This window comes from Mesoplodon densirostris, chromosome 3, assembly GCF_025265405.1.
Source record: "Mesoplodon densirostris isolate mMesDen1 chromosome 3, mMesDen1 primary haplotype, whole genome shotgun sequence".
NCBI classification, from domain to species: Eukaryota; Metazoa; Chordata; class Mammalia; order Artiodactyla; family Ziphiidae; genus Mesoplodon; species Mesoplodon densirostris.
The window spans coordinates 140284196-140392238 of NC_082663.1; the positions used below are offsets into that span (position 1 = coordinate 140284196).

The 108043-nt window shown below is 51.1% G+C and overlaps 2 protein-coding genes across 2 annotated transcripts; one reads left to right on the top strand and one right to left on the bottom strand.

The window, feature by feature from the left end:
• Window positions 1–4781: 4781 nt before the first annotated feature.
• F2RL3 (F2R like thrombin or trypsin receptor 3) lies at window positions 4782–6219 on the top strand. Its single transcript, XM_060092131.1, has 2 exons — window positions 4782–4890; window positions 5186–6219. Exons 1-2 carry the CDS (start codon window positions 4782–4784, stop codon window positions 6217–6219), a joined length of 1143 nt encoding a protein of 380 aa, XP_059948114.1.
• A 2669-nt stretch (window positions 6220–8888) lies between these two features.
• On the bottom strand, window positions 8889–107435 carry CPAMD8 (C3 and PZP like alpha-2-macroglobulin domain containing 8). The gene is made up of 42 exons (XM_060094453.1): window positions 107344–107435; window positions 103674–103825; window positions 101933–101955; window positions 96779–96944; window positions 96650–96702; window positions 93169–93186; window positions 92679–92733; window positions 91540–91653; window positions 90361–90445; window positions 88502–88610; window positions 85837–86064; window positions 83525–83695; window positions 81774–81902; window positions 74870–75053; window positions 73460–73632; window positions 72710–72859; window positions 72173–72334; window positions 70513–70655; window positions 66822–66884; window positions 55401–55632; window positions 50309–50462; window positions 49767–49897; window positions 44715–44766; window positions 37267–37565; window positions 36433–36658; window positions 34629–34805; window positions 31237–31318; window positions 24478–24634; window positions 24273–24347; window positions 20777–20942; window positions 19260–19346; window positions 19032–19168; window positions 18479–18634; window positions 18306–18368; window positions 17403–17584; window positions 15109–15196; window positions 14239–14313; window positions 13440–13545; window positions 13241–13351; window positions 11789–11998; window positions 11354–11471; window positions 8889–8964 (listed from the first exon to the last, which is right to left on the bottom strand). Exons 1-42 carry the CDS (start codon window positions 107433–107435, stop codon window positions 8889–8891), a joined length of 5430 nt encoding a protein of 1809 aa, XP_059950436.1.
• Between the last annotated feature and the right edge of the window lie 608 nt (window positions 107436–108043).

Sequence of the window (108043 nt, forward strand, 5' to 3'; positions counted from 1 at the left end):
GCAAACTGCAGTTTCACTCACGCCTGACGCTGATGGAACCCACGTTCTCAACTTGAAGGTTTGTATGTAGGGGACTTGGGTGTGTTCATTCCCAGCTCAGTTTTCGTACTTGCTGGAAATGAGAAGTGTTTCCTTCCAGTGTTGGCACATGCAAAACATAATTTGAAGACTGCAGCATTTGCTGTGAGCTTTCTGTGCCTGCCCACCCGCTTCTGACACCAGGTCCAGAAGCCCACAGATGGCGGGGGATGCGGGGTCTCTCCCTCCTCCAGCCCTACAAAACCACCCTCCGTGCTCTCTGGTCCCCCCTCCCAGCTTCCCCCTGCCCCCTCCTTTCCTCTCACCTCCTGTGTCTTCACCATCATTGGGGCCCCTGAACATCTCCAGGACCCCCTCCTACCAGCCCCACACCTGCCTCCAGGTAAGAGGGAGCCCTCAGCTCTGCTTAGGGTCCTCTTAGCTGCCCCCCCACCCGTCGCGAGGCTTTTGCAGCGCAACTGGCCGACCCCCTCCCCTCCCACTCAGTGCCCACTGCCAGACCTCACCCATTGGGTCCCTGAGCTCAGTTGGCCCTGCCTTCTGCCCAGCCCACCCTGCCCACCTGGCAAGTCCTCTCCCAAGAGTTGTCCCCAACCTTCCCAAGGGGCCACAGCTGCCTCCCAGGGACCACCCCCCCAACACGCCTCTGGCAGTGCACAACTCCCCAGAGGGTCAGAGCTCCTGGGGAGTTTGTGACCGAGACTTGGTGCTGCCCTAGATTTCTCCTGCCGCAAGCTCACATCCAGCGATGGCCAGGGCCCGCTCTGTGCTCCCAGACTGGCTTTTGTTGGAAGCCCTGGGAGTGGAGGCCTGGGAGGCAGATGGTGGCTGCTGCAGCTCCCAGGAAGGACACCTGGTCCCAGGAGAGCAAACAACAGCAGTCCCCAGGGACCTCTGTGGCCCGCAGAACTCTTGGCCCCAGGATTCCAGCCCTAGTGGACACCTCCCAGAAGAGTCCCTGCCCTCGAGTGGGCAGTGCCTGTGACTGGGATGAGGTTCCTGGACAAGAGACCGGAGGGAGGGTCTCCGCTGTCCTGAAAGACAGCAGCTCCACGTGGCAGAGGGGGCTTGGCATATGCAGATGAGAACCTGGGTCCTGCGCCTACCTATGGCTGCTAATAAAGCAGCCCTCGTCCTAACCGCCCTGCAGCTCCCCTTCCGGCCTCCTTCAAGTGGTGCGGAGCTGCAGGACCAGGTGGGCTGCCCTCCCCCTCCCTAGCGTGGCGGAGGGGGTGGTTCCTGTGGTGCTTGGGGCAGCAGTGGAGTTGGGGGGCTCAGGTAGAACATTTACTCTGTTCCTAGTGAGGTGTTTGCCTTGCTGGCTCTTTGCAAAATAGAACTAGTGCAATGCACCTGATGTCCTGGCTGAGAATGAGGCTGATAGTTCTAAAAAGCAAGTTGACCTAAAATCAGTCTCAGGAGGTCCGTGGCGGGGGGGCGGGGGGGTGGGTGTGTAGAACTGGTAGGAGTGGGACTGGTGGGGGTGCAACGTGCCCAGAAGGAGCCTGCAGGGATCGGGGGTGATGAGCATGCAATACCTCCAGCCCTGCCGGAGGCTCTCCAGAACCTTCTCCATGCAGCCCTGTGTGTGGGAGCTCCAGCCCACAGGACAGGTGAGCAGACTCAGATTTGGGGTTCCAGGGATGAAGCATAGGGCCTCTGTGGTTGGGAGGGCTGGACCTCAAACCTTGGTGCCCGGCAAGTGGGGGGTCACAGCACCCACCTCTCATTCCAGTCCGAGGGTTTTTGTCCCTGGCCGCAGGCCGAGGCCCAGCCCAGGAATGAGGGGAGATCCGGGCACATTTGCAGGTGCCCATCTGGCTTCAAAGTACAACATAAAGAAAACACATTTTCCACAAAGATGGCCATCCCGAGAAGCATTGCCTCGGAAGGACTTGAGGGGCTGAGTCATCAGTGACCTCCATCTTCCAGTGGAGATGGTGAGGCAGGAAGGGGCAGCCAGGGAGGACAGGCTTGGGGGAGGGGGCTTGGAGGGTCCAGATGGGGCTGGAGGATGAGGAATCCCAGGACTAGCCACTGGCTTAGGTCTGTTTGCCATTTTTTTCACTTATTTATTTATTTATTTATTTATTTATTTATTTATTTAATTTATTATTATTTTTGCAGTACAAAGGCCTCTCACTGTTGTGGCCTCTCCCATTGCGGAGCACAGGCTCCGGACGCGCAGGCCCAGCAGCCATGGCTCACGGGCCAGCCGCTCCACGGCATGTGGGATCTTCCCGGACCGGGGCATGAACTCGTGTCCCCTGCATCGGCAGGTGGACTCTCAACCACTGTGCCACCTGGGAAACCCTTTCACTTATTTAAATTGTGGTAAAATACACATAACACAATTTACCACGCGACCATTTTAAGTGTACAGTTCAGTGACATAATGTACACTCACGTTGGGAATTCTCTGGCGGTCCAGTGGTTAGGACTCGGTGCTTTCTCTGCCGACAGCGCGGGTTTGATCCCTGGTTGGGGAACTAGGATCGTGCAAGCCTTGCAGCGCAGCCATAAGTAAATGAGTAGATTAATAAACAAAAAGTACATCCACGTGGTTGTATAACCATGCCCACCATCCATCTCCAGACTCTGTTCATCTTCCCAAACTGAAACTCTATCTTCAACTAAACACTAACTCCCCATTCCCCACACCCCTAGCCCCTGGCAACCACCCTTCTGCTTCTTTCAGTCTCTGTGCATTTGGCCACTCTAGGGACTTCATATAAATGGAATCATACAGTATTTGTCCTTTGGTGACTGGCTTATTTCACTCAGCACAGTGTCTTCAAGTTTCATCCATGTTGTAGCCTGTGTCAGAATTTCCTTCCTTTTAAAGCTACTATTATGCCTTTTTTGAAACATGAGTTTTCATGGAAAGTGACGCACAGCACAGAAAATTCCAATAGCACAAAAAAAGATCACAGAGAAGAGTAGGTGCCCAAGTCCCTCTCCCCGAAGGCAGCTGCCCCCAGTGTCCCCCAGGAGGTATTCACGTGGCTTGTCATCCGACTGGAAACAGCGGCCCTGCACCTCCACGGCTGTTTCCATGGTGGCAGGTGTGGGGGGGGTTGTTTATGGCCCCCCGCCCCACTGCCGGAAATTTCCCTGTCCAGACATCTTCCTGAGCGTTTCCCTGTACAGACCCGCCATAAATTCCTAGACACGGAATTCCTGAGTCAAACCACCCTCCTCAGGCTCCAGTCCGCCCTATCCTTGGCAGGGAAGAGCTGCTGGGCCCAGCTTCCCCTGAGCAGGTTCCCTGCTCTCTCCTGGAGGGCAGCAGGGGATCCCCATCCCCGTTTTCCTGTGCGCTGAGGGCGTCATCATCATCACTGGTCACGTGTGCTGTGAGGCGTAGGTGTGGGATGAATTTGTCATTGGTGCTGGTGGAAACTGCTCAGAAATGAGGGAGAGGTTCCTGGCTTAGAACCCTGCCCTGACTGGAGCTCTCCAGGCCTCGATCCCCGCCGACCAACCCTGGAGCTGGGGGGCAGGGACCTCGGCATCTTGGCCTCTGGCTGCACTGACTCTGTCCAGGACTGCTCGGTCATTTCCTGGCTGGTTCCCATGTCCCTGAGTGTGTGGCTAGATTAGGGTTCGCCATACCAGGACATGGCTGCATCCGACCCCCTCTCCCACCCCTAGTTCATTTCTTCTTCCCTGACCCCAACTGCCCCCTTGGGGTCCACCTGCTCCCAGACATTGCCCCCACCACTGTGGCCCAGCCCTGACCTCACAGAGACCGAGCACCCCCAGTGCAGGGCTCCCCCAGGGTAGGACGGTGTAGCTGCTCTGAGGTCTGGAGAGGGGATCGTATTCAGGAGGGAGGAGTGCCCTCCCCTCTGGGTGGGATGTGGAGAGGTCTGAGGGGTGAGGAACCCAAGGGAAGGTGGTTCAGGGGGCTATCTGGGCTGGCTGGGCCACCCCCTCTGGCTCATGTATGGCTGTGGCACCTGGTCACACCTGGGACCCCAGGCTGAGCGTGGGGTCAGGACCAGAGCAGAAGCGGCTTTGAGAACTGGAAATGGGCATCACCCCCCAGAGGGGGCTGCAGCTACGCTCCCCTGAGACCCCCAGGACAGCACATGGTCAGCATCGGGGGTTCTGGCTGAAGACCAAGACCTCCTCAGCAGGCTCACAAGGCCTGCCCCTCTCTGCTCCTTACTCTGTGCCTGCCGGGGGACCCGTGCTGGGGCGTGGGTGAGGCTGCATACGGCAGGGTAACCTCCACAGAGGGCCAGGGGCATCTGGGGGGGGGGTGCTCACCTGCTCTGGCCTCTGATTTGAGGTCCTGCCTGCCAGAGCCGGGGGTGGGGTTTGGGAGGAGGGGGCTTCAGGAAGGGCCAAGAGTTCCTGATGGAGGGAGGGGAGTGTGGCACAGAGGGCTGGGCTGTCATGAGGACGGGGCCAAGATGTGACCGGCCAGCAAGGAGTGGCCACTTGGCCTACAGAGGCTTCCTAGGCTGGACGGGGGCTGCAGCCTGGCACCTCTTCTCCCATCTTACTGGCCCAGCACCTAGACCCCAAGTAACCCCAGCTGCCAGGCCTCCTCAGGCCAGACTTTGGGCCTCCCACAGGCTCATGGGGGCAGGGACTGGTTTATCTCACCCGACCCTGTCCCCTCCTCCGCGGACACTCAGGAAGCTGGGGGCGGAGGGGGGGGGTCCAGCCAGGCAGGAAGCCTGAGGTCAGCCAGCCACAGCCCAGAGCAGCCGGCACCCAGCACCGGCAACATGTGGGCTCTCCTGATGCTGTGGCCCCTAGCACTGGGGTTCAGCCTGGATGACACTCAGACCCCCATTTTCTACGACGATGATGGGGGCAGCACGGAGAGAGGTGATGGTGAGTGACCTCGGGCCCTGCATTGGGACTGGGAGGGTGCCCAGAGCCGGTGAAGGGGAGACAGGGAACGGGGGTGGGGCTTCTCCAGCCCAGCCCTGAGTCCACAGGGCTGGGGGTTTCCATGTCTAGCTCTGTCCCACCAGCCCAGGGGCTCCTGAGAGCTGGGGCTAGGTCTACAGTTTCTCAGGGGCCTCGCCATCCAGCCGGGGAACCAGATGAGGGGCTAGGGGTGGGGGGGTAACTCCTGGCCTCTCAGCGCTTCTATCCCCTTTCCCTCCGGGCCTCTCTCACCCAGATAGCACACCGGGGCCCCACCCGCGCAGCTTCCCTGGCCAGCCCTGTGCCAATGACAGCAACACTCTGGAGGTCCCGGGCAGCTCTCGGGCACTGCTGCTAGGCTGGGTGCCCACGAGACTGGTGCCCACGCTCTACGGGCTGGCCCTGGCAGTGGGGCTGCCCGCCAATGGCCTGGCGCTGTGGGTGCTGGCCACGCGGGTGCCACGACTGCCCTCCACGATGCTGCTGATGAACTTGGCGGCGGCTGACCTGCTGCTGGCCCTGGCGCTGCCGCCACGCATCACCTACCACCTGCGGGGTCAGCGCTGGCCCTTCGGCGAGGCCGCCTGCCGCCTGGACACAGCAGCGCTCTATGGTCACATGTACGGCTCCGTGCTGCTACTGGCCGCCGTCAGCCTGGACCGCTACCTGGCCGTGGTGCACCCGCTGCGGGCCCGCACCCTGCGAGGCCAGCCCCTGGCCATCGGGCTCTGTGTCACGGCCTGGCTGGTGGCAGCCGCCCTGGCGCTGCCCCTGGCGCTGCAGCAGCAGACCTTCCGGCTGGCGCATTCGGACCACGTGCTCTGCCACGACGTGCTGCCTGTCGGTGCCCAGGACTCCTACTGGCGGCCCGCCTTCATCTGCCTGGCGGTGCTCGGCTGCTTCCTGCCGCTGCTGGCCATGCTGCTGAGTTACGGGGCCGCCCTGCGCACGCTGGCGGCCGGCGGCCGGCGTTACAGCCACGCGCTGAAGCTGACCGCGCTGGTGCTGACCTCGGCCGTGGCCCTCTTTGCACCCAGCAACGTGCTGTTGCTCCTGCACTACTCAAACCCGGACCCTGATGCCCGGGGGGACCTGTACGCTGCCTACCTGCCCAGCCTGGCGCTCAGCACCCTCAACAGCTGTGTAGACCCCTTCATCTACTACTATGTGTCGGCCGACTTCAGGAGCAAGGTGCAGGAAGTGATGCGTCGCCGGGTGCCTGGTACTGCAACAGCTTCCAGGGAGGGGTGCAGCCCGGCAACCGGCACCCCGTCCTCCTCGTTTGTGTGACAGCCCCTCCACAGGCCGGACAAACAGGAAGGGGGTTGCACTGGGTTGAATAGGGTCCCCTCCCAATTCATGTCCACCGAGAACCTCCGAAAGTGAGCTTATTTGGAAATAAGGTCTTTGCAGGTGTAATTAGTTAGGATGAGGTCACACTAGAGTAGGGTGGGCCCTAAATCCGATGCGACTGGTGTCCTTATAAGAAGAGGACACAGGGACACACAGGGAAGCCCATGTGACCACGGAGGCAGAGATGGGGTGATATGGCCACAAGCCAAAGGATGCCACAGACTGCTGGCAGCCACCAGAAGAAGCCAGGAGACCAGCCTGGGACAGACTCTCCCTCAGAGCCCCCAGAAGGAGCCAACCCTGCCCACATCTTTATCTCAGACTTCTGGCCTTCAGAACTGCCAGAGAATAAATTTCTGTTGTTTTAAGCCACCTGGTACGTGGTATTTGGTTACAGCAGCCCCAGGAAACTAAGACGAGCATTAAATGCAGGTTCCCAGGCCCAGCCAGCTCGCCTGTGTCCGTGTCCAAGGTGTGGACAAGGCAAAGCTGATGCTGCCTTGGACCCTCTGCACGACCCCACCCAGGAGGAGGCTCGGGCCCCCTACCCGCTTGAGGCCAAGGCGGCTGGGGGCCCCGTTGGCGGTCCTCATTCCCAGGATGGGCCTTAGTGTTCTGGGGCATCTCCTGAGCACTGGAGACCTCTACTCTGCTCCCCAAAGCCTGGTGCAACCCATCACTGGAAGCCACAGGGCTCAGCCTCCTACTGTCACCCTGGCTGCAAGACATCACCTCCTCCTGCTTTCCCTTGGTCTGATTCCTCTTCTCAGGTAACTCCCCCATGGACTGGGTGGGTGGAGCAATGCAAGGATTTATGGTGTACACCCAGGGTCAGGGGGCTGCAGCTTTGCAGAACCCACCCCCAGCCATCTGAAGGCTGCTTTGAATCAAGTCAGGGGGGCACCACATGGGGAAGGGCAGCCATAGCCCCAGACACACATACACACACACCCTGCCATTTCCCACCCCAGCAGGCAGCACAGGGCACAGTGTCAGGAGCCACTGAGGCATCAACTGTGGGAGTACGCAAGCCCTCTCCAGAGGCAGAGGGGAATGGGTGCCACTCCTGGGCTCCCCATCAAGTTCATATGTCTCTGGTCTGGGGAAGAGTGAGCCGGAAGCCCCAGGACGGACACACACGCACAAACGCGCACACACATGCTCGCCCATGTAAAGGTGAACCTGGGGCTGTGTGAATAAAGTCAACGAAGAATATCATGTCAATAGCCTGGTGTGATGATGTGCTAGAGTCTTCCAAGACGTTACCACTGGGAGAGGCTGGGTAAAGGGTAGCCAGGACCTCTCTGTATTGGTCTGATTTTTTTTTTTTTTTTTTTTTTTTGCGGTACACAGGCCTCTCACTGTTGTGGCCTCTCCCGTTGTGGAGCACAGGCTCTGGACGCGCAGGCTCAGCCGCCATGGCTCACGGGCCCAGCCGCTCCACAGCATGTGGGATCTTCCCGGACTGGGGCACGAACCTGCGTCCCCTGCATCGGCAGGTGGACTCTCAACCACTGCGCCATCAGGGAAGCCCTGGTCTGATTTCTTACAAGTGCATGGGAATCTATGATGCAAGTGTTCCAAAGCCTCCTCCTCACCTTGTTCTGAAAGGCTGGGCTGTAGATGAAGGAATGGAGGTGTGAGGCCAGAAGGGAACTGGGCTCTAGCCCTTAGAGCTGCCTCTCAGCCTCCCCTGCCCGCAGGAGGCCCAAGTCTGTCAGGGACTCTATGGAAATGAGCTTTTATTACACCAGCAGCCTCTATGGCAAGTGGCAACAGGGCCTCGGCAAGGGCGCTGTAACCTTGCAGGATGGCAGGGGTCAGGGGCATGGAAAGTGGCCGGTGCTGCACGACGGGGACCCACAGGCTGGGCAGCCCGCTCAGGGTCTCCGTGCTGTCCAGAGATGAGCAGTGTTGGCTGAAATAAATTACCACCGTGGAGGCGGAAGACAGGAGAATGCAGGAGGGGGAACGGAGAGCCGGGAGGCAGGTCTGAGCACACGGCTTCGGTAGGTCCAGAGCTGGGACACCCTCCCAGGCTGCTAGGAGGGGGACAATCTTCCAGGCGGGGCATTGGAAGATCAGGGGTTCAGAGGTCGAGGTCAGGAAGTGGGCAGATGAAGGTGCGTCTGTCTGGAGCCCAGGACTTTCTCTGCAGAGAAAGTGGTGGTGCTGTCTAGGCCAAACATTCAGGGACCCCTGGGGTGAGGCAGAGGTGCAGGGACCATGACAGTTCTGGGACAATTTGGGGTTTGGGTCCGGGGGTTCAGCAGCCCAGGCAGTCATTCTGCAGAAAAGCAGGCTGTTTCGTTTCTAAGTTGCTGACGCTACGTCCTTGATTTGGCCAGAGTCACGCCCCCTCAGAAACAGGTCTTTGGCTATGAGTCCTTCCCAGAAACATCCCTCTTCCAGGGAGCAGAACGTCAGGCCGTGGGAGCTGCTCTGGCCACCCAGCCCAAGGCTGTAGGGTGGGGTGACTGGTGCTCCAGCTGCAGCTGGCGGGGAGGGAGGCGCCTCCAGCCACCTCACTGACCATCCTTCCTGTTGAGGTGGGGACTGGGCCCCAAGGAGGCCCACCATCATCTCTGCTGGTCTGTTTATCGGGTTCATTTGGAAGCAGGGGTCACCTGGGCAGGGTCCAGCAGCCCCCAGACAGTCAAGTCTCCTGTCAGCGACCCTCTTCTGGTGGGGTGAAATCACAGCCAGATCACGTCTTCCTGCTCGGAGCTTTAGGAAGAGAAGCCACTCTGACTGATGGGGAGAGAAGCCAAAAAATGCCTGTGGGCTGCCAGGCCTGGCGGGGGCGGGACTGTGGACCATTCCCTAAACCCGCCTCCAAGTGGCTTGGCCTGGCTGCCTCCGCCCACTGAGACATGAGCACCCCACCTGGAGCCGGGGTTGTGGGGACAGGGTCCAGCAGGGCCCCTCAGGACCCTGCCCATCCCCACCAGGCCACAGTGATGGGATGGGGCCTTCACTTTGGTAAGAATGAGCACAGCATGCAAGAAACCACTGACCAAATAGAAAACTTATCTGTGGAACTCAATCAGCTATGAAAAGGGAGGAACCATTGACACAACACCATGGATGGACAGCAAGGGAACTCTGTTGAGTGAGAAAAAGCCAATCTCAAAAGGTTACGTACCCCACAATTCTGTTTACAAAGCATCCCTGAAATGGCAAAAGTATAGAGCGGGAGAACAGATGAATGGTTGGGGGGGGGTGCGGAAATCGAGGTGGGTGTGGCTATAAACCTGCAGCTAAAGGGATCCTTGAGGTGATGGTGTATCCTGTATCTTGACTGTGGTCATGATTACACAAATCTACACGTGGGGGAAAATTGCAGACTCAATTGCAAATGAGTGCATGTAAAAGTGGTGAAAAAGGAGTAAGACGGGTAGATTGTATTGATGTCAATTTCCTGGCGTTACACTGTAACTCAAGTTCTGGGAGATGTTACCACTGGGGGGAACTGGATGAAGGGCACCTAAGATCTCTCTGTTATTTCTTCCAACTGCATGTGAACCTATGGTATCTCAAATTTAGAAGTTTAATAAAACTCTTCCCCTGCAAAAGGAAAATAAAAGCAGACCTCTCTCAGAAGATACTGGACAGGGTGGGCAACACTTGGATGACTTTAAAGTTATACATATGATCATTATTAGCATGAGAGATGGGAGGGGACAACACATGGACAGAAATGGCTTCAAAGTTGCTACATTTTGCTGAAAGTGTTTATAATACTCCCACCAAGTAGACTGTGAAAAATTTAAAGATGAATAGTCTTATCCCCAGAGTTACCACTAAAAAAATAATGCTAAAACAACAATAACTGAATCAAAATGGAATCCTAAAAGATACTCAAAAGAGAGCATGGAAGGAGAAACACAGGGGGGCAAAACAAAATTAGTGCAACAGTAACCCTAAACCCAGCCCTATCAATAATTATATTATATGCATGTGAACTAAACCCAGTGCCTGGTGCAAGATGACGCACCCCTAAATCTCTGGGACTTTGGTTGCTGCTGGTGGAAAAGCCTTCCTACTGGGTTTGATGAGTGGGGATGTAAACTAGCCTTTGCCACCAGCATGGGGTGGAGAGACCCTTGCCACCCAGGAAGGCAGGGCTCTGAGGCCCGCCAGTGCAGCCAGCCTCCAGGACCTGGCATTTACCTGAGCTGATAGATCAACCCACTGTTTAAACCTCTTGAGTTGAGTTTGCTCAACCCAAAAGATTTGCCTCATCCAGGGAGTCTGCCCAGCAGCCCCTTCCCAGCCTCACCCCACAGGGCTCTCTGGTCTCCTGACCATTTCCTCCATCCTTCCTTCAGGGGGGACAAAGATTCTCTACCCAACCAAACTCCACCCGGGCTCCTCTGAGCTCTTTTTCACTTTGGTCTCAAATTCTAGGCTTCCGTGTTCATCTCAGCACTGCCCAACTGTAGCAAGAATCTGCTAATATGTCAGTTTAGCCAGAAACCCCCCTCCTCCATACTGATCATGCTTGATATCTGATTGGGTCCCTCATCCTCCACCATCCACCCCCCGCCCCCTGTAATGTCTCATCACCCTGGCCTGCCTTCAGCAACAATCAGGTGCAGTCGGTTTAGCTAGAATATCCCCCCTTCACCCCTGATGTTTCCTCCTAGTAACTTTCCATCCACTGACTGCCACCCCCCACTCCTTGGCTATAAATTCCCACTTTTTCTTCTTTTATTATTAGGAGTTGGTTACAATCTCTATCCCCACTGCAAGACTCCACAGTGCTCCCCCTTGAAAAATATATTCCTTGCGTCATGAATAATTTCTTCCTTAACAAGGGTCCCAGGCCCAGTGGGTCTCAGGGACAGGTCTGTCCTGGGGTCCAGTCCTTGGCAGGGTTCGCTAAGCTCACCCTACACATATAAGCTGCTCTTCTATGTATGCTGGGTGGATGGGGGTCAAGAGAGAACAGATCCCCCACCTCATTCCCTGAAACCCTATAGCAGGCTGACCCCTCCATCAGTCACTCCCACTCCCTGCCAGGTTCCAGGGCCAGTGGAGGGAGGTTGGGGGCGGGCCCAGCTCTCACCTGTCCTCTGTTTCCCCGTCCAAGTCCACCACCTCATGGCCGGCTGCCACATGCCTAGCGTCCAGGGGACCCAGGTCATAGTCGTAGCTGTACAAAGCAGAGGCTGGTGTCGGCTGCTCTGGAAGGAAGGAGGACTGAGTCGGTAGGGAAGGCACTGGAGGGAGAGGATCTGGATGACCAACAGCCCAGGGGGCCTGAGGGGAGGAGATCTGTGGCCCAGAGCAACAGATAGGAGGTGAGGTCACAAGGTGGGGAAGCGGACACAGAAATCAGAGATGAGGAGACACAGAAAAGCACAAAGTTGGGGTGGGGCTGGGGAGAGACTGACCAAGACCGAGGAGATGCAAAGGGACCCAGACGCAAAGAGGAGAAGATGGAGCGATACATTCCGGGACAGGGTGGGGTCCCCGAGACGGGGCATGAGTGGATCCTCACCAAGGGCACAGCGGCCGGGGGGCGCGGTTTCCAATCTCACGCGTCCGCGGCAGGCAGCCTCCTGGAGGTGGCAGGTGCTGGTATAGACGACGCCGTCGGAGCCACATACCGGGTCCCCGCTGGTGGTGCAGTCACGTGCGCAGCCGCAGCGCGTAATCTTCGTCCCCTCCTCCGGGATGGCCGCGGCACCTCCCTCGCCAGGGGACCAGCCTGGCGGGCGAGGCGAAATGGGCAGGCCCCGGGAACCCCACCCCCCAACTTGATCCCCGCCTCCACCTGGGCCTGGGGTTGGGGAGAAGTCCCTGGGGTCCGGACCACACTCCACAGCGTGGAGACAGTTCCTAGGAAGCCCTGAGCCCTGACCTGGTAGAATTTCATGCAAGTATTTGCCTAGTGTTTACCAAAATAAAATTTAAAAAGAAAACTTTTATGTTCATTGCAGCTCTACTTACAATAGCCAGGATATGGAAGCAACCTAAGTGTCCATCGACAGATGAATGAATAAAGAAGATGTGGCACATATATATACAATGGAATATTACTCAGCCATAAAAAGAAACGAAATTGAGTTATCTGTAGTGAGGTGGATGGACCTGGAGTCTGTCATACAGAGTGAAGTAAGTCAGAAAGAGAAGAACAAATACCATATGCTAACACATATATATGAAATCTAAAAAAAAAAAGATTCTAAAGAACCTAGGGGCAGGACAGGAATAAAGACACAAACCTACTAGAGAACAGACTTGAGGATATGGGGAGAGGGAAGGGTAAGCTGGGACGAAGTGAGAGAGTGGCATGGACATATATACACTACCAAACGTAAAATAGACAGCTAGTGGGAAACAGCCGCATAGCACAGGGAGATCAGCTCAGTGCTTTGTGACCGCCTAGAGGGGTGGGATAGGGAGGGTGAGAGGGAGATGCAAGAGGGAGGAGATATGGGGATATATGTATACATATAGCTGATTCACTTTGTTATACAGCAGAAACTAACACAACATTGTAAAGCAATTATATTCCAATAAAGATGTTAACAAATAAATAAATAAATAAAAAGAAAACTTTTAAATTAAAAGCAATCTAAACTCATTTCAAGAAGTCTGGAAAATAAAGAAAAGGGTCCCGAGGGACCCCTAGCCCGTCCTTCGCTGTGGTCGATTGGGGCTCCCGGCCTGGGTCCCAACACCCTTTGGCTTGTGGGGAAGGGGAGGCAAGGGCTCTCCTTTGGGCCGCCCGCTTCTACACCCGCCCCCTCATACCCCCCCTAGGCCCCGCCCCGCTAAGCCCCGCCTCCTTCTCACTGCCTGCCCACTCTGCTCAACCCCAAGCCCCTCGCTCAGGCAGCGCGCCCTGGACCGTGCCGGGTCCTCCTGCCTTTACCACGCCCTCCTCTGCCGCGGGTGGGGTCGGAGTGGCTGGTGGTCGGAAGGGGCAATGGCCCCGCGCACTTACCGGGGCCCTGGGCCAAGGCACGCTCCACCTCGTTGCACGCAGGCCCCGCGCACAGCTCCCGGGCGAGGGGACTGCGCGAGCTGACGTTGTAGAAGCGCGTGGCCTCGAAGGCTGCGGGACCAGGGGAGAAGGGTGACCAAGTGATGGATGACAGTGTGAGGGGCTGAGCTAGAGTTGTGGGTGTTGGGCGCGGACCTACCAGGCTCGTAGTAGTCGTACACGGAGATGGGCAGCGCCGACGTCCTGCCCACGACGTGCTGGCGGAGCGCCCGGAACCTCACGCACGTCAAACACCCACTGGGGATCTGCGGGGGCAGCGGGCGGGCTCAGGCTCGGCCGGGGCCACTAGGGCCAGAGACTGAGCTCCGGCCTCTGTGCTCTGTGACGCCGCAAAATGTGGGCCCAGAACTGGCTGATTTCGGGATGCCCAGGAGGCGTGAAACAGAAACGTGATCCCATTTTAATCTTGTGGGTCCTTCCATCCCACTTGGGAAAAACATCTCAGCTGGTCTTTCATCCCCCACTCCCCCCATGGCAGGTGCCCTCCCTCCTTTGTGTGTGTGTGTGTGTGTGTGTGTGTGTGTGTGTGTGTGTGTGGACATTCACAAACTTGTGCAACCACTATCCATCTGCAGAATATTTCCATCACCTCAAAAGGAAGCCCTATCCCCATTTGCACTCCCCATCCCCCCAACTCCTGGCAACCACCAATCTGCTTTCTGTCTCTTCACTCCACATGTTTTTGAGGTTCAAACCATCACTGCTTCATTCCTTTTGATGCCTGAATACTATTCCATACCCCTCCCAACTTTCTGCACCAAAGCAAGCTGGCTAGGGCACAGGGCAGGCAGCCGTGCCAACTCCGCCTGAGTTGACTCTCCCAGTTTCTTTTTCTTGGTATGAGATCACTGCAGGAACCACACCGGGCCATGGCAGCTGTGCCCCCGCCAATGTGGCTGCCGTGGAGGCCTCCACCCACCACCCCCGGCCAGCGGTACCTCATCAAAGTAGAAGAGCACTCTGCGACCAGCCACCTCGTACCTCTTCAGTGCCACGTGCTTGTCGAGGAGCAGCTGGCAGGGAAGCCAGAGGTCAGGGTCTGCCCGGCCCTTCAGACCCCAATGCTCTCTTCCTCCCCGATCTCCAAGGGCCCAAGGTGGGCTGGACCCGTGAAGAGCCAAGGCCCCGGAGGCTGAGGAGTTTGCCCACGGTCATCCAGCAAGTCCCCATGGGCCAGGCCAGGGGGTGGAGGTCAGCACCCAGGAGAGGGCATTCAAGGCTGGTTACCACTGTCCCGAGGGCCTGCTTCCCCTTCCCTGCCTGCAGTCTCCCCTGAGCGAGCCTCAGTCCCAGGCCGGACCTCCCTGTGGCCCTCTAGGCGCCCACAGAGCCCTGCCACCTGCTCCTGCCTCACCTGCACCATTCAAACCCCCTCCCCCAGGACAGGCCCTACTTTCCTGTCCCTCCCCACACTGCAGACATCCTCAGGTAAGGCTGCTCCACCTACTTTGTGACCCTCTTCCCCTCCCCACCCCAAAAGGGGGCTGGTCTCTCTTTAAGTTGAGGATGGTGGCAAATCTCTCCCTGGTATCCCAGATCATCTCCAAAGCGCAGGCAGGTCCGTTGAACCCTTCCTCTGCCACATGGATAACAGCACAGGTGGCCCACTGAATGACACCTACTGGCAAAGCTCCCACCCCTCCCCACCTGCCCCTCAGCAGACAGCCAGCCCCCAAACACCAACTTTGCCCAGAAAGACAAAAAAGCAAACACCAAAACTCATTTTATGAAGGGCTGGGAATTTGCAACCTGGGCAGGGCCACCAGCCAGAGACCCGAGCCGAGCCCTGTCCACCAGTGCTACCTCACCTGCTCCAGGCTCTCAACGTCCGCCCGGAACCCTGACAGCAGGGGCACCTCCAGGACCGCCATGTTGGAGGAGCCTGTATGCAGCCACCTTCCGGTGAGGGGAGAGAGAGAGAGGCCCTTGAACTCAAGCCCCGCAGTGGAATTCATGGACCCCTCTGTCCCCACAACCCCTGAGCCTGCCTGCCTGGCAGCCCATCTGCACAAACACCCTTGGCTGGGTCATTGGTCAGCCCATTTCACAGCTAAGACACTGAGACCATAAAGAAAAGGCCTTGCCGAGGGTTCTGGGCCTGACCCAGGTCTATCGACTCTGGGCTGTGTTTTTGGGTTTTTTTTGTTTTTTTGCGGTACGCGGGCCTCTCACTGTTGTGGCCTCTCCCGTTGCAGAGCAAAGGCTCCAGACACGCAGGCTCAGCAGCCGTGGCTCACGGGCCCAGCCGCTCCCCGGCATGTGGGATCTTCCCGGACTGGGGCACGAACCCGCGTCCCCTGCATCAGCAGGTGGACTCCCAACCACTGCGCCACCAGGGAAGCCCTGGGCTGTGTTTTGACCCGAACTCCATGCTGTACCCCCAGTGTGGGAAGCTGCTTCATGGGGCCGAGGGAGTCCAGGCCACTGGGGGAGACCCGGTCACTCTCCAGTGCCAGCCCTCAGTTTCCCCTTCTGTGACATGGGGGGTGGGTAAATATGGCCTCTGGGGCTTGCTATGTGCCAGGCCCTCCCTGTGCTGGGTGCTGGTGACAGGGAGGCTGACACTGAGTGAGGAACCTGCAGACTGTGGCCCAAGGGGACGGGGTGGCCACAGCTCCTGGGGTGGCGGGGGAGGCTTCCTGCAGGGGTGAGGCCTGAGAGACGCTATATCTGGGTGGCACACAATGGGGTTTTTTTCTTAACACATCTGAGGGAGGAACAGAGATGCCCCAGCAGGCCTGCCGGGGCCAGACAGTTGGGCCAGTCCAGCTGCTTCTCGCTCCCCCGCCTGATTAGACGGTGATCACAGCCCTGCTTAGTGGAACCATCCTGAGTCTCACTGTGGAGCAGGAAACACAGCTGGAGGTTTGGGAAGCCACTCAGCCAGGGCTCCCAGGCTTGGACCAAGTTGGGCTTGTTCTTCAGAACTTCCTAAGATGGGGACCTTGGACATGTGAGGGCTGAGGGTCAAGGTTAAAGAAGGTGTCTGGGCAGCTCTGATGGGTTTCAGGTGCCATAGCTTTCAACCACCTTTGGGTTCCCCCATCGTTGCCATGGTAATGAGCATGCTTTGTGGGCAGCTGCATGCACCCACCACCGAGGACCCTCTGTGGCCTGGTCCCAGGGTCACACCTGGGGCTGATAGGTCGCACAGGGGCCACAAACAGCCATCCCACCCAGCCCCACCTGTCACTGGGGTTTGCTGCACCCATTCAGAAGCACTTCCATTTCTTTCATTTCAAAAATCATTTGGAGTGTAAGCTTCTGATTGCAAAGGCATTCATTTTGAAAACATCCATCTTGAATAAAGATACTGGCAGCTGTATGACACAACTACTAGCAAAACAACCAGAAGAGGAATCATGCTGCCCCCACCCATGAAGGTCCCTCTTTCAGGAAGCCCTGGGCAACCTACATGACGGACCACTTGGGTCACCCTGCCTTCCCCTTCCAGCACCCTAATTCCTGCTCTTGTATTTTAAATTTGCCAACAGTGAATCCACAAAAATGTAAGCAAACCCCCCCTCGGACCCCAATATAGGCAGAACCTCAGGTCCGTGCCTTCTCTCTGTCTCTGTACCTGTGACCTCGCTGTGTGACCCTCGGGAGGGTCATGTACCCTCCGGGACCTGTGAGTAAGAAATCTTGTTCTTCAAAGGTCCCTGATGGGTGTTGCTGAGGTGTGCCTTGTGATCAGACTAAGGACCACAAGGGCTGGTCCAGCCACAACTTTGGCTCGAGTCGGTGAAATGTCTGCGGGGCTCCCACAAGTAGTACAGGCTCAGATGAATGCCCGAGGCGTTCCTAGCCGAAAGCGTCACTATATAAAACACCATCCGGGCTTCCCTGGTGGCGCAGTGGTTGAGAGTCCGCCTGCCAATGCAGGGGACACGGGTTCGTGCCCCGGTCCGGGAAGATCCCACATGCTGCAGAGCAGCTGGGCCCGTGAGCTGTGGCCGCTGAGCCTGCGCGTCCGGAGCCTGTGCTCCGCAACCGGAGAGGCCACAACAGTGAGAGGCCCGTGTACCGCCAAAAAAAAAAAAAGAAAAAAAAAAAACGCCGTCCAGGTGGTGGTGGCAGCCAGCGGAGCAGGTGGCCTTACCTGGTGCACACCTCCAGGGTCACCGGGTACTCGTGCTGATGCTGGTCGGCTGCTGGGTCGTCATCGTCAGCCGAGGAGGCAGGTGCAGGGGGCCGCCGCTCGGCCTCGGGCTCCTGGAGGTTGATGAGCAGCTGGAAGGACGGCTTGGCCACCGGGTCTGGCACATTGTAGGTAACATCGATCTGGGGGGTGGGAGGACAGAGGCTGAGGGGACAGGGGAGTGGGGAGGGGAGAGGCAAGGGCGGGGCAAGGTGGGGGACAGCCAGAACGACGACAATGGTGACATCAGCAACAGTTCTGGGCACTACGGTCATTCCATTTCGCCCTGATGGTGTAGGTACGACCATCATCCCATTTTTCCACATTTCAAGCCCAGGTCTGTCTGCCTCTCAGGCTCCCTCTCCTATCCACTGTGTTGTCTGGGCTCCCACTTTCCAGATGGAGAAGCTGAGAATGTGAGGGTCTCCTGGCAGACTTGCCCTCTGACCGCTGGCCAGAGCCTAGGAGGCCAGCCTGTCTCCACCCAGAGTGTGACTAAATCCTGAGCCTGGTGACTGAGGGGTCGTGGGGAGCGCCAGGCTGGGCATCTCCATTCAGGCCTTGGCAGGGAGAATAACAAGTCCCACCATGGGGGGTGAAGGGAGGGGTCTGCTTAAGGTCAGAGACCACCGGAACGAGGATCAGATGGAGCTTCTGGGGGGACTCCATCCTCAAGGGGACACATTGCCATCTGCCTTGGGTCCTGCCTTGGGCAGAGTGGACGGCATTTCAGGGGCTGACAGGCTGCCCTGGGGTGGCTCTCACACACACATCCACCCCACTCAACCTGGACCAACACTGAGCTGCCTCCCGCCTGCCCCTCCAGGGGTGCCCTGGAAGCACCCCCTCTCCCCGCAGCCTCACCTGCATCAGGCAGCAGCCTTCGCCCTTGGCGCTCACAAACAGCCCTGTGGGGAGGCTGGGGATCTGGGGAGAGAAGATGCCGTGGTTTCCCCGAAGACACACGTGGACAGACAGGCAGCAGGGAGGGGCTGCCATTGCTGCCCACCCCCAACCCTGATCCCGGGAGCACGCACTGCCGCCATCTGTAGAAGCTTCTGGTTGGCCCTGTGCAGCTCGAAGGTCTCCTGGTAGTCCAAGTTGGTGGAGGCCAGGGAGACGGTGAGGTTGATGCCGCCCGCGTAAGACAAGATGGCATACTCTGCCAAGGCCTGCAGAGCCACGCAGGTGTCCTAGGGACAGAGCAGGAGGCTGAGGTCAGCCCCAGGAGCAGGTCTGGCCCACACTGCGGGTGCCACGGACCCTCTCTGGATACCAGTGACCCGTGAGGCTGGAACAGAGAGCACTGGGTGTCCGGTGTAGATATCCACAGGGCTAGGGGCCCCAGGCAGCTGGGGAGCATCTCCATGGAGGCAGGGGCTGGGTCCCTGTCCCAGAGCCAGGCACATCTGTCCCTCGGCCCCATCCTCCTGCCCTCTCTTGGACATCATGCCCCCAGGGGCTGCGGGCAAGGAGCCATCCTGCGACTTGAAGCAGCCAGTGGCTTCCTACCTGGCTCTTGAGTCCCAAGCCTGGGCCACAGTAACCCCGCTCAGACCCGAGCCCCTCTTTTGGCCCTTCCTGGCTCACCTGAGTGGAGGAGAAGCCCCCAAGGGCATTCCGCTGCTGGGACAGCCACTTCACCACAGGCAGGGCAGTGGCCACATCTCCCAGGAGGGTGTAGGTCAGCAGGGCATAGGCTGTCATTTCCACCTCGGCCGAGACCACTGCAACGGAAGAGGCCAGCTGGGGCCCTTTTGACACTGGGACCCAGGACCCGGTGCCCACAGCAGGCACCGCAGGTGGGGTGGCCAGTACCTGTCTGATAGACCCCGTCACTGAAGCTCAGGAACGCGTCCTTGTCCACATCCCGGGAACCCGTCAGGCTCCAGTGGGTCACCCCATCTGTAAGGCCAGAACAGGTCAGGGGCCACAACCCCTGTTGGCACTCAGCCTGGCAACCCATGCTGAGTGTCAGCGCATGTGGTCTCAAGAAGAGACACCAGGGGGCTGGGCCCCAGGGGAAGATGGCTGGGACAGGAAGGGTCTTGGGGCTACATCTCAGATCTGCAGCTACAGAGACAAACCCAGCCCCTCCTGCACCGTTGGCAGACATCACCAATCCCTGGCTGCTTTTCTGTGCCCCGACAGACATCACTAATCAATGACCTCCCTCCTGGCTGGGGCCCTGAGGCAGGCCCCAGTCTACCCCACCTGGGGACCAGGAAGCCACTCCGTACTTGCAAAGGCTCCAAAGATTCTCAGTTCATGTGTGGTATAAAAAGCCCTCAAACCATTGAGAAGTCGGCGCTCCCTGCCTCAGATCTTGAGCAGTTAGTCCTAAATTGACACTGTCATCCAACTGGATGGTTTTAGAATTTTGCTTTTTAAGTTTTTTCTTCTTCTTCTTCTTCTTCTTCTTCTTCTTCAGCAGTGAAAGCAATTCTTCAGGTGACATCTTAAGCAGAGAAGCTGGATGGAATACCAGCGCAGCTCCCGGGAAAGCTCAGGGGTTCGGGGGAAGAAGACTGAGTTTGGGGACCTTCCGAGAAGTCACAGCTCAGTGGCTGGGGCTCCCCAAACACAATGGGGAGTCATTTTGTAGATGGAGAGACTGACACTCCAAGATGGAAAAGACTTTCCGAGGCTCACCCAGTGATGGGGGGCAGGGTGCGAGCCGGGTGCAGCCCTCCCCTGCCTCCCAGCACCCTGCCCAGGGATGGTTTCCAGGAAGCCTGGGGGATCCTCTACCGGGGATCTCTGAGCACTGTTTTCCCTGGTGGGGGCTGGGTGGCATCCCCTACTTCATAGGGGAAGAAAATGATGCTCAAGCTCAAGCCACTTCATCAAATGAAGCCACTAGTAGATACAATAATGAATGAGTAATAAATGAGTAAAAAAAACAGTGAGGGACTTCCCTTGTGGTGCAGTGGTTAAGAATCTGCCTGCCAATGAAGGGGACACGGGTTCGATCCCTGGTCCAGGAGGATCCCACATGCCGCAGAGCAACTAAGCCCATGTGCCACAACTACTGAGGTCTGTGCACCTAGAGCCCGTGCTCTGCAACAAGGGAAGCCACCGCAATGAGGAGCTGGCACCCTGCAACGAAGAGTAGCCCCCGATCGCCGCAACTAGAGAAAGCCCGTGTGCAGCAACGAAGACCCAACGAAGCCAAAAATAAAATAAAAGATTTAAAAAAAGATTTATAAAAAAAAACCAGAGTGGGCAAAGGACGCCTCCTTAGTTCCATGCACGTGTTCATGATCTGTTTACTGGGGCCCGCAGTAGGCTGGTCCCACACTGTGTCCGCTGGGGTGGCAGGCAGGGGCACCTACCCTGGGTGATGGCCAGGCTGCGGAGCTTTCGCAGAGCGGCGGGGGCTGCAGGGCTGTGGAGCAGGGTCAGCGCGTAGGCCGTCAGGGCACTGCTGTAGGGGTCCATAGCCAGGGGTGCGCCAGACTCCAGGAAGTGCCTGGCTTTGGCAATGGCACCCCTCTCCTCCTGCGGGGTGCAGCAGAGGTGGGAATTGGAGCCCTGGGAGGCTGCTCTGCCTTCACCCCACCCACCACGCTCCCAAAGGTTCTCAGGACATGCCTGGGGAAAGCACTGGATGGCTTGCAGCCCCTCACTTTGTATCCTTCTGGTGCCCCACTGCCTGAAGCCTCAGCTTTCAAAGCCCCATTCCCTTTCTTTTATGTTGGTGCCATGTTTTCCAAATGAAGTCTGAGCACGACAAATCAATTCAGAGACACTCTGGGGGAAGCAGGCAGACCCCTGACCGCCCCGCCCCATCCCACTCTATCACTAGGCTGGCTTCTAAGACCCCCAGCTCAGGCCCATCTCATCCTCCAGGCCTTGCTTCAATTGTCACCTCCTCCAGGAAGCCCACCAACCCTCATCATGCTCCTGACCCACAGTGTGAGCGGCTGGAGGAAACCAAGTCCATTGTCCAGTGATGGGCTTAGTTCAGAGAAGCTGCCCAATAATATAGGTTAAATGGAAAAAGGAGTGATTCAAAGCATTTGGGAATTTAGCAAATGAGCAATGGTGCTCCTGTGGGCACCGGCGGAGCCATGGAGTTAAGATAACTCTGCTTTGGTGATTGTTAAGATTGCAGAAAGAATGCTCTCCCAAAGCTTTCCATCTTTAGATCAGGATAAAGCATGGGAACCACCCTTACAGCATGTTGTTAAGACGTACCATCTCCCTCCCGGGGCATGTATTAGGGATGACAGAGCAAATTAACTGGACCCCAAGCCTGAGCCACAGAAGCCCAGAGCCTGGGGTGGGGGTGGCTGGACGCTTTTGCAGAGGTAGCACTGATGTCCTTATAAGAAGAAAGGACGAAGAGACACAGAGAGAAGGCCGTGGAAAGACAGGCAGAGTTGGAGTGATGCAGACACAAGCCAAGGAATGCTGGGAGTTCCAGGAAGGTGAAAGAGGCTAGGAAGCATCCTCCCCTAGACCTCCAGAGGAGCCATGGCCCTGCCCACACACTGACTTCAGACCTTGGCCTCCAGAACTGCGAGAGAATAAACTCCTGTTGTTTAAAGCCACTGTTTGTGGTACTTTGTTACAAATGCCACAGGACACAAGTCCAGGGGCCTTTATTCAGCCTAAGGCACATGGGCCTTCACCTTCTTGAGTTCAGGAAGAAACACTTGGTTCAGCTCTAGAAAAGTCTGATAAGGTCAGAATGACCTAAATGTCGATTTTACCAAAACAAAAAGCAGAACCAGGGGATGGAGAAGAGGCCCACCTTGGGAACGCCAAGGAGCCTGGGTTCCTCAGTCTCAGGTGCAGGCAGGGAGGAGGCACCCACGAGGCCTGCACCCCCGGAATCCCTTGGTCCCGGGCCAACCAAGTTGGTTGGTCTTCCTAGAGGCAGGGTGTATGAGTCTGCTGGGGCTGTGTAACAAAGTACCACAAATTGGGTGGCTTAAAAAAGTAGAAATTTCTTGTCTCGTGGATCTGGAGGCCAGAAGTCCAATATCAAGGTGTTAGTAGGGCTGGTTCCTTCTGAGGGCCATGAGGAAAGGATCTGTTCCAGGCCTCTCTCTTGGCTTGTAGCCTGCCATCTTCTCCCTTTGTCTTCACATAATCTTCCCTCTGTGCTGGTCTCTGTGCCCTAATGTCCCCCTTTTCCAAGGATGCCAGTCATAGTGGATTAGTACCCACCCTAAAGGCTACATTTTAACGTGACTACCTCTTTAAAGGCCCTGTCTCTAAATACAATCACATTCTGAAGTCTTGGGGCTGTTATGTACTGAATGTCTGTGCCTCCCTGCCCCCCACAACAAATGTATATGTTAAAGCCCTAACCTCCAATATGGTGGTGTTAGGAAGGGGTGCCTTTGGGAGGTGATTAGGTTTAGATGAGGCCAAGAGGGTAGAACCTCTATAATCAATGAGGCTGCTTATATAAAAGAAGACAAAGAGACACCAGAGTGATCTCTCTCTTAATCTCTCCCCCAACCCCATCCCACCTCTCTCCATGGTCATGCACCAAGAAAAGGCCAGGTGAGGACACAGAAAGAAGATGGCTGTCTACAAGCCAGGAAGAGACCCCTCATTAAGAACTGAATCAGAGGGGCTTCACTGGTAGTGCAGTGGTTGAGAGTCCGCCTGCCGATGCAGGAGACACGGGTTCGTGCCCCAGTCCGGGAGGATCCCACATGCCGTGGAGCGGCTGGGCCCGTGAGCCATGGCCACTGAGCCTGTGCGTCTGGAGCCTGTGCTCCGCAACGGGAGAGGCCGCGGCAGTGAGAGGCCTGCGTGCCGCGATGAAGAGTGGCCCCCGCTCGCCGCAACTGGAGAAAGCCCTCGCACAGAAATGAATACCCAACACAGCCAAAAATAAAAAAAAAATTAAAAAAAAGAACTGAATCAGAAAGAAAAAAAAAAGAACTAAATCGACCAGAACCTTGACCTTGGACTTTCCAGTCTCTAGAACCATAAGAAATAAATGTCTGTTGTTGAAGTCCCTCACTCTGTGGTATTTTGTGATGGCAGCCTGAGCTGACTAAGATGGGGGTTGGGATTTCAAGATATGAATTTTGGGGGCGACACAATTCAGCCCCTTAACACAGGGCAAGCAAGGGGCTTTCTGGGCAAAGCGTGTGGGATGTGGAGGGTCTTAGGTCACACCAAAGCCTAGACACAGTCAAATCGGGATGGTGAGGCTGAAAATTCTGAGAAGTGCCACAATTCACAATTCATCACCAGAGGATTTAGAATTGACACAGGTTAGGAATGGTGGAGTCCCTACCCCAGCGGCTGAGATCCATCTAAGCTCTCACTGCAGGGGACATGCATCCATCTGGGACAGCCTCACAGAAGTGACGATGGCCCTTGAGTTCCTTGGGACGTCTAAGCCCTGCTGGGTCTAGTGCCGTCCCTGAAGGTTCTAGACTCTTCCCCCAAAATGCATTCATGAGTCCAACATTTTGTATAGGGCTCCCTGAAGCCAGCCCATGGGTCACTGGCCAGGAACCTGATTGGGCCCAAAATGATTCTCCGATTGGGCCTGGGGGCTGTGGACAGTCCTGGGAGGGCTCGTACTCAGGATACAGCCACCCCTACCCCACTCTCCCACACGCATGTCCCCTGTGATTACTGCTGGAATCTCTCACACCTCTGCTCAGGCCACAAGAAGTTGGATGTTCTGTGACCATTGAAAAGCATCAAAAAGTCTCACTAATGAGCAGAAGAGGGGCAGCAAGGAATAAATAGAAGCTGAAGATGGCCAGAAGATGGCCAACCTGGCCTGCAGGCCAAAACTGTCCGCTCGCTCCTCCAGCCCCCGGCATCTCCCAGGCCCCCTGCGCTTACCTCCGAGGCCAGGCCCATCTCCAGGAGCGCTGCCACCACGTAGGCTGTCAGTGGGACTGTGCCGTGGATCCCACCCTGTAAGAGGATTTGTAGGCTTCATCCCAAGCCAGAGGGGACAGCCCCCTGCCCCCACTGGGCCCAGACAACACTGGGGAGCAGCCAGGGCAAGGCCAAGACCCCAGGAGGAGGCTGGGAGGCTGCCAACCTGGATGTCCTTGTTCAGAATCCTGCCCACCGCCGGGAAGGAGCCATCTGCCCGCTGCTGCTGGACAATCCAGCCCTTGGCGGCTGCCAGCTCCTGAGGGTCAATGAAGATAAAGCTGCGCGCCTGGGCGAAGGACTTCAGGACAAAGGCTGTGAGCCTGAAACAGGATGAGGTGGGGGCTGGGAGAGCCATGGGCTGGGGAGCTGCAAAACAGAGTCACCTCCCATGTGCCCCGCCAGGGACTGTGGCACGCTCCCCACATCATCCAAGACTCTGCTTCCTACTCTGCAAGACAGGAGGGTCCAGCCTGCCCTCACAGGGCTGTTGTGAGCACTTGATGGAAGTGTGTGGGCACACAGCAGGACCTGATGATGGAGCCCAGCCTCCCCGTTTGCTCCCTCCCCACCAGAAGCACCCGGGTCTGCTCCTTGCCTGGCACTCAAGGCCTTTCTGTGAGCTGGTCCAGTCTCACCACCAACCCCACCACCCCCGCCATGTGCAGAAGACCTTCCTTGTTGCTCCTCCATAAACACTCCCCAAGAGATCCCAGGTCTTGCTGAGAGATCCCAGGAAAAACCGGCAACCAGGTACGCTGGACACTTGGGCTCCTCTATAGCCCTAGCCAGCCACAGCCATGGGCCTTCCAGTCCCCAGACCTGTAAATGGCTTTGGAATGGGCACATGAGGTGATGCTGGGAGCAGCTGCAGCCATTCTGCCATCACGAGGAGAGCAGCCACTGTGCCGAGGATGGCCACAGGGACCAAGGGAAAGAACCAGGAACTCCAATGGATTGTGGGACTGCCAGACTGGCCAATCCTGGAGCCTCCCCAGCTCTATGGTGTGAGGAGATGTTCAGAATTGCTTTTTCAGACAGTTTTCTTTTGTTTGCAGCTGAAAACATCCCACCAACCCACTAGCTTCAGTTACTCAGTTACCCAGGCCCTGGATGCACCATGCTCCTACCTCCCTTCTTTACAGGATGAAGTCTTACTTGTCTCTCAGCGTTCAACCCAGGGGTCTCTCCCCAGAGGAAGCCTCTCAGACACCTCCACTCTGTGATGGGCATGCTGCCTCTGGACCCCCAGGCCCTCCCTCTGTGTCATTGTTTTCTATCTGTATCTCTGCAGCCTGCCCCTTGTCCACCCCATCCCCCAGCCCAACTGTTGCTAGTGCACCGTGAATGGGAGACGATGAAGCTGGAGAATGAATGAATGAAAAAATGAATTCAGGAGAACCATCAGATGGAAACCAGGGAGCCAAGAGGGACGAACAGCAGAACTATCAGCAGGGGAAACACCCCAACTCAGGATGAAAGAGTAATTCATCCTTTTCAAAATCAAGTGGCTCCCCCACCTGACACACATCAGGATGGCTACTATAAAACAAAAACCAAACAACACAGAAAACAACATGTGTTGATGAAGATGCAGAGAAATTGGAACCCCTGTGCACTGCTGGTGGGAATGGACAGTGGTACAGCCACTGTGGAAAACAATATGGCAGTTCCTAAAAAAATTGAACATAGAATTATCATATGATCCAGCAATTCCACTACTGGGTATATACCCAAAAGAAATGAAAGCAGAGTCTATCTGTGCACCCACATTTGTAGCAGCATTATTCACAACGGCCAAACTATGGAAGCAACCCAGTGTCCACTGACAGATGAAGGGACAAGCAAAATGTGGTATTGAGGTAGGATGTAGATGGGCCCCTGGGCTGAGTGGCTGGTGTTTGTCAAGCGGAGTAAATTGAAACTTGTTTCCCCCTGATATTTCAACAGGAAAGTTAGTGGCAGGAGCAGAGGCGAGCTGAGCTCTGCTGGAGTAAAAAGATAAGATGACCACATCTTTCATTCTTGAGGTCAAGGAGACCTCCCCAACTGCCCATGCACAAAAAAGCTCCTTTGGGCATCAAAAAGGGAGGGAGCACTAACCCATAATCTCTGTTCTGTCAATCTCCCAGATTGAGAGCCCCCTCACTGGAATACATTTTGGCTAAAAGATGCATGCGCATATCAGGCAGGGCCCTGGGTCAGGTCAGATGTGGAAAACCAAGAAAGATGATTGGTGAGAGGGAAACAAAAACCTGGAAAAACTGCCCCCATATAAGTGATTTAAATCATCTCTCTGGTGTACTCCTTGTCAGGGAGGATGCCCGCACTCTTCTCTGGGTGTGTATTTCTGCTTTACAAAGTCTCTTTGTGGAATTCTTTCTCTAAAGAAGACAAGGACCAAGGTCCTCTCACCTGCCGACACCAGTATATCCATACAATGGAATATCATTCAGCCTTGAAAAGGAAAGAAACTCTGCAAAGTGCTATAACAGGGCCAAACATTGAGGACATTATGCTGAGTGGAATAAGCCAATCACAAAAGACACTGTATGATTCCACTTCTATGAGGCACTTAAGAGTAGTCAGAATCATAGAGACAGAAAGTAGGATGGTGGTTGCCAGGGGCTGGGGGGAGGGGAGAATGGGGAGTTAGCATTTAATAAGTATAGAGTTTCAGATTTACAAGATGAAAAGAGTTATGGGGATGGACAGTGGTGATGGCTGCTCAACAGTATGAATGTACTTAATACCACTTAACTGTATACTTAAAAATAGTTAAGACGGTAAATTTTCTGTTATTTAATACAGTTGAAAAAGCAAAAAGAAAGGAAATCAAGTGGCTCCAAGCTCTGTTTCTGTGAATCACCGAAACCTGAAATATTAACCTTACAATGTACCCCAAACCCAGGAGTCAGCTTGTCCTGGCCACTCTCCTTCCAAGATACCTCAAATCCATCCTCTTCCTTCTACCCCCATGGCTCCTGTGTCAGCCAGGCCACCCCATGGCTCCCACTGCTTCCACCAGCCCAGCCCTGCCCCATCACCTACTCTGTATGCAGCAGAGTTTGGAAATTCCAAACACTGGGGGGCCAAGATGGAACTTAGTTGCCCCTGTGCTGGGAACTGTGGAATTTCCACATTCTACTACACTGTTCTCTTTTTTTTTTCTTTTTTTTGCAATACACGGGCCTCTCACTGTTGTGGCCTCTCCCATTGCGGAGCACAGGCTCCGGACGCACAGGCTCAGCGGCCATGGATCACGGGCCTAGCCGCTCCACGGCATGTGGGATCTTCCCGGACTGGGGCATGAACCCATGTCCCCTGCATCGGCAGGCGGACTCTCAACCACTGCGCCACCAGGGAAGCCCCCACTGTTCTCTTTATTTTTCCATCTTAAAACACAAACAGGGATAAACAAACTGTGGTACATCCATAAAACTGAATATTATTCAGCAACAAAAAGAGCTAACAGGCCACAATATGAGCTAACAAGCCACGATATGACCTGGAGGAAATTTAAATGCATATTACAGAGTGAAAGCAGAAATCTGAAAAGGCTGCATACTGAATGATTCCAACTCTATGACATTCTGGAAAAGGCAAAACTATAGAGACAGTAAAAGTATCAGTGGTTGCCAGGGGCTGGGGGGAGGGAGAGACAAATGTGCAGAGCACAGGGGATTTTTAGGGCAGTGAAACTATTCTGTATGATACCTTAATTGTCCAAACCCATAGACTATGCAACATGAACCCTAAACTATGGACCTCAGTTAATAATAATGTAGCAATACTGGTCCATCATTTATAACAAATGTACATCACTAATGCAGGACACTAACAGCAGGGGAAACTGTGTGTAGGGGAGAGGGCCATTTCTACCTATTTAATTTTTCTATGAAACTAAAACTGTTCTACAAAAATAAGCTCTATTAATTAAACACACACAGCCCAGAATGACTCAGATTACAGCCATGCTTTGTTCTAAGCCCTCCTGCTCCATCTGGAATAAAATTAAACTCCTCCCCCTGCTCAGTCTGGCCCTGCCACCCTCACCTCCCTCACGTTGGGCCACTCTCCTTCTCATCTGTGCTGCTCCAGCCACACTGGTCTCCTTCTGTGGTTCAAACTCATCAAGCTCAGTTCTGCCTCAGGGCCTTTGCACAGGCTGTTCCCTCTGCCTGAAATGTTCTCCCCTTGGATTTTCATACAGCTCCTCTCTCATCTTCTTCAGGTGACCTCCTCAGGGGCACCTTTTCTGACCACCCCATGTAACTGTGTGCCTCATCATACCCTACCCTCTTAGCATGCTTCATAGATATGAGAAATTATATAGGTGATGTAGTAGCTTTAAAATATATCCACAAATGCCTTGCTTCTTTTCCTTTCAAGCAGTAGAACCCAATTTTCCCCTTCTTGAGTATAGGCTGTACATAGTGACTTGCTTCTAAAGAACTTAATGTGGTGGGGACTTCTTGGTGGCGCGGTGGTTAAGAATCCGCCTGCCAATGCAGAGGACACAGGTTCAATCCCTGGTCCGGGAAGATCCCACATGCCGTGGAGCAACTAAGCCCATGGGCCACAACTACTGAGCCTGCTCTCTAGAGCCTCCGAGCGATAACTACTGAGCCTATGTGCCACAACTACTGAAGCCTGCACACCTAGAGCCCATGCTCTGCAACAAGAAAAGCCACCACAGTGAGAGGGCCCCACACCACAATGAAGAGAGTAGCCCCCCACTTGCTGCAACTAGAGAAAGCCCACACCACACACAGCAACGAAGACCCAATACAGCCAAAAATAAATAAATAAAAATTTTTAAAAAGTAGAATGCAGTGGAGGTGACAGTATGACTTGGGAAACCAGATGATAAAAGGCATGTGGCATCCTCCTTGCTTTCTCTCTTGGAGTTTTTATTCAAAGGGAAGTCAGCTGCCATGTTGTAAGGACACTCAAGCAGCCCTATGGGATAGTCTTCAGTGAGGAACTGAGGCCTCCTGCCAATAGCCATGTGAGAGAACCAACTTGGAAACAAATGCTCCAGCCCCAGTCAAGCCTTCAGATGATGACAGCCCCAGCCAACACCCTGACTGCAACCTTGGGAGAGATCCTGAGCCAGCAGGGCTAGCTAAGCTGCTCCTGAATTCCTGACCCACAGAACTGTGACTAAATGTTTGTTTTAGACGGCTATGTTTTGGGGTAACTTGTTACACAGCAGTAGATAACCATTACATCTTGTACAGGGTCTCTCTTTCGGGCAATGAGCTCCTGGAGGCAGGGACAATGTCTTTCTTGTTCCCTCAGGAGTAAGAAAAGAGCCTGGCACATAGTAGACACTTGAATAAACAAACAAATGAATGAATGAATGAACACTGGATGCACCGGAACCTATCTATAACAGATCCTGAGTTTTAAGGAAGTTGAGGAAGTTGGACTGGATCCTGGACTCCCTGGCCAAATATTTAGGGAGAGGTGCTAATAAGGTATCCATCCCAGTGGGTACCTGGCACTGTAATGAGCACGCCTGCACCCTTATCCTATTGCCTCCCAGATCCCAGTCCAGAGAGGGATGCGTGGTGAGAAAACAGGTTCAGAGAAGTTGAGCATCTGGTCTAAGGCTGCCACAGTTCACACGAGACAGAGCCTGGGTTTGCCCAGTCCCAGGGTGGATGCTGTTGCCACTGTCCTGTGCATCCTATAGTTCTGTCCTACAGGGAGGTTTCACAAGGCTAAGGGGGAGAGGCAAGCTGCTGGGTGTCACATTTCCATGACCACAGTAGAACTGGTCTTTTCTTGCTCACTGTGTGTGTGTGTGTGTGTGTGTGTGTGTGTGTGTGTGTGTGTGTGTGAACTGTGGGAGGGCATACAAAGGTCACAGCTCACTATTTCTGACTGGTGGAGGCCTCTGGGAGCTGCCAGGACTTGGCCAGCTTTCAGAGAGTGACTCAGTGGCTTTGGCCAACCCCGCAGGGGCTGGGGGCCTCTGCTTGCTAGTGCGTGACTGTGGCCTTGCCTCATGGGCTGTCAGCAAGGCAGGGCCCTGGGACCAGAACTGGGTCAGATGATTGGTTTCTGGGGACTGGGGGGCTGAGCAGGTCATCAAGGCTGGGCCCCTTGGGAGCCAAGCGAGTGACACTGCACGGCAGTGTGGGCTCAGCCAGCCGTGTCCCTATACCCCCGGCCCCTGGCACTGACGCTGGGCAGTGGACACTGTTGATTTAAGGACTGGATACTTTCCATGCCCATAGCTGCTGCAGGCGCCATCAGGGTGTTGCTCTGAGAAGGACACCCCACTAGGGACAGAAAGTTCGGGGTGCCCCACTTCCTCAGTAAGCCCCAAAGTGGACGAGGCAAATCCCTGATGATGCCAAGAACTGCTGTGGCCCAAAGATCCCAGGGAATAAGACCCAGGTACACCCAGGCCCTCCCTGCTCTGGTTGACCCTGAAAGCCAGAGGGAGCCGCTTGCAAGGGAAACCGGACCCCAGGACGTGCCTCCAGAACCCCACAACCCAGCTTTAAGGCAGTGGTCTGGCCTCTCCCAGCCCATCCCCTCCTGCTCAGGGTCACCCCATTCCTGGGTCCAGTGGGCTCTGAGGAGGACCAGAGCGCCAGGACCCATCCTCAAGGGGCCAGAGGGCAGGGGTTCAGTTCCTGGGCCCTGTGGCAACAAGAGCAGAAGGAGTAATAGTAACCATCACTGCTGCCAGCTCCACCATGCACAGGCCAGGCAGAACCCGCCCCCGCCAACAATCCAGACCTCTGAACCCCAGGGGCTAGGACCATGGCCATCTCCATTCCCCATGCAGGCTCCTCATCACCCTGGGGATCAGGCCCCAGGGGTCCTGGCTACGCTGTGCTGGACACGAGGCTGTGACTTCAAGTGGAAGAACCTCAGCAGCCGTGCCTGGGGAGTGAGGACTCACCACATACTCCCCGACTTGTCCCGCTCCCCGAAAGCACTATAGGAGCCATCTTGGTGCTTGTAGGTCAACTGTCTCTGGTAGCCTGCGGGGCAAGAAGAGGGGACAGCATCCTGGTGAATGGTTGGCCAGCCAACGTCTTACCCCAGGACCCTGAAACAATGCCACACCCACATCGGGGGTTCCTGAGACTGCCCCATGCCCACAGCTGGGGTCCTTGAAACTGCCCCATGCCCACAGCTGGGGTCCTTGAAACTGCCCCACACCCACAGCTGGGGGGGATTGAAACCTCTACTTTATTCTTCTTTTGTTTCCTGATATCGCCCCTTTGTGACTCCTGGTCACACACCGGCCCCTCAGTCGTACCTGGGGCAGGGGGCGGTCAGTGAAATGCACCATCTCCAGGCGCCCTCGAGCTTGGTTTGCTCAGAGCACAGAGTGGCCAGAGCAAGGGAGCAAGGAGGGACGAGAGGGAGGGAGGTCAGGTGGGCTACTGGGGCCTCCAAGGCTGGGATGGGCGGTTGGTCTTATTGTGAGGGCAGCAGGGGGCGTGAGTGGAGGGGGTGAGGGGAGCAGGGGAGGGGTGAGGGGACAAATGTAGCGGGTGGATCGTAGGGTCCGGAGAGGAAGCAGAGAAACTGGGCAGGTGGGGACTGTCTAGGCGAGCATGACAATGGCTTGGAGCGGGTGATGGGGACAGGCAGGGAGGGGTTCTGAGGTATAGGCAGAGCTGCCTTAGCTGAATAAGATGTGAAGGAAAAAAAGAAGGATGCTGAAGGCATCAAGGTTTGCGGCCTGAAAGGCAGGAAGGACGGAGCTGTGCCCATCAACGTGGGGAAAGAGGCAGGAGGAACTCTGAAGTGGGTGGACAGTGTCCCCTCCACCAAACTAATGTCCATCTGGAACCTCAAAATGTGACCTTATCGGGAGTGAGGTTCTTTGCAGATGGAATTATGTTCCTGGATTAGGCTGGACCCTAAATCCAATGACTGGTGTCCTTCTCGGAGGAAAGAAAGGGAAACACACAGATATAAAGGGGCTTGTGAAGACGGAGACAGAGAGCGTGGTGATGTGTCCACAAGCCAAAGAACACCTGGAGTCACCAGAATTCCGCCAGGACAGAGGCCTGGGACAGATGCTCCCTCGGAGCCTCCAGACGGAATCGACCCTGTTCACACCTTCATTTTGGACCTCTGGCTTCCAGAACCATAAAGGAATAAAGTCCTATTGTTCTAAGTCACTCAGTTTGTGGTACTTTGTTACGGCAGCCCCAGAAAACTAACACCAAAGGTTTGCCGGAAAACCAGGGGGTCGGCGGTTAATTTGGGGCTTGTTGAGTCTGAAAGGCCAATTGGCTGATAAGCATCAGGTCTGGCTGTCCGGGGGGGTCCAGGCTGCCACTCACCCATACAGGTCATTGCACTCTGGGTGGCGTTCAAGGGCCTGAGCCCAGATGAGTCCACTGAGGTATGCCTGGCCCTGGGAGGCCAGGGCCCACCCACCTCCAAGACCTTCACAGCACAACAACCTGAGCCCCCCGTCCCCACGATGGACCAAGCAGACTTGGGGTTCTGGGCAGTCTGCGGTCAGCCTTCATGAAGCCAAACCTTCAGCCCATGGCAACCCCTGAGTTCTCTTTTCATCTGAGAGTTGTACGTTCTTCAGAGTAAGTTTTTTCATTTTTCTCATCCACAAGGACAGATGGTTCTAGATCATCAGGACTGCCCTTGGAGTACAGTAACTGCAGGAACCGTAACGGGCCAGGAGGCAGGGACCCCAGACTCGCCTTAGGAATCGAGGTTTTCACATGCCTCAATTTCCCCATCTGATAGGGGCCAGCATCGTCTGAGCCAGGCACCCGCAGGTCCTTTTCGGTGGCAGAAATTTCCAAGGTTGTGCCCGTGGGTTCTCATCTCCCTCTGGCTGGGTCTAGTGCCCTGGCTGCCCCTTGTGCCCCAATCCAGGGGAGCCTGCAGTCTGAGAAGCCCCCACCACTTGCCCCTATGAGGTCTTGGGCACCTCTTCACTCCCAGGAGCTTCACTTTGCTCATCTGGGAAATGAGGACCATCAGTGTGGAGGCTGCCAGGAAGGCAACTCAGGGCAGCATGGATGGAGCGGCACGTGCCTGGCACAAGATGGATGCCAGCTTCAGAGCTGGGTCCAGCCCCCTCCACGTGCTCCTTTCACTTCAGCTCCAGCCCAAGGCTAGAAGCAGAGCCCAGGAGGCCCCAGGACCTTGGGATCAACTGACAACTCCCTCGTTACACAGGTAGGAAACCAAGTTACTGAGAAAAGCAGGCCCTACCCGAGGACAGAGTGGGAATCCATGACAGAAGTGAGACCCCACCTCCAGCCTCCCACCCCCTTCCTCCTACCTGTGGGGCCTAGATGTGCAAAGTGGGTGAGACAGGGCACTCAGAGGCCTTGTCCGCCCCCCCTTGCCTCCACCCCCTCTGCCATAAGGCTGTTCCCTACCCTAAGGACCTGAGTCATGGCAATGGAAGATGTTCAGTGCTGTGTTATTTATTTCTGAAGTTCAATGCTGCTTTGTTTATTTCTGAAGAAGTTCAGTGCTGGTGGTTTATTTCTGAAGATGTTCAGTGCTGCATTATTTAGGAAAAAAAAAAAAACTGGAAATAACCCCAGTATGTCCAAGAGCATAATTCAGTATGCTGTGCTCCATAAATGCACGTGATGAACAAATAGTGTAACCTCCAAAGCGATTATGAACTGAACACATCCTGAGACCCAGCGATTTCACCCCACAGAAGTTTGGACGTGTTGTCACCAAGTACACTAAGAGGGTGATTAATGGCAGCACGATTCTAAAAGCCCTGAGTTGGAAGCTGCTCCAAAGCCCATCAACAGACACACTGACTATGGTCTCCCCACACAGCAATGGAGGTGAACAGACCACAGGTCTCCACAGCCCAGTGGACGAATCTTATGCACACAGTGCGGGGGTGGGGGTGGAGGGCACGCCATAGGATGCCATGTTATGAGACACCAAGAGTGGCAAAGCTAATCTTTGCTTCTGGAGGGCAGAGGAGTAAACCCAGAGCCAGCAAGACAGGGAGGTTATAGGGATTTTTTTTCCTTTCCAGATGTTTTTTATAATGCTATTATACTGCTCTGGTTGTTCAAAATATCTACATTTTTAAAAGATGCTATTCCTCTCCCCAAACTGATTACCAGCATTCAGAGCCTTTTCCTAACAGGTGCAGATACCAGGTTCCTATTAACAGGGACCCCATCAGGCCACCCAGAGTGGCCTCTTTCACCCACTTCTTTGCCTTCTTCTACATCTGCCGCACTTGGCATGTGAGCAGCCCCCCAGCATGGTCAAGGCTACCTGAAGCACCACACCCTCCACCCAGGCAGTGTCCCCCAGTACCTTGCACCAGGTAATCAGTGGTCTCCCTTTCCACCTCAGGGCTGAGCTGTCGGGTTTTCTGGAGATACTTCAGGACAAAGACGTTGGGTGCAAAGTGGATCATGTTTTGCTCTCCGCAGCCAAAGGGCAGGCGCAGGTGGTTGCTGAGATGGTTCAGAGTTGGCCCCATGACATCTCCTGGTGGGAAGAAAAAGGATGGGCTGGGGACTGGCCTCACCCAGTGCCCTGGCTGTCCTACGGAGAGCTTTCCTTACAGAGAGCCCACTTGTGGCCTAACACCAGTAACCCATCCTCTGATTGCCAGTGCTGCCCTTTGAAACTGGGCTGCACCCTTGCCCACTCAGCTTGCTTGGTCTCCTGGTCTTGGTGAACACCCGCTGGCCCTTTCCTCCATACCTCCCTCTGTATTCTTTAGTTTTAACTCAGGTGTTCTTTCTCTACCTTTTCATTATGTTAAATGCTCTTTCCTTTCTGGCTTTTTAAACAGGTGCAATTAAGGATATACATTTCCCTCTTAGTACAATTTTGGCTGCATCCCACAAATGTTAAGATGTCAATCCAGCCATGTGATTCCATTCTAAATATTTTTTCTAACTTCCAATATGAAATGTGATTTTCTCTCTAACCATGAGTATTTAGATTTTTTGTAAAACTCTTCCTACATGTGTGGTATTGTTGGTGTATTTTTAAAAGTGCTTTTTTTCTCTTATTTCTGACCTACTGTGTTCTCATCCCTTCAGTACCCTGTCTTCCTCTCCCTGGCCTCTACGCCCCAAACATTGCTGATGGGCCCTCCGGAATCCCCACTGTCCCGATTGCACCTCCCTTCCTTCCTCGACATTTCCTCCTGCCCCACTGAGGCTGCCACTGCTCTTGCAGCCTCCTCTTGTGGCAGGACCTACCTGGCTACTTTCTCATCACCCTCCTCTGGGTTTTCCAGCTTCTTCTCCAACCTTCCATCCCACTGTGCTGATGACACTGACTGGCACACAAGTCCCTGCCTTCACCTCCTCTCCATTGCTGTCCATCTGCCTTCTCCCCTACATCCCTCACCTCCATCTGTGCCACTCATCCCCAAGGCCACATTTGAGTTGATTTCATGCTTCAGAAGTCATAAACTCCAATATCCTCTGATCTGGTCACAACCACCACCCTGCCCAGGCCCCAGGGCTTCCATCCTCTGATGTCAGAGAGACCCAAGACCTCCTCCTTCAGGTCTGTCCGCCTCCTCCTGGCGTCTCACCCTCACCTCACCCTTCCAATTCCCAGCACTAGATGGATCACACAGTCCCCACTTTCCACTCCCATGCTTGGACTATGGGAGACAATCCACAGCCCAAGAGATCCCTGGCCACAGCCTCTTACCCCTGCTCAGTAAATGCTCTAAGCATTTGAAATGGTCCTGCCCACTCAGCTGGACATCCAGCAGCCCCGTCCTCCACCCCATACCTGGCTAACTTCACCTGGCCTTTCAACCTTCTTATATATCACCCCAGACCCACTGCCCTCATGGAGTTCACCACCCACCCTCCCTGTCGCCCCACACAGGGCAAGGACCTGCCTTCTCAGTGAGACTAGGAAGCCCTGAAGGTCGGGTTTGAGGTCATCTCTGAGTCTGGCCCCAGTGCCCAGCATGGAGAAGGCACTAGAAGCTGCTTGTCAGGTGAGTGGGTGTGTGGCTGGAGGCCCCGGGGCACAGGTCCCCAGCAAGCCTGGTATGAGACTGAGCCCAGAGTAAACACTTGTCCCTTGGCCTGGCTTCTTGCTCCTGTCCTCCCCAAATCAGGCTGCAGGGCAGACGCACCTATGATGGAGGCGGCTGCACGCTCGGACCCAGGGATGGCGCTGTGCGGGACCCCCAGGGTGAAGGCTTCGCTGTAGCTCTCATCTACTTCCACCTTCCTCCAGATGCGGAACTCGCCCACAGAACCCCAGCCAGTGGAGAAACCGATGAACTGGACCTCTGGTGTCTTGGGGAGGGTCCAGGCCATGATGACAGAGTCAGTGGATGGCTCTGGACCATGGCCAACCTGGAAAAAGAGGCCAATGTTGCTGGATGCTGGCAGGAAGTGTGAAGCTGTGCTCAGACATGGTCAGAGGCCTTGGCCACGCTCGTAGGTTGGGGCGGGGTTCTCAAGGGGTCAGAGATGGAAGAAACTAGAGACCGCACTGTTCATGAAACACCCAACAGAGACACAAGTGTGGCATCTGCAGGTTCCAAAGTCGCTGGGCTCCCTGGAACCTCTGGATCTTAGCATATGCCTGGCAAACTCCTCTATTTGTACTTCAAAACCCCACTTGGCTATATCCCTCCTCTAGGAAACTGTGTCAGCTGCTTCTTTTCTATGTCTCCTTTGCTTGGCCCAGAAAGAGTCCACAGTCCCCATTTTACCTGTTCTATCCACTTTCTTTCTCCCTGACCACCCACCACCCTTCAGCTCCCAGATCCCTGGGCACTTCCTCTGCCACAGCTCTCACCACCTGTTTTTTGTACATAACTCCAGGCAGACTATGAGTAACTTGAGAGCTGCCTTGTGTTTCCCCTCTCTCCTCCCCACCACTACCACATGTATCAGGAAGCAACAATGCCAGAGGACCAGGAGGTTCCCGTGCCCACCCCAGGCAAGCCCAGCCATGCCTGGATGAGTCCGCTGTGCCAGCTGATCCAGAATGTTCTGAATTCATCCCAGGAGAGGATCTTGGCTGTGTGTGTGCTGGCCACGGGCTCTCCCATCTTGCTGGTGGAGATCCAGGACCTGGTGTTCTGGTGCCCTCCCAGAACGATCTCGATCATGCCCGCCGTGTCCTGGGGTCCTGGGGACAAGGCCACGCGGGCATCGTTGTGGGCTCGCACGGCCACGTCAAAATGGGTGAGGCGTAGCGGCCGCTGCACATACTGGAACTCGTACTTGTTGGGTGTGGAGATGTGGACTCTCTCTGGATGGAGGGAAGGAGAAGGGGTGTTGAGGGGGCACCGAAGCATCCTACCCCCACTCCCTGCCCATGCCCAGAGCTGAGCATTGGGACCTCTGGGGGCCAGCCTCACTGTGGCTCCCCCATGAAGCTGCAGGAAGCATGGTGGAACGGAGCTGGCTTAATGACCGTTTTGTCAATAGCACACAAAAGATGAAATGCTCAGAGATAAATCCTACAAAAGACGTGCAAGACCCATAAGCTGGGAACTGCAAAATGCTGCTGCAACTAAAGACACAAATCAATGGAGAGCTAGAGCGTGTTCATGGGTCAGAAGATAATACTGCAAAGATGTTAATTATTCCCCAAACTGATTTATAGATTCGATTCAATCCCAATCAAAATCTCAGCAGAGTCTTTTGAAGAAACTGCCAGGCTGATTCCAGAATGTATATGGAAACTCAAAGGATCTAAAAGAGCCAAAACAACGTTGATAAACAAGAACCAAGTTTACTCACACCCTCTGACACTGAGACGTACTCTAAAGCTAGAGCAATCACAAGAGTGTAGCATTGGTGTCAACATAGACAAATGCTCAATGGAACAGAACAGGGAGTCCAGAAATGGACCCACACATGTATGAGCAACTGATTTTCAACAAAGGTGCAAAAGCAGTTCAATAGCAAAAGTCTTTTCAACAAATGATGCCAGGACACCTGGGCCTCCAGATGCATAAAAAGGAACACTGATCCACACCTTGTATGGGCTCCAAGAAGTAACTCAAAAACAGATCATAGCCATTTTATAAATGTAAAACCTAAAACTATAATACTTTGAGAAGAAAATGTAGGGTTGGGCAAAAATTTCTTAGATAAAACAACAAAAAATAATCCATAAAAGGAAAAAGTGATAAGCTGGGCTTCATTAAAATGAAAACCTTCTGTTCTTTAGAAGACACTATTCATCCAATGATGGACACTTAGGTCGCTTCCATGTCCTGGCTATTGTAAATAGAGCTGCAACAAACATTTTGGTACATGATTCTTTTTGAATTATAGTTTTCCCAGGGTATATGCCCAGTAGTGGGATTGCTGGGTCGTATGGTAGTTCTATTTGTAGTTTTTTTTTTTTTTTTTTTAATATTTATTTATTTATTTATTTATTTATTTTTGGCTGTGTTGGGTCTTCGTTTCTGTGCGTGGGTTTTCTCTAGTTGCAGCGAGCAGGGGCCACTCTTCATCGCGGTGCGCGGGCCTCTCACTGTCGCGGCCTCTCTTGTTGCGGAGCACAAGCTCCAGACGCGCAGGCTCAGTAGTTGTGGCTCACGGGCCTAGTTGCTCCGCGGCATGTGGGATCCTCCCGGACCAGGGCTCGAACCCATGTCCGCTGCATCAGCAGGCAGATTCTCAACCACTGCGCCACCAGGAAAGCCCCCCTATTTGTAGTTTTTTAAGGAACCTCCATACTGTTCTCCATAGGGGCTGTTTCAATTTACATTCCCACCAGCAGTGCAAGAGTGTTCCCTTTTCTCCACACCCTCTCCAGCATTTATTGTTTATAGATTTTTTAATGATGGACATTCTGACTGGTGTGAGATGATATCTCATTGTAGTTTTGATTTGCATTTCTCTAATGATTAGTGATGCTGAGCATCCTTTCATGTGTTTCTTGGAAATCTGTATATCTTCTTTGGAGAAGTGTCTATTTAGGTCTTCTGCCCATTTTTGGATTGGGTTGTTTTTTTGTTATTGAGCTGCATGAGCTGCTTGTAAAGTCTGGAGATTAATCCTTTGTCATTTGCAAGTGTTTTCTCCCATCCTGAGGGTTGTCTTTTGGTCTTGTTTATGGTTTCCTTTGCTGTGAAAAAGCTTTTAAGTTTCATTAGGTCCCATTTGTTTATTTTTGTTTTTATTTCCATTTCTCTAGGAGGTGGGTCAAAAAGGATCTTGCTGTGATTTAGGTCATAGAGTGTTCTGCCTATGTTTTCCTCTAAGAGTTTGATAGTGTCTGGCCTTACATTTAGGTCTTTAATCCATTTTGAGTTTATTTTTGTGTATGGTGTTAGGGAGTGTTCTAATCTCATACTTTTACATGTACCTGTCCAATTTTCCCAGCACCACTTATTGAAGAGGCTGTCTTTTCTCCACTGTATATTCTTGCCTCCTTTATCAAAGATAAGGTGACCATATGTGTGTGGGTTTATCTCTGGGCTTTCTAAGTGTCCATCGTCAGATGAATGGATAAAGAAGATATGGCACATATATACAATGGAATATTACTCAGCCATAAAAAGAAATGAAATTGAGTTATTTGTAGTGAGGTGGATGGATCTAGAGTCTGTCATACAGAGTGAAGTAAGTCAGAAAGAGAAAAACAAATACCGTATGCTAACACATATATATGGAATCTAAGGGGGAAAAAAAGGTCATGAAAATCTAGGGGTAAGATGGGAATAAAGACACAGACCTACTAGAGAATGGACTTGAGGATATGGGGAGGGGGAAGGGTAAGCTGTGACAAAGTGAGAGAGTGGCATGGACATATATACACTACCAAACATAAACTAGATAGCTAGTGGGAAGCAGCCGCATAGCACAGGGAGATCAGCTCGGTGCTTTGTGACCACCTAGAAGGGTGGGATGGGGAGGGTGGGAGGGAGGGAGATGCAAGAGGGAAGAGATATGGGAACATATGTATATGTATAACTGATTCACTTTGTTATAAAGCAGAAAGTAACACACCATTGTAAAGTGATTATACTCCAATAAAGATGTTAAAAAAAAAGGAGTGTGGGTAAAAAAAAAAAAAGACACTATTAAGAGAATGAAAAGACAAGACACAGACTGGGAGAAATACCTTTGCAAAGCATTTGTCTGATAAAAGACTTGTATCTAGAACATATTTTAAAAATCTCTCAAAACTCAATATAAATAAACAACTCAATTTTATTTTATTTTATTTCACTTTGGCTGCACCATGCGGCTTATGAGATCTTAGTTCCCCAACCAGGGATTGAACCCAGACTACGGCAGTGAAAGCACTGAATCCCAACCACTGGACCACCAGGGAACTCCCAACAACTCAATTTTAAAAAGGTTAAAAGACACTTCACAAAAAAAGATAGACTAATACCAGATAAGCATATGAAAAGATGTTTAACATCATTAGTCATGATGGAAATGCAAATTAAAACCACAATGACATACCACTAGACACCTATTAGAATGGCTAAAATTAAACAGACAATACTAAGTGTTGGTAGGAATGGGGCAGAACTGGCTTATCCAGTGCTGGTGGGAATGCAAAATAGTACTACCACTTTGGGAAACAATTGACAGTTTCTTAAAAAGTTAAACACATACCTACCACATGAGTTACCTATTCCACTCCTAGACATTGACTCAAGAGAAAGGAAAACACATCACCCATACAAAGACTTGTGCATGAATGTTCATAGCAGCTTTATATGAAATAGCCCCAAACAGGAAATAACTTTAAAAAATAACATTCAAAAAGTGAATGGATAAACAAAGTGTGACACATCCATCCGATGGACTCCTACTCAGCCTTAAAATGACTGAATTATTGACACACACAGTATGGTTGAATCTCAAAATTATTATGCTGAGTGAAAGAGGCCAGACAAAAAGAGAACATTCCATATGATTCCATTTATGTAAAATTCTAGAAGGTGCAAAGTAATCTATAGAGAAAGAAAGCAGATCAGTGGTTCCCTAGTGACAAGAGTGGACAGGGTGAGAGAGTTCAAAGGGATGTGACTTTAGGGTTAATGGAAATCTTCATTATCTTAATTGTGGTGATGGCTTCACAGATGTACACACATGTCAACATTTATCAAACCACCCTTAAAATATGTCCAATTTATTGTATGTCAATTATACCTCAATAAGCATGTTAAAATGTTACTGACCTTACTTTGAATACAAATATATTTGGCCTAGTGTTATGATATAAGAAGTACAAACAATATATAAATGTCCAATAATGTTTCAAAATGTTCCATAATGATCAAATTTTGGAGCAGTCATTTGCTGGAGCATACTGAAGCTGTTTTGAAATGCTGTTTATAACGACTTTACAATAACAAGGAAAAGTTCTCAGGATACGTTAAGTGAGAAAGGCAAGATATAAAATTACGTAGCTCATGAGTCACAACTATGCTAAAACAAACAATAATCAATCCTATGAAAGTGAATACAACCAAATGTCAAAAGAAGTCATCTTTGGGTATGAACCAGAGGAGATAGTTTCTGTCTTTCTCTCTTTCTAAATTTTCTCTAATACACAGGTATTGCTTTTTCCTTTCCCAATTTTTAAAATTATGGTAAAATACACACAATGTAAAATTTGCCATCTTAACCATCTTTAAGTGTACAGTTCAGTGGCATTAAATACATTCACATTGTGCAAACATCACCACCATCCACCTCAAGAACTCTTTTCATCTTGTAAAACTGAAGCTCTATACTCATTAAACAATAACCCCCCATTTTCCCCTTCCCCCAGCCCCTGGCAACCACCACTCTACTTTCTGACCCTATAATTTTGACTACTCTAGGGAGCTCATATAAGTGGAATCATATGGTATTTGTACACATGCATTGCTTTTTAAAAACGTTTTTAATTTAAATTTTACTGAGATAATTATAGATTTATATGTGACTCTAAGAAATAACACAGAGAAATCTGTGTACTCTTGACCCAGTTTCCCCAATGGTAACATCTCACAAAATTCTAGTATAGTATCACTAATGGGATATTGGCACTGTTACAATCCTCATTCAGATTTCTCCAATTTTATTTTATGGGAGAAAAATAAATGTTGCCATTTTATCATCATACCCACACCCTTTCTCCTTGCCCTAACAACCAATAATATGACAACCATCTCTAAAATTTTGTCATTTTGAAAATGTCATATAAACAGAATCTTTTATGTACCCTTTTAGGATTTTTTTTTTTTACTCAATCCATTTCAACCAAGTTGCTGCATGTTATCAATAGTTTCTTCCTTTTTACTCTGGATAGTATTCTAAGATATGGATGGACCACAATTTTTTAACCATTCACCCACTGAAGGACATCTAGACTGTTTTCAGTTTGAGGCTATTGCAGATAAAGCTGTTATGAACAGTTGTATACAGGTTTTTGTGTGAACATAAGTCTTCATTTCTCTGGGATAAATGCCTAAGAGTGTAGTTACTGGTGGGTATGCTGATGGCATGCTGTCTTTTAAGAAAACACCAAACTGTTTTAAGAAACCACCAGCAGTGACTGTACCACTTTACATTCCCACCAGCAATGTGTGAGAGATCCAGTGTCTCCACATCCTGGCCATCTTCTGGTGCTATCTCTACTTTTTACTTAGTCATTCTGGTAGGTGTGTACTGATAACTCACTGCATTTCAATGTGCATTTCTGTAATGGTTAACAATGTTGAGCACCTTTTCATGTGTTTATTTGCCATCTGTACATCTTCTTTGGTGAACTGTTTATTTCTTTTGCCCATTTTCTAATTGGATTGTTTGTTTTATTTACTGTTAAATTTTGAGAGCTCTTTATATATTCTAGATCCTAGTCCTTTGTCAGATCTGGGTTTGGAAATATTTTCTTCCAGTCAGTAACTTGAATTTCCCCCCATTAACAGCATCTTTCACAGAGCAAACATTTTTCATTTTGATGAGGTCCATTTATCAATGTTTCCTTTTGTCGTTCATACTTTTGGTAGTATGCCTAAGAATTCTTTACCTAGCCCTAGATCCCAAAGATTCCTCCCATGTTTTTTTTTTCCTAGAAGTTGTACAGTTTTACATGTAAGTTCGTGCTCCGTTTTGAGTTCTTTTTTTTTTTACAACTTTATTGGAGTATAATTGCTTCACAATGGTGTGTTAGTTTCTGCTTTATAACCAAGTGAATCAGTTATACATATACATCTGTTCCCATATCCCTTCCCTCTTGCGTCTCCCTCCCTCCCACCCTCGCTATCCCACCCCTCCAGGTGGTCACAAAGCACCAATCTGATCTCCCTGTGCTATGCAGCTGCTTCCCACTAGCTATCTACCTTACGTTTGGTAGTGTATATATGTCCATGCCTCTCTCTCGCTTTGTCACAGCTTACCCTTCCCCCTCCCCATATCTTCAAGTCCATTCTTAATTCTTGTATAAGGTATGATCTTTCCGTCGAATTTCATGTTTTTGCCAATAGATGTTCAATTGCTCTAGCATCATTTGTTGAGAAGGTTCTCCATCCTCCATTGAATTGCTTGTGCACCATTGTCAAAACTCATTTGAGCACATATGTGATGTATTGCTATTTACTGAAAAAAGGGAGGGGGGGATGTTAAAAGGAAGCCTGTGTCCAGAGTGTGCTGTGGGTCAGGGGATCTGTTGTGCTGAATGCTTTGGGACCAAGGAGGTGGTACACCTAGGGGGTAGGCATCACCAGGGGACTCCATTTCAGATCCTCTGCTGTGTCTCTTGGCAAAACCTGCCAGGTGAGTGCCCAGTGCCAGGCCCAGCCCAACCTCCAAGCTGGAGGGCTCTTTGGGGAGGGACTGGATGGGGAAGGGGCAGACCCTCCCATAGGCAGCTCAGACTCATGTTCCTCCCAGCACTGCCCTGACCCCACAAGGCAGAGGTGTGGACAGGCCTTTGTCTGGCCACTCCACCCACTGGGCACTCTGTGCCCATTTCCTGTTCACAGATCGTGGGCAGGTATAATGTCAATTTCAGGGGATCAAGGTGGACCCCAGATCTCACACTTTCTGGAACCCACCTTGATTTCCCACATCCTCCTTTGCTATCCCGGGGTTCTGGATCACCCTCATTCCCACAGCTTCCCCATGATGTGACTCTAAGACCTCCTTTCCCCAGACCCTGGATGAGAAGCCCAGGGCCCAAGGACAGCCCTACCCCTGACAGCAGTCTCTTCTCATTGGTGCCTGCAGTCTACCATCGTATGTGCTCACTTCCTGCATGGCAGATGCCCAGTCCTCACTCTGGCTTACAGGTGCCCCCAACTGGGACATGTCAGTGCTTTGCTGCTGTGTTCCCAGCTCCCAGGGATGGTGGGTGTCCACTCAGCAGCAGGAAAGCTGCAAAAGTGCAGGGGTAAGGGCCAAAGTCCTTGGCAGGGTGGGCATGGGGACTCACCATTGGGACAGAAGAAAGCGCTGTAGGTGTATGACCGGGGGGCTCCTTCAGGCTGAAACAGAGAAATGGGGAGAACTGAGAAATGGGGGGCAGCAGCCAGTGCAAGGGCGAAGCCACCCTCCAACGGCAGGAGCTCTGAGTGTGGATCCCACAGGGTGATGCCACGACCACAGGTGCACAGAGATGGACCAGGTCACCTACCTCCCATGCCCAGATAGGGAAACTGAGGCTCACTTCCCCTTCTCTGGGCTCTAGTCAAACAAATTCATCAACTGCTCCTAGACTTATCATGATTCTCACACTCCCATCCTACCCTCCCAGCCACTCCTTTGGCCCAGCTCCAAGCCCAGCTTCGCCCTCTGGGCAGAGAACGCTATGACTCGAAGGCTGCCATGATCTGAGGCCCCATCCAATGTCCAAGAGCACTGAGAAGGGGGCACCCAGGTCTGCCAAGGATGGGGTCTCTGTCCCACTGTCCGATGCATCCCTTGTCTCCTGTCCATCATGCTCCTGCTTCCACCCCTTCCACAACGTCCCCCAAATAATAGAAGGCAGCTGGCTTGTTCTCTTATTTATTTAGTTTTAAAATTTATCTATTTTTGGCCACACCACGCGGCATGAGGAACTTCCCCTGACCAGGGATCGAACCTGTGCCCCCTGCGGTGGAAGTGTGGAGTCTTAACCACTGTACTGCCAGGGAAGTCCTGGCTTGCTCCCTTAAAAGGGAGCACTGAGAATTTAACCCAATACACCTTGTGGGCTTTCGTCTGACCAGAACGGCCCCCGTGGGGCTCTCGCTTTTCCAGATCTCTTTTAGCGCCATCAGCAAATCGGTGAGCTGGGGCCACCTGAGGTCAGACCTCAGACGGTTAATGCTTGGCCACCACAGCCAGGCAGCCTCCTGGGGTCCCAGCTCCTCCTACTGTGAGGGTCATTTTATCTGCCAACTTGTGTAAGCCAGGGGATGCCTAAACATCTGGCCAAATGTTACTTCTGGGCATACCTGTGAGGACTTGTCTTAAAGGAGTCAGCATTTGAATTGGTGGACAGTGATGCAGATGGCCCTCCCCAACATGGTGGCCCCCAAACACTCCACTGAGGGCCCAAATACAACAAAAGGCAGAGGAAGGATGAATTCCCTCTCTGCCAAACTGCTTGAGTTGGGGCATCAATCTTCTCTGCCCTCGATGCTTCTGGCCTTCAAACTCACAGATAGATGGCAGACTTCTCAGACCTCCATGGGGACTTCTCAGCCTCCATGATCGTGTAAGCCAATTGCTTATAATAAATCTCTTCCTAGAGAAATGTATATGTCCTATTGGCTCTGTTTATCCGCAGCACCCTGACTAATACACCCACTCCTTGCTGGGTGACCGAGGGCCACTCACTTAACCTCTCTGGACCTCTATTTGTCATCTCTAAGATGGGGGTGATGAAGGCACCGACCTCACCGCGATGTGAGGGTTAGGTGTATTTCAGACAGAGCCTGGCATCTTCTCAGTGCTACTCAACAGTCAGCTCTTGTTAGAGTTTCTCATCCACCTCTTCCCCCCACCCCCGCCCCCAGTCCTCTGTTGAAGCTGCAGAGATGGGCGTCATCCATCCTGGGTCTGTACTGATGAGTCCAGGAGGCACCTGTCTGGATCATGTCCACTTCCTGCTATCATCCCGGGGCCACACCCAGGGGCCTGCACCGGGGTCCTGCCTCACCCACGCAAGCCACAACCTGACACCCACACTGCACACCTCGCTAGCAAACCTTTAGCAAAATCACCCGTGGTTGGCACCGAGAGGCCAAGCACACCCTTGTGGATGATGCTGAGCTGTCCAGCAGCCGGATTGTTATCTCACACCCAGAAGGCCTGACGTGGAGCCCACAGGCCATCTGCTCAGCCACAGGCTCCAGGGTGAGCCCCCGAGATTTTGCTTGGACTTCAGCAACCCCCTCACTGATCTATCAGCTCAGCCCCTTGTTGGAAAAGGGGTTGAGTCACTGGACAGGGCCTGGCCATTGTAAGCCCATGATAGCTATACAATCATAAAAATGATTCATAACTCAGGTGTCTATCAATGGATGAAAGGATAAACAAAATGTGGTCCATGCATACAATGGAACATTATACAACCGTGAAAAGGGATGAAGCACTGACACATGCTACAATGTAAATGGACCACAAAAACATCATGCTAGGGCTTCCCTGGTGGCGCAATGGTTGAGAGTCCGCCTGACGATGCAGGGGACACAGGTTCGTGCCCTGGTCTGGGAAGATCCCACATGCCACGGAGCAGCTGGGCCCGTGAGCCATGGCCGCTGAGCCTGTGTGTCCGGAGCCTGTGCTCCACAACGGGAGATGCCACAACAGTGAGAGGCCCGCGTACCGCAAAAAAAAAAAAACACATCATGCTAAGTGAAAGAAGCCAGACAGGAAAGGCCACACAGTGTATGGTTCCATTTATATGAAATGTCCAGAACAAGCAAATCCAGAGACAGAATCTGAGCCCTTCTGTTAGTGCTGAGCATGCCCTCTGGCTCTGGCTGACCATCCAGGGCCTCCTGGACACACCCCCACCCCCAGCATAGCCTCTGAAGCAGCCAACGGGGCCGCTCGTGGCCACTCCACCCTGTCTTCTTTTCTGGCTCAACTCAGAGGGGACCCTGGTGCCAGCCTCTCTCCTCCACGCTGCCCTGGCTTTTAGCCGATCCTGGGTTCCAATCTCCTTCACCTCTGTGCTCAAGGCAGCTCCTGACCAGGTTCCAAAACACGGTCACTGCATGATGTCATTATTATTACCTCTGGCAAGACTTTTCTACAACCTTGTAGCACACATCAGTGCTTCATTCTTGTCTGTTCTATGGATTTATCTATTCTGGACATTTCATATAAATAGGGTCATACACTATGTGGCCTTTTGTGTCTGGCTTCTTTCGCTCAGCATAATATTTTCAAGGTTCATCTACATTGTTGCATGAATCAGTGCTTCATTCCTTTTTATGACTGAGTAATATTCCATGGTATTGGGTAACGGGATCCCCTTCCACCACATTTATCCATTCATCAGCTGATGGACATATCCTAAAACGGAAAGAGTGTTCCTGGTTTATGTCCAGGTTCCCCCAGTCGACCATTATAAATGCCTGGATGACCACAGACCACTTTTCTTTAGCACTCAGGCCAGGCATCAAGAGATGCCTTCCACGCACTCTCATTTCACCGTCCAGCAGCTTCATGTTTGAACCCGGGGCTCTCACTCCAGAGCCCACCCCAAGCCAAGAAGGCAGACTTCCTCTCACTCCTGTGATGCCCGCCAGGCTCCCCTCATGGGTCTGAATTATGTCGGCCTCCTCTTTGATCCTGTGAACTTTACTGAGACACGGTGGGGTGATGGAAGGCTCTCAGCCTTCCAGCAGAAATGCAAAAGGTCACAATCCCCTGGGCCAGCTGGGGATCCAGGAGGGATGGCGTTCGCTGCCCCTCCTCCTGATACACACCCACGACAGCTCGGCCATCACCTGCTTCCCCACCACGTGTCTCTCAGGAATGGCCTTTCTGTTGTATTCAGACTCCTGCCCGGCAGGTGGCATGTGGTGTCTTGGGAGGGTCCGTCGTATAACTGATGGAGCAAGCGACCCATGCACTCAGAGCTCTGTGGTGGGATGAGATGGGAGAAGCCGTGCACCCAGTGCCTCCTATTTCATAAATCCATTTTTCTAATTCATGCTTCATTTTTTTGCATCGACATTTCAAGTCTTCTGATGACTAACTCATACCTCCTGTCCTCCAGTGCTGTCTGTACAGAGCTGGACCAGTGGATGCTGCAGACATAGGACACTGCTGAACAGCATGAAAGGGAGGAAAGGCTTGAGGATAAGAGAATCCTTCTCTGTGCATCTAGAAATTCCTCCTGCAGAGGAAGAAGACAAGAGCTCCAGGCCTCCAGATCAGGCTGGCCGCACTGTGGGGCTCGCTGCCTCCTTGGACTGAGGTAGGGCAGGCTGTGGTCCAGGGAGCATGCTCAGGCTGTGCAAAGGGTCAGCAGGGGTCTCTGCATTTCCTGTTGAGGCCATCGTATCCTGCTGGCTCACAGAGATCGCGTGCCTCATCTGATGACACACTCGTACAGGAGGACTCCATCACGTCGTGTCAACAAAGCTGCAGCAGTAACCCATCCACCTCCAGGAGCTCCGCCCAGCGCGTGTGTGACTCCAGGCGCTGATGGAAACCATTTGTGCTCAGCTCTGCCAGGACCGCAGCCGGGAGGGAGGGCAGCTGTTTACAGCTGGGCTACTGGGGAGGGGCAGAGACTCGGGGCCACTGTGAGGAGATTCAGTGGGGCTGCCGCGTGCTCTCCATGCAGCACTAAACAGAATTCTCTCCAGAGCTCTGGGCTCTGATACATCTGAGCAGCCCAAAAAAGATGGGGCATTGTTGCTGCTACAAGCCCAGCACTGTGAAGTGCCATGTGCGTTCTCCAACCTTCCCCACGCTATGGGGTGAGCGTGAGCATCCCAGTCTTACAGAGCAGAGTCGGAATAACAAAACACTCTCTGAGCCCCATGCGTAAGTGGCAGATCCCAGATTCACAGCTCGGGGATGGGTCGGGGGGGCGGAGGTGGGGGTGGAGGGCGGGGGGTGGGGCGGTGGTCTGGGCGCCCCTGCTGGAGGCTCCGTGTCCTTCCCACATGGGCATTCCAAGGACAACCCTCTGAATGATGGGTCACAGTCCCTACAATTGCCTACTGACAAACGGACAGCCAGGAGACAGAGGCACATCACCCTCCAAGGTGATCAAGCCGGGGGTCAGGAGGACACTTCCCTGCAGCCCGTGTGAGTCCCAAGTCACTTCACCAAAGCCTGCTCAGCTCCTTGGAGAGGAGATGGATGCCTCAGTCCTCCAGCAAGGCAGCCCCGTCACCTGCCCCAAGCCCCAAAGCAGGACTCATGGGGGCTGCCCTGGCCCTGGCTTGGGAAGGGACCACACTCTCCGGCCCCAACCTCACTGTTGAGGTAATCAGGCCCTGGCCAAGTGCCTCGAGTGAGGACATAGGCTTACCTCAACCATCACACCGCGCCGGATGTGATCTCTCCCAATGGGGACCCTCCTGTCAGCGTAATTCTCCTCCGGGGGTCTGACCGACTTCCCATCCCGGCAGCAGCTCGTTTCTCTGTAAGCCAGGGCTTTGGCTGCGGAGATTTGAGTACTCGGTGCTGGCTCTCAGAACAGGTCCCTACCCGGCGCTGTTCTGTACCCCACCCTTGTCCCAGGCTTCCCAGGTGTGCATGCACACATACGTGTGTATGTGCATATGCACGTGTGCACGGTGTAGGCTGGATGTGTGTGCACGCATATGTATGCATGTGTGCACGTGTGTGTGCATGTGTGTGCTACATCGGTTTGGCATCTTAAGAGACTGGCTTCCCCCAGATGAGGCCCCCTACCTCCTGATCATTCCCTCTGGCCTGCATCCCCAGCAGCTGTCTTGCCCCTTGATCTCATCTTCTGCCCCATGACCCTTCACCTGTGCCTGGACTCTGCACCTGAACCCCTTGGTGGCCTGGAGAGTGGAGATGCCCAAAGAAGCACATGACCCTCACCTGTGATGTTGCTGAGACCCAGGTCGCCAAAGGACAGAACCACCCAGGAGGGTTCCATCTCCCCGGGGACCACACACGTCTTCTTGGTCAGATGGCGTTTGCCAGGATGTCCGACAAATTGGATGCCCTTGGGAACTGAGATCTTCACGTAGACCTGGAGAGTGTGGCAAGAACCATGGTGCCTGGAATCTGTGTGCCCTCCCAGCACACCCCACTGCCCACTGCACTCCGTCCACCCTGGCAGCCTTTCCCCCAAAGCCACGCTGTCTTTGGGAGGCTCTCTTTCCATTTCTGATCAGAACAAACTACTTACCATTGTCCTGCTGGGAGCCCCCTCCTTCCCTCAGCCCCCTGAACCCTCACTGGTCCAGCTCTCCCTTGGGACCAAGGTCAATTCAAGGGCTGTCTCTCTAGCCAAGCATGGGATAAGAGGGGCCACTCCACATGCAGGCCCCGCAGGGAACATCATCTGACCCTCTCTCCAACCACTGATGTCCACCGAGTCATAATAGAGTTCGGTGTGCACACGTGTATGCGTCATGTGTGTGCTGTGCATGCATGCGTCTCTGTGTGCACACCTATGTGTGTAGGCGTAGCATTACATGATGTGTGAGTGCACGCGAGTGAAGGCAAGTGTCTCTGCACACATGTGCAAGCGTGGCTCTCTACACATGTGTGCTTGTGCACACCGTGTCTCCACGTGCATGTTGTGTACATGTGTGTGTTTATAACCCTCAATCTACAACAGGCTCTTTGCTCCACATGCATTTCTCCAACCAGCACATATGCAGCACCTGGTGGGTTCAGGAGCCCTAGAAACAGATCTGAACAGACAAGAGCGACCCCTGGGCCTCAGAGGCTGACGTGCCTAAGTCACACACACATGCAGGTGTGTACAAGGAAGCTTTACAGTGGCAAGTGTGACAGTGTCTGAATCCTGCCCAAGGGCAGGCCCAGTAGAACCTGAATGAGAACGGTTGGTGCAGGGGGCTTTGGGGGCTCCCCCATTCCCCTCGAGACAGCATTCTTCTAGAAAGTTCTTCCAGGGAGGAAAGAAGAAATTCAAGCATCAAGCATTGGTGAGATACATTTTCCAGGTGCTGGATGGAACCCGCTGTCCAGGCTGAGGGGTCTGCATGTGGTTGTTTTCCTGGAACCTCAGGACGAGCACATGGAGGCGGGGGGCGGGGGGGGCGGGGAGGGCGGTTCCTGAAATTGACATGTGGTGATCCCTGGACACACCTGCTGCCCAGCAGGGCTTCGTCCTCCGGCTGACAAGCCAACCACCAGTGCTTGCTAGGAGCTGAAATGGGCACCTGCGGGGCCTGCCTGCAATTCAGGAGGGAGCCGCCCTTGGGGGCCACCCTGTGATTAGGGACCACCCTACATTTATTCCGGCTTTCTGAAACTAGGGTCCTATTCCTCCTAGCCATAAGCTACATAAAAAGGATGAATGATAAAGGTTCTGGGTTTGGGGGCACCTTTATCCCGGCTGATTGCCCTGAGCCCCTCACATGTCCTCCTTGGCCCCCTCCAGGCCACCGCGTGGCCACTGCTGTGGTTCTCACTCCGTGGCTCTCACTCAGATTACTGCACAAGCGTTCCCCTTCTCTCCTGCTTTTCCAACCAGACCCTAAAGCCCAGCCAGATTGTGTCACAGGCAGTTCCTGGGACAGGCCAAGCTGCCTCCTGCCTGTCACTTGCACATACTATTCCCTCTTCCAGAAATGCCCTTCCAGGGCTGGTGACCAGCTTAGGCATCGCCCAGAGACTTCGGTGTTCAGGGAAGCCACCCCTCCTCAGGGCCTCCCTGGCTTCCTGTAGACACTTAATTCTTTTTTTTTTTTTTTTCTGGCCACACCATGTGGCACAGCTTGCGGGATCTTAGTTCCCCAACGAGGAATGGAACCTCTGCCCCCTGCAGTGGAAGCGCAGAATCCTAACCACTGGATGGCTGGGCAATTCCCGACACCTAATTCTAACACAGGTGTGCCCCTCACTCCCTGGGGGACCTTGAACATACGATGATGCTTCTCTGAGCTTCCCAAGCGGGAATGATTCCATCACAGCCCCTCCTTCCTCAGCCCACGTGGGCACTTGATAATGATCCAGTTAAAATCATCCACCCAGCACTGGGCACAGAGATGCGTGTCCAAGAACACCGATTTAGTGGCATCAGAGTTTCAGGTGAGCTCAGGCAGACCCCACGTCCTGAGCATTGGGGTCTTCAGATTCCCACACAGAGCCTGGCACGCATCAGGTATTGGGCGATTGCTTTTGAGTGAATGAATTAGAATCACTCCCATTTTACACGCAGGAATTCCTTTCTGGTGGCCTCTGGGTGTTTCATTCCTATTCCAGACCTGCACTGACCACTTTTTTTTTTCACTTGGAATTTTCTTTTCATTAAAGGCCCAAGACAGAAGTTCCTGTGTGACATTACATTACGTGTGGCTCTTCCACAGAGTCAAATAAGCATCAGGAAGTCAAATGCAAATACCAGCCTCCAACCTGGACTGTGCCAGGCAGAAGGCAATGGGAGGGGTCCTTTACTGGCCTCAGGGCCAGCATACGGCATTCTGTACAACATGTTCTTGGGTAAATGTAATCAGTCAGCAGACGTATAGAATTTGCAAAGGAAAAAAGGAGTAAATGATTTCATGGAAGCTCAAGGTCAGCCTCTGAGCTGAGACTCAGAGACTCAGAACACTGCTGTCTCCACTCTGGGCCAGGCTCAGGAATGATCACAGACACAGCCGAGGGGGCAGGGGGTGAAGGTAGATCTCTCACACCCAGATAAGGAAACTGAGACAAAGTGGGCTGGTAAATGGAAACAGCAAGCTGAAGTCCAAAGGGTCGTCTGGGGGATGCTGAGACATGTATGCGCTGGGACTACAACTGTGCCACGGGGGATCCGCCACCTCCACTCAGGACCTCCACCCCCAGCAGCCTCCGTGCCCTTCAGGTGGCAAATTCCAATCACTCCCTGGCCAGAAGGCCTTGTTTTTCAAGAAAAGCCAGGAATCTGGGCAGGGGGTGGATAAAATCTCTTGGTTTCCAGTGTCTTTGGCCTGGGGCTGCCCCTCCCATCTCTGCCCTTGGTGGGGAATGTGCCTGCGGCCTTGGTGTGAGGGGGGGGCGTGCACACACATGGGCAGGGCCAGGACAAGGTTAGCAGGCTCCCCCAGCCGGCTGGGGTGAGGCTGAGACCTGTAGCCTGACCTCCAGGCCAACCTGTGGAAAGCAGGCTTGCTCCCAGCTAGACCCCTGGCCCTGCACCCCACTCACTCCTCCATTTGCAGCCTCGGCTCCCAGCTCCCATTCCTGAGGGCTGCCCCTAACTCTGGGAGCCCACCTCCTCTCTCTTCCTGCCACCCCTCAGCTGACATCCAGGCTGAGATGGTGCAAAAGGATTACAAAGGCAGGGGAGGAGGGTGCCCCTGCCCTCCTGCAGCCACACTGATGCTCAGGCCCCCAAACACCCCTTCCCTATCCTGCCCTCACCTGACCCTGGTCCTCACGGCTCCCTCCACATTGCTGGCCAACCCTCCTCCTCATCAGGGTCTGAAATCCCCAAGCCCACCTCCTTGGGGTAGCTGTCATTGGTTGAGTTGTGCCCCCCAGGAAGATATGTTGAAATCCTAACCCCCGGTACCTATAAATGTGACCTCATTTGGAACTACGTTCTCTGCAGACGTCATCAAGTTCCAATGAGGTCATTAGGGTAGGCCCTAATCCAATAAAACAGGGACTCTTCTCAGAGGAAATTTGGACACAGAGATAACAAGAGAAGTCACCCTGGGACCCCTTGATGAGATAAGGTGACAGCTCTGTGACCCCAGCTAGGTAGGGTCTACCAGCACCTTGCCAGCCTGAAGAAGCTACAGAAGGCAGACTCTGTTGCCCTTTCTCCTCCCAATAAAGATTTCTTAGGGTTCACATCTCTCAGGGGGGATTTGAGGTAGGAGGTAGAGGGGCCCCTGGGCTGGACAGCTGGTGTTTGTCAAGTGGAGTAAAATTGGAGCTTTTTTTCCCTAGACACTCCATGGCCAAAGCTAATGGCAGGAGCTGAGCTCTGCTGGAGTAAAGAGATAAGAGGACCACTCCTGAGACCAAGGAGACCTCCCTGACTACGCATGGGCAGAAAGGCTCCTAGGGGGTCAAAAAGGAGGGGGTGCCACCCCACAATAGGTGATGCCAAAACTCCCACAGGCCTCTATGCTGGAATCCATCTTGGCAAAAAGATACGCAAGCATGTTGGAGCGGGTCCTAGGGCAGGTCAGGTGTGGGAAGAGAAGCGAGACAATGGGCCAAAGGTAAACAAAGACCGGGAAGAACTGCCCTGTATAAATGATTTACCCGCCCCTTTACCGTGCTCCGTCTCATTAGGGAGGATGCCCACACCCTTCCTCTCTGGGTGTGTATTTCTGCCTTGCTCTGTCTTAAATAAACAACTGTTTCTCTGTGTGTTCTCCCACTTGCTGTGCTGTGTCTCTCATAATAAACTTCACCTGTTTTTGCAGCATTTGCCTCTTTGAGAAATTCATTTTTCAAACAGGGCAAGAGCCAGGGAGACTTTGCTTCTAGCCTCTAGCCCCTGGTGTTCTAGTGGCCAGGATTCCTGGTTTTCATCCAGGCTACCCAGGTCCAATTCCTGGGCAGAGAACTAAGACCCTGCTTCAAGACTGCCTGCTGCTCTCTCTCGGAGATCACCTGACTCCACGCCGTTACATATGATACTCACCCTCCCACACCCCTGCAGGCTCAGGAGTCAACGACAGTGGCTCCGTCACATCTGTCACCCTCTGACCCCGCCATGCACACACTCCCACCCCCAACCTGCCCAGGTGTAGACAGCTGGTGAAGCAGAAGCTGACTCAGCCAGCCTCTGCCTCACTAATATCACAGACGCTGACCCCCACGGCCCTCCAGGATGACCCCATTCCGCCCTGCCTGCCCCACATCCCAGGTGCTGTGCCCCTCCAACCCCTCCCCCCACGATGACCCCACCTCCCTCTGCCTGCAGCCATTAAGGATGCCACCCCTCTCCCCCATAATGGGAAAGGCTGTGTATGGAGGGCGGGTTCGGTACCTCGACACAGGTGTCCATGTAGTTGTAGATGCTGAGCGGGATCTTGGCCTGCTCCCCGCGGACCACGTTGGGGGGCAGGGTGAAGTCGACGAAGAAGGACTTGAAGGTCTTCAGCAGAGTGGGCTCGGCAATGCCCAGGCCCCTCTCGGCAGACAGACCCACTGCCTCACCCACCCAGCTGGTGATGGAGTCGGGGACCTGCACGCTGAGCGTGTCCTCGCCTGACGGGTCACTGCGGAAAGATGGACAACCGTGTGCTCTCCACGGCCGTGCCACAGCGGCCAGGTGGGAACAGAGGAATCCAGCCATATGGCCTTGGGCCCCACGGTGGTGCCGCCCCCCCCCCACTGCCCCGACAGCTTGTAAATAAGCATTAAAGGCACCCCACAGTGCGAGACAGGAGAAAGTCATCCCTCAGCCCTGACTCGCCATAATCGGAAACATGAATGTCTCTCGGGACAGCTGTGATCACGGGGCCATCCAAAACATGGGTTCAGAGAGGCAAACTCTGGCAGTGTGTGCTCTGCCCAGGTTAGGGGAGAAAGACATTGAATCAAGGAGACTGGTCACTTACAGCATGCTTGTGTGTCTCCCGGAAAGACATGTTCAAGCCCTAACCGCTGGTAACCTGTGAATGGGACATGACTTGGAAATAGGGTCTTTGCAGACACCACTAGTTAAGATGAAGTCATACTGGTGTAGAGTGGGCCCTAATCCAATGACAGGTGTCATTATAAGAGGAGGGAAATTCAGACACAGAGGGAAGAAGGCCAGGCGAAGATGGAGGCAGAGACTGGAGTGATGCAGCCACAAGCCAAGGAATGCCTGCCTGTGGGGGACACCCACACTTCCTGGCCTGGCATCCTTGTCCCATACACTCCTGCGGAGCCCAGCTCCCCGTTAAGGATGTATGTGTGATTTTTCAGGCCTGCCCACAGGCCTGCAGGTCTCACGGGGTGGGGGTAGGGTAGGGAGGTGAGGGGTGGGTGTGCACTGGGGTCTCTGAGGGGAGCTGCAGCCAAGGACTCAGGGCCCCTGGCTGGCCATGCTCTTTGCATGTTTGCATTCCCAGCCCAGAATTTCCTCTCCCAGGTCTCTTTAGCATAAGGGACCGTGGGCAGAGGTTTTCTTCAGACACCTCTGCCAAGGCCTCTCTATGGTCAGAAGGAAACACTGAAGACATCCCTCCCCAGTTGGAGTACTTTCCCACTCCTAACTCTCTCCCCTGTCCACCCCCAACCCCACCCCATGGTCCATAAAGCTGCTGGAGCCTTTTGTTCAGGGCTCCCTCCAAGTGAGGTGACCCCTACGTCTTGGCCAATCCACCTGACAGTGGGCCATTCTGTGGGGAACAGAACAGGGAGAGACATATACAGAACACTCTACCCAACAACAACAATGGAACACACATTCTTCTGAAGTGCACTTGGGGTATTTTCCAGGACAGACCCATAGGTTAAGCTACAAACTAAGCCTCAGTGGACTTAAAAAGAGAGATAGCATACAAAGTACCTTCTCTGACCACAATAAGATAAATGAAGTTAGAAATCAACAAGAGAAGGAAAGCTGGAAATTTTACAAATTTGTGGAAATTAACACATTCTTAAACACCAAAGGATCAAAGAAGAGATCACAAAGGAAATTAAAAAGTACTTAGAACTCCCTCTTGCTAGAGCACTGGAATCACAGCTAACTGCTGAACAATCATTGACAGGAAGACACTGGAACTCACTAAAAAGATACCCCACATCCAAAGACAAAGGAGAGGCTGCAATGAGATGGTAGGAGGGGTGCAATCACAATGAAATCAAATCCCATAACCGCTGGGTGGTTGACTCACAAACTGGAGAACAATTATACCACAGAAGACCACCCACTGGAGTGAAGATCCTGAGCACCACATCAGGCTTCCCAACCTGGGGTCCAGCAACAGGAATTCCCAGAGAATCAGAGTTTGAAGGCTAGCAGGATTTGACTGCAGGACTTCAACAGGACTGGGCAAAACAGCGACTCCACTCTTGAAGGGCACACACAAAGTGTGTGCATCAGGACCCAGGGGGAAGGAGCAGTGACCCCACAGGAGACTGAACCAGACCTACCTGCTAGTGTTGATGGGTCTTCTACAGAGGTGGGGGTGGGCGGCTGTGGCTCACCACTGGGACAAGGACACTGGCAGCAGAAATTATGGGAAGTACTCACTGGTGTAAACCCTCCCGGAGTCCTCCATTAGCCCCACCAAAGAGCCTGTAGGCTCCAGTGCTGGGTCACCTCAGGCCAAACAACCAACATCGAGGGAACACAGCCCCACCCATCAGCAGACATGTGGATTAAAGTTTTACTGAGCTCTGCCCACCAGAGCAACACCTAGCTCTACCCATCACCAGTCTCTCCCATCAGGAGGCTTGCATGAGCCTCTTAGATAGCCTCAACCACTAGAGGGCAGACAGCAGATGCAAGAAGGACTACAATCATGCAGCCTGCAGAACGAAAACCACAATCACAGAAAGATAGACAAAATGAAAAGGCAGAGGATTATGTCCCAGATGAAGGAACAAGATAAAACCCCAGAAAAACAACTAAAAGAGGTGGAGATAGGAAACCTTCCAGAAAAAGAATGCAGAACAATGATAGTGCAGATGATCCAGGACCTCGGAAAAAGAATGGAGGCAAAGATCGAGAAGACGCAAGAAATGTTTAACAAAGACCTAGAAAAATTAAAGAACAAACAAACAGAGATGAACAATACAATAACTGAAATGAAAAATACACTACAAGGAATCAATAGCAGAATAACTGAGGCAGAAGAACAGATAAGTAACCTGGAGGACAGAATGGTGGAATTCACTGCTGAAGAACAAAATAAAGAAAAAAGAATGAAAAGAAATGAGGACAGCCTAAGAGACCTCTGGGACAACATTCACATTGTAGGGGTCCCAGAAGGAGAAGAGACGGAGAAAGGACCCGAGAAAATATTTGAAGAGATTATAGTCAAAAACTTCCCTAACATGGGAAAGGAAATAGCCACCCAGGTCCAGGAAGTACAGAGAGTCCCAGGCAGGATAAACCCAAGGAGAAACATGCCAAGACACATAGTAATCAAACTGAGAAAAATTAAGTGTAAGGCCAACTGGCCCGAGGCAGGGGAACGCAATCAGATTCACAGGTTGCATCAGACCAAAACTCTCTGGACCACCCAGTTCCAGAAACTGACCTGGAGACTTTCTGGACCACCCAGTTCCAGGAACTGACCTGGGGACCTTCCACCCTGCCCAGTCTTCCCGCCTTTCGAGGGGTGGGACTAGCGGTCCCAAGACTGATGTAACCGGCACCAGATATTGCCACGATACCCGAAGAGACCACCAAATAAGGAATACCCTGTGCCCTCCCAGATTCACCACACCCCTTTCCCTTCTTCCCCTATAAAATCTTGCCCAACCCTCGCCCAGGTGTGACTTCTCTGGCCCCTTTCTCTCGGACCAGTGAACCTCGCCCGGGAGCGCCCCTAATAAAGCTCACTTGAAGCTTTCCTCTATTCCGCGACGCCATTTGTTAAGATCTGACCTTACATTAAGGACAAAGGAAAATTATTAAAAGCAACAAGGGAAAAATGACAAATAACATACAAGGGAACTCCATAAGGTTAACAGCTGATTTCTCAGCAGAAACTCTACAAGCCAGAAGGGAGTGGCCCAATATATTTAAAGTGATGAAAGGGAAGAAACTACAACCAAGGCTACTCTACCCAGCAAAGATCTCATTCAGACTTGACAGAGAAATCAAAAGCTTTACAGACAAACAAAATCTAAGAGAATTCAGCACCACCAAACCAGCTCTACAACAAATGCTAAAGGAACTCCTCTAAGTGGGAAACACAAGAGAAGAAAAGGACCTAGAAAAACAAACCCATAACAATTAAGAAAATGGTAATAGGAACATACATGTCGATAATTACCTTAAATGTGAATGGATTAAATGCTCCAACCAAAAGACACAGGTTCACTGAATGAATAAAAAACAAGACCCATACACATGCTGTCTACAAGATACCCACTTCAGACCTAGGGACACAAACAGACTGAAAGTGACATGATGGAAAAAGATATTCTACACAAGTGGAAATCAAAAGAAAGCTGGAGGGGGCTTCCCTGGTGGCGCAGTGGTTGAGAGTCCACCTGCCGATGAAGGGGACACGGGTTCGTGCCCCGGTCCAGGAGGATCCCACATGCTGCGGAGAGGCTGGGCCTGTGAGCCGCGGCCGCTGGGCCTGCACGTCCAGAGTCTGTGCTCCGCAATGGGAGAGGCCACAACGGTGAGAGGCCCGCGTACCGCAAAAAAAAAAAGAAAGAAAGAAAGCTGGAGTAGCAATACTCATATCAGATAAAACAGACTTTAAAATAAAGAATGTTACAAGAGGGCTTCCCTGGTGGCGCAGTGGTTGCGAGTCTGCCTGCCGATGCAGGGGACACGGGTTCGTGCCCCGGTCCGGGAAGATACCACATGCCGTGGAGTGGCTAGGCCCGTGAGCCATGGCCGCTGAGCCTGTGCGTCCAGAGCCTGTGCTCCGCAATGGGAGAGGCCACAACAGTGAGAGGCCCGCGTACCGCAAAAAAAAAATAGAATGTTACAAGAGACGAGGAAGGGCACTACATAATGATCAAGGGCTCAATCCAAGAAGAAGATATAACAATTATAAATATATATGCACCCAACATAGGAGCACCTCAATACATAAGGCAAATGCTAAGAGCTATAAAAGAGGAAATCGACAGTAACCCAATAATAGTGGGGGACTTTAACACCTCACTTACACCAATAGACAGATCATCCAGACAGAAAATTAATAAGGAAACACAAGCTTTAAATGACACAGTAGACCAGATAGATTTAATTGATATTTATAGGACATTCCATCCAAAAACAGAAGATTACATTTTCTTCTCAAGTGCACATGGAACATTCTCCAGGACAGATCACATCTTGGGTCACAAATCAAGCCTCAGTAAATTTAAGAAAATTGAAATCATATCAAGCATCATTTCTGACCACAACACTATGAGATTAGAAATAAATTACAGGGAAAAAATGTAAAAAAACACAAACACAAGGAGGCTAAACAATACGTTACTAAATAACCAAGAGATCACTGAAGAAATCAAAGAGGAAATCAAAAAATACCTAGAGACAAATGACAATGAAAACACGATGATCCAAAACCTATGGGATGCAGCAAAAGCAGTTCTAAGTGGGACGTTTATAGCAATACAATCTTACCTCAAGAAAAAAGAAAAATCTCAAATAAACAATCTAACCTTACACCTAAAGGAACTAGAGGAAGAAGAACAAAGTCAGTAGAAGGAAAGAAATCATAAAGATCAGAGCAGAAATAAATGAAATAGAAACAAAGAAAACAATAGCTAAGATCAATAAAACTAAAAGCTGGTTCTCTGAGAAGATAAACAAAATTGATAAACCTTTAGCCAGACTCGTCAAGAAAAAGAGGGAGAGGACTCAAATCAATAATATTAGAAATGAAAAAGGAGAAGTTACAATGGACACCACAGAAATACAAAGCATCCTAAGAGACTACTATAAGCAACTCTATGCCAATAAAATGGACAACCTGGAAGAAATGGACAAATTCTTAGAAAGGTATAACCTTCCAAGATTGAACCAGGAAGAAATAGAAAATATGACCAGACCAATCACACATAATGAAAATGAAACTGTGATTAAAAATCTGCCAACAAACAAAAGTCCAGGACCAGATGGCTTCACAGGTGAATTCTATCAAACGTTTAGAGAAGAGCTAACGCCCATCCTTCTGAAACTGTTCCCAAAAACTGTAGAGGAAGGAACACTCCCAAACTCATTCTACAAGGCCACCATCACCCTGATACCAAAACCAGACAAAGATGTCACAAAAAAAAGAAAATTACAGACCAATATCACTGATGAATATAGATGTAAAAATCCTCAACAAAATACCAGCAAACAGAATCCAACAACACATTAAAAGGATCATACACCATGACCAAGTGGGATTTATCCCAGGGGTGCAAGGATTCCTCAGTATACACAAATCAATCAATGTGATACACCATATTAACAGACTGAAGAATAAAAACCATATGATCATCTCAATAGATGCAGAAAAAGCTTTTGACAAAATTCAACACCCATTTCTGATAAAAACTCTCCAGAAAGTGGGCATAGAGGGAACTTACCTCAACATAATAAAGGCCATATATGACAAACCCACAACAAACATCATTCTCAATAGTGAAAAACTGAAAGCATTTCCTGTAAGATCAGGAACAAGAAAAGGATGTCCACTCTCGCCAGTATTATTCAACATAGTTTTGGAAGTCCTAGCCATGGCCATCAGAGAAGAAAAAGAAATAAAAGGAATCCAAATTGGAAAAGAAGAAGTAAAATTGTCACTGCAGATGACATGATACTATACATAGAGAATCCTAAAGATGCCACCAGAAAACTACTAGAGCTAATCAATGAATTTGGTAAAGTTGCAGGATACAAAACTAATGCACAGAAATCTCTTTAATTCCTATACACTAACAATGAAAGATCAGAAAGAGAAATTAAGGAAACAATCTCATTCACCACTGCAACAAAAAGAATAAAATATGTAGGAATAAACCTACGTAAGGAGGTAAAAGACCTGTACTCAGAAAACTATCAGACACTGATGAAAGAAATCAAAGATGACACAAACAGATGGGAGAGATAGAACATGTTCTTGGATTGGAGGAATCAATATTGTGAAAATGACTATACTACCCAAAGCAATCTACAGATTCAATGCAATTCCTATCAAATTACCAATGGCATTTTTTACAGAACTAGAACAAAAAATCTTAAAATTTGTATGGAGAAACAAAAGACTCCGAAGAGCCAAAGCAATCTTGAGGGAAAAAAACTGAGCTGGAGGAATCAGACTCCCTGACTTCAGACTATACTACAAAGCTACAGTCATCAAGACAATATGGTACTAGCACAAAAACAGAAATATAGATCAATGGAACAGGATAGAAAGCCCAGAGATAAACCCATGCACCTATGGTGAACTAATGTATGACAAAGGAGGCAAGGATATACAATGGAGAAAAGACAGTCTCTTCAATAAGTGGTGCTGGGAAAACTGGATAGCTACATGTAAAACAATGAAATTAGAACACTCCCTAACACCATATACAAAAATAAACTCAAAATGGATTAGAGACCTAAATGTAAGACCGGACACTATAAAACTCTTAGAGGAAAACATAGGAAGAACACTCTTTGACATAAATCATAGCAAGATCCTTTTTGACCCACCTCCTAGAGTAATGGAAATAAAAACAAAAATAAACAAACAGGACCTAATGAAACTTAAAAGCTTTTGCACAGTGAAGGAAACTATAAACAAGACAAAAAGACAACCCTCAGAATGGGAGAAAATATTTGCAAACGAATCAACTGACAAAGGATTAATCTCCAAAATATATAAACAGCTCATGCAGCTCAATATTAAAAAAACAAACAACCCAATCAGAAAAGGGGAGAAGACCTAAATAGACATTTCTCCAAAGAAGACATACAGATGGCCAAGAGGCACATGAAAAGCTGCTCAACATCATTAATTATTAGAGAAATGCAAATCAAAACTACAATGAGTTATTACCTCACACCAGTCAGAATGGCCATCATCAGAAAACCTACAAACAACAAATGCTGGAGATGGTGTGGAGAAAAGGGAACCCTCTTGCACTGCTGGTGGGAATGTAAATTGATACAGCCACTATGGAGAACAGTATGGAGGTTCCTTAAAAAAACTAAACCTAGAATTACCATATGACCCAGCAATCCCACTACTGGGCATATACCCAGAGAAAATCATTATTCAAAAAGACATATGCACTCCATTGTTCACTGCAGCACTATTTACAATAGCCAGGTCATGGAAGTAACCTAAATGCCCATCGACAGACAAATGGATAAAGAAGATGTGGCACATATATACAATGGAATATTACTCAGCCGTAAAAAGGAACGAAATTGGGTCATTTGCAGAGACGTGGATGGACCTAGAGACTGTCATACAGAGTGAAGTAAGTCAGAGAGAGAAAAACAAATACTGCATATTAATGCATATATGTGGAATCTAGAAAAATGGCACAGATGAACAGGTTTGCAAGGCAGAAACTGAGACACAGATGTAGAGAACAAACGTATGGACACCAAGTGGGGAAAACGGGGTGGGTGGTGGTGGTGGTGGGATGAATTGGGATATTGGGATTGACATATATACACTAATATATATAAAATAGATAACTAGTAAGAACCTGCTGTATAAAATAAATAAATAAAATAAAATTCAAAAAGAAAAAGAAATGTTTTTGTAAAGATAAATGATATGTCAAAAATTAACTGTTATACTTTGCTACTCAAATTATCTCTGGATTTGAAAGAAATTTTTAAAAATCTCTGCAAAAAAAAAAAAAAAAGGAAAAAAGGACTTAGAGATGAATGAAAACAAAAGCACAACACACCAAAACTCACAGGATGCATCAAAAGCAGTGTTAAGGGGGAAATTCATAGCTGTAAATGCTTACATTAAAAATTAAGATCTCAAATAAACAGCCTAACTTTGTAACTTAAAGAACTTGAAAAAGAAAAACAGAAGAGATCAAATAATAAAGAAGCAGAAATAATAAAGATTATAGCAGAAATAAACGAAATAAAGAATACAAAAATAATAGAGAGGGACTTCCCTCGTGGTCCAGTGGTTAGGACTCTGTGCTCCCAATGCAGCGGGCCCAGGTTCGATCCCTTGTCAGGGAACTAGATCCCACATGCTGCAACTAAAAGGATCCCACATGCTGCAATGCAGATCTCGCATAACACAACTAAGACACAGCACAGCCAAATAAATAAATATTTTTTTAAAAAAGAAAAATAATAGAGAAAATCAATGAAACCAAAAGTTGGTTCTTTGAAAAGATTAATAAAATTAACAAACCTTTTAGCTAGATGATCGAAGAAAAAAGAGAAAAGACTTAAATTACTAAGATCCAAAATGAAAGTGGGGACATTACTACCGATTCCACAGAAATAAAGAAAGATTTTAAGAGACTACTATGAACTACTGTACACCAACAACTTGGATAATCTAGATGAATGGACAAATTCTTAGAAACACAAAACCTACCAAGACTGAATCACAAGGAAATAACAAATCTGAATAGATCTCTAACAAGTATGGAGATTGAATCAGCAATCAACATCTTCCCAAAAAGGGAAGCTCTGGATGTGATGGCTTCGCTGGTAAATTCTATCCAACATTTAAAGAAGAACCCTTGTGCACTGTTGGTGGGAATGTAAAATGGTACAACCACTGTGGAAAACAATATGGTGAACTCTCAAAAAATTAAACACAGAGTTACCATATGATCCAGCAACTCCACTTCTGGGTATATACCCAAAAGAATTGAAAGCAGGGTCTCGAAATGATATTTGCACATCCATATTCATAGAAGGATTATTCATAATAACCAAAATGTGGAAGCAACCTAAGTGTCCACCAAAGGATGAATGCATACACGAAATGTGGTCCACCCATACAACGGAATGCTATTCAGGCTTAAAAAGAAAGCAAATTTTGATACATGCCACAACAAGGATGAACCATGAGGACACCATGCTAAGTGAAATGAGTCAGTCACAAAAGGACAAATACTACATGATTCCACTTACATGAGGTCCTTAGAGCAGTAAGATTCATGGAGACAAAAAGTAGAAGAGTGGACGCTAGGGGGCTGAGGGGAGGGAGGATTGAGGAGTTAGTATTTAATGGGGACATAGTATCAGTTTTGCAAGATGAAAAGAGTTTTGGAGACGGAGTGTGGTGATGGCAGCACAACAATACGAACGCACTTATTACCACTGAACCGTACACCTAAAAATGGTTAAGGTGGTAAATTTTATGTTACGTGTATTTTACCAATTTTAAAAATTAGAAAAGAAAAAACAAAAAGAGCTGACGGGTCCTTGCCTGGGCCCAGCAAGAACCTCCTCCTTGGTCTCAGATCTGTACTCTCTGACTCATCCTTGCTCCAGCCAACAGAGGGAGAGAGACCGTCTCAAATCCCAAATGCCTCCCAGCAACCCTCTGTGGCTCTCCACACCCCCACCACAGACCACACGGCCGTCACACTCCCTGCCTCGTCCTCTTGGCCCCACCTGCCTCATCCCAACCATGTGAAAATCACCAGCCTCTCCCATGCCCCAACTCTTGCCCATGCTGGTCCCGCCTCCTGGATATCCTTCCCCCCTTCTTGTTTATCTATCCTGTGGGACCCAGCTTGGGCTCCACCTGCCCCGGGAGTCTTTCTACCTTCCCCAAAGGGTCCCTCTACTTCCTCCAAAGCCCTGGGCCAAGCCCTCCATGAGAACACTGGCCCTACTGAAGCATGAAGCCTTTGGGGGCATAAAACATAAATTCTACACGTGAGGGGACCCTATCTGCCTTGTTCAAGGTGCCATCCCTGGCACCAAAAACACTACCCAGCACCCAAAACATCACCCAGCACACAGAAAATAGATACATTTTTACTTTCTGTACATCTTTGATGATGGACCGACAGCCCATCTTAAATCTGGACTCCCAGAACAAAACGCAGTAATCAGCTTCTGTTCTGACCAGCGGGGAAGACTGCCCATAATGCGGACAGGCACATCCATGAAAGCAGCCTGAGAAACCCCCAGCTGAGTGCTTGGTTCTGTGCTGAGCGTGTACCATGGCATCTCATGCCAAGAAGGGGACCCCAGCTCAGCAGTAGGTCCACCCGCTGGCCAACCCACTAGCCCCAGGGTCTGAACTTTCATGCCTAACTGGTTTCCCAGGGCAAGTCACCACTACCTTCTGACACTAAGCATTGAAAGAAAAAAGCCAACTGCATCTGGCAAGAATTTAGCACAGCACTGCTGCTTCAAGGCGAACTAAAAGAGAAAACAATGTAGAAAGGAAATGTGCTGAGAGAAGCAGCCTGTTTTGCGGGCAGGAGCCTGAGTCCCCTGAGGAGCGAGGAGGGGTTGGGTGGGTGGAATTGAGTTCATGTTCCAGGGAACTGTAATCATTTTAATGAGCTCGTTATATAAACAGAGCGGATAGAGTTACCCCAAGAGGGAGTTGTTAAGAGGCATGAAGCCCTCAAATTTCATATTTCATGGGCAGATGTTTGAGGCTGCAGAGGGATTTGGGGCTGACTTCATAGCTTTGAGTTTTATGTGTTAGAAAAGGATGCCCAATGTCTTACTCAGATGTTGGTGTCAGATCTCCAGGCAAACCGACTGGGAACCATCTTTCATGAGTGCCTCTGAGTCAGCCCACAAAGGCAGCAAAGGAAAGAAATCATACTGTACCTGATGTTGATACAGTGCCAAATCCATGTTTCAGGGAAGTAGGTCCTTTTCCTCTTCTCTGCTCTATGAAAATTTTTTTAAAAAAAGAAAGAAATGATGAAAGTTTCACAGACATAACTTAATTCTGTTACCTGGCAGGTTAACATTCTACTTGATTAGCCTATAACATGTTAGTTCTCTTACCCAGCAGCTTAATATTCTACACGTTTTAATTCTCTGACCTGGAAAGGTTAGTATTCTACTCTAATAGGACATAATGTGTTAATTCTTTCAACTGGCAGGGTTAACATTCTACTTGATTAGGACTAGTAAAAGCGAGGCATCAAAGGCTTGACAGAGGCTTCTTAAAATGACAGTGGTGCCTCGCATCCTGAATTCAGAAGGTAAGAAGGGCCACAGGGACCACCCCATGTCCTCTCCTTTGTTAATTTCCCTCCCTGGGTTTGCCATGTTTTTCTGCATCATTACGTAGAGCTCTCCTATCCCCTTTCCCCTTTCCTCTGTGCTTTCACTTTTTTTTTTTTAGTTTTTTTTAATTGAAGTATAGTTGACTTACGATGTTGTTAGTTTAGTTTCTGAAGTACAGCAAAGTGATTCAGTTATACATATATACATTCTTTCATGTGCTTTCATTCTTGGTTTATCCTCAGAAGCCTCATAGCCCACCTTCCTCAGGGGCTGTCCTATTCTCTTTTTTACAGTCTTTATTGAATGTGTTACAATATTGCTTCTGTTTTATGTTTTGGTTTTTGGGCCCCGAGGCAGGTAGGATCTTAGCTCCCCAACCAGGGACCGAACCTGCACCCTCTGCACTGCAAGGCGAAGTCTTAACCACTGGACTGCCAAGGAAGTCCAGGGACTGTCCTATTCTTAAAAAAATAATATTAATAAGCCCTACTTGACATCTGGCAAAACTTTTCAAGATTAAAAATGCTCATATCTCTTTCAACCTGAGGTTACCTCTCCCAGGGATGAACCCTGAAATTAACCACAGACACATGTGCGAAGACAGACTATGGTGTGGTTCACTGCAGCACTGTGAGAAATAACAAACAGCCAAAATCTCCATCAATAGGGCGTTTGGTTAATCAAATGATAGTACATTCACAGTGGAATATTACATGTCAGTGAAAAAGGGTGAGGTAAGTATATATGTACTGGTATGAAATGGACTCTAAGGTTTATCGCTGACTTTAAAAAGGAAGGCACAGAACAGTATTATAGTATTCTCCCATTGCGTTTTTTTAAAAAAATCCTTGTGTATACACAGAAAATTTCAAGAAGGATATCTAAGGAATTATTGACCATTATTGCCTCTTAGAAGGGAACGGAGGATCTGGAGGTGGGAGGGAGACTTCCATTTCATTATATACCCTTTCATACTCTTTGAAAAATAATTGAACCACATGCATATGGTTAATAAAAATATCCTTCAGAATAAGGATGCATTATCCAATTACAAAAAGGCACAAACACTTGCTTTTTAAGGCATTTCTTACGCCTTTCTGCATTGGGATTTACAATTCCCTTTGAGGTTTTGGGTTTCGAGGCTGCTTGCATATCCACTTCAGGCCAAGCTCTCAGGAGGCATGCACATGGGAGGCTCCAGGCTTCCAGAGTAGTGTCTGGCTGAAGGATGTTCAGGGGCCAATATTCCACCTCCTCACTCAACCACATCTCAGAAATGCCTTCGTGTGTGTCCAAAGTACCATAGGGGGAGCGTGGTCTGCCTATGCCCTGATGTGGAGTTTGGAAACGAGGACCCCTGTGGGCCTGTTAAATGTGTGACTTGGGCAGGAAGAACCTAGGGGATTCAGGTATCCAGAAACCACTGCAGAGGAGACTGAGGGGACTGGGAAGGTTCCCAATCTGGGCAGAGAGGGCTTGAAATAAGAAGAGGGCTTTCATAGACAGGACTGCCAGGATGGGAGATCCTCTGGGCCACATCTGGCTCAGAACAAGGGCTAAGGAGTCTGGGTGCCACCCTCAAGGTCTCCAAAGAGACCCAGATGCTGGGGCACTGCTAACCACACTGACCCCATCCCTGGCCCACTTGGTTCTGTGCTTCTCACTGAATGAGTTGGCAGGAAAGGGTACATCCAAGGCCTGCCTCCCCTTTCCCAGCCTACACACCCCTAAATTCAGAGAGAGTGAAAAGGCAAGGTCTTCAAAACACCCTACCCCTCCCCAAGCTGGCTGGAGTTGAGGAGCTAGTGGGAGAGGCAGAGAATGAAGAAGGTGGGAAAGAAGACAGGTGGGTGATGGGGGAGCAGAAGGGAGGGGACAAAGGGAAAGACAGGAGAGAATAAGAAACACTATCTCCTGTGAAACAAAGGTTTCCATTGGGACCAGGGACAAAGCGGGAGATGTGAACTCCTCTCTCTCAGTAATTGGTAAGTTAGCAAAGAAACAAAATGAGCAAGGATATGGAGGGTTTGGGCACCATCTACCATAGACTTGACCAAAAGTACTCATAGAGAATCCTATACCCAATGACAGGAGCTTGGACATTCTTTTCAACTAGATATGAGCATTTACAAAAACAGACCATATACCACATAGCCAGTCCCCAAAATAAAAACCAGATGATGGGTATCATACAGACTGTGTTTGTTGACCATAGTGGATATCATACAGACCATGTTCGCTGGCCATGATGCACATCTGGCACAAATTTATAAAACACATAAAATAATAATAATTTTAAAAATCACTTGAAAATTGAAAACACATCTGGGTAAGTCATTTGCCACATCTGGGCAAATCAATTTTTCTGCTATAGTAAGAATCTACTTGGAAGCCAGCAATAATGGAAACACTTCATAGCACAACTTGGGTGCAGCCAAAGCAACACTCTGAGGCTTAAACATTTGATTTAAAATAAGAAAGACTGAGGGCTTCCCTGGTGGCGCAGTGGTTGAGAGTCCGCCTGCTGATGCAGGGGACATGGTTCGTGCCCTGGTCCGGGAAGATCCCACAAGCCACAGAGTGGCTGGGCCCGTGAGCCATGGTTGCTGAGTCTGCACGTCCGGAGCCTGTGCTCCGCAACGGGAGAGGCCACAACAGTGAGAGGCCTGCGTACCGCAAAAAAAAATAAATAAATAAAAATAAAATAATAAAATAAAATAAAATAAGAAAGACTGAAAAGTAATTACTTGGTGTCTAACTCCAAAAGGTAAAGAATTGGAGGGGAAGGGGGAAGAGAGAGGAAGAGAAGGAAGGAGGAAATGGTGGGAGGAAGGAGAAAGGGTAATAGAAAGAATTTTCTAAGCAGAGTCTCTGGGAGTGGGAGGATCAAGCCACAGTTTCCCACCCTGCCCCAATTTGTCTGTCCCTAGGCAGATCTGCTCCCCTGTTACACCTTCCTTCTCTTCTGTACCCCCAACCCCCAATTCCATGCACTTGGATGGGTCCAAGGACCAGGGGAAGCAGGGCCAAAGTGCTCAGTGCCCCAGCCCACTAGGCCATTGGTGAGTCTGGCCCTAAGGAGACATTGGGCAATGTCTGAAGACATTTTTGGTTGTCACAACTGGGGGTAGGGGCGGGGGGTTACTGGCATCTGGTTGGTGGAGACCAGGGATGCCACTCAACACCCTACAGTGCGTGGGACAGCCTCACTGCAGAAAATGATCCAGCCCCAAATGTCAACAGTATGAGTTTAGACAACCCTGCTCGAGGCAGTGGCAATTACCTGGGGGGTTGTCTGGAGGACACTGCTGCCATCAGGCTCCCTGTGTGGGGCTGGAAGGCAGGGACAGCCTCATCAGTGTACAGACCGCCATCTTGCCGGTGGTTCAGGCTCACCAGGTCTGTCATCACCACCAGTCCTGTTTCCTAGGCAACAGACAATGCCCAGACCCACAGTGGGGAAGTGGACAGTGTAGTCCCAGAGGTCACTGCCCCAACATCACTGCTGCGTAGCCCTGAGGGAGTCAGTTCTCTCTCCAGGCTTGGTGACACGGACTAAGGGGGTCATGGGACCCAGTAACCATCCAGGGCAGAGCAGAGGGGAGGCCAGTGCGTTTGTGGTCTAGGCACAAAAGGCCACATCTTGTATGATTCCATTTATATGAGATGTCCAAAGCCACAGGCAGATCAGTGGTTGCCAGGTGCCGGGGGAGGGTGGGTGTGGAGTGACTGCTAATGGTGACAGGTCTCCTTTTGGGGTGATGGAAATGTTCTGGAACTAGACAGAGGTGCTGGTTTGCACAGCACTGTGAATGTACTAAATGCCACTGAATTGTTCACTTTAAAATGGGTTAATTTTCTGCTATGTGAATTTCACCTCTATTTAAAACAAATCAATTGGTGCAGTGCCTAATCCGGACCAAGAGCCAATGACTGTGGGCTGTAGTTATTACTGTTATAATATAGGGACTTCCCTGGTGGTCCAGTGGTTAAGACTTCACCTTCCAGTGTAAGGGGTGCAGGTTTGATCCCTGGTCGGGGAGGTAAGATCCCACGTGCCTCACGACCAAAACACATAAAACAGAAGCAGTTGTAACAAATTCAATATAAAGACTTTTAAAAATGGTCCACATCAAAAAATTATTTAATAAAAAAATAATATATATGTATATATATTGGTATATATATTTGATACAGCAAAATGTTAACTGTGGGATCCAAGTGGTGGATCTACAGGTGTTCGCTAATTCGTTCAACGTTTCTGTATGTTTGAAAATTTTCCATAATAAAAATGGGAGGAAAAGGATGCCTTTTATTTATTTATTTTTTTTATTTTTTATTTTTTGGCCATGCCACAGGACTTGCAGGATCTTAGTTCCCCGACCAGGGATTGAACCCAGGCACCAGCAGTGAAAGCACAGAGTCCTAATTACTGGACCACCAGAGGATTCCCAAGGACGCCTTTTAAATGATTTAAAACCTGGGATGAAAAGTGCCCTCATGCATTTGAGCAGAGACCGCCAGCATGCTAAAGTGGACTAGAATGACATTTGTGTGTATTGCATCTCCAGCAGCGCCCTGGTCCCCGGAGCCAGGAAGGAAGAGGACAGATTTGAGCTATAAATGTCAGCAAGGGTGAGGCCACCACCTGAGAACATGGCACCTGCACCCATAGTGTAGGTTTTCCTTCCACCAAAGCATTTTCATCGTCATTGCTCCAGAACAAGTTCAAGTTATCAATGGATACTCATTCTGCTCTCGTCCGTTTTGCAAATTGGGAGGGTCCACATATGAGCTTCCACTGGGGAGAATCAAAAAAGAGTCTGCAATGCTAAAAGTTTGGAAACTTCCACCCCAACCCATCTCTGTACCCAGAGACCCTTTGTTTCAAAGGAAAAGGAGCTCAGAAGGGGGCGGTGGGGTCCAAGACCACCTCTCCTTACGGCAAAGGCAAACCCGGAGTCCTTGGTGACGCCCCAGGGCCACAGGAAGATGGAGGAGCGCCGGCGTCGTCGGGCCATCAGCCCAGCCCACCAGAAGGGCCCATCCTCCCTGGACACCCCAAAAGCATCAGAAACATCATAATCTTCCAATTCCCGGAAAACCTACAAACAAAGGGGAGCAGTAACTGCTGGTCAACTGAGGGTTTCTTTTCAACCCAAACTGGCCTGGCATGCTCCCATCTCAACATCCTCTCACATGTATCACTTGGAACCAATCTTAGAAGACAGGAGTTGGTGGCATTAACCCATTTTTAAGATGGGCAGCGCGGGGCTGAAGAGGTGGGACCCGGACAACGTCACATTGGATTTGACTCCAAGATCTTTTAACTGCACCCAAACAGTGACAAGGATGGGGTTTGCTGAGAATGAACCCAGTGAAGAGAGACAATCTTGATATATACGGGGCTTTTCAGTTATTGGAAAGGAAGAGACGCCCGTGAAGATGCTGGAGCCCAGCGCCCAAGGGCCCCTGCTCACCTGGGTGGGAGTCAGCCGAAACCCAGACCTGAGCAAGTAGATGCTCTTGTCAACCGCAGCAACACACACGCAGCTGCCCCTTGCAGCCCTGACCCGCAGATCGATGACTTCCCCGGGTTGGGTCTCATTTGCTGAATATGTCAGTGAAACCTGGACCCAAACACAGCAGAAAACTCAGGAGCTTGGCCAAACTCTCCAGACCCACCCACTCACCCTCTCTGCCCTCCAAGAGTCGGTCCTCGCCAGCTCAGCTGGGACCCTGGCTTTGCTGCCCAGATGAGGACAAGGATGGGAGGTTGAATGACGGGAACTAGGCTGGTGCAACTGGTACATTCTGCGCAGAAGATGGGAGGGGAGAAGAGAGGTGGGGAGATGGGCAGTGACAGAGGATATGTTGCAGCCAGTTTGGGAGGGTGCAGGGAGAGGATGTGGGGGGCGGAGCCCGTTTGGGGGGATGTGAGTGGTGTCCCTTAGGTCTGGAGCCCAGCAGGGACAGAGAACAGCTGACCACTTTTCCTGTGTGTAATGAATGCAATCCCCATCTGGGTGAGTTTTGGAGGATCTCCAGTAAAGACGCAACTTAGGATCCTGAAGGTAGGGCAACCCTTAAGAGTCCTGCCTGTTGTACTATGTGAAGTCTGACTGGCAGCTGTGCACAGTCCACCCCAGCCTCGACACCCTGGGGCCCTCAGCCCTGATGACTCTTGCCCATCTCCTCTCCCTCCTCCAGTTTGGTTCCCGATGATCTACCTGGTTTTCAAAGAAGGTCTCGACAGCAAACTGGAGGCTGTCAGCCACCCCTTCTCCATTCTCCCTGACGTAGAAGGCCAGCAGGCGGCCGAGGGGGACCATGCTGGGGGTCACGGTCAGCCGGAGAGAGGTCACGCACACACTGACCTCTGCTGCTGGGGCTGGAGAGGGCTCTTAGACAAGTCAAAGGTTGGGAGAGACGTGAAAACTCAGCATCCCACAGTAGAAGCACTGATGCCTCAGTTGCCCTGGGGGTTACATAGGGTGTAGCACGAAGAGATGCCAGCCCAGGGCTGGCCCAGGGCAACTACTCCATGGATACTCACATCCCCTGTTATTTCACTCAGAAGGGAAGATAAACCCAAGAGGATGTGGGTGCACAATATCCAAAGCACCATTCAGGCCAGTGGTTCTCAACCATGGCAGTGCTATTCCCCAGGGGACATGTGGTAATTTTGGTTGTCACAACTTGGGGGTGTTACTGGCATCTAGTGGGTGGAGGCCAGGGATGCTATCCAACACCCTACAATGCACAGGACAGCCCCACAGAGAATAATCCGGCCCCAAACATCAGTAGTGTGGAGGATGAGAAAGTGACTTGGATGAGAGAGACCCTGTCTGACCTACTGTCTGCCTGTCTGCCTGCCCTCCTATCCATCATCCATCTAACTATCCATCCATCCATCCATCCATCCATGACTCTATCTAACCATCCATCTATCAATTTATCTATTGATGATTCTATCTATGAATCTGTCTGTCTATCTATCTATCTATCTATCTATCTATCTATCTCAGTGATTCACACCCAGGAGTCACTTTTCCCCCCAGAGACATTGGTGATATCTGGAGACATTTTAGGTTGTCATACTGTGTGTAGAGGGATTGCCACTGGCATCTAGTGGGGGTCGACAAGGGATGTTGCTCAGCACCCTACAGTACACAGCACAGGCCCCATCACAAAGAATATCCTGCAAGTGTCCATAGTCCCTAGTTAGGGGGTCCTGCTTTAGGCAGAAGGGCTGTGAAGAGGAGGGGGCCGGGAAGACCCAGGGGAGGAGGTGGGTCTTTTGAGGAACATGTGGAGTCAAGGAGAGGGAAAAGAAGGACCCCTAAATGGGGAATCAGTCTGGGCAAAGGTAGAAGGGGCCTGGCAGATGGCAACCTGGCACAGCATGGGCCTGTGCAGGGGCCCAGCCCATGGCATCCTCAAGACGAGCTGCCTCCAACAGCTGGTCACTGCCCAACCTCCTGGGCCCAACCTGGTCTTGCCTGGGACATGTGCCCTCCACCTTGAGGCAGCTCCCCCCTCCTGGCTGCACCCTGCCTACTCCTCCTTGCTGGGGCGCCCACCCCAGTCTCAATGGTTCAGAAGGAATATAGGAACCTCCAGCCTGTGGCCTAGCTCACCTGTCTCGGAAAGATGCATTAAGCGGATGGGTTTCTCCGGGGCTGCCCGCTTGCTTCTCTGCTGGGTGATGTGGGCAGGCTGCTGGCCCGAGAGCACAATGTTGCCCCTTGCAGCCACCTCATAGTACAGAGTGAAATTGCAGGGACACGTGGACTTCACTGGGAAATGGGCATCCTCCCCGACCTGTGGGAGACATGTAGCGTGGGGAGCCATGCCTGGCACCCACAGCCCAGCACCAATGCCACAGCCTACCCTAGGGAGAAGGCCACTGTGGGGCCACAGGGGGGCCAAGAAAGCTGAGGGAGGAGCACTGGCTTCAGAGCTGAGTGCTCAGCATCTGGTCCTGGCTGTGGCCACATCCCCATGGCAACCTCAGCTGATGCTCTGTAAATGGGGCTGTGCTGTGGATGAAACATGATAAAGGTATGGAAACTCTCAGTGAGGGCAGTGTAGTAAGGATCTGAACCTAGCCTAAGGGAGGTCTGGCCTTTGTCCCCTGCTCCTGGAAGGTGATCTTTAAGGCCTTGAAATGTCCTGCCTGATGAATCTTTGTTTACCTGGGGTCTGGGGCCACACCAGATACTAACAATATAATTTATGGTAGGGACATTGGGCCACACTGTATCAGTTTGCCCTCTGGACGGGCTGAGACTAGGGTCAGCCAGGCAGGTGGTCAGCCATGTCTATGTGACTAACCTCCAATAAAAACCCTGGACACTGAGGCTCAGGTGAACATCCCTGGTTGGCAGTACACCATGCATGTAGTCACACATTGTTGCCGGCAAAGCAACACTGTCCTTGACTCTGTCGGGGCAGGACAACTGGAAGTTCACATTCAGAACTCACCTGGCCCCTGCCTTATGATCCTCTTGCCTTTCCTGATTTTAATCTGTACCTTTCACTGTATTAAACTGTAACTGTGATTCTAACAGCTTTCAGTGATTCTGTGACTCCCTCTAGAGATTAAGGAAACTGAAAGTGGTTTGGTGACCCCCCAAATTTTGCAGTTGTGGGGGGGATGGTCTTGGGGACTATTCCCTAACTTCACAGGCACCAGAGCTGGCAATGGGCTGGAACTTCTCATTGGATATACACTTGATGAGTTGGGTTCTATCACAATCCCCAAGTTTCCAGAGGGGGTTTGGTCCCTTCCCAACATCAGCGAGTGGTGGGGACAGGATTCAAACCCCAAAGGGCTGAAGCCAGAGCCCCATGCTTAACCTCCAAGCTACCCTCATTCCCTGTGTTACAGCTGAGGTCTCCCAGGTCCTGTGACCTCCCCAAGAGCTTGGAGTGTGACCATATCCAACAATGAGGTTACAGGCTGCATGAGAAGTCATTCTCTGGACTTTTGCCCCAGAGGTTCCCTCCTCTGCCCCATGTTTTACAATCCATGACTCTCCCCAAACATCTGGGCCACCCTGAATGCCCAGAGGAGGGTAATCTGAGGTGGTGAGTGGTGAGTATCATTCTCGCTGTGGGTCCTTGGGCAAGTCACTTCACCTCTCTGATCCTCAGTTTCCCCATGTGTAAAATAAGGTTATATCTCCTGGACAGAAGGTCCTGAGGATCCAATGAAATGATGAATGTATCATTCTCAACACTACACCTGTTCACTGTGGGTGGTTAATAAATGTCATTCTACTTCCCACTGAAGACAAGAACCCACCTGTTTAAGGAGCTGACCCAAAGGTACTCACTCCCACAGCCAAATTTGGGAAACTGGAGAAGCAGAAAGACGAATGAACTCTTCTAGAGTGTCAAGGTCATGAAAGACAAGGAAAGACCAAGAAACCATCAGACTGGAGGACACGAAGTGCAGTGTGAGATCCTGCATGGGATCCTGGAACAAAAAAAGCAGGTGCCTGGAAAAACTAGGGAAATCCAAATAAAGTCCGGGGTTTAGTTAATAGTCATGTCCAGTGCTGATTTCTTAGTTTTGACAAATGTGTCATGGTTTCATAAGATGGTAACATTAGGGGAAAGCCTAACAAAGTGCCAGTGGCCTTTTTTGTCCAAGTGCAAAAGCTGATCCTAAAATTCACATGGAAATGCAAAGGATCCAGGATAACCAAAACAATCTTGAAAAAGAACAAAGTTGTAGGACTCACACTTGCCAATTTCAAAACTTACTACAAAGCTACAGTATCAAGACAGTGTGGTATTGGTATAAGGACAGACATATAGATCAATAGGATAGAACTGAGAGTCCAGAAATAAACATCTGTGGCAAATTGATTCTCATCAAGGGTGCCAAGACCTTTTGATGGGGAAAGAACAGTCTTTTCAACAGATGATTCTGAAACAACTGGATCTCCACATTCAAAAGAATGAAGTTGGACCCTACCTCACACCATATACAAAAGTTAACTCAAAATGGTTCAAAGACTTAAATACAAGAGCTAAAACCATAAACTTTTAGGAGAAAACATAGGGGTAAACCTTCATGACCTTGGATTTGGCAATGGTTTCTTTGAGATATGGCACCAAAAGCACAAACAACAAAAGAAAAATAATAGATAAATTGGATTTCACCAAAATTAAAAACCTTTGTTGCATCAAAGGACACTATCAGGAAAGTGAAAAGACAACCCACAGAATGGGAGAAAATACTTCCAAGTCATATATCTGATAAGGGTCTAATGTCCAAAATATATAAAGTACTCTCACAAAACGAAAAGACAAACAATTTAAAACACTAGGGAAAGAAAGCTGGATGAAGGATATGCAGGAACTCTCTGCACTATATGGGCAACTCTTCTGTAAGTCTAAAGTTATTCCGAAATCTGAAATGAAAAAAGGAAGCATGGTGGTAACAGATTATAACACACTGAATAATTTTTTAGAAGTTCACAAGTCCATAGGCACACTGAAAACAACAATACAGCAAAAATAATAGTGGGGCAAGTTCTTTTTTTACCAGCTAATAAATTTAGAAGGAATGTCAGAATCATAATAAGTGCAGAAATCAGAATATCCATCATAAAGCCAGTGTGATAACTGATTACAGCAAGAATCATCAAAGATGCCAAAGGTATTCGGTGAAAGGTTGCTGGGGCTCAGGACACTGTGGCAGGGACCTCAGAGTGTTACCCAGATTATTTATTAGCCTCACCTGCAGAGGGAAAGAGCTGGTAGGAACCAGACCCAAATCAAGGATAAGATCAGCTTCAGCAAGGATGGGGCTGCCCAAATCTGTGCCTCCTGATGGGACTCAACAAAAGGAGTACGTACATAGTAGTTTTGCCAGAACCATGTTTTAACCTGAATCTCACTCATAATGTGGGATAATCTACAAGATCACAGGCTTGAATTCTTTACAAAAGTCATGGCAATGAAAAGGCAGGGAGACTGTTCTAGATCAAGAACGATTACAGACACAGAAGAGCCAAATGCAACTTTTAAATTGATCCTGAGTAAAATGCATGCACGCATACACACATGCACACACAGGTGAGTGCACACACATGTGCACATGCACAAGCATGCATCTGCAAGACATGCACACACATGCACACTCACACATATGTGCAGGCATGCATGGGTGTGTATACACACTATATATAAACTATATCTCGAGGACACTTTTGAGAATCTGAATATTGCCTGTGAATTAAACAATATGATTGAGTTAATATAATTTTCTTAGATATAACAATGACCTTGTGGTCATGTTGAGGAATGTCCCTATTTTTAAGACATATTATGCTCAAGTATTTAAGAGTGAAGCATCATATTTGTAATTTACTTTCAAATATTGCAGTCAAAAAAGGTGGAGGGCTTCCCTGGTGGCGCAGTGGTTGAGAGTCGGCCTGCCAATGCAGGGGACACGGGTTCATGCCCCGGTCCGGGAAGATACCACATGCTGCGGAGCGGCTGGGCCTGTGAGCCATGGCTGCTGAGCCTGCGCATCCGGAGCCTGTGCTCCACAACAGGAGAGGCCACAACAGTGAGAGGCCTGCGTACCGCAAAAAAAAAAAAATAATAATAATAATAAATAAATAAATAAATAAATAAATAAATAAATAAGGTGGAAAGAAATAGATGGATAAATAGGTGAGTGGATGGTTGGATGGGTAGATGGGTGGGGGAATGGGTAGTAGGTGGATGATGGGTGCATGGGTGGGTAGATGGGAGGACGGATGGATGGGTGGATATGTGAGTGGATGAGTGGATGGATGGATGGATGGAGGATAGATGGATGGATGGATGGATGGATGGGTGGATGTATGGATGGGTGGGTGGGTGGATGGACGGGTTGATGGGTGGATGGGTGGGTTGAGGATGGATGGATGGGTTGATGGGTGGTGGGTAGATGGATGGGTGGGTAGATGGGAGGATGGATGGATGGGTGGATGGGTGGGGGGTGGGTAGATGGGTGGGTGGATGGGTGGATGGAGAGATAAATAGATGAGTGGATGGATGGGTGGATGGGTAGATGGATGGGTAGGTAGGTGAGTGGGTGGGTGGCTGGATGGGTGGGTAGATGGATGGAGGCAAAATATTAATTCATAAATCTAGGTGAAAAGCATATGGTTATTTATTATACTTTTTTAAAATTTCTTTCTAAACTTGCAAATATCCTCCTTATAACAACACCCAAACAAAAGTCTCTTTCTGTTTGAGATGTTGGGGAAAAAAAAGAAGGAAAGAGTGCAAATCTTTTTCTTCTTCTCACGAACTGACCCCATGGCATCAGAGCAACCCTAAAATATTGGGGTGACAGCCCCATTTACAGAGCAGCTCCTCCATGCACATCCCTTGGTGCTGGAGGAAGAAGAAAGGGCCCCAACACAGAGCTGGGACTGCACCAAGCATGGCCACTCTTGCCTCAATGCCCTGAGGTCACACTCAGGGCCCCTCGATGACAGTCTGGGACGGGGAGAGCTGGCGCCTGCTGACCTGACTGAGGCAGGACAGAGGTGTCCCTCCAAGAAGAAACTCTGAGCGGCCCAGCCAAGTCCTTGCCTACGGGAACAGTGGTCCCAGCAGACACGACACAGGACTCCTTCCCACCCCCACAAGAAGGTGGCCAACACCAGCATCCCTACGCTGCACAGATGGTTAAACAGTATTAAAACAAGAACAGCGTGTGCAGCCAAGCTGGGCACGATCTCATTGGAGTTTCTCATTCTCATAACCCCCACAGAGGGCCACTAGGCCCAGGGAATAGGCAGCCCTGCCACCTCAGTTCCTCCGAGCTGCATCCCAGGGGCCCCTCGGGTCTGGGCAGCACCCTCGGAGAGGGGATCTCAGAAGTTTACAGGGCTGATAGGGCCTGGGAGTCCCATTGGCAAGTGGTTTCCACTAGAGGCAATGTTGGCAAGCCTGCCACCACCCACGGCAGCCGGGCTCAGCCCACAGAGCATCAATTAGGGGAATTAATGGAGTGCTTTATAAAACATACATATACATATATATCGCTTAATAGGTGAGGGGACAAACAAACCGCAGTTGATCCAAACCATATGATGCAATATAATTCACCACGAAAATGAAAGCCCCTCTCAAGTCAGGAAAAGACTCGGAGGTAGTTCGATGCAAATTGCTAAGTGAAAGAAGCCAAGCTGGGGACTTCCCTGGTGGTCCAGTGGCTAAGACTCCACACTCCCAATGCAGGGGGCCTGGGTTCAATCCCTGGTCAGGGAACTAGATCCCACATGTCGCAACTAAAAAAGATCCCACATACCACAATGAAGATCCTGCAAGGGGCAACAAAGATCCCACGTGCTGCAACTAAGACCCAGCACAGGACTTCCCTGGTGGCGCAGTGGTTAAGAATCCACCTGCCAATGCAGGGGACACAGGTTCAATCCCTGGTCCAGGACGATCCCACATGCCGCAGAGCAATTAAGCCCATGCGCCACAACTACTGAGCCCACGTGCCACAACTATTGAAGCCCACGTGCCTAGAGCCCATGCTCCACAGCAAGAGAAGCCACCACAATGAGAAGCACGCAGACCACAATGAAGAGTAGCCCCCGCTCGTTGCAACTAGAGAAAGCCCTCGTGCAGCAACGAAGACCCAACACAGTCAAAAAAAAAAAAAAAAAAGACCCATTGCAGCCAAATAAATAAATAAATATTTAAAAAAAAGAAAGACAATCTGAAAAGGACACACACTGTATAATTCTGACTCTATGACATTCCGGAAAAGGAAAAAGTATAAAGACAGTGAAAAGCTCAGCGTTTGCCAGGGGTTGGAGGGAGGGAGGGATGAATAGATAGAGCAGAGTGGATTTTTCGGGAAGTGAAACGATTCTGTGTGACACTGTAACGGTGGATACGTGACACTGTGTATTTGTCATAAAATGTGCACCACCAAGAGGGAACCCTGACATACACTGGGGACTTTAGTTCATAATCACTTATTAATAGCGGCTCATCAATTTTAACAGATGGTAATAATCAGGGAAACTGCGTGCAGCAGAAGTGGGTGTATGGGAAGTCTCCATATTTTCTGCTCAGTGTTTACAGATCCCTATTTCCACACACATCTTCACACAACTTACTTAATTTGGATCGTGGAATAATAGACTTGGGAAGAACTAATGTGAGTCCCAGCTCTGAGTTCGTCTCATCTTTGCACTCGGTGTGTCTGCAAGTGTCTGGTGGGTGACTTCTGGTGCCTTTGCACAAGAAACTCCAGACAGTGGGGAACCAGGGCCAACAGGACCCTGAGGGCAGGTGACATCACAGTAAACCCTGGCCTTGGCCTATATGTCCATCATAAATAAATTACAGGCATTCATTCCACGGAATACTCCCCTTGCCGGAGGGATGGGGCTCCTGTGTCAGCATCAGCATTAACCCTGCCGGGGCATGTGCAGGCTCCCTGGAGGCACGTGCATGCTGCTTCTTGGGCCCCGTCCTGCTCGAGAAGGGCACACCTGAAAGCCTTACCTGCAGGGGGAGGGAGGGCGGCTGCAGCTGCAGGTAGCACTGGCTGGGGGAGTACCAGCTGCTGAGGGAGAGGTAGCTGGGCAGGTACTGGGCCCCCACGAGCTTTCCGCCGAGTGCTGTCACCTTGGTCTAAAGAAGAGAGGGTATTTGATCAAGGTTTGGATGCTTGGTGTAGGAAGGGGGTCTTAATCAAGCCTATGTAATGAAACCCCAATAAAAACTGTGGACACCGAGGTGGGAGTGAGCATCCCTATTGGCAGTGCTCTGTGTAGTGTCAGGAGGGTGACGTGTCCCGACTCCATGGGGACAGCACACGAAGCTACAAATTTGGGACTCTCCCAGCTCTCATCCTATGCATGTGTGTCTCTCTCTTTGGTTGGTCCTAATTTGTATCATTTTGCTATAATAAAACTGTAATTGCAAAAAATACAAACTTCCAGTTATAAATTCAGTCCTGGGGATGTAATGTACAGCATGGTGTCTATAGTTAATAATATTGTATTGTACATTTGAGAAAGTTGCTAAAAGAATAGATCTTAGAGGTTCTCATCACAAGAAAAAAAAGTGTAACTATGTATGGTAACTGGACATACTGTGGTGTCATTTCACAATATATACATACATTAAATCATTACGTTGAACACCTGAAATGAATATAATGTTACATGTCCACAGGTGCTGTAATTGTAAGGTAGTGGGGTAGCAGGAACCTCCAAATTTGTAGCCAGGTGGTAAAAAGTGTCGGTGGCCTGGGGATCCCTGGCTGTTAAAAATCTTTAAGGTGGGCTTCCCTGGTGGCGCAGTGGTTGAGAGTCCGCCTGCCGATGCAGGGGACGCGGGTTCGTGCCCCGGTCCGGGAAGATCCCACATGCCGTGGAGCGGCTGGACCCGTGAGCCATGGCCGCTGAGCCTGCGCGTCCGGAGCCTGTGCTCCGCAACGGGAGAGGCCACAACAGTGAGAGGCCTGTGTACCACAGACACACACAAAAAATCTTTAAGGACATGTCACCCACAGGGGACATAGTGACCACAAGTGTCCTTGGCTCCCACCTACACATTTATTCTCAGCTGCCTTCTGTCCCCACCATCCCAGTGTCCGTGGGACCACCACGCCTACCACCAGCTATAGAGATGAGGGCTGGGACATCCTCTTTACCACTCCTGCTCGTCCCTCCCCTGACAAGGGGACACCAGGTCCTGCCAATTCTACCTCCACTGCTCCAGGCTCAGTGTCCTCTCCATCATCACCTCCCATCTTCCCCCCTGTGGCCCCACCCAGACATCCCCCACTATGGGCACTGGAGTGACAGAATGCCTTCTGGGTAAGCCCTGAGCACCCCTGTGAGGTGAGGGGAAGCCCCACTGGCTCCCTCTTCCATATCTTCTTGAAATGGCTTGGCTAGCTGGGCATTTGCAGGATCCAATTACACTAGGACTGTGGGCCTCTGGGGCTCTGCATATGCTGTTCCACCTTCCTGGAAGCAGCCTGGCTGAACCTCCCCCTTGTCAGGAGTCCACCTGGGAAGATCCCCTCACAGGAGCCAGGCACCCTCATCTCTTCTCAGCCTCCCACCTCACTCTGGGGTGGTTGGGTTATCTGACTCACTATCAGCCTCCCCCATCAGACTTTGAACTCCCTCAGGGCAGGGGCAAGACCCAGGTCCACTGGCCCAGTGCCCGAGCATGGCCTGGAGGAGGGACCAAATCCATGCCTGCTGGCTGAATGACAAGGGTCTAGGTGACTCACCCACCTCCAGCCACACGTGTTGGGCTGACACAGGGATGGAGGGGATTTCAAACCCTACCAGCCCACCCCGGGACACAGACTCGGTGGTGTATATGTTGTCCTTCGGCGTCAGCTCTGCCCTGATCTGGACCGTTACCCCCTCAGCCGGGCTGCCGTCTGGGTAGGACAGTTCCACCTGGAAGGAGTCACCAATGATTCAACGTGGTTAGGGTGGCAACACTTCCCAAACAGATCTATAGATTCAACCCAATCCCCCAGCAGACTCCCAGCCAGCTTCCTTGCAGCAATCAACAATCTAATGTTAAAATTCATACGGAATTGCAAGTGGCCCCAAACAGCCAAAGCAATCCTGAAAAAGAACCAAGAACTCATACATCCCAATTTCAAAACTTACTACAAAGGTACAGTAATCAAGACACGTGATACTGGTACAAGGACAGATATGCAGACCAGTGGAGCAGAAGAAAAGAGAGTCCAGATATAAATCCACCCATCTATAGTCAATTGATTCAAAAAAATAAGATTAAAATATGGTGAGGAGGAATTCTCTGGCAGTCCAGTGGTTAGGACTCCATGCTTCCACTGCAGGGGGCATAGGTTCAATTCCTGCTCAGGGAACTAAGATCCTGCATGCCGAGTGGCACAGCAAAAAAAAGAAAAGAAAAAGATTATAGTCAATTGATTTACGACAAGGGTGCCAAGACCATTCAATGGGGAAAGAACAATTCCTTCAACTAGTCGTTCTGGGACAACTGGATCTCCACATGCAAAAGAATGCAGTTGAACCCCTACCTCACACCATATACCAAAATTAACTCAAAATGGATCAGAGACCTAAATGTAATGGCTAGAACTACAAAACACTTCAAAGATAACATAGGGGAAAACTTTTATGACCTTAGACTTGGCAAAGAAGTCACAAGGCACAAATCACCACATGCCAGCCATTCTCCTGGTGCCACAGCCAGGTAGGAATGGGGCGGGCAATGCCATGGACAGTTCCACGTGACTCTCAGACCTCACTCATTCAGGCAGGTAGAAAAGGCAGTCAGAATGAGGGGTTCAGATATTGTGAAGAAATACGGTCAGTGGTTCCTGAAGGACCCTGGAGCACCCCTCAACTGTGTAGGTAGCTGGTGATGGGGTGATCAGCTTCAGCTCCGTTCTTTAAGGCAGACAGTAGAAAATTTCTTAGGTGTAGGTGAAATGCTCCCCTTTCACTGAATGGACAGCTCCAAGCCCCTTCTTCATACACAATCTGACCCTGCACATGGTGCCTTAGCTTCTACTCAAGCTGGTACCCTCAAAGCCAGGGGCACACAAGCCATGTCTCTGTGTGTGGGACAGTGGGAGCTGAGATCTCATCATGGAGGAGAAAACAGAGGTCCCAGAGCAGAGCAGGAGAAGCAGGACACAGCATGAGGACAGACTGCTAGGATCCTATGGGTGACCCATGGAACATAAAAGGGTACAGGGGTGTGGGTGCTGGGCAGAGGCAGGGGTTAGAGGGCATGGCCAGCTTCCCCCTGAGGTGATGCTAGGCTGCACTGGCCTTGACTCCCCCAGCTGCAATTGAAACAGACGCCCCAGTTCAGCAATTAGGATAAGGATCTCGAATTTCTAGTCACCTCAAACTTTACTGTGTAGAAAAAATGGTGTGGTGGGTGGGAGGGAGATGGGGGCTTGTTCAAAATGCTGTTCCCCACAGGGGATCTGAGTCAGTCTGTCTCAGGGACGGGGATCTGCCTTTCAGGGACTTAGCTATTAAGTCATCCAGAGATAAAGTCAACCCAGTTAAGGAAGGTGATTTAATAAGTGGATACGTTTGGTAGTGTATATGGGAGGGAGATGCAAGAGGGAGGAAATATGGGGATATATGTATATGTATAGCTGACTCACTTTGTTATAAAGCAGAAACTAACACACAATTGTAAAGTAATTATACTCCAATAAAGATGTTAAAAAATAATAATAATAAGTGGATACGTAGCATCCTGGTTTAACGCTCTAGGTACGGGAATGTCTAACTATGTGGATTAAAGTAAACCATGCTTTTAGGTGGAGCAGAATGTCCAGTGTCCCCTGCCCTGGGTATCAGCTCTCATCACACTCAGCAAAGCAGTCCCTTGATCCCAAGAGGGCAAAAGTTCTGCTGGCATAATCAAACGGTGTAGTATTCAGCCAAGTCACGGCTGTGGGGCCCACGGCATGCACTGCAGTGGTTACACAGTGGTCCTTGGGCAGGAGCTGGGCTGGGAGGCAGCAAAGAGCCTGTGACCTTGACAGCCCCTGCTGGGCACCATGCCCAGGGCTTACCTTCCCCACATAGGACAGACCCGGCTTAAACTGCTTCCTGGTGTCTTTGGAGTACCGGACATCCACCAGCTGTTTCTGGACGGGGGTGGAGTCATCAAAAGCCACCTGTTGGCTACCGTCCGTGCTGGTCACCATGGCCCAGATGCTGACGGTGCCCCGGAAGTGCTCAGGGACATCAGCCAGGATCATGTCCTTCACGCAGATGTTGAAGTCCTGGGAGCCGTGGATCTGGAGGCGGGAAACACACAGGTCGTGCTCGCAGGGAGCTGGAGTGGCTTTGAGAGACGACTCGCAAGCACAGAGCTCAAGTAGGTGACTCTGGGGACTTCCCTGGCGGTCCAACGGTTAAGACTGCATGCTCCCAATCTGGGGGGCCCAGGTTCGATCCCTGGTCAGAGAACCAGATCCCACATGCCGTAACGAAGATCCCGTGTGCCGCAACTAAGACCAGGTGCAGCCAAATAAATAAATATTTTAAAAAAAGTAGGTGGCTCTGGTGGCTTGGAGGGCCAGGGGGACACTCGGTGACCCACCCAACCTATGCCGTGAGTAGCTGCATGGGGACTGAATCCCTGGCTGGACATGCATTATGTCCCAGGAGGAAGGGAGTCAGCTCCTTGGGCAGAAGGTGAGACAACCCCTTGGGCCAGACTGCAGGCAGGGACTTGAACCTGGTCAGCCACACTCTGGAGCACTGGCTCGCCTCCCACGCCTGGAGTACAGAACCCCCTCAATCAACCCCTATCTCAGGACCTGGGGGCAGAGGCTGGCAAATAATCCACATCCACAAACAGTTGTGGAGTGAATTACTCAGTAAAGGAGAAAATTAAGGCAAGGGCCACCAGGGGCAGCCTCCAGGGACAATGGCTAGGATACCAAGGGCACCAACACCAGGCATGAAAGAGGTGAGGGGCCAGGGTGTCTACTCCACAGAAGAGAAGCCTCAGGAACAGAGAGGGGGGACACATCCCAGGCGGCAAAGGGATGAAGAAGTAGCTTCGGGTGGAAATGGGAAGGAGGTGGCGCTGACAGGGTTTAATGCCTACAGGGGCACAGAATCTCCAAGATGTGTTTGTATGTTACATAGTAGCACACTCACAACTTAATGTTAAGTTGAAAAAGAAAAACAAAAACCAGGTTATAAAACTTTACACGCACGGGAACGTGAAATCATGCAGCCACTTTGGAAAACAGTCTGGGAGTTCTTCAAACAACTAAACATAGAGACACCACTGAGAGACTGAATATACAAATGGACCAGGGCCAGATAATACAGAAAAAAAGAGAACTCAGACCCACACTCTGCAGGCACCAGCAAGAAAGCCAACCCATTACAGTTGGCTGTCCGTATTCGCGGTTCCGCATTTGCGGATTCAACCAACTTCAAAGAGTTTCAATCTGGGATCCTGGGATGCAGAATCCTCAGACATGGGAGGGCCAACTGTATCTATAAGTCAGACTTGTAAGCAGTCAGACCCCTATCTCAATAGCAACCAAACAATAACCCCCGTAACAACAAGCCCCAAATGGCCAGGACCAGATTAATAACTGACATTTTTTCTGATTTTGGTTCCCACTTCCATCTTAGGACCAATTGGAAAAAGCCAAATATGCACCCCTCGTCAATCACTTTGGATGCCTGCTTCTAGTTACCTGCCCATGACTTCTGCACACCAATAGCTTCCCATCATGGCACACTGGAAGCCTTCCCGTTCTTTCACTATAAAGCCTTCCCACTTCTCCACCTGCCTTTGAGTCTCTGCCAGACACAGGTGATGGTGGCTGACTCCCTTGCTGAAAGCTTCGAATAAATAGCCTTTGATTGTTCTTGTTTGGGCAGTCTTCATTTAATTGCACACCATACAACCCAGGGATTCCAAATCCAAGAGAAATGAAAACATCTGGCCACACAAAAACTTGTACATGAATGTTCATAGCATCATCCATAATAGCCGAAAAGTAGAAACAACTCAAATGTCCATCAACTAATGAATAGATAAACAAAATGTGGTCCAACCATGCAGCGGAATATTACTCAGCCATAAAAAAGGATGAAGTACCTACACACAATACAATGTGGATGAACCTTGAAAACATCAGGCTGAGTGAAAGAAACCAGACACAAAAGGTCACGTGATGCATGATTCCATTTATATGAAATGTCCAGAAATCCACAGAGACAAAGCATGTAAGTAAGTGGTTGCCAGGGGCTGGAGATGCAAACAGGGCTTAACTGCAAAAGGATGTGAGAGATTGGCGGGGGTGGGGGGACGGTTAGCAGAAATATTCTAAAACTGTATGGTGGTGGTTGTACAACTCTGTAATATACTAAAAACCACCGACTTGTACATTCTATATGGGGATTTGAATTATATGATATGTGCATTATGTCTCAAGAAAACTTTTTTTTTAACTTTACACACAACATCCTAAGAGGAAACACATCAAAATACCAATAGTGGCTGTGTCTGCCTATCAGAGGACAAGTCGACTTTAATACTTCTTTTTTATATGTTCTAGCCTCTATGTTCAGCCTGCAGGAATTTTATCATCAGAATATCCCCACCATCTAAACTGTTTTGGAAAGCAAAATAAAATGGACGATCACAGAACTGAAGCTGGTGGGAAGGGACCCACCGAGTGGGTCGGGGTTCCTGCTCCTCACCTTGGTGGTCCTAAGGATGGGGCGCCCCACCTCCTGGCTGTAGTACCCCACACCATTTACAGTCATGTTGATGGTTAAAGTCCCCGAGACAGGTTTCCCAAAGGTATACCTGGAACGAAAGGACAAAGGTTTCACAAGCAGGAGATGCCCAGGGGACAGCGGGGGAGGGGTCAGTTTCAGGAAGGCCAGGCCCCACAAGATGTGATCAGTGGTACAGTGGCTAATCCAGGGATGCTTCCCATCCTACATTCCATCCTTACAGCCCTCCCTGTAGCCCTGAGTAAGGACGGATCATGTCAGGGCCCTGTGATCCTCTTCACCAAGCCTCATGTTGGACAGAAAAAGAGACCAAGGGTCAGAGAGGAACTCTGGACCAAAGCAGCAGGGTATACGAGACAACCACTGAGGTTGGCCACACATTGGAGCAAGGCAGCCCAGAGGATCGAGCAACCGTGGACAACAGGAAAGCCTGGCTGGGCTTAAGTGCCCAGGGAGTTCAACTTTGAACCAGAGATCTGACCTCTCGGAGCTTTGGTTTCCTCACCGGGAGAATGAGAATAAAACCATCCTCTCAGGGATGTTAGTAAAATACTTAAATATATGTATATCATGCCTGATGCAGTGGAGACACCTGCTTACTGGGACACAGGGGCAAAATGGGGGCAAAATGGGAGTAAAATTTAAAAAATAACACCCAGAATTTTGATAGTATTTTCTAGACTATAAAATGTGTGTATCCAGCAGCACTATTTACAGTTGCCAGGACATGGAAACAACCTAAGTGTCCATCAACAGATGAATGGATAAAGAAGATGTGGCACATATATACAATGGAATATTACTCAGCCATAAAAAGACACGAAATTGAATTATTTGTAGTGAGGTGGATGGACCTAGAGTCTGTCATACAGAGTGAAGTAAGTCAGAAAGAGAAAAACAAATACCGTATGCTAACACATATATATGGAATCTAAAAAAAAAAAAAAAAGGTCCTGATGACCCTAGGGGCAGGACAGGAATAAAGACGAAGACATAGAGAATGGACCTGAGGACATGCACGGGGAGGGGGAAGGCTAAGCTGGGACGAAGTGAGAGAGTGGCATGGACATATATACACTACCAAATGTAAAATAGATAGCTAGTGGGAAGCAGCCACATAGCACAGGGAGATCAGCTCCATGCTTTGTGACCACCTAGAGGGGTGGGATAGGGAGGGTGGGAGGGAGACGCAAGAGGGAGGGGATATATGTACACGCATAGCTGATTCACTTTGTTATACAGCAGAAACTAACACAACAATGTAAAGCTATTATACTCCAATAAAGATGTTTAAAAAAATGTGTGTATCCACCACGTCTCTGGATTTTAAAACACACACAGCCAGGGGTGACACACGAGGGAGAAGTCTCAGCCACAACCTCCGGCAGGTGGCAGAGATGGGGCAGGGACACGGACCATGTAGGGCTCTCCCAGGGGCCCCAGAAAGGGACAGAGCCTCTTGACTCCCTCTGGTCGACCCTCACATCGGGCTCCGTCAACAGCCTGGTCATTAGGCGGGTCAGCCCACTGGCTGTAGGTCAGCCCACTGGCTGTGGATGCTGCCCGCAGGGTAAGGGGCATGGCCTGGGGGGTGTGCCCTGGGGAAGGGCATGCCCTAGGGGAGGGCCATGTCCTAGGGGCAGGGGCTTCCCTGGGGAGGGGCAAGTACTAGGGGAGGAGCAAGTCCTAAGGAGAATGGGTGTGCCCTGGAGGAGGGGCGTGTCCTAGGGAAGGAGCATTGCCTGGGAAGGGGTGGGTCCTAGGGGAGGGGCGTGCCCACAGTGGGAAGGGCTCACCAACAGTGGCCGCCTCTTTCTCACCTGGCCCGCACAGTGCCAGTCTCACAAGTGTCCAGGTCCTGGATATATCGGGGCGGGTCAATAAGGAGCTCAAACTTCGGCAACACTGAAGGGAGAGAGCAGAGAGGAGGGAGGCAGGGTGGCTTCCACCTCTGGGGTGGCCCCAGAAGGGTACTGGAGATGTGGGAGGGAGGAACACAAAGCCAACTCTGGGGTTTCTATGCTGCTGACACCATAGAAATCCACATCACCCGTTGTTGAGCACAGGCAGCTCTCTGGGGATTTTGCGGGCCACATCTATTTCCTATCTTTGGGGGACCAGCACTTCGTTTTTCTCAGGGGACCATGTATCATCAGTTTTAGGCCACCTGAACTGAGTGCAGCCAATTCCAGCCCATCCCAGGGGTGCACAAGTAGCCAGGCTTCTGAACCCGTCAGGGGCATCCTGAGGGTGCTTGCAGCTGGAAAAGGTCACTCTTTGCTGCCCTGGGCACATCCAGCCATCTCGTCCTCCTGCACAGCTCACGGAAAGATGGACACCAAGGAGCAGAATGGAGGAAACATGAAGACTCTGGTCCTGAGAGCTTGTTACACGAGCCTATAACCCTTTCCTTTTGCTTACTGGGTCTGCACCAGGCTTCTGTTGCTTGCAACCCATAACCCTGACCTCTAAGGATTTTCCTTCCAAGACCTGCCTCGTGAAAGGAAGAGAAATCCTTGACCCCATCAGGGAGAATTTTAGCACAGAAGCAGAGTATGTGGCTCTGGCCCAGGTTCATTCCCCAGCTCTTATTACCTGAGCAGTTTCCTTAACAGCTCTCTCAGTCTCAGTTTCCCCATCTGTAAAATGGAGATACCTCATAGGTTCAGGACAAGGATGAAAGAACAAAAGGAAGTGACAACCTTAAAAAGGAAGGACATTCGGACACATGCTGCAACATGGATGAACCTTGAGGACATTACGCTCCGTGAAATAAGCTACTCACAAAAAGACAAATACCTTACGATTCTACTCATATGAAGTCATATATTTTACAATTTTTTTTAAAGGACATGACAAAGGACCATATCGTGCCTGGCCCTGCTGAGCCCTCAGTGAATGAGGCTCCTGCCATCTTCCCCCTTGTCATGTGTGTTGTCACTAGGGCTGTGGTTTCTCCGAGACCTGAAATCCTAGGGCCCTAAGATTCTCTGACTTACCATACTTTTGAACTTCAAAGGACTTGTTGTACACGTGGCCTCGCATTTCGACAAAAACGAACCATTCTCCCAGTACCGGCTGGTCAGACAAGGGGAAGGTCATGTTGGTGATGCCTGTGTGAAGAGAGACGCCCCCCCTCATCCTGGGGCAAGTGAGCGGGCAGAGGGCCTGGCATCTGGAGGTGAGGTCAGGGCAGAGGCGCCCCGGGGACCCTGCGCCTCCCCCTGGCCGAGCAGTCCCTCGGGGAAGCCAGAAGCCACCTGAGGCTGGCAGGGATTTGAGCAGAACAAGCACCTCTGCAGTCTGAAGGGGAAGCAGCGAGATAGTGCACCTTGGGCTCCTGGGGGACCCCTGAGGCCAAGTCCAGGGGCAGGCAGCTCTGCTCCCCACCCGAGTCGTTCCCTTGGTGACAGAGAATCACACAAGCCCTGTCCCTACTTGGCAGCCCTCTCTAGGCATCTCAGAATCAGGAAGAGGGAAATGGACATGGAGAGGGGTCAAGGCCAGGCCAGGAGACCTGCACAAACCACCATGGCCCACACGTCGGCTAGAGACCCCATTCTCTGTGTCTGGTTCACAGAGGCATGCGGGGGCCAGGAGCCCCCGAGCAGGACTCAGGGGTCTGTCATGTCTGTGCATTTCCCAGGTCAAGGGTGTACAGCTGTCCTCAGTCTCCCCAAATCCCACCTACAGCTCCCCTCTCCCAGGACTCCACTTCCCTTAGGGCCAAAGCACAAAGGGAGATGTCAATTACATGGCCCTTATTGTCATAGAGAAAGAAAAAAATGCCAGCTCCTCAGTCGAAGCAAAGTCTTCTGACTCCTAGCTGGAAAAGAACTGTCTCGTGTTGGGTTGGGGATGAGGACAAGGAAGGTCTGCAGCAGGAGGAAGGTGGGGGGGTGCCAACAAACAAGGCCCTGATATTCCAGAAAGATCTCAAGTTATAGGAGGATCCCCAGCTGGGATCCCAGGCACAGAGAAATGTGGGCGGAGGGTCCAAACGCTGCGGGGAAGGAGCGGCAGGTGCCCAGACAGAGCACATTCTATTTTCTTGGAAGGTGTATCACATCTGCCACCCAAAGGTGCAGCCCCCAAACCACAGAAGGAATTAGGAGAGAGGATGAGAAGAGAGACTTACCACAGCATAAGGGCCGCAAGTGTCTCCACTCCATCATCCGTGAGCCCCGGGGGTCCTGCAGGGGGACGGATGCACAGTAACCTCAAGGCAGCCTGTGTGTGCCCCATGTGCATACGGACCTTCCAAGCCTGCTCTCTAGGGCAGGACAAGTGAGGAGGGCAGGACAAGTGAGGCCCCAAGATTAGCTATTTACATGAAGCCAACAGAAGCTCGGGGCATAGAAGGGACTTGTCTGAGGACAAGGTGGCGGAAAGGGCCGGCCTGCCTCCTCCTAGGGAGCTGCATGCAAATCTACAAAGAGATGGACAGACACACGCTCAGCTTATTCCAGGGTGGACCCAGGGATCGGGATGGACCGGGTCCCAGTCTATGGGGTGCCGAGGCAGGCAGGGATCAAACCAGAGGGTCGGTGTTAGGCAAAGACAGACCAGGTCTTGCAGAGAGCGGGCTAACTGTCTCTGAGCCAGCTGTGGAGGGGCAGGCCACTCACCAGGACATAAGCTTCCAGCTGCAACAGAGACAGACAGAGGCAGTGAGCAAACCCTCCCATAAGACCCGAGCCCTCCGTGCATGCTAAGTGTTCATCCCTCGGGACAGGCACAGGTTCTGTAATGGGTTGAATGGTGTCCCCCTCCTCCCAAAATTCACATGTTGATGTCCTCACGCTCAGTGTCTCAGAATGTGACTGTATTTGGAGACGGGTCTTGATAGTGGTGATTAGTTAAAATAAGGTCCCTAGCATAGGTCCCAGTCCAATAGGACTGGTGTCATAAGAAGGGGAAATTTGGACACAGATGTGCATAGAGGGAAGACAATATGAAGACACAGAGAGAAGATGGCCAGCTACAAGCCAAGGAGGGAGACCTGGAACAAATCCCTCCTTCATGGTCCCTGGAAGGAACCAATTCTGCCCCCACCTTGATCTTAGACTTCTGGCCTCCAGAACTTGGAAAGAATACATTTCTGCCCTTTAAGTCGCTGAACAAACTCATACAGTGGCCACCAGCAATGAGGGTGGCCGAGCCCCATCCAGGACCTCTGTGTTCCTGGCTCCCCATCACAGCCCTGCCCTCCTCTCCAGACTCCCACACGCCCCAACCAGGGACAGCTCCTCCAGGCAGCCCTCCCATGTTGCAGCTGGGTTGTTTTTTCAAGGGATCATTCCAGGTTCCTTGAAGGTCTGGAATGCATACTTTCATCCCTGAACCCCCAGCACCTGCCTGGAGCCCGGCTTCTAGCTCCATCAATGTCAAACTGAACAGTCAACACTGACTCCAGTGAAGGTCAACTGCTTGCACAACTTGCCCCCTCTCTGGGGAAGGCTGTGGGCAGACGACCCCCTAAAACAACTGGGCACAGGGACTCAGCACCATCCGCTCAGAAACATACACGTTTGGGACCTTCAACACCTCCCTGGCCGTGGACCTCAGTATCCCACTCCTGGGGTCCAGCTGAGCCTAAGGAAGGACACACCAGTGGAAAAGGTTTGAGCATAAAAAAAATCATGGCAGCATTTCTGACAATGACCAAAACCTGGAAACAAGCAAATGTCCACCAAGAGGGGGCAGTTGGGTACGAAGCCTTCCTTTGGCAGAAGGACCTCAGGCACTGAGGTGAGTTTGCAAGGCTGCGTCAAAAACGTGGGCAAGTGAATTCAAAGATCCAATGAAAAAAGTAATGTGGAGGGCTTCCCTGGTGGCGCAGTGGTTGAGGGTCCTCCTGCCGATGCAGGGGACACGGGTTCGTGCCCCCGTCCGGGAAGATCCCACATGCCGCGGAGTGGCTGGGCCCGTGAGGCATGGCCGCTGAGCCTGCGCGTCCAGAGCCTGTGCGTCCAGAGCCTGTGCTCCGCAACGGGAGAGGCCACAACAGTGAGAGGCCCGCGTACCGCAAAAAAAAAAAAAAAAAAAAGTAATGTGGAAACTCAGGCTGGTGAAAGTTAAGAAAACGCTGCATGTACCCAATGGAACTGTGCTTCTAGGCTGGGGCCCACTGGGGAACTTTGCAGGATTATTTTCCAGAATGAGCCCCCTGGAGTGGGGTCTGGGTCTGCTCTGCTCAATCATGTGCCCCAAGTGTTAGAACGGCGCCTGGCACGCCGTAAGCACCATACACGTGACCCCTCAGGGACCCCTCAACTGAAGTCACCCCAGACTGCGTTCCCATCTTTGCTCTAGATATGTACAGTTTACTTAAATCTCTTCCTTTACAATCTCTTTCCTTCTGAAAGCGCCTCTTTGCAGCAGAATGCCAACTAATAAATACAGAAGCAACAGAGTTGGAAAAATCACCACTTTGCAAGCATCGTAGCAAGTTTTGATTCATGTAATTCTGAACTCATCTGTGGAGGCTAGAACTAGCGGGTGATCATGGTGACTGGTAACAGGGTGTCCACACAGTCTCAAGTGTCCCCCACAGATTACTTACTGATTACAAAGGGGAAACAGTGACCTTTGCGGGGAGAAACCAGGCAGACTCTATCTGAACTACCGTCAGGTACCTCGGGATACAACACACTGGGGAGGACCACCACGGCTCCCGTGGATCCTCCCCCATGACACACAACTTGAACCTGATCGCAGAGAACAAGCCAGAAGACCAGCCCGCTGGGGAGCACCATTCAAAACAACCGCCTGGAGTCTCCAAAAATGTCAATGTCATGAAACACAGGCAAAGGCTGAGGAGCTGATTCAGAGTAAAGGATGCGAGAGACATGACGACTAAATTCGACACGTCGTCAGAGACTAGGTCCTGGACCAGCAAACAAACATGCTATAAGGGACATTACTGGAACAATATGGACTCTGTATTAGATAATATTATTGTACTGATGTCAAAATTCCTAAATGTAATGATTGTACTCTAGTTGTATGAAAGAATGTTCTGTTCTTAAAGGATACAGGAAGTGTTCGGGGACAAAGAGATGTGATATCTGCAAATTATTCTCAAATGATTTATCACTAAAATAATTTTAAAACTATATATGTACATATACATATATACATACAATGCAGGTATATGTACATATATGTATATACACACACAGAGAGAAAGCACATAAATATAATAAAATGTTTGGTAATTGGTGAACCTAGATATGTGGTTCTCAAAGTGGGTTCCCCAGAGCAGCAGCAGAAACCAGGAACTTGTTAGAAATACAGATCCTTGGGGCCCATCAAGGAAGCTCCTGAATCAAAAATTCTGGGGAGGGCCCAATAACTTGTATGTGAACAAGCCCTCCAGGTGGTTCTGCTGCACACTCCAGTTTGAGAACCTCTGTTCCTGATCAGAGCTTGGCCAACTATGACCCTTGTGCTAAATCCGGCCCTCTGCCTGTTTGTGTAAATAAGCTTTATTGGCACCCAGGCACACTCATTCATTCACGTGTTGTCTGTAGCTGAGTCCATTCAAGTTGTGACAGAATCCCTCTGACTGGCAGACCCAAACATACCTACTACCTGGCCCTTTACAGGAAGTTTGCCCATCCCTGGGCTCCATGAAGGGCCTATGGGAAGTTCTCTGTGACTTTCTTCCAACTTTTCTGTACATTTGAAGTTATTTCCAAATAAAAATTAAGAGAAAATCAATGCCTTTTTATGTGAGTGTATGTATTTTGAAGGAGAAACGGTGGGTTTTAAGTGGTAATTATATTTTCTTTCTAATAAACGTTAAATAAATGTAGGGCTATTAAGATTTTAAATGATGGACCACGGCCCCAACCCCGCACAGAGGGGTACTGGCCACTGCGGGGACCACTGGTGCCCCTTGCGGAGGAAGCATGCCCACAAGCGCTCTTGTCACATAGAACTTCCCCTGGGTCCCCCAAGGGACGTGGAGCCCCAGGAAGAAACCGAGAATGGAGGTAGAAATTGGAAGAGGCAGGGGGAAAGGCCAGTTGTGGATGGTGGCCCTGGCCAGGCCGAACCCAGGTGGGTATGTTCCGGGCCCACGGTTTTAGAAGCCAATCTCACCTTCTCGCTGACGGGCCTCAGGTCTGGAGTGACAGTGAAGATGCTGATGAGCACTGGAGGAAAGGAGATAGGCATGTGGCAGCTCCAGGCCATGGCTGGCCCTCCCCCCGGCGCACACCGGCCACCCACCTCGGTGCTGGGGCCTGTACACCGGCTTGTCGGTCTGGATGAACACGGAGGCTCCCCGGCTGTCCACAGTCACTGAAGTCTGGTTGTGGAAGAAGGGGCCCTCCTCTGCCCACCAACCATGGCCCCACACCTTCAGGAGGGCCTGGCCCCAGAGGCCTGTGGGCACCTGCAGGCACAGCACAGAGCTTTGGGCAGGGGGTGTCACCCTGGAAGGTACCCAGGTATTGTGAAAGCAGCATGGAGGTCTAGGGAAGGGGAGCACACCCAGGGGCAACTGTGCACCCAGGGGACACTCAGCAGTTTCTGGAGATTTTTCTGGGGGTCACAGCTTCGGGGAGCAGGCGCTACTGGGCATCTGGTGGGTGGAGGCCAGGGATGCTGTTCAAGACCCTGTGATGCACAGGACGGCTGTCAGCAGCGCTGAGAATGAGAAACACTGGTGTAGCTTGACAAGACAGAGCCTTCTCCTCTCCTGACACTGCAAGCTTGCAAAGATATTCTCATCCCTGTAGAGCTACAAGAATTATCTCCCATCTTACCCAAATGCAGTCATAGCTGGTAAGCTGGGAGGTATGGAGACCCTAGTCCCTTCATATACATATATACATATGAATACATGTATGCATATGTATATTTTCATATTTCATATATGTATATAATGTATATGCCTCTGTGCTTTGTCGCACTGTAAACACTGCACACACATTATACAATCCCGTTTATATGAAATGTCCACAATAGGCAAATCTGTAGAGACAGAAAGCAGATTAGTGGGTACCAGGAGCTGGAGGGAGATGGGGAATGGGGAGTGACAGCTCATGGGGATGGGGCTCCCTTCTGGGGTAATGAAAATGTTCTGGAACTAGATAGGGGTGGTGGTTGCACAACAGTGTGAATGTTCTAAATGTCACTGAACTGTCCACTTTAAAATGGTGTTAAGTGGTAAAAAAAAAAAAAAAAAGTGGGGTTTTGGCCACCTAGATGGATAAATAAAAAATACCCACTGCAGTCTTAAGGATTCACCCTGGAGTTCAAATTCTTCTAGGACAAAATTTCCAACATTTAGGGAATGGAAACTACCCTATATAATTCCCTCATTTTTTCTTTTTTAAGTGACGAGCAAAACACCATGCATGTGAGTCATAACCTATAGAAACTCCTTTTGTGACTAAAGCAAACAAAAGTCACGACTCTGGATGTGACCATGTGTCATGAATGCGATGCTCGTGGCCATCCCTGGGTGCCTGGCGGGTGGACATTACGTGGTCATCAGTTCACACTGGGAGCTCCAGCACCACCTGTTCCTAAGACCATCCAAATGCGGGGGTGTTCTTCTCCCAGTTGTTTGTCAGCATCCACCTGTGTGGTTGCTCAAGGGGTGAAAAAGTCCTCGTCACCATCACAGCAAGCAACCATACTAAGTATCCTGGTGAATTATCTGACCAGTCCTCACACCAGTGTGCCCATTTTATGGATGAGGTCGGGGCATGCCAGGACCTTCTCCATCCTTCCAGCACCTGTCTCTGGCTGCCTCTCGTCTGCTCTGAACAGCATCAGAGGGACCCTGCCTGCCTGCCTGCCCACCTGCCACCCTCCGGATGGGGCGTCTCAGGACTCTGGGGTCCCTCCTAACTGCAGTTAACCTTGAGAACCTTTAGGATGAACTTGAGGATAATCCCCTTACTTTGACTCCCAAATCCTTACCTGCCTTTGTTTCTGGAAACCACTCAGCATCGGCCAAAGACCTCCATGCAAGGAGGAAAAAAACCCAGGCCACCCAGGGGAGCAGGCATGGACAGGTAGGAAGGAGCTGGCGGGCGAGGTGGGGGGGCTGTGTGCCAGCAGGGGGTCGTGGCTGCTGGGACCAAGAAGCTGCCCTGAGAACAGAAAGGATCAGATGTGACCTCTGGGGACATGAAGTGACCCGCCCCGGGTCTTGAAAGCTGCAGAGCTGCCGTTTCCAATCAAGTCTCAGCTCAAAGTCGTGTTCCTACCTGGTCCTGCACCTGCCAGCCCTCAGAGGTCTTGCCGGAAGGTTCTGGACTGAGCTGATCCCCATCCCCACCCCTGATCTCAGTGATCCACATTTGCTCCTTTAGCATCAGTGACAGCCAAGGACTCGGGGGCCGAGATCCAAGCAAGGGAGCCGGCCAGGCAAAGTTGGCGTATTGTTGTGCAGATGGGTGATCCGGACTATAAAGGCATGGCTCACAATAGACACCCATGGTTGGTGGCGACAGGTATCACGATTCCTCTCCTAAATGGAAACCATCCAAAGCAGAGGGATTCAGGTGAAGGCTGATTCCACAGTGAAAATCTCCCTCCCACTATTCATGGGAGCTCCTGGCTGGCTCCACTCCAGGCCACTGGCTGCCTCTTTTGGCCTCCTTCCTGCCCCAGTGCTTTTGCACCGGTGGTTCCCTCTGCCTGGAATGCCCTGCTCCCAAATTCCTGCATGTCGGTTCCTCCTGGTTTCAGCTCAGAGGGGCCCTGCTGCCATATAAGATGTGACTCTACCCCCCACTCCTCACCATTCTCTTTCTCTGACACATTTTAAAATAAAATGTTAGGGGCTTCCCTGGTGGCGCAGTGGTTGAGAGCCTGCCTGCCAATGCAGGGGACACGGGTTCGTGCCCCGGTCCGGGAAGATCCCACATGCCGCGGAGCGGCTGGGCCCGTGAGCCATGGCTGCTGAGCCTGCATGTCTGGAGCCTGTGCTCCGCAACGGGAGAGACCACAACGGTGAGAGGCCCGCGTACCGCAAAAAAATAAATAAAATAAAATGTTAGAATTTGATTAACATTTAGTGTCCTAAAATAGGACACTTGCTACTCTCTGAGGTGATCATGTTTATGTAATTGGGGGTTTACTATCTGACCCACCCCTTTGCCCATCACCAATAAGGCTGGTGGCTGAGAGCAGGGAATGTGGCCAACTTCCTGCTTGAAACTGAATAGATGCTTAAGACATTTGTTACACAGATGCACGGGTTAAGTCTGAAAAATCGGAATAAAACAAATATCATGAGCTTTTAGGTATGCTTTCTTGAAAGTTCCATCAAGGGCCTCTTCCCGGCATCCTCGCTGCTGCACAGATGAGAAGGACGAGGCACAGACTGGGCAGAGCCTGCAAGTGGCAGTCAGTGACAACACTAGGTCCCCACAACACGGGTTTCCAAACCCTGTACCAGGAAGCACTCAGGTTCCCAAGGCAGGCACGGCTGAGGAGTGGGTGGGGTAGCGGGCAGGGGGGTCCTACACCCACAAGAGCGGCTTCTCTCTTGTCTGAGGCCCACACCATGGTTCCACAGACCAGAGTTTCTCAACTCAACCTCGGCACTACTGACGTTTAGGGCTGAATCATCCTCTGCAGTGACGGGGAAGGGGGCGTCCTGTCACTGTAGGGTGTTGAGCAGCATCCCTGGCTTCCATCCACTAGATGGCAGTAGCACCCTCACCCCCAGCTACCATAACCAGAAATATCTCCAGACACTGCCATTGTCCCCCGGCGGGGGAGGGGAGCATCCTTCCCCACCCCCCCAAGTTGAGAAAGGCTCATCCAGAGCTCTTCTAAATGCTAAGGATCCCAAGACCCTTTTGAAAGTCTCCAGTCCAGGGATCCCCGGCCCTTCTCCCCCAGTTATATGGCCCTTTACTGGTAATCCACAGCATCTAGCCTGTGAAGAGTGCCTTCTTATGTGCGGGGACTAGGGACAGAGCATAATCTTAACCCCGCTGGGGCAGCCCTGGTTTCTTTCTTTCTTTTTTTTTCTTTCTGGGAAGTAATATGCTTTATTAAAAGTACTTCTCTAAATAAAATATACGAGGCTTTCTTTTTTCCTAAGTAGTTCTTCTGTCAGTGGATAGGGCAGCCCTGCATTCTGATTCACAAGAAAGCAGATCTGCTCACAGGAAGCTGGCAAGGGTGGCTCTAGCCTATTTATCCAGGGTTTTCCAAATGTTGACATCTGGGGCTGGCTCACTCTCAGCGGAGGGGCTGTCCTGTGTATTACAGGATTTGAGCAGCATCCTTGGTCTCTACCCACTAGAAGCCAGTAGCAACCTCCATCCCTGCCCCCCAAGCTGTGACAACCAGAACTGTCTCCAGACCCTGCAAACCTCAGCCCCGAGAGAGAACTCTAGAGAAAGAATTCTAACATTGACAAGAGGGCAGGAAGACCACTGCCCCACAGCAATTAGACACTAATGATGCATCCCATCCCATGGAAGAGGAACCGCCCCGGACTTCGTTCTAATCACTGGGACAGAACACATTACAATTTGGAATGATTCTCTACTTAGCCCATCCTTTCAGGGACTCCTTTGAGCATCTGGTAAGCGTTAAGGACTAGCTAACCCAGAAAAAGCCGACAATGTCAGGGCTTACGACTGCCTTGAAATCCAAGGACTCCAGTTAAAAAAAACCCATGTCAGAGAATGACCTACCTGTAGTTTGGTATGTAAAATAATTTTAAAATAATAATATTCAATGCCAACAAGGCTGCGGGAAATTTGGTCTCTAATGTATAGCTGGTGGTGCCATGCACGTGCACTGCTGTGTCTTCCAAGACAAAACAGGACCCAGCAAGAGCCCTGGATCCTAATTTGGTAGTTCTTCTTTCAGGGTGTTCAGTCTAAGGCAGGCATCTAGAACGTTAACAGCTTTACGCACAAAGATGCTCTCAGTTTTTGGATTACCTTATCAAAACCCTGAAAACAAGAAAAAAATCTAACCATGTACAAGCGATGTGTGTGTGAGGGGGAGGTGTTAGTAAATTAGTATATAAAAGAGATGCAGTGGGATGTTATTTACAATAGGATGCAATTATAGAGACTTGGAAACATGGAAATATGTTTATGCAACGTGTGAAGAGAAAATGGCATGACAGACCACAATATACCCTTTAACTGCAACTATGAAAGAAAATGTCTTTATGTGGACAAGGATTTATGGGAAACATGAAAAAGTGAAAAGTATGAGGGATGGGATTATGGGTGAGCTTTCTCCTTTTGTAAACTGTTTTTTCCTTCATTATTCTTTTTTTTTTTACATCACCATTAATGATTTTTTTCACAACACATGCAACTTCTCTTGTTCCATTCCAGTTCTTTATTTCCAAGGTAGGGTTTCTGATTTTTAAAATTCATAGCTTACCTTGAGTTTGATCGTCCCTTTATCTAAAAAATGAAAATAAAATGAAAACAGTTAAATCAGGAGCTGTGTTTTCCTGCCTCCTTGAGCTGCAGCCTTACAAACAGGGGCTTTCTCAACCCAGAGGGATTTTCTGTGGACAAACACACACCCTGGGTCATGCTGGTCTGGCCTGGGCTTGGATCGGCAGAAGTGAGAGGTTTCCTCCAAGCTGGAGAGTACTGAAGACCGGAGGGCATGGACAAAGCCGAGCTATTCAGGTGAAGGTTGGCCAGCCTGCATACTTTATTCACTTCACCCCTGGCCCCTGCCCAAGGTAAGCTGTGAGGGGAGCAAAGAGAAAACTCCACGGGAGAGGAACAAGGAGAAAGGTGGAGAAAAAAAGAGGAGCCTGAGGTCCCCAGTGGACCTCACTCCAATGGATCTAAGTAGTCTTCCATCTACCTCACTCTTCTACCCAAACTGAGTCATTTGTCATCTGACACTTCTCCAGGCTCTTTGGCCTCCAGGATTTAATTGGGCATCTACTGTTTCTGCCTCCCAGTGTCCATTTCCCCCATTTCCTGCTAGCAGAAGCCCGATTTTCTTGGAGGAGCCCACCTACCCAGCTCCTAATTCTTAAGGTTTAGTGGGTTCTGCCCATCTTCCCTAGGGCTCTGTGCAGATCTACACAGGCCTTCCTCCTAGACACAGTGATTGGTTCAAGGTTGAGCACATGTCCTAAAATGGGCCAATCAGCATGGGCCGTCCGCCTGGTCACAGGACTTGGTTCAGAGTTGAGCACATGACCCACATGGGCTAATCAGCATAGGCCTTCCCTCTGGTCACGGGGATTGGTTCAGGATTGAGCACATGACCCAACATGAGCCAATCAGAGGGAATCCTGGGACTTTCCCCAAAGGTCCTGTGACTGCCAGTCCCTCCCTGCTTTGGAGAGACACAGGCACATCCAGAAGTGGAGCTGGGAGACTGGGCCAGTGACGCCAGGGGACTTTTCCAGTTATAAGAGCCCATAAACTCTCTGTTGCTGAAGCCAACCTGATTTGGGTTTCAGGACTGGCCAGTGGAGTCGGGACTGCCTGCACTTCTGCCTACCCAAGTCCCCCTCTCCCAGGGGACAGAGGCTGCCTTGTTGGCCTTGGGAGACCTGACATCATCTCTCGGTGTCTCCTGTGGCCGCACCACACCCTGCATGATGAATGAGTTACCTGCCCTGCTGGACTACAGGCCCTAAGGCAGGGGCCTGCTCTCCACACTTTGTCCAAGAGGCCAACGTTGCTGTTATCTGCAGTTTACGAAGGAGAGCCAGGGAGAGGTTGGCTGAGGGCCTGAGCTCAACTCAGTGGCTGGCTGGCTGTGAGCCCAGCTCCGGGTCTAACGCCACAGGGGTGCTAAAAGCTCAACAAAGGATCTGAAAAGGTCACAAGATTCCCTCTGGGCCCCCTTCCCACCTCTAGCCAAAACTGGCACGAAAGGGTGCCCAAATCTATCCAGATCTGCACCCACTGAACCTGAGCTGCTGAGGAACAAGGCACTCTGATTTCCCAGACTGGGCAGGTGGCTTCCCCTGCTGGGCCTTACTCTCTCCATCTGTAAAGTGAGGAGAATGCAACCTGTCCTCCTACTCCTGCCAGGGTTCTGGAGGTGGGGTGGGAAGGAAGCAAAGCAATGCCGATACTGCCTGAGCCCTAAAGACCACTTTGCAAAGGGGGGGAAGGCTTGGTCAGGCACCCCAGGGACCTACCCAGGATGGCTCCCTGGCTCTGCGCCACCACCTCGCCCTGGGCCACCAGCTGAGCCTGGACCATGACTTCCCTTGGGGAGTTAAAGATGGTCACACTGATGACTTCCTCCACTCCTGAGCGGAAGACAGAGGGTGCAGCGATCAAATAGCCCCTGCAGAAGAGGAGAACCGCAGTGAAGGCCAAAGGTTCTGACCCATCCCTAGCCTCACTGTCACCTGGCTGAATCAGGGTGCACCCTAGGTGGACTCCCACCTATGCCTGACCACACTCCGATGGCACTGTCACTTTATGTGTCCATGTCCCCTACCAACCTGTGAGCTCCTTGAGGCTTGTTCACCTCTGAAGTGCCCCCCCCCCCCAGTAAGAATCTGGCTTCTCTGGATCTACCCAGAACCACACCCCCTTCGATCTAGGCATTATGGCCTCTGGACTTTTTTCGCAGCTCCTTCTGCCACAGGACCTTTGCACATGCCACACCCACAAACAAATACTCTCCCCTGTAGACTGAGTTACTGGTAGGATCCCACTTCATCCTCAAAGCCACCCGTGAGACATGCTAACATCTCCCATTTACAGAGTCAGAAATTAAGCCCCAGAGAAGCCAATTCATGTGCCCGAGTCAGTGAGAGATTAGGCTACAAACCCAGGCAGCCAGACTCTGGAACCCAGTGGAAAGAAGCAAGGAACTACCTGCAGCATTAATTTTAAGAATAAGACCCTGAAAACAAACTAAATGGCCTGAAACAGGAAAAGCACTGTGAACAATGGAGTCAAAATAGCTCTCTCTTTCTCAAAAGACTCAGCTTGACTGCGAAGACATTTCTGGAAGAGAGGTGTTATTATCCTGTTTTCCAGACAGGAAGGCTGACCTTGCAGAAGGAGAAGGAACGTGCACCAGATCACACAGCCAGGCAGGAGAGGGCCCTGGGGTCCCCTTATGGCACCGGACCTGGAGGCCTAGGTCCTCCCCACCTGAGCTCCTGCTTCCCCATTATTTTGAAGGCTTAGGTAGAAAATCACAAAGGCTCATCCATAACCATGCGACCCACTCACAGTGCAATGGCAAGTGCCAGGAGCCTGGCAGCAAAGGCAGCACGATTCCAACGGTGCAGAACTACAGGCACCAGAAGGAAATAGGAGAAAGGGAAAACACTGGGCAAACATTGAGATCAGGAGAGATTGTTTTATTTCTCAACATCCTCTCTGGGACAACCCCAGGTCCACACACAAAGATGAATTTAGGCCCTTACCACACACCATACACGAAGAGGACCTTCGAGACATGCCGTGTACTATAGGACTCCAGCACTGATAAGAGTGTGCAAAGACCCTAGTTTCGTAGGAGCACTGCCCAGCAGTGGCTGGACCCAGTAACAACCCTGGGGTCCGATGTTCTGTCTGACTCCACACCGACAAGCGCCTGCAATGACAGGGTTCCTCTGTGCAGTGTCAGGCCTTGGCCATGCACAGAGCATACACTGATCCTGGGTATGTAACTGCACCAGCCGGAGCATGCAATGACCCTGGGTTTCATGGATGTTCTGTCTGGGTCCAGCACTGACCACAATGTGTACTGACCCTGCGTCCTATATGTTCTGTCCCACTCCAGCGTCATAAACACAGCATTCAATGACACTGGGACAGACGTGTACTGCCTCAAGCATGGGGAGACCCTTGCTTCATGTGTGATGTGCACCATCCAGCTCTAGCACTGACCAGAGGGTGCAATGACCCTGGGGTCCCCTGTGCAGTGTCTGGCCTCAGCAGTGCACAGAGCACATAATGATCCTGGGTACGTAACTGTATTGTCTGGAGCACACAATCACCCCACGTACGTGATGTGTACTATCTTAACTCCAACACCGACCTGCACGGGCAATGACCCTGGGTTCCTGTGTGTCCTGTCCCACTGCAGCATGGGAATATGACCACCTTCAGGACAGAACCTTTCTGCCCAGCTCCCAGATGACCCCCAGGGCCCCCCACATAGCACCTGCTGAGTGTGGAAGAGTACTGGGGGAAATACACAATCCACACGTTCACTTTCCTTGGGCACTTCTAAAGCCCTTATCCAGATCTGAGTTAGGGTCTTCACTCAAAGGCCCCAGAGAACCTGATGGAACCAAATTAACTTTCCCTGCGACTCAGGAATTACAGCTGTTGGAGTGCTTGCCAGCCAATCACTGTCTACCTGATACACCCCTGCCATCTAGGCTGACACTGGCTTCTCATCCTTTGGTCTTAGAAGCTCCCATCCTGGGAAGGGTGGTATTTGGTAAAGTGTAGACGGTATTGGTCTCACAACAGTGTGCAAATCCATGGGGCTTTCTGGCATCAGGCATTCCTCACACTACAATCAGATGGATCACAGAAGTGGGTATCTGGGGCTATTGCTAAAACGGGATACTTCGGGCTGGTGAGCCATGGCTCTGGCTTAGAGGTCGGCTAATCTGGACCCCTGGGTTGGTCATTGTGTGTCTCCCAGCACAGGAGTTCCATTTGACTCAACAGTAGGTAAGATCCCAGGGCAACTTTAGTCAGAGGCAAATACTCCTGAGAACTGTTTAAAACTCTGCAACACAGGGACTCTGAACTTGGTCCATATGAGGCGGGGTCTCTCATGGAGGGCAGGGTCATGCTTCGTGCTGGGGACTGTCCTGTGCATGGCAGGATGTGTAGCAGCATCCCTAGCCTCCACCCAGTAGATTCCAGCCGCGTGGCCTCCCCCTAGATGTGACAACCAAAAATGCCTCCGGACATTGCTGAATGACCCCAGGGAGACAAAAATCGCCCCTTGGCTGAAAACTGCTATCCTGAGGGGTGCCAGCTTTGAAAGCATCAGGTCAAAAGTTTGCTGGGTTCCAAGTTCACAAGGCCCAGGGGAGGTAAATGCCATGGTTCCAATTGCAGCATGGTGTCTTACTTTTCAAACTGTAATCCAAAGGAGCAGCACGGGAGGTGCCTCCGCTCACCTAGTCTCACTGTTGACCTGTTTTCTGGGAACTCCTATACAAGGGCTGCTTGAACAAGGCTCAGAAAGGCCGGTCTGCACTAAACAGCTGAGCTTGAGCAGCTGGAGGCAGGCCCCCTCCCGGCCCACAACCCCGCAGGGCTCACCCAAACTTGGCAGGTCTGCGAATAGTCCCTGTGAAGCCAACTCCTAGGAAATTCTCCTTAGCAGCTAGTTAATTCACCTCCTCACTGTGTCAACTCACCAGAAGCTCTGTAAGCAAACTTCAAGAAAAATGTGGAAGCAAAATAAACACTTCCTCCCCCCCCCCACGCCCTCCCAAGGAAATCGGAACGGCAGGTCTCTCCTTCCATTTCTCAGCCAAGACACGCACCTCTTACCTTCAAGCCACGGACAACTGGAAATCGCCCCCCAAGAAGACAGCCCTGGTCACACCAAGGGAGCGAAGTGGGATTGGCGGGGGGGGCCTCGCCGCCTTAGCTCTGAGGAGTCCCTGTACCCCCACGGGGCCACTTCTGAAGCCTCAGGCTACCCTCTTCCCAGTCCGACTCGTGGCGGCTAGGGGGTCAAGATTCTAGGTCCCGCCCAGCCCGGAGGCTATGTGGCCTTGGACAGGTCGCTGCGTCTCTCTGAGCCAGACCCCGCGACCCCCACCCCGAGAAGGCGGCCAGCCTCCTTCGTCGCCCGGGGCTACTCACGGGGCCTGGGGCTGCGCAGCGCGCACGCAGTCCCGCGGCGACAGCAGCAGCACCAGCAGCCGGAGCAGCGGCCGGAGCAGGGCGACCCACATTTTCCGGCTCCGCGGGGCTGCCGCGCCCGGGCAGGGGGCCGGGCCGGGGTCAGGCCAGGTCCGGGGTCCGAGCGCGGCCGTCCCCGCTGCGCCGCCGGGGGCCCTTTGTTCGCAGCCCCCGCGCAGTGCGCCCGGCGCCATGCGCCCAACTCCGCGCCCGGCTACGCTGGGGCAGCGGGGGACCAGCCCCCTCCCCAGACCCGCCTTGTCCCCGGACCCGCCCCCGCCCCGCTCAAGCCTTCCCGGCCTCCCGCCCCGCCCCATCTCCGTACCTCGTCCCGCCCCCTCCCCCCGCTCCCTTCCCGGGACTCATCACCCCCCTCAAAACCGACTCTCTCCCAATATCTCCTGGGACCCGCCCCGCCCTCTGCCTGGACGCACCCCCAGACCTGACCCATTCCCTTCCCCTTCGTCGGACCCGACCCATCCCACTCTTCGCCCCCCCCCAACCCGGCCCCGAATCCTCTCCCGGCCCGCCCCCGCCCTGGACTGCCCCCTTCCGAGCTCCCTGCCTGACCGCCTCCCCGCCGCCCCCACCCGGCGGACCAGCCCGGCCCCGCCCCGCCCCACGCGGGGGCCGCTCGGTCTCCACACCGCCTTCACCCCAC

What these genes read in the sequence shown, in the direction of transcription:
- CPAMD8 (XM_060094453.1), bottom strand. Translation starts at nt 107,435, where the DNA reads ATGTGGGTCGCCCTGCTCCGGCCGCTGCTCCGGCTGCTGGTGCTGCTG. An exon ending in TGCCTTGGCCCAGGGCCCCG is followed by an intron (nt 11,999 to 13,240) that starts GTAAGTGCGCGG and finishes CTCGCCCGCCAG; the next exon opens with GCTGGTCCCCTGGCGAGGGA. An exon ending in GACGGGGAAACAGAGGACAG is followed by an intron (nt 8,965 to 11,353) that starts GTGAGAGCTGGG and finishes TCACCCCACCAG; the next exon opens with AAGAGGGTCGCTGACAGGAG.
- F2RL3 (XM_060092131.1), top strand. Translation starts at nt 4,782, where the DNA reads ATGTGGGCTCTCCTGATGCTGTGGCCCCTAGCACTGGGGTTCAGCCTG. An exon ending in CAGCACGGAGAGAGGTGATG is followed by an intron (nt 4,891 to 5,185) that starts GTGAGTGACCTC and finishes TCTCTCACCCAG; the next exon opens with ATAGCACACCGGGGCCCCAC.